The following is a 135,032-nucleotide window of genomic DNA, read 5'->3' on the forward strand; positions in this document are numbered from 1 at the left end:
ACTGAACCCATGTCAGATCAGCCAGTGCCCTTCTAGCCTCTGGATCCTGTTCCCCTGGAGGGGACTGAGAGCAAAGCAGTGATACTGAGCAAAGAACACTTGAAGAAAGAGGCTTGGAGTCCAAGAGCCCAAACCCCTGAAACTGCACTTTTCCAAAAGAACCTGCTTACTCAGAGGCCCTTCCAGCCTAGGCCTGCTTTTCTTTTTCCAAAGAGCCAAAGGGCAGGCAGACATCAGCCAGAGACCTGTGCCAGCCTCTCCCCCGCCAGGGATCTGGGCAGAGGAGCAGCAAGCATTTGGGTGAAAGAACAGTGTTGGCAGTGTGGGATGTCCCTGCGGTGCCCACTTTGCAGTGTCCTGTGGTGGGGTTAGAAAAATAAAGACAGATGGCAGCCATACCTCCCCATCTGCCAGAACGTCAAGGTGGAGTAGACAACCCAAAATGAGCAAAGCAATTTCATAAAAAGCTCAAGCCAGCAATGAGTTGCATAATAAGTTCGTCCTGGAACAAGTTTGGGGATATTTGCTTGACTTTTTTCTTTTTTCTTTTTTTATGATGATGCTAGCTAACATTTACTGAGATCGTGCAGCTATGTGCTTCTTTCTCAGTTCTCTCAACTCATGCGGTTACTCAATGAACACTTGCTAAATGAATGAAGGTCATGATTGGAGGACAGCTTTTAGTGTCTGGAATGTAAGAAGAAAGGTAACATAGACAAAGCCAGCTTGCCCATTGTGATTCTACTCAATTTGGCCAAAGCTAACCCAGCATCCCCTGGCCTTTCCTATCGCTGCCCTTAAAAGCTTTGGGATGTCAGTGATACAGAAGAGGAAAATTACTGGGAACAGGACAAATTTGAGGGAGCTACCGCAGCAGAACTTTGAGTACCAGGGGCAGCATGGGAAATGGGAATGTCCTTAAGGGCCTCAAATTATAAACCCTTCCTCCCCCCACCCCACATAACATTCCTGACAAGAACATTGCGATTGCCAGAAATGTGATCGAATTATAAAACATCCAATTAACACCTCAATTGACATGGTTCCATTTTTTTTTTATAGTGAACCTAGAAATAATTAATTGTACGTTTTTCAGCTAATGGAAAGAGCCAGGACCACCCCTCCAACAGGCTGTCTGCCTCCTCTGCCCCCAAGACTGTTTTTTTTCCTGCAATGTCAGTGTTTCTGAGGCCACCTAGGGCGGCTGATCAGCACTGGAGTAAGAGGAAACCAGTGCTGATAGGTACCAACGTGCTCCCCAAGGAGCCTGCATTGTATGGAAACAACCCATTCTATCCAATCAAATGGTAGAAAAACCAGCAGGGAAGGGAATGCTCAGGGCATTTCTTTCTCCCAGCCTCCTCAGTCCAGGTGTGGGTGGCCTAGGGAAGGCTAAGGAGGTTCCTAGCCAGCCAGCACGCTGCAGGTCACACCCACTTTCAGGGCCCCAGGATCTCTATGCATGAGGTAATGCGGGTCCAGTGAATCCTCATCTCCTTCCCAGTCTGGGTCAAGACGCCTCTTCGAGGTGGGTGGGTGGGAGGCCAGAGATGTGAGTACGACTGGCTGGCCTGCAGAAAAGGGCTAACTACATCGCCTGGCTACTTAGAAACTCAAACGCTAGCTGTGCTTGAGGTCCGAGCACTCAGTCATGACAAGCCTCCAGGCTGTAGCTCTTCTGGGAAGTATCTTCCACAGAGGCTGTTTGCCTTCTTCCTCAGGAGGGGGCACATCTCTCTGGCGTCAGCCCTGTGAAATCTGGCTGGAAGAGCTGCCAGGGTAATGAAATGATCACAGCCGGCCATGCACCCAAGTCGCCGGGCTTATTGTCATCATCAGACACAATTCATTAGGACAAGGACAGGCTCGGAGCCACCCAGGGGGCGAGGCTCTTTGTCTTTTCCCTGCTGTGTGTTCCTGACCTTTTAAAGCACAGCCGAGGGCGCTGGCTGCTCGCTCGTCATTTTCCCCGGTGGAAGTATCACGTGTCCCAGGCTTTCCCTCTGTGAGCTCAGTTCCCTCGACCCCTCACCTCGCTGCCTAGGTGACTGTCAGGAGCTCACCCGCGTGTGAGAAGGGGTGCAGGGCGCTGGGGTGTGCAGGCAAACCTGGGCTGGCAGAGTGGAGCCGACACAGGCTCCAGGACACATGGGTTGAGAAGGGTTAGACACTTGCAGCTCAGCCCATTCAACCCTTGGTGGACATCAGAGAAGTCCCAGGAGATGTTTCCCAAACGACTGGAACTGTGCTCTCCAAAATATTAATGCTAAGTCTCTTCAAAAACCACCAGAGGAGAAAGAGTACCCATCAAAATGACACAGGATTTTTCAGGGACAGAGTCAGAAGGCACCTTCTATGACATCCAGAAGAGGTGACCCATCACCTATTACTTAGACCCATTTGCCCTTGCCTGAACTGAGAATCAATTAATTTGGGGGTCCCTATCTGGCTTAGTAGGTAGAATATGTGACACTTGATCTTAGGGTCATGAGTTCAAACCCCACATTGGGCCTAGAGCTTACTTAAAAATTTTTTAAGGATCAGTTAATTTGGGGGCTACTGGATGGCTCAGTTGGTTAAGCAACTGATTTATGCTCAGGTTATGATCTCACAGTTTGTGGGTTTGAGCCCCGCATCGGGCTCTATGCTGAGAGCTCAGAGCCTGAAGCCTGCTTCAGATTCTGTCTCCCTCTCCCTCTGCCCCTTCCCCCCTCTCAAAAATAAATAAACATTAAGAAAAAACATTTTTTAAAGAATCGGTTACTTTTGCTATGAACATTGAAGGGTCTGATTGACAACACACACGTGTAAATTATGTAGCTGTACCTGATGGAGCAAAGATGACTGGAGAAGGTTCCATCAGCAACACAAGGCTTTCGTTTTGACTTCACTTAGTAATTGGCCATTTGGGTTATGCTTGCTTCACTTATGGGGTGCTGGTGCAAAAGCACAAATTAACTCAGATTTTTTTTTTCTCATCAGGGTTGTGTCTCTAGCCAAAAAATAATCATTAAATAGGGAGTTTGGGAGACTTTTCCCCATCTTAACTCATCTTGGCTTTATGTGATTGGAGAGTCATAACTCAGCATAATTGCTTCTTGCCAAAGTCCTAGTGTATCAGCAGGAGAAAAAAATGAGGTACCAAGGCAAAAGTTAATAAGCAGTATGTGGTAGCTTTACTGATGATTGAAGATAGGGTATAGACACCCAGCTTGCTTCCCTTGCATCCTCACAGCCACACTCAACACACACAGTGAAATAAAACCCATTTGCTCTGGGTGGGTGCTGCTATGCTGAGCAAACCCACCAGGCAGCCTAAATCACCTTTACAAACTGAGATCATTCTAGCACTTCTACGCATATGCAGGTCAAGCCAAAGACCCTACCCAGCCTTCTGTGCTTAGTAGGTAGGCAACCTATTCTCAAATCCTTATGAGGGCTTTTTATGCAATTTAGGGAGATTTTTACTCATAAAGTAGTATAAGTTTTCTCAAGGTAACAAAAAAAAACCATGAATCTAGCATTCTGTTCTATATGCTGAGATAAAATAGAACAACTTTTCTTTCCTTCTTTTTTCTTTCTTCTTTCTTTCTTCTTTTTTCTTTTCTTTCTTTTTTCTTTTCTCTATTTTCCTTTCTTTATTTTCTTCTGTTTTCTTTTCTTATTTCTTTATACAGTGTAGAAGCATGTATACCATTCACAACTAACTCCCTACCAGCAACCCCTAAATCAGACTTGCTCTGCCTTTTCCTCTGTATGGGTACATGTCATGTGTCACAAATTAGCCAAAGTGATCCTCGCATCTGTGATCAGCCTGTCCCCTCTGGATAGGAGCAATTTAGAAAGTGATTTTAGGGGCACCTGGGTGGCTCAGTCGGTTAAGCGTCTGGCTTTGGCTCAGGTCATGATCTCATGGTTAGTGGGTTCGAGCCCCGCATCAGGCTCTGTGCTGACAGCCAGCTCAGAGCCTGGAGCCTGCTTTAGATTCTGTATCTCCCTCTCTCTCTGACCCTCCCCTGCTCACACTGTCTCTCTCCCTCTCTCAGAAATAAATTTTAAAAAAATAATTAGAAAGTGATTTTATTTGACTAAGTGAAATTAGTGGAGGAGAAATGACATAAAATTACAATGCTTTCTACTCCTCCCATTAAAAGTTAGTCTTTCCCTCCTTACTTTAGAAAGAATAAAAATAATATAAGAATCTGTTTTACTGTATTTTTCTGATTACAAAATAACATGTTATGAGAAGTTCAAATAATACAGGGCATAGGAAGTGATTTTTCCCATCAGCACCGCCTACCACCCCCACCACCTTGCTCCAAACCAACCAATGGAGCTTAATGTATTTGTATCCAGATATTTTTCTACACAAATTCTAATTTACAGACTGATTAGTATTCATTGAAATGAAATCGTATTATGCTTACTGCTCTGCAATTTGTTTTCAATCAATAATACTTTTCCATGCTAATACCTACAGATTTTCATTATTTTTTTAAAAAATTATTTTATTGAAGTGAAATTTACATAATATAAAATTAAGCTTTTTAAAGTGAGCAGTTCCGTGGCATTTAGTAATTCAAAGGGTCGTATAACCATCACCTGAATCTAGTTACTTCATTCTTCTTAGTGGCTGTATCCCACTCTACCTCATGAGCATACATACTATAATTTATGTAGCCAGGCTTTTTAGCTTTTTCTAACCTTACACTATTTCACACAATGTTGCAATACTTGTGTTCATCTTTGCACATTTGTGGAAATGTTACTATAAATTTCAAGGTCAAAACTTAAGCCAACTTCAAATGTTGATACATTTTGAAAAATTCCCTCCAAAATGGTAGCACCAATGTCATTTAGGAGCTCCCTTAAAAGTGCTAATGGCAGAGGAGAGCTAGGCTGGCTCAGCAGGTAGAACTTGTGCTTCTTGATCTCAGGGGGTTATAAGTTCAAGCCCCACACTGAGTGTAGAGATTACTTAAAAATAAAACCTTAAAAAAGAAAAAATAAATTTAAGTGATAATTGTGGATATACCCAGGGGCTTCTTTCTGTCCCTTCCTTCCATGTCATGTATGCCTTGGGTCCAGCCTGTGAATAATAGACTTCCTTTTTCTGGTTTGGAATCTGTGTTAAGTTCCCAAGGGCTGCCATAACAAAATCCCACAAACTGGGTGACTTCAAACAACTCTCACGGTTCTGGAGACCAGAATCCAAAATCAGGGTCTCAGAAGGGTCATGCTCTTTCTGAAGGGTCTAAGGGGAAAATCCTTCCTTGTGTTTCATGGCAACATAATTCCAGTCTCTGCTTCTAGCAGACACACAGACCTTCTTCCCTGTGTGGCTGTGTAACACCTCTTCTTACACTTGTCTTGGGATTTAGGGCCCACTCTGACCTAGTTTAATATCATCTTAATATCTGCAAATACAAACCTTATTTCCAAATAAGGTCACGTCTGAGGGACACCACCCAATCCACTATAAGATCATTATGTAACTTTGGGATTTTTAAGGGCTCAAAATAGAAAACAAGTTATTATTCCATTTAGGTTAACAAAAGGCAGCTTTAAGCCTAAAGAGTAGATGAAAATCTTAGAGAATTCTATAATCCACTCCTAGGTTAGTGCAAGTTAGTACCTTAATTCAAACTTGATGTATTCCTAAATGTGTGTATGTTCACATTCAATGTAGAAAGGAAGGATGTTGTGTGGATACATAATGTCATTTTATTTCTCAATGAGGTTGTATTTTCCTACGTGTGATATATGTGAAGAGTTTAAAGATGAAGTTACAGAATTCAAAGGGTCAAACAAATAATAAGTAATACCAGACTCCTTTGATTCCATTAACTGTATCAGTCAGGATGGGTAAGCTTATGCTGCAGGAACAAACAGCCTCAAATCCTAGTAGCATAAAACAAAATACAGTTACTCATACCCCATTGCCCACCAGGGATCACCATGGGCTCTATTCCAGGACTCAGATTAGTGAGGCAGCTGCTATAAAGAGTATTTCCCAGACTCATGGCAAAGAGTATTTTAAAGGCTCTCATGTTACCAAATGTGACATATGACACTTCTGCACACAAACTGATAGGCCAAACCACTCACATGGCCCACCCAACCACGAGAGAATCAGGAAGCCTAAAGTATTTTGCAAATAGCACCAATAACTACTACACTGTATGTAAGGGACATGGGGAGGGGGGCAGTGGGGGATCATATATGTGTACATATTTATCCTTAACTGCTAAGATATTTTCTGTTTCTTTCACCAACAGGAAGGTTGATCCAGTCCCAGAAATGACTACTCCTGAGAAATTATACTCCAATATCATGCAGACTCTGAAGTATCTAAATTCCCATCTGCCAAATGGCAGCCATGTTATTTTATACGGCTTACCAGATGGAACGTTTCTCTGGAATAATTTGCACGACAGATATTATCCTCTCGGTATTAATTTGAAGATATTTTTACTCTTTAACAATGTTAGTTATACATAGTTCAAATATACATGTGGTCCAAACCATATAGGAATACACCTGAAATGCCACCACAGTGCACAGGTCAGAACTGGTAAAGGCAAGAGCCCTAAGGTGTGGATCTAAAGGTCAGTATCCAAAGGTAAGCAGAACCAGATCCAAAATCAGAAAGGGCAGAAATCTTTAATGTAAAATTAAGACAAATTGAAAGGTAAGAGTTTAAGGGTGCCTGGGTGGCTCAGTCAGTTGAGTGTCCGACTTTGGCTCAGGTCATGAGCTTGCTCGTGAGTTCGAGCCTCCTGTCAGGTTCTGTGCTGACAGCTTAGAGCCTGGAGCCTGCTTCGGATTCTGTGTCTCCCTCTCTCTGACCCTCCCCTGCTCATGCTCTGTCTCTGTCTCTCAAAATAAATAAATATTTTTTAAAAAATTTTTTAAAAAGGAAGGTAAAAGTTTAAATCAGGAAGGTCCTTTAAGGAAAAGTAAAATCTAGAATGAGTGGATGAAGCTCACATAGAAGAGAAGGGTTTCTCCAAACCTCAATGGTGAGTGCCCCCTGGTGGCCAGAATTCTAACGCACTCTGTGGACTCTGGTGGACAGTTAAAATTCTACATAACACATCCTCCAGGGGCCTTGCTTCCTGCTTCCTCACTCACTTGGAATCCTTGGCTCTGTAATGCTTTAAAGATATCCAGAAACTTCCAGTTGCATCTCTAGCATCCCACAGGCTTTATAAACATTGTGAAAATAGTAGTAATCAGTAAGGGTTGACATGCTGATCCTTAAAACAATCCTGTAAGACGTTTTCATTAATTACGTTTTATAGATGAAGCACCTAAGGCTCAGAGAGGCAAGCAGCTTGCCAAATGTTGCACAGCTCATTGCATATGTAATGTGAGTGTATCAGGGCTCTCTCTGTGTTTGGGGGGAGAATGTCCTTTCAAGAAATAGTTATTATGTGCCAGGCACTGTTCTGGGCACTGCATACACAGTAATCAAAAACCAATAGGCTTATATTCCAGTAGGAGTATGTCAGAGGATGATAAGTATTACTAGAGAGAATTAAGCATGGAAGGGGGGGTAGGAAGTGCTGGTCTCAGTCCTCTCTGACAGGCATCTGCAACCAGGAGCCCGGGGACCCTCCCCTCAGCCCCACATCAACAACACCTGTGCCAGTCTCTCATTAAAAGGCCTTTCCCTTTCCCCCATATTGCCATAGCCTCCTCTTAGACCAACCCCTGCTAAAGCGTTCTGGAGGTCCAGGCAGTTTCTAATGAGTCAGATGAGCAATTTAAAGGGAAAAACCTTAACTCCTTCCTCAGTGCGCACCTTAGAGGGTGGAGGTGGAGAGCATTCCCTAGTATTAATAACTTCTCTGTGTCTTTCCAGTCTCTTCTCCTCCTCCTCCTCCCGTGGTTCCTGCTTAAGCCAACCCCTCACCACCACCTCCCTCAGAAAGTTCCGCCCTCCTCACAGACAAAATGGTCAGGTTCCCTCTAACCAATTGTCAAAGGACTCTGGTCCCTTACAAACAGTAAATACCCACTTTCTAGGATTCCCACCAATAAGACTGAAGTCATTTTCCTCTTCAGTTACCAAGTGTGCCCCAGATGTCGTTATCATCCAAGCAAAACACCATCCAGCCTTCCACAAGGAAAACACATTCCTTCTGTTCCCACAGTTTTGGCCTTGAGCCTTAGAGATAGTAACATGGTCACACAGAGAACTTGACTCCATTCTGGGCTGCCTGGGACATGTAGAGATAGCTTGGGCCAAGAGTGTCTCTTTGAGTCACTGGGAGTGAAAATTTCAGTTCCCCTAACAGATGTCTTCAGATTCCTAGATTTCTCCCATACTAAGAAATGCCTGGAGAAGGGGAGTTGAGGACAGGAGAGACGTGCTTCCAATTTACTCTATCACATCAGTGGGGACTTGACTTTGGTTTTCTGACTTCAAATTCCATTTTCTTTCCATGAACGCTGGTTAGATGACTCCATAAATTCTCTCAAATATGCCACACAATTCACTTGACTCAACCCCAGTATGTAATAGTGACACCGTGCAATTTGGAAGGCAGCCAAGGGAAGGAAAGAAGGTGACCTGGGTGACTACTCATCACTTTGGTGGATTGTCTAGTCCAGTGGTTCTCATCCAGGGGCAACCTACCCATCCCACTCGTTATCACAACTGGAGAGGGTGTGCTACTAACATCTAAAGAGTAGAATCCAAGGATGGTCCCAAACATGCTACAATGCACAGCANCCACTTGACTCAACCCCGGTATGTAATAGTGACACCGTGCAATTTGGAAGGCAGCAAGGGAAGGAAAGAAGGTGACCTGGGGGACTACTCATCACTTTGGTGGATTGTCTAGTCCAGTGGTTCTCATCCAGGGGCAACCTACCCATCCCACTCGTTATCACAACTGGAGAGGGTGTGCTACTAACATCTAAAGAGTAGAATCCAAGGATGGTCCCAAACATGCTACAATGCACAGCACAGCCGCCCACAAAAAAAATGTCAGGAGCGCCAAGGTGAAGAAACCCTGTTTTAGGCTTTGCCTTATCCTCAAATGGCCTGTCTCCAGCCACTAATCAGGCACTAGCATTTCACAGCACAAAAGAGGAAGAAGGGAAAGGTAGAACAAATTTGTTCTATATAAACAACAGTGGTTTTGAAGAAAAATCCAATTAGGAAGAAAATTGAAACCCTCTAAAATTTGTTTAATGTTTTTAAGTTATTGTTCATATCCTAAATTATCCCTGCTGCCTGGTTGCCATGGGAAATAAATTATAAATTCCTCAACGAAGCATCAGTGTCCTTCCTAGACAGCCCAGGGAAGGAGGTGGGATTTACCCAGCTTCCCCATGTCTCCTTCGGCTGGCACAAAACTCACATAAGATGAGAGGCTTGAGGGGAGGGCTATTGCCCTACATTCCAGTTCTGCTCTGGCTTCAAATCCAATCTTTGGACCTTCACTCCCACCACACATGAGCCAGCAATAAAGTGGGTTAATGCTGGGCCAGCCTCAGGGTTTGGCCCTAGGTTAGGATCAGTCTCATCTTCATCAATAGCCAAATGCCAAGTCTGATTCTCAGGGCACTGTGCTAAGCATTGTGTAGGCAAATAAACAGGTTTTTCCATTTACTTCTGTCTTTGAGCCTAGAAGCATGATGACAGTACTCTCAAGACTTGACTGTAGCCACCCTTTAAGGATCAAGAAAGAGGTCAGGGAGTGCGTGGGTGGCTCAGTTGGTTAAGTCTCAGACTTTGGCTCAGGTCATGATCTGACGGTTCATGAGTTCAAGCTCTACATTGGGCTGCCTGCTGTCAGGAAGAAGAAGGGGTCAAGGAGACCCCGGGTCAGTGATACATTCTCTGTTGCCTAGTAGGACAGGTAGAAGCTCAGCCTGACTATTCACCTAGGAAAAGGTTCAATGCCACAACATCAAATCAGCTGCTAATGGAGGCCTAGGGCAAGAATAGATTCCTAACTCCTACTCCTGCCAAGGAGGAGGGGGTAATAAATCCCTCTTAGCATCTCTTAGCCCTATTTGAGTCACTACGCAGTCAATGCCTGGCTGCCAAGAGCTGTGACAGCCCCACAATCTCTACCAGCAATTAAAATTTCTAGCAAGATATATAGTCTTTTTGAAGATGACCAGAAAGTAAGTCTCACACATTAGGATTCTACTTACGTAGATCTTTTCAAGCTTGACCAGGGATAAATCCTCTCGGGCACAGTCTATGAGAAAGCCAATCTTTCCATAAGTATGTCAGAGATGCCTATTATGTGCTTTGGGGGTAAAGATGATACTAAAATGGAGCCTTTGTCTTCAAAAGAGAGAGGAGAGACAATTCCATTGGGGAAAAAACAATATAGATCCTGACAGTGAAATCACCTTGTGTCAATGACACCGGTACAAGCCATAGGCTGGGAGCTACCTGAAAGGTTAGACTATGTAATCAAAAAGTCCAAGGTTGCTGGCTACAAATAAGCCTGCAAGTAGGCCTTCCTTGAAAGGCCTCTGCCACAAAACATCAACAACAGCTTAATTTTTCCCAATTACTCTTGAACTTGAAACCTAATGTATTCCAAAATACCTTGTAGTAGTATACCTCTTATTTTATTGCTGGCTTACTCCCTGTCTGACTTCATGTGGTTTTACTAAGGTTTTATGCATTCAGATGGTACTTCATGGAGGTGTAGCAGCTCTTGTCAGCACTAAGTTTTTATGGTGCCTAAAATTTCAATTATAGTCCCAGCATTAAGTAAATGCCAGATTCTGCCCTAAAGAACTTACAAATGACTAGGACACAAGCAGCTACTCTAGCCAGTAGGAGTAGAACACGCCTTTTACTCTTTGGAGGCCAGCCCATAGGTTCCCCACCCCTTACACACACACACACACACACACACACACACACACACACACACACACACTGATAGTTCCTCAGCCCTGATAATTCCAGTTCTCTTGCCCTTGTCCTGGCCTTCTTGACCAGCTTTCTTCACCAGATTCACATACTGAACAGGATACCGCAGACACTGCCTCTTTATAGGTATGACATGTAGGTAGGATCACTCTTTATACCAGGGCTCCTCAATATACAAAAATGCCTTTAAAATTACAGAGATAAAAACTAATACCTAAAAAGAAAGAGTGAATTGACAGCACTAATAAGTGGAGAAAAGAACTACTTTCCCGCTTCCCTTTCTTTAAATCATAAGCCTATCACAAGCACTCCCAACTGACTTTCCGCATGGCCAGCCCAGAGTCCCCCTACCTTCCACAGCAGAAATCCCAGCGAGAAGGGAAACCAACTCATTACAGTTTTCCCAGTTACCTCCCAAGTACAGCTAGAATGCCTGTATCCAATTCAGCAGACCCACCTACTCACCTCAGGATTTTTGCTACATCAACCTTGTCTAATTAGAGTGAGGCCAGAATATCAAGAAAATGGGAGGAAAAGGACTGGAATTGGGAGAAGGTCTAGGAAGAAAAACCTGTGGTCTCATCCTCAGGTGTGCTGGGTCCTCAGCAGTAGGACAGCAGGGAGAGAGGACTAAGCCAGGATTGAACAAATCTATGTCTGGACTTAGCCCCTCAACGAGAGTCAGCAGATGAGTTCCCAGTATCGAAGAGCTGGACAATCTCTGGACCTTCTGGTTAGCAGTCATCCAGCCTTGCAGGCAGGAAAGGGGAAGGTGCCAGAGTGTGACTTATAGTCAGGCCTTGGGTGTCATCACCCCCAAGTTAAAAAGGCTTCAGCCACTGGGCAAAGGAAAGAGAGAGAGGCCACTTCTGGGGAGAGGGGACTCATCGGGACCAAGCAGTTTGACAGGACCCCAGCTAAGCTACCTAAGGTTTATTACAAGGCCCCAGCCCAACGACAACAAAAACAAGATGGCAAAGGGAAGGGTGCAGCTCAGGGGTAGTACCAGCAGGGGGCAAGAGCCACTTGTTTTCTTTTAAGTTTATTTATTGTGATAGTGAGAGTGTGTGTGAGCCAGGGGAGGGCAGAGAGAGAGGAAGAGAGAGAATCCCCAGCAGGCTCTGAAGTGCCAGAGGGCTCAGCCTCAGGAACCCTGAGATCATGACCTGAGCCGAAATCAAGAGCCGAGGCTTAACTGGCTGAGTCACCCACACCCAGGCGCCCCCACAAAGCTATATTACAACACACACACACACACACACACACACACACACACACCCCACAATAGAAGAAAAGAAGCCTCAGTGGCACAAAGCAGGATCTTGGAGAAAGATGGGAGCTCAGGGCTCCATGTTGAGCATAAAATAAAAGCAAAGACAGAAAAGCCAGTGGCTTGAAATTTATCTAAAATATGAAGATACAGACACCTTTGGAGAACAGAGGAGTCCTAGTGTGTCATTGTGACTTTAATGGCGGTAATAAGCCTGTGGTTTTCCAGTCTTGGGATTCACTCGCCCACACACAGAGAGAATATGTTTTTCCTCTATGACAAGAAAATTGAATCTATCTTTCAGTCTAACCGATCTGAGATATAAGTGAAAAATAAGACTGTGTTCCGTCACCTTCAATCTTTCTCTTCACTCCGAGACTGGTCCTATTATTTTCCTATATTTTTTCAAGCGTGTGAGAAGCGTTAATGGATGAGACATCAGTTATTCAGCCCTGAGATCTGGGAGGGCCTGGGTTTCGTGTCTCGGCCACAGCATGAAAGTCGAATTGCTTCGCGGGGCTGGGAGGGTGCATAGGCTGGAAGGTGGGATGGGAGGGGAGAGGGGCGGTGTGTGGGAAGAGAGAAGAAATAACCCCCACAGATTCTGGGCTTGCAATTGATGTTTGGAAAGACTCTGGATGAACTCATATATGGCACTTAACATTTTCATTCTTTTTTTTTTAAGTTTTATTTTATTTCTTTTAGTAACCTCTACATCCAATGTGGGGCTTGAACTCACAACCCTGAGATCAACAGCTGCACACTCTTCGCATTGAGCTGGCCAGGCACCCCCATCTTTATTCTTTTTAAAAAATTTTTTTAGTGTTTTATTTATTTTTGAGAGAGAGATAGAGACAGCATGAGCAGGGGAGGGTCAGAGAGAGAGGGAGACACAGAATCTGAAGACAAGCTCCAGGCTCTGAGCTGTCAGCACAGAGCCTGACATGGGGCTCGAACCCACTAACCATGAGATCATGACCTGAGCGAAGTCCAATGCTTAACTGACTGAGCCACCCAGGTGCCCCAACCCGCATCTTTATTCTTATGTACCTCTTTAACCTGCACCAAAAAATAAATGTAGGGCATATCTACTAATTAGGGCTCAAATAAGATATGCACTGGCTATGAAGGGATATGATGTACTGTCCTCTCCCATCCAACAGCCACCCAAGTACTTTTGGAGGCTTTCACTCTACCAAACTGCAGGACAGTGCATGGTGAGAACTTGAGACACCCAGAATGTCCTGGCAGGTCCTTAGCATGGGATAATTGGGCAGATCATTGGGTTACAAAAAGTTGAAAAGAAGGGTTTGATCAACTACCGCCTTCAATGCTCCCTGTGCCCCAGGGGAACTTGGCATCTCATATCATCGTCAGGAGAAAGTCACTGCCCTGCAAGTCCCTTGTCAGTAGCATTCCAGTCCCTGTGGTACCTTCGTATCCTTCTACCTAAGGTCCAGATAAGGTCAGGCCCTTCAAGGCCTTCCCTAGTCATGGCAAAAGATGGAGTTGGGAGTAAAGTCCCTGGGGCCCCTCCCCAGCTCAGTCTGAATTTGTAGGGCACTCAGAAGGAAGGAATGCGCAGGCTTTCTTCAAGAGCAATGCTGAATGAAAAATCAGGGTAGGTCCCTAGCAGTGCCGCCCTTCTGCAGGGGAGACAGGGTCACCCACAAGTGTCCCTCATTGGCAGCTAGATCTGAATATGTACACACACCAGACCTCTCTGTCTTCCAGGCTGGCTAAATAAGGATGTGACCTATGCACATTTCTACTCCTTCCTGAACTGTCTCCAGGTGAGCCCACACCGACCTGTTCCAAGACCACATTCCCTGTTACTGGCCATGTTCTTCTGTCATCAAAGTGGTGTTTTCTTATTCTCAGGTCAGCCCCTGCCACAGCTGGATGTCCTCCAACAAGACACTCCGGACTCTCACTTCAGAGGTAGGACTGTTACGGGTCCTCTGATGCCATTTTTGATTATTCCTTCCCTGTGTTTACTGCAGCGTTTCCGCTGGGGATGGGATTTGGGCAAGGCAATGGCCTCCAAGGTGGTGAATAAAAATGTCAACTGCTAGGGTTCTTGAGAAGTAGGGAGAATGTGGGGTGCCATGTCTCTCTCTGCTTCCCTCTGCCTCCCTCTGGGTCTGTGTCTTGCTGTGTCTCTCCATCACTGTCTCTGTGTGTGCCTGTCTCTCTTGTGCATATATGTACACACATACATCCCTTTTAAAGCTGGTCTTAGGCAAATAGAGAAAAGCAAGCAAAGACAGGCCCATATATGGCTGACTTTCTCCCAAGGTACATGAGGACCAGGTGCTCAATAGTCTTCTGTCTTCTCTGAGGAAATCCATGGTTCACACACTTCTTTTTTTTTTTAATTTTTAATGTTAATTTATTTTTGAGAGACAGAGACAGAGCACAAGAAAGGGAGGGGCAGAAAGAGAAGGAGACACAGAATGTGAAGCAGCCTCTAGGCTCGGAGCTGTCAGCACAGAGCCGACACAGGGCTCAAACCCACAAACCATGAGGTCATGTCCTGAGCCTAAGTCGGAGCTTAACCAACTGAGCCACCCAGGCGCCCCGTCACACATTTCTTTCACTGATGGTGGATAATCTCTTTGTAAGACATTTATTGATTTTTTTACAAAAGAAATACATTTTAATTTAAAAATTTGGAGAATATAAAAAAGCACAAAGAATACCAACAAAAATTACCCAAACTCCTACCACCCAAAGTCAATATGTATGTATGTCTTTCCAATATTACTTTCGTAGATATTTTGGGGTTGTGCCTACAGAGCATCAGAATGCCTTCCAATGTTCATAAGTTATTCCTCCCATCATAATTTTATCACCATTTTAAGGTATACAATATATGAATATACCGTATGAATACCATGAGTTATTTCCCACCTTAGTGTTGGACATATAGGTTGTTTCCAATTTTTCAATATGAAAAATAGCATTGTGATGAACCTGTGTGTATATATATTTCTTTCTATATCATTTCTATTTCCTTCAGATAAATTCTTAGAAAAATAATTGGGTCAAAGGGTATGTCATGTTTAAGGGTTTGATCCTTATTTCCAAATTGCTCTCTGGGAAGCTTAAACAAATTGACATTCTCAGTCACCTCTCCCATGGCAATATTCTATATTACCATGATTATTCATCTTTTCTTTACCAATCCTGGGGGAAAGAAGTGGTATCTTATTACTTTAATTTTCACTGATTGATTCCTAATGAATTTTAACAGTTTTGTGTGTTCGTTAGCCATTTGTACATGACTAGAATTTAATGCGCAGAGCAACCTATTGCTGATGGCTTGGAGTGAGGGTGAGGACTATCGATTTCTTTGTTCTGCCTGAATTGTCTCACTGAAGTGTAGGCTATAAGGAACTCTCCCTGTTTCCTTTGTATTCAGAGAGCAAAACAACTCTCCAATACACTGAAAAAAATTGCAAGCAGCCAGAAATTCACCAACTTCGATCTTTTCTATGCGGATTTTGACTTCCAAGAAGGTAAGTTTTGCTGGGAGTGGGTTTTGGCAGAAGACAGGAGTAGCAGCTAGTTTAGAGCCTGCCTGGGCAAAGCGTTTATAGGCCAACAGGCAGTAGGTTGGGCAGGGAGGCTCCTGCATGTTCTAACATACTAATAGCTCTGAGTATTGGAGAAAGGTAAAGTGTGAGACCCTCTCTGGGAGGGTGGAAGTCTACTATCACCTATTCATCTCAGCATCATTTTAGAATCCCTGAAGCAACAGGGCCAATGACCTGTGGGAAACAAATTTGGGCCGGGAGCCAGCAGATCAATGGAATCACCTAACTCCTTCTTGCCAGTTTAGCAAGAACTGGCCTGCTTACCTAAAGACGAGTGTGGCAGGAAAGAGGGCGAAGGCAGTGCCTCTCAGATGCACATGAAATTGCCTGTGGGCTCAGTAGCAGTGCAGACTCCCAGACTCCACACGTGATGTAACATGAGAGTCTTTAAGGGAGGGACCTCAGATTTGCCTATGGATTTGACAATCCATATCCCAGCTTTCTGAAAAGAACATCACTGTTTCTTTCCTAGCGTTCTGTCCAGACACGGGGGTCGCTACTGAGTGGCCACACAAAAAATAGGCATGATTATTGGAGCTACTGATCTGTCCTTTACATCTGGACTCTGAGAAAATGGTTATTTATTGACTTTATTCCTCCCAGCCTCATTTTTATTGCTAAGCACTTGTTATACAAGAGAAAAGCCTCCTGTTGATTGACTGCCAGCTGAGATGATGCTGATGGAAAGCTTTACAGCGGATGCAAATGATGGAAGGTGTCTCTTCCAGAGTTTATCATCTCTATCTCCCCACCACCAACAACCCCAGCCCCAGCATCTGGGATGGAGCAGATGGCCATCATGAATTATCAAATTTTACATTAGCTGACACGTACTGCATTGCACACTCTAGCACTTCAAGTCTGAACATCTTTTCAACAGGACTGATCTCCCTTAACTAGGTTTCCTGCCCGGGTGATACATAATTCTCTCATGGGGAGAGACATTTTGATAAATAACTTCTCATTAAAATGCAGAGCTAAAGACTCACTAATGAATTCCTGGTGTAAATAAATGCACCACCAAGTGATCTTTGATGATCATCAACCTTGAATGTAGACAAAGTTATTAAAAATATAATAATGTCTAACATTCAAATGGGACTTTTCAATTTCCAGAGTAATCTCTAGCTCTGTCGTTTATTGTCTTCGGGAATGTAGGAAACCTTCCTGAACGTGTCAAAACTCTCTTTTCCAGACCTGGAACTGGGGGTATCATATCTTCATAACAAATCTTTGTGATGAGTATATGAAACAAATGTGTAATTCTCCTAAGTGCTGTGCCTGGTACACACAGAGCCAGTGCCCAGGAAAGAGCACCATTCCAGCACGCCCTTGCCACTCAGTGTGTGGTTCAGAACGAGCAGTATCCACAACACCTGGGTGCCAGTTACAAATGCAGAGCCCCCCGCCCTGCCCCACTTCTAATTAGGACCTACCTCACTGGAATTTTGCATTTTAACGTAATCCACAGATGAGCCATATGCCTGTTAAAATTTAATAAATGGGGCCCTATAACACTACAAGATTAAGATTTAGTTAGTCATCTGATTTTTCCTAAGTCCTACTATGTACTGTGTTGGTGCTAGGAATACAGCTGTCAGAAACAAAACAAAACAAAACTGTCCTTATCTTCATGAAGGATACAGAGAGAAGAGCTTTACCCTTGACTCGCTACTACCAGTTTTCCATGGGTGACCTGCCAGGCTTGAAGTTGAGGTTCATCAACTCCCATTCTTGTCCTCACAGCGACAATATATGCAGCAGAGAAGCAAAACATTCAGTTAAACTGAACTGACCATTTTATTATTTTTTAGATTTTTTTTAAATGTTTTATTTTTTTGAGAGAGAGAGACAGACAGTGTGAGCAAGGGAGGGTCAGAGAGAAAGGGAGACACAGAATCTGAAGCAGGCTCCAGGCTCTGAGCTGGCTGTCAGCACAGAGCCCGATGCTGGGCTTGAACCCACGAGCTGCAAGATCATGACCTGAGCTGACGTCGGACACTTAACCAACTGGGCCACGCAGGCGCCCCTGAACTGAGCATTTTAAACCAAAATGGCAGTGGCTCCCCTTACTGAGAAACCTCCTCAGCATTTGTCCTCGCTTGGCAACTCTCATCAGCAGTTTCAGGAATTTCCCGAGAGGCATTTATGAAAAATAAATCTGAAGACCCAGTTTTGGTCGAGGGCCTTCCTTGCCTTCTAAGTCAGTGGGCCCAGTGGAGGGATAGTGCAGGCAGGGGAAAGGGTGGCCTGGGAGCTGCCCCCCTGAACATCTGATACAGCAGAGGGATCATCCACTCCCAGATGCAATTCTGGGGCGACCGCCACTCCTGGGCAACTCACCGTCCCGGAAAGCCTATAGGTGCGCTGTGCTATGAGAAAAAGAGCCCAGGTAGAACTGTGCCCCAGCCCAGCTCAGACACAGAATGACTGTGTAACCAACCTTGAGTAGATTAACTAACCACTCTACTTTGTTTCCTCTTGTGTGCGGCAGCAAGAACTAAGCGGGGGTGGGGGCTTATGTGAACCCTGAGCCAACCCTGCCATGTACTGAGACCCATCAGCCTCCCACCACCACTGCCATCAGTATATGCAAAGCTCCTAGTACGTTCTTCTAAGGCTTCTTATACAAGGAGAATAAATGTTGCTTCTCTTCCAACGTCCAACGCAGCTCCCATCACCAGTCATACCTGTGGATCACTCTGAGTTCCCTAGAGGAGGCTGTGGTGGAACGTATCTCATTAGCACTGCTGTCTTCTGTTACCAGACCCAAACACTGGATAGCCACATGTTAAATGGCAGTACTCATGCTCACATGAAAACCCCCCTTCTCCTTTCAGTACTGTATCTGAGCTGACTGTTGCATCACAAATATCCTCATTTTTCATATAAAATTTCCATGTCCATACCCTGTGACAGAGCAAATTGCAGTTGAGAGTTCCCGTCCCTTGAGGGCAGGCATGAGACCTATCTCTTCTGCATTCTGACAGCCAAAGTCTCTCCATGAAAGTCTACTGCTCATCTCCAAAGACTCTTTTTTGTCTCTTGCTGACTCATCCTCTAACTGGTTATGAGCCAAACAGAGGCAGCAATTTTTCCTTCTTTCAGGAAATGCCAGCTTGAGCAGGTGACGTCCTCTTTCTTTGTCTGTACCACACCTCCCAAACAGAGGAAGGAAAATGCCGCTTGGCCGACAGGGCCATTTTTACACTGGCAGTTTAAATATACCAGCTGCCCTCAGTTTCCAAGACAACTCAATTGGAGTAACCTTGGTTCTTGGTCTTTAGTTCTTCCCATGTGTATGTTTGTGAAATAACCAATGACTTCATGGTGCGAACCAGAGTTCAGATTTCGTGTTTTAAATATCTACTAGTGTTACTGTTCATCAAGATGCTATCAAGGGTTTTGTGACTCTTCAGTGATTTCTATTGCGTCTCTGAAAAGCCAGTCATTAGCAGACTTACTTTGACTTTGCAGATATAGAAAATACATTATGCACCAAATTCTGAGAGAGAGCATTCATGACCATTCAAGAAGCTTCATTCAGGTCTTCTGAACAAATAGGTATTCATTTACCTATTTTTTTAAATTTTTTTTTTTTTTCTGAGAGAGAGAGACAGAGACAGAGAGACAGCGTGAGCAGGGGAGGGTCAGAGAGAGAGGAAGACACAGAATCTGAAGCAGGCTCCAGGCTCTGAGCTGTCAGTACAGAGCCCAACGCAGGGCTCAAACCCACGAACCATGATTTCATGACCTGAGCCGAAGTCGGACGCTCAACCAACTGAGCCACCCAGGCACCCTTGTTTACCTATTTTTAACTATGGTCCCAAGTAGGAAGAAAACAGACCAACTTACCATGCTCCCCTCCACCTCCAAAATCAGTCAGAGAGGAAATAAGACCACTGTCTGGTATTGTATTTATTCTAAGAAAGCAAAATTTCCCCTAAGATAAACAGATGTAAAAGGGTCACTCCGTCTAACACTGAGCACAACACAGGTAAAACCTTAGCCTCTTGCCTGTGAGTTAGTGATTCTCCCTTTAAGTGTTATAATACTGATGTGTGCAGATGTGCAATGACTGGTAACCCTTGCAGACACAATAATCATGTGAGAAAATGATGGTTTTTCACTCTGAATAGTCTGATTGTAGCCTTGGTAACCTGTGGCATTTCTTTTAACACCTATTAGATTTTCTATATGATAAGTTCTTCTAAAGGTTGGACTCCCTTGTAGCGGGGAGCGATGGGGACTTGTGCAGCTGCAGAAACATGTATCCTGGCAGGAAGCAATATGTTGTCACTGACTCCCAGTAAAACCCAGGTGCAAAATATGAAAGACTGGCGCAGGGGCGGCCATTTTGCCAGGGAAGAAGACAACAGGAATTGGTGATCCTGTGTCTAGGACTTCAAACCACCAGCAGGAATTTTTTCCTGAGCTCAGAGAAGAGCAGCAGCTTTTGCAACCCCTCAGGGAATAGGGATTGGGTAGCAAGCAGGGGTGGCACGCTGTGATATTAGGACTAATTACAAAAGCGGCATAGTACGGGTTCAGCTCTGGAACAAGCTTCACTTGTCCAGTCAAAGCCTCCAGTAGAATTTCCATTCCTTCCCTTGGGACAAGATGAGGGGGTGTGGGGACCAAGAGAGCGCACATTCCCGCTCTTGAGTCTTTGTCACGTGGAGGGGGAAGAACTAGAAAAATCGCAGCTGTGTCTGCTCCCCTCTCTGGACACCAAGGAAATGAAGGTATGGGTGATGCTAGGAGCCATAAGTTTCAGGTATTTCTCTCTGGAAGCTCTCTAGGGATTTGAAATTTCCTTGAGGAGTTCTTTCTGGCTATGTAGTATTACAGCGTAGAGTTAATGGTGCCGCTGCCTTGGAGCAACTGACATTCGTGGTCTCTTACTCTGGTTGAAGGGCAGTTTTATTGCTTTTCATCACTCTGGGGCTCATAATATTTCCTCTGTAGCCATACTCACTTTAAATGTGATGTTGAGATAATTTTATATAATTATATTCCTGACAAACTATGTGACTTTTAATGGTGATTGCTTGGCATACACGGGCAGTATCTGGAAATGGCAGCCCACACAGAGATGTTAACAAAATGTTTAATTTTCCCTCCTTCTCTTGCAATACTCACCCACTGAAAAATGAGATGAATTTACATTTATGTTGAGTATTTCAGGGCTCACCTTTTCCCACCACCCTCCTCACTGAACAAACCACCTTCTCCTAACACCCTCACACTTTTTCTTCCTGAGTCAGGAAAAAGAAAAAGACCATACAATGGGAAGGTCATTTCCATTCAGAAAACCTTCAGATGGAGATAATAGCCAAGGGCAGCCACAGTTGAGTAAGCATCACCCGGGGTGGTGGGCAGCTCAGACATTTTCCACCTGATCCTTGCTCTCTGATATTGACGGTCCCTCGGTCCCTCGTGGAAGCATGTAGCTAACCCTCTGGTTGTGTGTGTCCTGCAGTCACGAAGGAGTGGCAGAAGAGAGGTGGGCAGCCCTGGCAGCTCATTGAACCAGTCGATGGATTCCACCCCAATGAGGTAAGTGTGATCACACAGCAGTGGCTGAAGGCTATCTGTTGGGTTATTTTTAAAATAGAGTTATGCATCCTTGTGTTTATTTTTATCCCATTTTATTCCAGAATGAATTTGAGGTAAGGTACTCACATGTGTAAGTAGAAGATTCAGTAAAAATAAAGTGAAAATGAGAGTGAAAGGCAAATAAGATAGAATTGGTATCTGGCTTCCTAACTTAATGTCTACAGTTCATAAAATATATGTAGGGTGGTCCTGAGAAACTGTTGGTGGGAGCCTACAAATCAGCCGTGTTGTGTAGAGGCTGATGTAAAAAGGGACATAAGTGATGGCCTCCATTAAAATAAATAAATACATACATACATAAATGCATAAGTAACTCAATAAATAAGTCAAATACTCAAAAACAATCACAAGGGTTCCTGGAAGAGAGACTTAGGAGAAATTTCTTCTATGGATCTTTCCAGAAAGGCCACTGAATGAGAGGAGAACAGTGTCCTTAGCAATATCCTGCAGTAAGAGCTGTTTCTTATCTAGGATTCCAAGGTACACTTCTGGGAAGTAGTTCTCCTCTGGCCTCTTCCCAGAGTAACAGGAGATGAAGGGTCTCGTCCCCTCCTACCCTCACCCTCTCCATTATCCTAACTTCAACAAAGGAAGCACCGCTTTCCTCTGTTATACCCACTGGACTTGCTCATGAGATTTCTTCATTTAAAAAATAAATGAATAAGTGTGGGGGTAGTTCTGTCACTTTTCAAATTTGGAAGCTGGCAATCCTTTGCAACTGTAGTCTTTGTGGCCTAGCCTTTGGTGAGTACGGTGTGGCAGTGACAAGGGTCTAAATCAGAGAAGCACTCCTCGTGTGCTCTCCCCGCGGCCCTGGTCTCGGTGGTCAGCCTGGCCACAGGGACAGCTGACCGTCCCCTCAGGAGCCTGAATGCAATGATCCGGCTCCAGGGAGTACCTATAGACAGGGCGAAAAGCTGCCTCAAAGGGTAAAACAACAGATGAGTAAACAGTGGAGTCCCACAAATGCTGGGAAAATCTAAAGTAAAACTTGAATGCCCATCTCCCTGTTTTCAACAACCAAATAAATAAATAAATCTAAGTAATCCATCTCAGAATATCTAATTTTCCTCTGTATCATTTGGATGAAGTGATCCAACAGAATTATTGCCTAGAAGCTGGCTAAATACTAGATGTCTTCTCCTCACAAAAAAGGTGACTTTCGTTATACAAATTCGAAAATTATAAAAATTTCGTAGTTTTTAATATGGAGACTTTCTTTGTGGCAATAATTAGGTAGTGGTTCTTGTCATTCCCACATGTCACAGAATTTTACCTTTCAGATTCTGTAGAGAATTGAGGATATAAAGAAATAGAGAAGGAGTTAATTAGGAACAAACTAAAAAGCAGAGGGTGAAAAATAGCTTTGTTTTATCCTTCCAGGCCTATTTGTCTGATCCATCAAAAGACCATCTTGTCCCTGACACTGAACATAATATTGGGGTTCAAAGTGTGTCCAATTAAGGCTTTATCTTACACTCAAATGGCTTTTCCTATAACTGATTATTGAGAACAGAGTCAAAAGCTGAAAATCTGGGGGTACCTGGAAGTCTTAGGCAGTAAAACATGCGACTCTTGATCTCAAGGTCCTGAGTTCAAACTCCACGTTGGACGTGGAGCCTACTTTAAATAAATAAATAAATAAATAAATAAATGTAAAAATGCTGAAAATCAATACGTGCCATAATGGTATGTTATTCCTGAGAGATGNCCCACGTTGGACGTGGAGCCTACTTTAAATAAATAAATAAATAAATGTAAAAATGCTGAAAATCAATACGTGCCATAATGGTATGTTATTCCTGAGAGATGTGTTCACATGCTGGTAGTGGATGATAGCATGGCGGGATCACGTCGCAAGTAGGCGCCATGGGTAGCCATGCTTAAAACCTGCCTATTCATCGTGTATATTGAGCTGAAGGGTGCAGACTGCAACTTGCCATCCAAAACTCTTTACTGGGTGCCCCCCCCATATCAAACACAGTGAGAATTCAAGAGTGAACAGGAAACGGCCGCTGCCATCTAAGGAGATTACAGTCAGTATAAGAGGGAGAGAATGACAAGTGAACAGAAAATTAAACAGAAAGTGTTTGATGCTTCCAGTTGTGCGAGCATGGTACTGTGAGGGATGGGATGGGAGAGAGGGGTGTTTGGAAGAGTTTTCAGAGGTGTCCACTCAGAACTAAGCATGAGCTAGTCAAGTGCAAAGAGGGAGGGTCTGCACAAAGTGTTCTGAGAAGAGGAAACTGCACTGGCCAAGACCTAAATGCAAAAACAAACAAACAAAACCAGTAGCGCACATTGGAGGAAGTAAAAGTCCTGCAATGAGGCCAGGGCATTGAGTATGGGAGGGGGATTGAGAGAGAGGAATCAACAGAAGTATTCAGGGACCAGATCATGTAAGGCCTGTATGGAGTTTGACCTTTTTCCGGTGGGAAAGAGGGAGCCACTGAAGGTTTTTAAGCAAGAGAGGAAAATAACGAGACTTGTGGCATCAGCCTGGAGAGTGGTACGTTGGGCCGACCTAGAGGGAGGGAGACCATCTGGAGGATGCTTCTGTGTGTGTGAGGTAACGGCCCAGGAGGAGCGGGCAGAAAGAGAGCAGTTTGTATTGGAGTTTCATTCACAGTTGAGTCAACAGAACGTGGTCATTTATTGGCTGTGAGGGTGAGAGAGAAAGAGATGCTAAGCGTGACGCTTTTCATGACTTGAGAGATTGGAGAGATGATTCTGTTGCTCGCTGAGGTGAAGAACACACAGGATGGGGTGGTTTGAGGGGTTTGCCACATGTTGGACTTAAGGAGCCTACAGGACATCCAAAATGAGGATGTTCTTTTAGCAGATAATATACAAGCGTAGAGCTCAGGAAAGGGTCTGGGTGGGAGCTGCAGACGCGAGCACATCAGGATGAACTTGTGACTTGAGGCCTTGAAGAGGAGCCTCTGGATGTACCTGCAAACTCCTCTCCCGAGGAAACACCTTACAGCAGAGGCAGTATTAATGGATCCTTTTAGATCCTTATGTCATTAGTTTAAAAACTAACAACTTAAAACTGCCACATACACACACACACACACACACACACACACACAAGCAAATGGTTCACAAAACATGGGCAGCTATGGGAGTCCGCATCTTTTCCATCTTAAAAGAGCCAGATGGGCAAGGTTGGTCTAAGAAACTCGTGTAAATGGCATGGGCACAATACCAACCAAAGGAGTAGACTCAGCCCTTGTTCAAGTGCCCTCTCAACAATTCCTGTACATCTGAGCAAAAACAGCTGGTTCTGGCCGCTTAACCACCAACGGGGGGAACAGGCTTTATCCTATTGACCTATTCTTCCTAAAGCTCTGCAGAAATGTCTAACCACTGCCGACTCAACTTCTCCAATTTTCTTAGGAAAACAAGTTTAAGTATAAATAGGAGTTGTGTTGAACAGTTCAAATTTATGATTGATACGTTATAATTTTTAACCAATTTATATCTACCATTTAAACTCTTTGCTTATATTTTAATGGAAAATAACCAGACATAGAAAAATTCCCAATATAGACTGAGAACTGCTTTACCTTTTCATCTCACGCCCCAAATGTAGAACCAGAAATTTAAGAGATATCTTCTTTTCAGTATGAGAGGGAGATGTAGAAGGTGATAATGCTGGACTTGATGGTTGATGGGATTTGGTGGGTAGGAAGGAGATGACTCGCAGGATTGGGCCTTTGGGTGAACAGAAGTGAAAAATACCAAGTCAAGGAACCCCAAAGAAGAAGGGGCAGATTTGAGCATTCTGAATTTGGGGTGGCTGCACAAAATCCAGATGGAATTGTCTAGATCGCCGTTAGGTCAAATCAATGGGTTCTGATCTCAGGACAGGGGCCCAGCCAGGGGACACAAGTTTAGAAATCACCAGCATCTAGTTGAGAACTAGAAACACTCTCAGAGATGAGACTGGCCCACGGGGTCAAATTGTGACCATTGCCCGTTGCCTCCAGCAAGAGCAGGTGTGGTGAAGAGGGTAAAATGGCAGCCAGACTGCTGACAGAATGCAAAGGAAGTCTGCCTTATAGAAGAAATGATATTCCAATGACCCTGGCCTGTGGAAGCCTCAGCAGTTCTACAGTTCAAATACGCACTTTTTAAAAATCTCTGCTAAGCTAAGCCTCTGAAGAGGCAGTTTAGAGATGTCTGGGCCTAAAACCAGACAATAGTAAATAGAAAATGCTGAAAGAGCCACAAATATCAAGTCCAGGTTCCTTGACTACTCTGAGACCCAGCCAAACACCTCTGACCCCTCCTGCCTTAGCAGCTTTGCCTGGCACAGCTCTCTGCTCTCATGATCCAATAGCAACTCAAACTATCCTCCTAAAGCTCTCGTTGCAAGCAATAAAGTTTCCATGACATCATCTCCACCTTCTCTTGAGCCCTGGACCTTATACAATACTGGAGGCAGACATAAGATAAATAATCGATGGATTGGTTTTGCATTATATATATATATTTGGTTTTAATATAATATGTATGATTGGGTATTAAGTGTTAATAGTCTCCAGGTGTTTGTTTATCTCAGCGTGTAAGCCCCTGGGAACCCAAGGCCCTGGGCGGACCTGTGGAGTCCCTATAAGAAGGAAGCAATGCTGGCAGTAGGGACGGTGGAGAGGAGGGCCTTCTGGGTCAGGGAACCCTCAAACCCAGTTATTTTAGGCTGGCCCTGCCCATGCACCAGCGACCGTGTCTCTTCAGTTTCCTTTATACATGAAGCCAGCTCGTAACAGTGCTTCTGGAATGACACACTGAGTCGGCACAGAGGGGCTAGAACCGGGACTTTACATTTTCCCTTAGATGTAAGTATTTCAGTCCATCTTACGCCATTGTCATTGTTGTCAGTTTACAAATTTAAAACTAATCGGAACCAAAAGTAACCAGGGCCAAAAGACTGTGCTTGCGGGCAGATTAAGAGAAGCAAAGCCATGCCTTCCCTATGGTTACTTAGGGCTTCCCTGCAGGCATTTAAAAGCAATCTTACCAAGATAGCCCAGAAATGTTCTTCCTACAGGAAAAATAAATTCAGAGTGCATTTTTAACTTTGGTCTCATAAAACCCCAGAGTTAAATTTAGCCAGGGTTCAACTTAAAAGGGATCAGGGATGATAAGCTTTCAGTAAAACCCATGCAGTCTTGCTTTGAATTGCATTTCTTCTTTTAAGTATTACAAAAAGGTAGTTACTGTTTAGGGTTTGATTTTATAGTTGTCTAACTAAAGAGTTCTATTTTTGTAACAAAATGCATAAAGGTAGTTTATGAAGCAGGCACGTGATGGGATCCTGGATTATGTGCAGCTGTGACCACTGCTGGGCTTCTGCTGGGTCCAGATGTGTCTCATGAACTTGCAGGATGGACCCGACACAGCTACGTTTGCTTGGAGGGCCAGAGGCTTTCCTGGAGAGGAACTCAGAAGAAGTACACATGTGGCTGAGCAAAGAAGTGGGGCTCAATTTAAAAACTGTCATCAGAAGGGAGAGAGATTCTAAAAGCCATATGGTGCTGTTAGCAAGAGTCTAATCAAGAAACTGCACCAGGTTCCTACCCTCCCATCCCCCTCTCCCTGGACTTATGCCTCAGTTCTGGGGCTACAGAGAAAAACTGAAAGACCTGTTTCACCAAACTCACAGGGGACATTGGGGTGTTAAGTCACCTGCTTTGTTGCCCCTTTCATGAAAACCTCAAAAAAAAAAAACGCCGTTACAGTGGACCCCTGACCACCACATGGACTTGGTACCGTGAGGGCTCCCAGGCGGCAGCAGGAGGCAGACAGATGGGTGGCAATCTCCCACAAAAGCACTGAGGCTACAGGTGGGCCTACAAAAAAGGCGCCAGCGCCCCTCAGATGTGGGCTTAGCCAAGCGAAGGGGCACACCTGCTGGAATGGGCGGCGGCATCCGGACCAGAGCAGCGCCCCCCACGCGGCAGCTATGTGGACTCTGGGCAGCTGGGCCCCTGCAAGGGCATGCAGGCGGCAGAGTCAACTACAGAGGAAGAGCCTGTAGTTGACTCTACAGGCCTGCCTCTGTTAACCAGAAACCCCCACTTAACCAGAGCCCCTATCAGCCAGCCTTGTGCTGGACCAGATTTCCTCCCATGCATGTGTTGGGTAGGGTTACTGAACAAGGCAGCCTCCGACCCCCTTCCATGCTGCCAAGGTCATGTGCGCTGGCCGGAGGCTGTCTCTGTCCCCTGTCCTGAGGACAAATGTTAGGGAGCTATGTGACACAAGTCTCCACTGGTGAAATAAATTAGCTTGCACCCGTCTGATGGAGTACCTTGCACTGAATAAAAACAATGATATAGATCTACCTTTAGTGACACGGAAATATGTTTGTAATATAAAGCAAAGTAAATAAAAGCAGATTACAGATTGTGGGGGCGATTACTCAAGTGTATGCATTTGTCAACACTCATGAAGCTGTTTATCACAGGAAGTTAATTTTACTGTGTGTAAATTATACCTTAGAAAGAGCAGATCATAAAATGATATTTACAGAAGGATCCAATTTGTGTGTGTGCGCGCATGCATGCATCTGCACGGGCAAGACTCTACACCCGATGTTACCATTGGCGACCTCTATTATAATTACAAATGACTTTTATTTACTCTTTTCTCTTTCCGCTTAATTGTCTTTTTAAACTTTTCTCCAATGAATAGGTATTGCTTTACTATTTTAAACTATGACTAGGGAAGCACAAAAGAAGCCTCATGTTCGAAGACTGACTAATTTGGAGTAATGAGGGTAAAGGGTGGCTGTGCCCTGCCCTGTGCATCATGGGAGTTACAATGGGAGGTTGGTTATAAGGGAAGCCCATGGTAGGTGCTCTAGTAAATGTTTGTCAAATGACTGAATGATTATAGTGGGTCATTTTATCACAAATCTCTAGTTCAATAATAACCATGCTGCTCTCACTTTAGACCCAATATATTAGCAGTGCACACGCATAAATATTTTCATCTCCATTAGAGTGACAGCCAACTAATTGCTTTCAAACCAAACAGTTACCACACGCTGAAAGCTGATCTCCTTCCTTTTAACTTTCCTCTTCTTATCTTCACCCCATCTCCTCTTTTATTAATTTAGATTGGGAAATAAATAACCACAAATGCCTTGGTTTCACATAATTGTTAGGAAGACAGCTTAGGCGTACCATGTAGAAAGGCAAAACACAAAAAAGAAGAACCAGTAATTTTCCACAGACCTGGCAGCAGCCTCCTTTGTTGAGAAATAACAGGAAAAAACAGCCACAAGACCTTCGAAGACACTGCTTGCTTAGTGTATGAGAGATGATCACCCCCTTCCTGGGAATCTGCCGGCTTGACAGTTAACCTAGGGGAAGGGGTGGTATGGGGTGTAGGGGTGTGTGTGTGTGTGTGTGTGTGTGTGTGTGTCTGTGTGTCTGTGTCTGTGTTGTGGGGGGAGAGGGTGGATATGGTGTGTGTGGTGTGGTGTGATGTGTGTGGCGTTAGGGGGTGCGTATGTGTATATGTGGTGGGGGTGGGTAGGGTGTGTTTCTACTAGATACCACATAGATATGATCAGATTACATTGTTGGATAGATAGAATTTCAGGGCTACCTCAGAAAGCTCAGGAACATATTAAAATACTGGGGATATTTAATGTAGCAACTAAACCAGTTCTAGTTTTTTCTAACTGCTAAAGCTGTACACACCATTTAGACCCAGAAAGGTCTTTGGACCATTTACTCAAGCCCACTCATTTTGCAAGTGAGAGACTTGCAGCCCAGAGAGCAGAAGGGGGCTGCCCAGCATCCCCTGGGGAGCTGGAGGCCTGGCCTGTAGGTGAACAGGACCTGCCCTTTGGAGACAAAGTCCACGTGCTTCTAAATAAAGTTGGGGACATCCCTGAGCATCTGCCCTGAACAATGAGTGACCCGTTAAGGTCTTCAGCAATCACACTTATCTTTCAGCATTAAAAAACCCTTTGGAGATGTAGCCATCAAGGGCCTCAATGCCTGGCCAGGCCCCATTTGCTAAATAAGGGCATTATCTGCAGAGAAAGACTCCTCACCAGGAGCATGTTAATGATAAGCCAGAGGGCTGGACAACCAAGACTGGCTCCTGCTAACATCATGAGTAAAGGGAGATCTGCTGTAAAGCAAAGCAACCCAAGAGTGGACATTCAGCTGGAAAAGCCAAAGACAGGCCTGATGTGCATTAAGCCAGTGATTCCTCACCCTGCACCCCAGCCACACTCTTCATGCTCACAGCCTCCTTCACCCTGGCGACCATGCAGCCTCATCTCCCAGGCCCCTGGCAGTGCCGGCCATGCCATCCTCTCCCACACCTCTCTGCTCTCTGCTTTTGCACATGTTGTGTCCTTCACCAAGTGCAATTTTTCCCACATAACCCATCTTGGTGAACTCTCCTTGCAAATTCAGCTCCGCCATCACCCTCTTCAGAGAGGACTTGTCCCCTACCTGCCCCGCCGCCACCCACCCCCCAGCAGAGTTGACACCATCTCCCCTTCTAGCCTCACACAGCACCACCTGTGGATTTGGTGGTGTCATTTTGCATGTCTGGTTCCCTCCCTAGACTACAGTTCCTTGAAGGAAGGATCCATCCTGTTCATCTCCAAAACCCAAGATGGAGACCTGCAGTTGATGTTAGCTGCCCACAGATAAATCAAAACGTGCATCTGATGACTGTTATTAAATAAAAAATCACCTCAAAGTTAGCAGCTTAAAACCATCCAGAACTCAGTTTCTGTGGGCCAGAGTGCAGGCACAGTTTAACTGGGTCCTCTGCTCAGGATCTCACAAGGCTAATATGCAGGTGTGTCATCCTGGCCGTGTCCTCATCCGGAGACTCAGCTGGGGAAGAATTGCTTTCAAATTCACTTGGGTTATTGGCAGAATTCATTTCCTTGTGGATGTAAGACTAAGGACCCAGCTTCTTGCTGGACGTCAGCCCCTTGCCGTGTGGACTTCCTGACAAGCCTTCTTACTTCATCAGTCCCACAAGGAGAGTCTCCCAAGCACAACTTCCAGCAAAGCAGCCTCTTAGACAATGTTGTGTAATCACTGAAGTGACATCCATACCCCATGTTTAGAACCAAGTGATAGCCCCCCTCCCCCATATCAAGGTAAGAGGATCGTACAAAGACACAAAGGTAGGAATCATGGGGGACTATCCTGGAATCTGCCCACCACACAAAGGATACAGTAAATCCTGCTGCTAAATTCTTTCCTTTGTTGTAATTTTCCTTTCATTCCTCCTTTGGGTTCTCTCTTACAGGTGGCTTTGCTGCTCTTGGCAGACCGCTTGTGGAAGAAGATGGAGCTTCAGTGGCCCCACGTTCTGGGAAAGGAGAATCCATTCAACGCTCAGATTGAGCAGGTGTTTGGAGATCAAGGGGGCCACTGAGGGCCTTCAGGATGTATACTCCTGGAAAGCCCAGGGAAGCAAAAACTTGAGTAAAGTCATTTAACAAATAGTTACAAGGCTGCTGTTTCACAGACTCATTGGTTTCTCTTTAGGAGCAACTTTGCAAGGCGCTTTTCTCTCATTTTGGAGTGTATCTAAATGACAGCGTGATTCTGTGTGTTTTGGGGATCAGTTCCCTGCAATTGACCTTCAAGTAATCTTTAATAAAGTGCTTTGGATGCTATTCCAAGCAAGAGTGTCCATGCCCTTTCATAGCTAACTGTTCTAAGAACAAATGAGAAGTCTAGCAGTGCTCAGCAACTTACCTGGGGTCTTGGTGTGCCTTGGCTGGTCCTTGCTCTGTTGCTGTTGCTTCAAGATGGCCAGCAAGCAGGGGTTGCCCCTTGGGAGGCTGTGGCCAGCTGCCAAGGACTGTCACAACAGAGCACAAGACTATAAACACAAAATTAGGTACCGACTTGGATGTTTGTTTAGAACGAGAAAAGAAATCGCAACAAATTTCAAATTTTTAAAGTTGACAAATACCATAAACCTCATAAAATCCAGAAGATTGAAAAATGTGACCATTTTTCTTTCTTTAAAATGTTTTCTTACATTCTTTGGGTGCATAATCTCATCATCTTTTCCAAGAAAAATGATTTGGTGATATCATTGTCTACAGAAGGACAGAAAAGTAAATGTCTTGCTTTTAACTGATAATTTAGAAGAGTTTCTTTCAGCCACACAATTCGTTATTGGTGAAGTCATGTAAATTTTTAGCTTTGTCAAATTGAGAAGACCTCTATCAAATTTCTTTTGAGTGGGACCTGTTACAGTCACACTCCCTATTTGTAGTATTGTTGAAGTATTGTGAAAGTTTGGGGTCCATATAAGCACAGGAATTCCGGAAAATTCTATTGTACACCATTCCCATTGGTGTGTCACCTCCTTTGACCATCTCTGATGCAGCAACAAATTTAGGGGTCTGTGGGTGTATATCCAGACCCACATCACACTACCAGCATCCCACCTCACGGGGGGACATCTTCCTACATTCTGCCCTCAAAACTTGCTTGACACAGCCCAGAGATGTGGGGCAGGTCTACCCTAGGGGTCCCAGGAGCACATGAATAAATGCATCAGCATCTTCCTTTAGCAGTCAGTTTGGGAGGCATTGAGTGTGCTTCTCAGGGGCAGAATCATCCCCTTTGTTCATGGCAATGACGCCTTCGATAGTGCTTCCTTCTGCTTTGTATCACTCTCCTTACTCCCTCATCCCTGCTTTCTTGGATGCTTCCCAAATAAACCACCTGCACCTAAGTCTTTGTCTGAATAAAGCAAAAATTAAAATGATGGTGTGTGTCTAACTGTGTACGTTTTATTATTGAATATATTCCTGATTTGAATATACTTCTGTTTTGGTTTGGTTTGGTGGTTTTTTGTTTTGTTTTTTGCTTTGTTGCCCTCCCCCATACTTCTGTGCACACTAGGCACCAATGCAAAGCACATCTCCCACTCACCGTACACCATCCGTTGACATGGACCAGCTTCTGGCTTTGTGCATGTCACGCCTTGTTTCTCCTCCATGACCCACACACTTCCCATGCTGGGAGCGGTAGGATTCTTTCATACTGTGATTCTGCCCACGGGCCCTGCACCCTTGTCACAATACTGGTGGTTGGCAGGGGCACGCCTGGAGCCCCTCCTATACCACGATGACTAGCAGTAACCCAGAGGTGCACAGAAATGACTGCCGACCACGTAAATATTCAACCTAAACCCAACCTAAACGGACCTCCACCTCAACTGCCCCCAGATGCCCATGGCTATCCCACAGCCACCAGATGTAAAGGAAAGTATAACCGAGAAGAAGCCATTGTGTCTAAAATATATCCCAGTTGGCAAAGATTACAAAGTAGATAGCCATGCAAACACATTGCTTGGGTCCCTTTGAGGGCTTTGGAAGGGACACTAAAACTTAATCTTTATTAGAATTATGGTCAGTTCATCTCTGCCCACAAGATTAATTTGCCAGTTTGTGGATAAGCTTCAGTTGTAGGGGCCAAAACACTTAAAATGTTGTCAGGCCATTTGTTTCTGTCACTGGGACAGAAGCATTGGTTTAGCGTGACCAGTACACATCCTGAGGGCAGATCAACAGGGACCAACCTGCTGCCAGGAGGCCGCTTGGTTCCAGCAGGAAATACAGATGAGGAGTATGATTGAAGAGTACGAAGTGTGCAGGTGTGGCACTTTGGGAACCGGGACATCTGTCTCCTCTTGCAGGATGTGGCCCCAAACAGGGTCTTGGTAAGCACATTACTGGTTTTAGTGTTCCGACAACTCTTGGTATTTTTTTTAAGCACCGAAATAACAATACTTGTTGTAGTGTTGTTTTATTATTATTTTTAAATCTGAAATCTTAATCATTTAGTCTCAGGATATACCCAGGGAACACTGCACTAAAATGTTTTATTCCTTTAGAAAGAATTCTATTTCATCCTCCCTCTGTTTAAAATGCTTCCAAGCTAGCACATGTACCCCAATGCTCATAGCAGCACTCTCCACAATAGCCAAAACATGGAAAGAGCCTAAGTGTCCATCAACGGACAAATGGATCAAGAAGATGTGGTTTATCTATACCATGGAATACTACATGGCAATGAGAAGCAATGAAATCTGGCCATGTGTAGCAACATGGATGGACCTTGAGGGTGTTATGCTGAGCGAAATAAGTCAGGCAGAGAAGGACAGATACCATATGTTTGCACGTATAGGAGGATTAGGAGGAACTTAACGGAGGACCGTGGGGGAGAAGAAGGGGGGAAATAGTGGAGGACAGGGAGAGAGGCAAACCATGAGAGACTCTTGAATGCTGAGAACAAACTGAGGACTGATGTGTGTCAGGGGAGAGGGGGGAGATGGGCATGGAGGAGGGCACTCGTGGGGATGAGCACTGGGTGTTATATGGAAACCAACTTGACAATAAACTATTTGTAAAAAAAAAAATAACAAAAAAAATAAAAAATAAAATAAAATGCTTCCAAGCTACTTTACTGCTATTCTAATGTCTATTTCGCAGACTACCTGTGAAGCTGGTAATCTTGCGTTGCTGTTTCTCTTGTTGGGGGAATAGGGAGTTCATTTTAGGCCTAGTCATTTCCAAAAACCCTGAAGGACTAGAGTTAATTTAAAAGTTAGAGAAAGGGGCACCCGGGTGGCTCAGTCGGTTAAGCGTCTGACTTTGGCTCAGGTCATGATCTCACCGCTTGTGGGTTCGAGACCCGTGTCAGGCTCTGAGCTGTCAGCCTGGAGCCTGCTTCCAATTCTGTCTCCCTCTCTCTCTGCCCCTCCCCCACTCACACTCTATCTCTCCCCCCTCTCAAAAATGAAAAAATGTTAAAAAAAAAAAACTGGAAAAAAAGAAAAAAACGTTAGAGGAAACCGGAGCAAGTGTATAGGGAGATTCAGAGAGTACAGGGAAGGGGTTCCCAGGCTGAATTATCCTGGAATAATATCCCGAATTATCCCATGCCAACCACCTCCTTTCTCCCACCCTACAGGTAATCTCCATCCCTGTTTAAATTCTCTTAGGGACTGAAGCCCCCGCCTTGGGGAATAATTTCACCAGGCCCATCATTCCCCTCCCCCACTTGAACAGGGTCAGGTGGGGAGGCAGAGGTGCCTGGGTCCTGGGCCCTGACCTCAATCCTACAGCATGGCCGCATGAAATCAAAGGGTGGGAGAGGATGGTGCTCCTGTCTCACATTTTTTTAAATAGAAAACAAATACTTCATGAAAGAAGTACTAAATATCACTATTGTCTCCTTAAGAACTGAAGTCCAAGGCCAGGCCCTCACGCTGGGGTCAGGAGCCCATAGGTGAGGCGTGTCCACTACTGCCTCCATCTTTATATTCCACTCCACTCCAGATGGGTTCCTTCTTTGAGATGCAATCATGTCTCTCTCTCTAGCTTAGGGATGTTCTGTCCCTATAAAGTGCTTTGTGTACTTCTTATAAATTCTGAGTGTCCAGAATTTACAAGACAGCTGTAGGGGACAGCTTTATTCTTATATATCTGCACTGATGCCTCTTGAGATACTGTCTTCAGCCTCCAATTTTTCAGAATCATAGTGTGTGAGCACTCTCCTCTGAGAGGCAAGTGAAGGACTTTCTCAGGGTGGCTCACATCCCTCTCCATCGCCTGTCCCCATTCCTGCAGTGGCCCCCTGGTGAGATGCCTCAGAACAGAAGCTCCAGGAGATGAGAACCTGGCCAGTCATATTCACTCCTGTATCTACAGCCTTACAACAATGCCTGGCCCACAAGTGCTCGGTAAGTAGTACTGAGTGAAGAGTGAGTGACTGAATGAATAAATGAATGAATGAGTGAATGAATGAATGAATGAATGAGGCATTAATGTTGCCTTCCAAGTCATACTATTATTTCTTGGTATTTAAAAACAAACGGAGCCTCCTTTTTACATATTTAAATTAGCTTCATGGGATCACACTGGGGTAAAAAGGGTGAAAGTGTAAAAAAGAAAAGCAATCAATGAGAAAATGCCTTTCTCCCAGAGACCCTTGGTGGGTGGCTTGGGGTCCCCTATAATCTTCATCTAAACACCCCCACACTATACTGTCACTTGTTTCTCTTGTTTTCAGATGAAGGACCTGTCTAGCCCTTTGCTATTGAAAGAGAACTCCTCATTTTCTACATTAACAATTATCAAGAACGTCTATCCCCACCCCCCCACCACCACCCCTAGGCATTTTTCATTTGGGATGGAGCCTGTTGGTTTGGGGCCTTGGTGAAAATACCTCCAGGGCTCCCCGTCAAAGTAGATCAGCTAAAAAATCTTTATATGAGGTTGTATTGATACACAACATAGCAGGACCTAAGCCACAGGAACTCACACTGCTTCCCCACCCTACTTTCTAGTTGATCCCACTAGGAAAGGGATTCTTAAGTAGAGTCCCGGGGACCTTACTCCCCCAGAATTAAGAGTGCCTATGAACTTGAATGGGAAAAAATTGTACACAAAAACTTCTTGGGGTGCCTAGGTGGCTCAGTCAGCTGAGGGTCTGACTCTTGATTTTGGCTCAGGTCATGATCCCAAGGTTGTGGTATTGAGCTCATGTCAGGTTCTGCACTGAGCATGGAGCCTGCTTAAGATTCTCTCTCTCTATGGGGTGTCTAGGCAGCTCAGTTGGTTAAGCATCTGACTTAAGCTCAGGTCATGATCTCATGGTTCTTGGTTTCAAGCCCCAGGTCAGGCTCTGTGCTGAAAGCTGAGAGTCTGGAGCCTGCTTCAGATTCTGTGTCTCCATCACTTTCTGTTCCTCTCCCCCTCATTCTCTCTCTGTCTCTCTGTCTCTGTCTCTCTGTGTCTCTCAAAAACAAATAAAAGATATTTTTTAAAAAATTAAGATTCTCACTCTTTCTCTGCCCCTCTCCCCTGCTCATACTCTCTCTAAAATAATAAAAAAAAATTTAAAAATAAAAAATAAAATACTCTCTAAAACAGCATTTCCTTTTATTATGAATGTAGGCAATGAGACAGCTGTATTTCTGTCACAGATATTTACATATCACATTATGTTTGCTGTAGATACAGTCAATTCTCATTATTCATAGGAGTTATATTCCATAAAGTCATCTTGAACACTGAATTAAAGCAAATACTGAACCATAGCTCCTATGGGAAATTCAGGTTATGTTCCTGCAAGTCTCTGGTGACAATGTTATCATCAACCAATCAATACATAACCTTGTTTCATGTGTGGCATTTGTTTAAAGACATCTTATTTAATTTATAGTTGATTAATTAACCTTGAACTCATAGACAAGAGCACTTTTTTTTAAAGTAGGCTCCACACACAACATGGGACTCAAACTCACAACTCCAAGATGAAGAGTCACCATCACGTGCTCTACCCACTGAGCCAGGCAGGTGCCCCTCACAGCCAACAGTACTTTCACTCACATTTGAATGAAGATTATCTACACATCTATTTTCTCCCTAAGGCACATCATGACCTTCTTGCACTTGGGAACACCTGAGGCACTTCAGCACTGAACATGTATTTTAAACAGTGAAACCACCAATGAAAAGCATAAAGATGCTCAGAACATGACAATAAACATACCTTGAAAAAGATGTTTATTTACAGTGTGACAGCTGAAACAAGAAGGCAGAGCACTGCCTGATTAAAACCTCAGCTGGGAGCAAACAGATCAAACGACTAAAAATTTCACTATTCAAATAACTGCAAAAGGGCCATGATTATTGACTTGGGGTTTACAAATAAATTTTAGCAAGTGGGCAAATTCACAAATACAGAATCCTGAATAACGAGGATTGACTATTTCTTAAAATATCACTTATGGCCATAAATATTTTGAAATAACTGTGGTCATTAGACCCATTATAAAAGAAGCACGTGAATTCATGTATGCCCATTTTTAAACATTTCAACGTATTTTTAGCCATTTGATATTTGATTTCAAAACAATTTGTTTCCTTGTAATCCTATGTGTTTTATTTTTTTTCATTTAAAAAATGTTTATCCTGGGGGACCCAGGTGGTTCAGTCCACAGAGCATGCGACTCTTGATCTCGGGGTTGTAAGTTCAAACCTTGCATTGGGTACAGAGATTACTTAAAAATAAAATCTTAAAAAATATATTTTATTCCGAGAAAGGATTCCCCAGGCTTCCCTGGGCTGCCAAAGGGATTCAGGACACAAAAGGTTGTATGCTTTGGGGTGTGGTGCTTTCTGAAGGAAGAACTCCACAGTCCAAAAAAGCTGCAAGAAGAGTGTAATTTCTCTGCTCCCTGGAAAATCACAGGATGGAAGTTCTACAGTAAAGAAGTTTGTTCAGTTTAGTTCATCATTTACCCCACATTTTTGACCTAAAACCTTTTCCCTGTCTGAAAGCTATTAACACCCTGTGGGTACCATGCTCTCTGGAACCACTTTGGGAGATCCCGCTTAGAGGAATTAGCCTCTGTTCTAACACACTCAATGGCAGTGTAAGAAAGTAATTTCCCAGGCCTATCTAGACTAGAATCCCCACTCCTCATCTTTTCTGTGAGGCAGAATGTCTTTGGAATCCTTCTCATTGCAAAAATAACTTTCCTGGCTGAACTTAAAAGGACAAAGGCATCACCTCTCTGGGCCCCTGAGAGGCCCGGCACACTCACTGTGCATCATGGAATTACTGATGAATGGATGCATCAATATACTGTTAACATGTCAGTTTCTCATTAAATCAGAGTTCAGAATCGGTGTTGGCCCGGCAGGATGAACTCCTCTAATCTGATCTGGCAGAGGTTCTAGCATAAATATTCATACAAGCTAGGGCTGTTTTAATCTAGTCCTTTGCTTGGGGTAAAGGGGGTGGGGAGAGGTTGCTTTTGATGGCTGTTTCTGGGTCACTCCTTAAAACTGCAGTATCACACAATAATGGCTTCATCATCACAAATCTGTTGTTGAGGAGGATTATACTTGTGAAGCTCTTGGATGGAGGGAAATGCAGAAGAGACATAAAGAGTGCACGAGGCTTGCTAAGGATTTCTTTGGGCAGCAGGCTTCTGGCTGAATGCTTTGTGTATAATTAATTAAACGGAGCATTTACCGGAACGCTTTCAGCCTCCGATTGCTACAAATGTAACTTGCGGGTTCACAAAGCTGCAGTCAAAAAGCCACAGCAGAAGAACCCGGGGAAGGGCTCGCCCAGGGCTGCTGTGGCAGGAGCGACTTCAGGCAGCCTCAGACCCCAGACACTTTCAGTCTCACTAGAGGACCCTGTCGTCGGAGATGCACACTTTGCACAGGCTCAGAAAAAACCCAGGTGTTAATATTTTTACAGTGACTTCCACTCCGGAGTTCTGTAAATATCAGCCAGAGCATGGACCTTGAGTAAGGCTGCTGGCGAAGCAGAGAGCTTTTGAGGGATAGTAAATGGAGGCTCCAGGCTCATACAACTCTTGTGGACAGAACAGATCTGTCCTGCTGCCACTGGGGATGACAGACGCGTCAGAACACAGGAGTGGGAACTTCATGAAGCAACAGGCTCTGGAGGCACTCATCTGCGTTTGAATGTTAAGTCCTTGGTGCCTCAGTCATTTTTGCTTTAAAATGGGAACAATAATACCTGTTTCCCAGCACTACTGTGAGCATTAACAATAAGAGCTGATGCTTACAGAGCACTAAGTGACATATATAATCACACTTAACCCTTACACAACTGAATAATGCAGGTCTACCATGATTATCTCTTTTCACAGGTAAGGAAACAGAGGCAAATAGCAGTTAAGTAACTTGCTGGAGTTTGCACAGTTAACAGATGATGAATCAAGAATTTGGAGCCAAGCCCTCTGGCTCCAGTTGCCATACTGTTACAGGCAACACTGCCTTTATTAAGTAAGATAATGTTTGTCCGACATGACAAGTAATCGATCAGCACTTGCTCATGGTCTGTATAACCAGGGGGTAGCCTGGCCACCACACAGGCTGGAGTCTGCCTTGTCTAAAGAGTAAACCCAGCTGGGGCTCCTGGGTGGCAAGTTAAGCATCCAACTTCAGCTCAGGTCATGATCTTGCGGTCAGTGAATTCAAGCCCCACGTCGGCCTCTGTGCTGACAGCTCAGAGCTGGGAGCCTGCTTCAGATTCTGTGCCTCTGTCTCTTTGCCCCTCCCCAGCTTGCTCTCTCTCTCTCTCTCTCTTTCTCTCTCTCTCTCTCAAAAAAAAAATAAATAAATAAACATTAAAAAATACACCTTTTTTAAAAGAGTAAAACCGGAACTCATCAATTGACAAAGCCCAGGCCTCTGTAGGCTCCTTCTTCTCCTATCTGTTCCTTCCTTTATCCTACATCCCAGCCACAGGAAACTTGTCATTAAAAACACGGGCAGTGGGTAGGTGTCCAAAGATGGCTGCCAACCACGGTGCCCCGCCCCCCATATGCGCATGTGCGTGCCGCTCCTTCCACAAAGACATATAGCATCGATTCCCACCTCTTGAAGCCAGCTTGGCACAGAGAAGGAGGTGCAAAGAGGAGACTTCCACAACCAGCTTAGCACCAGGAGGCAGAGTTGCCTCTTTACCTCTTGGGTCATAGAGCCACCCTGAAGGGAAGTTGAGGCTCTGCCTCCATGAAGAGGCCCTAGCGGATAAGATACAATGTGGAAGAGAGAGGCCACACCTCAGAGGTGTGAAAGAGGCTTTCTTGGGACTTCCAGCCCAGCCCTCCACCAGCTGGATGTAGCCCAATGGGCAATCCCAGCCAAGACCACATGGAGCGCAGCCAGCCTGCAGAGTCATGGGGTACCTTCCACTTCTTGTTTCAAGACTCTGAGTTTTTGAGGGGGTTGTTATGCAGCAACAGTGAACCAAAACACAGGCCTAGTTCTCTCACAGCGCCATGTCCTCCCACAGATGGTCTCCTCAGCCTTCACTTCTTCTCTGACAAAAACACTCTTTTTTTTTTAATCCTTGCATTTATTTTTGAGAGAGAGAGAGTGCAAGCAGGGGAGGGGCAGAGAGAGTGGGGGACAGAGAATCCGGAGCAGGCTCCATGCTGACAGCAGACAGCCCGAGGCGGGGCTGGAACCCACAGACCACGAGATCATGACCTGAGCCAAAGTCAGATGCTGAACTGACAGAGCCACCCAGGCACCCCTGACTGACACACTCTTATTCATTCTTCAAGACCCAGCTCACTCCACTGTTCTCACAGGGGAGAAGATACAGACACACACCTAATCTGCAGGAGGGTATAAGAATCTCTAGGATTAGTTGCAGCTAATCCTAATCTGTTTTCATTATGAGTGAAAAATAGTGCTTTAAAAAGAGAGAAAATTATTTCTCACATAAAAGACATCCAGTGGTGGGTGGTCCAGACCTACCAAAAGACAGGTAAGACCTCTACACCAAAAACAATATCTTGCTGGAGGAAATTTGAAGAGATCTAAACAAGTGGGGATATATACCTCATTCATAAACTGGAAAACTCAATATTATTAACTTGTCAATTCTACCAAAACTGATCTACAGATTCAACATAATTTTAAACATAATTACAGAGATTTGTCTCATAAAATTTAAGGCTGATTCCGAAGTTTATAGAGAGATACAAAGAACTTAGGTTAGCCAAAGCAATTTCGGAAAGAAAAAATCAAAACAGTGAAAGTGTTTCACTCCCTGACTTAAAACTTACTATAGAACTACAATAATCAGGATGGTGTGTTACTGCCATCCAGACAGACAAATAACTCAATGGAACAGAACACAGTACCTAGAAACAAACCCCAATGTGTATGGTCACTTGATTTTTTTTACAAAGCTGCCAAAGAAATGCAAGGGAAAAAGAAGGTCTTTAGTAAATAGTACTGGAACAAGTAGATATTTTTTCATAACTTTCCCCCTCTATATCATACCATATATATAAATTAATTAGAGATGGATCATAGACCTTAATGTAAAAGCTAAAACTAACAAGCTTCTAGAAATAAAACATTTTATTAATTTTTTAATGTCTATTTATTTTTGAGACAGAGAGCTGGGGAAAGGGCAGAGAGAGGGAGACACAGAATCCAAAGCAGGCTCCAGGCTCTGAGCTGCCAGCACAGAGCCCCATGCAGGGCTCGAATCCCCGAGCTGTGAGATCATGACCTGAGCTGAAGTCAGACGCTTAATTGACTGAGCCACCCAGGCGCCCCTAGAAAGAAAACATAAAAAAAAAAAAAATCTTCACAGCTTGGGGATAGGTAAGAGTTTGCTAGCCAAGATACAGAAACAATTAACAAAAATAAAACTTAAAAAACCCGATAAACTTTAGACAGAATTAATATCATTCTGTTAAATTACACAAAATTTAAAACTTCTGCTCATCCAAAGGCACCACAGATTGGGAGAGAATATTCACAAAATGTGTATCTGACAGATGACTCCAGAATATTTAAAGAACTCCTACGACTCGACTATAATAATAAAAAGACAACCCATTTTTGTTAGTGAGCAAAAGATTTGAAAACATGTTTCACAAAGGCTCTTCATATGAAGAGCCAACGAGTATATGAAAAAGTGCTCAACATCCTTACTCATCAGGGAAATGCAAATGCGAACCACAATAAAATACCAGCTCACATTCACCGGGGTGGCTAATGCATGAAAAGATTTGATAGCAGCAAGTGTTAGCAGGTATGTAGAGAAACTGGAACTCTCACATAGCAGCACTGAAAAAGTTTCTTGTAAAACACTAATTCAAAAAGATTTCCACCCCCCTATGTTTAATGTAGCATTATTTACAATAGCTAACTTATGGAAGCAGCCCAAGTGTCCCTTCACAGGGGAATGGATAAAGAAGCACTGTATATACACAATAGAATATTACTCGGCCATAAAAAAAAGAATGAGATCTTGCCATTTGCAACGACATGGATAAATCTAGAGAGTTCCATCCTAAGTAATTAAAGCCAGTCAGAGAGAGACAAACACCATATGATTTCACTCATATGTGGAATCTAAGAAACAAAATAAATGCACAAAGAAAAAAAGAGAGACAAACCAAGAAACAGACTCTTAACTACACAGAACAAACACAGTTACCAGAGAGGAGGAGGGTAGGGGATGGGTGAACTAGATGATGGGGATTAAAGAGTACACTGTGATGAGCACTGAGTAGTGTATGGAATTGTTAAATCACTCTATTGTACGCCTGAAACTAATATAACAGTGTATGTTAGCTATACTAACATAAAAATAAATGTTTTAAGAAAGAAAAGAAAAAGGCTTCTTATGAAACTAATTATAAGTCCACCCCATGACCCAGCAACTTTACTCCTAATTATTTACCAGCATATGTATGGCCACAAAAAGACTTGTATGAGAATCTTCGTGGCAGCTTTATCCATAATTGCTAAAATCTGGAAACTGTCCAGATGTCTATCAATAGGAAAATGGAATGGATAAACACATGAAGTACCACTCATCATTATAAAAGAAACCCCTGATGCACACAAAAAGAATGAGTCTTAAAATTATTATGCAGAAGAAAAGAAGCCTCGCACAAAAGAGCATACACCATATAATTTGTATGTATGTGTAGACACATGAAAACCCTACTACAGGCAAAAACTAACCTATGATGAAAAAAATCGGAAAAGTGTTTGCCAAAGTGAAGGAACGTAGGAAGAAGAGTAAAGAACTTTGAGGAGCCGTGGTTCTATCCTGATAAAAGGTTTGTATCACACAGAGGCATGCACTTAGCAAAATGAAACACTTAAGATTTGCACACTTTATTGTATGCAAATGTTATGGTCAGATGGGAGGCAAGATGTGCAAATGCAGGACTGCCTGATCTGCTAGCTTCCTTTATAAAAACCAGTCACGGGTTGTTTTTTTTAAGTACCTCAAGCATGACATATAGATATACGTACACCTATATAGATGAATCATTTTTCTAACAGATCTTGGAAGTCTATAAAAGGGCACTGGAAAAAATCCATTAAAATGTTACACAGTTTATTGTGCCTTGTAATATTTTTACAGCAATATAAAAAGAGTTTTGTGTCCATGCAATTGCTAAGCTATTGGTTTCATTACAAGAAAGAAATATCCCAGGGGTGGGAGGTGGGGGCGGGGGCGGAGCCTNAGAGACAAAGGGTAATTACAATGCAAAAAAAAAAAAAAAGAACATGGCTCATGAATTACCTTGAAAGCACAATTTTAAAATATGATTATCTTAATCCATTTCCATCATGAGAAAACGAACAGAAAAAATCAAGGATTCCTCCCTGCTGACAACTTTATTAAGCCAAGTGACTTCTGATATCACGATCAATTCAGAGAAGCAGAAGCCCTTTATGAGAGGCCAGGCTGGTACAAAATTTACAAAAGGAGGCCAGAGACATTAATTAGATGACGTCAAGGCTGATCAGCTGACCGACTACACAACAGGAAACGCTAACTGCTGGAAAATCTGGCTTTTGGAGCACTGACCGTTTGCTCTTGAGCACTGCAGACCTGCTCTTTCCCTACGTGGGCAAGGCTGCTGTGTGAAGAAGCCAGCCAGAGGCTTCATCTGCATGCATGAGGGTGCGCTGGTTGGCTCTGCCATCTTACCTTTCTCAAGGACCACAAGGAAAATAAAGAATTGTGCAGAATATGAGTGCAAAGCCAAAAGTTGACAAGGACGTGAAACAGTTTTCGTTATTTTAGAGTATCTAGGGGCGCCTGGGTGGCTTAGTCGGTTAAGCGTCCGACTTTCGCTTGGGTCATGATCTCGCGGTTCATGGGTTCGAGCCCCGCGTCGGGCTCTGTGCTGACTGCCAGCTCAGAGCCTGGAGCCTGTTTCAGTCTGTGACTCCCTCTCTCTCTGACCCTCCCCTACTCACGCTGTCTCTCTCTCTCTCTCCTAGAAATAAATAAAAATATAAAAAAGAATTCCTTAGAGTATCTAGCATTTATATTAAGCATAGAAATCGATGTAACATTTTGCCTTTTAGAATCAGGCCAAGGTTTGAATGTTGGCTCTGCTGTGTGACCTTGGGAAAGTTACTTAACCACGCTGACAGTCAGGTTCCCCATATTCTTATATCCTTATATTTAACATAGGCCATCCATGAGAATTAAATTAAATAGCACAAAGAAAGCACTTAATTACAGCCCCACAATACTTTATCTCCATTCCCCAAATCCAAAAATGCCTACAACCAAGATTTGTTTCCTTATTAATTTAGGGGCAAAACCTGACCTGTGCCCTGACATGAGGCCAGTTCACCTTTCTTTATCCCACTTAATGTGAATATTCATTTTTCTCTGAGGAAATATTAATGCTTTGATTATTGGGAGTTGCCTTAGACCCTTCTGGAGTATTGCATAATATATGGTGTATAGACCACGTTATAGATTCTAACTTATAAGTTCAAAATACCCTGAATTCCAAAGCAACTCTGGCTCCAAGAATTTCAGATAAGGGATAGTGAACCCATACGGCATCCTTATTTTATTATTACTTTATGAATTTCCTATTCCCTCTTCATGGCATATTAAGACCCCCTATTAAAAGTCGCTCCCAAGCTGCACCCTTTAATGCATGGACCAGCTCATCAGTGCTTTCTCCAGCTGGGCTCTTTGCACCAACCATGGATTTGGCATGAATGGATTCAGTTTCTGTGAGTTGATTATGGTTGCTTTGGAGTGCATTATAGGGTATCAGTGAGTTTGGGGTTATCTTCCAAAAGTGAAGCACAGCTTCTGAGCAAACCAGTCTACTACTTCCGGATAGCCCTTGAGTCTCCGGGACACAAAGTTTAAAGAGGAAAAGTTACAACCATTCCTGTTTAGAAGACACCATTGAACAAAAGCGTGGAGTCAAAGAGGGGGGAAACAAAGGAATGGCCATGCCCTTGGCTCAGTTCCACCTGAAAGACCAAGAAGACAGACAAGTGACTTCCGCTTTGCCGCCCCCTCCCCCCCCCAACATCCCCCTTGCAGAAAACACCCTGATGTGCCGGTGTATGCATTAAAGAGTGCAGCTTCTGAACAACTTTTAATATTAAATGGTCTACAATGCAGCAGATGGCACGCAAATGGAAATTTCGGAAAGATCTCACTTGTAGAAACTGGTTTTTGGAAGTTGTATGAATTAAATATAAAGTGTGAGTACATTTGCAAGAAATAAGTAGCTATCCATTCATTTCAGGCTGCTTAATTCTTTGGCATAAATGGTTCTGAAGGATGTGATACATGTATACTCATTTTTAAGTACATATAAAGTTGAATTAATAATAAAAACCTTAATTTGGTTAAAAGCGTAGGTAACCCGTCTTTTCGGGGTCTCTCAAATGCCGCTTGAGAGGAAACCGAAGCAGTCTGGCAAGACCCACTGGAGAAGTGTTGGCGCCATCCTCTGGTAAGACTGAAAACTGCAAGTAGACGTGACCAACCTTCAGCTCTTAACAAACTCCGGTCTTAAGCCAGACAGGTTCACCAGCCAGTGTTCCTGCTTCAAGTGCTGCCCTCCTTCCAGGATTTCTGCATTCGACCCTGCAAATTCACATAAGTGGGCTACGTATTCGCCAGGTTTATGCTGAAAGAAAACTCAAGTGAAAAAAGGTCTCTAAATAACTCTAAAGTTTATAAGAATTAAAATACACGTATATATACACTCCCAGGTCTCCAGCGTTCAATACTTGGAATCCTTTTACTCTGCCTCAGAAAACTTTAAATAGCACTTGATGTGTTAAGTAAAAATAAAGACACAAATATTGTGAGTAATTATCTTTGACATTAGAATGTTGCCTTTGGGTTAGACGTGAGGATGCGGGAGATCAGAGAAGCTGTGGCGATCGTGGAAATAAACAAAGACCACTCAAATGAGAAGAAGCAAAGGGTATTTATTTAGGGATTGCTTCAGCCAGGGGGCCAGGCACCATCGCTTGTGTGAGCAGAGAATAAAAGCAGGCAGAGGAGTGGGACCGCTCTCCGGTAGAAAAAAGGGAGGGCGTAGGTGTGCCCTGGTTGGAGGCAGTTGGCATGGGGAAGCTGTAGACAGGCCAGCTAGAAATACGGCATCCCATGTGACCTGAGAGGGATGCATATTTCGTTTTCTCAGCTTTGTCCTAAATTGGAACTGCAAACAAAACTTAGGGACGCTGTCAGGTATTAACCAAGTCCTGCCCATTGGGGCCAATTGTTACAGAGGCTATTGTTTGGCTCCCTGGATCAGGTGGTAGAGATGGTGGCCTAACTTCCTGGCTTGGTAGTCTGGCTTGTGGGTGTCAAGCTGGCTCCCTGCGCTGGTTTTTGTAGGTAATAGGTGGGTTTTCTCCCCTCGTGGCTGCAGATGGTGGGTCAGAATTCCATACTGTAGGATAAATTCCCAGAAATGGATTTCCTGAGTCAGAGGACACACTTTTACAATTTTGACAGCTACTGCCAGCTTTCCCCATAGGGGGTGTACTGCTTTGTGTTTTTACCAGCCACTCAGCTCTAAGCAGGGCCTGGGACAAAGTATGGTGAAGACCTATCTACTATTTACATAAAAGTCTATGTGAAACTTATAAATTAAGCTAACAAGCTGCTAAATAAATTGTGTTTGCTCTATTCTGATGCTATGATGAATATATCTTCCTGAGGACCTGAACATCCAGATTTGAATTTAGGAACTATGGATTCCTCTGAGCTCTCTATCAAAATGTGGTGAGCAGCCTCTGGCTAGCAGCTGCCACCTTCTCTCTCCCTTGCTGTCTCTGTATCGTACTCAGGGGGCCTTGTCATAGCCACCTCTCAGGGTCAGGAAGCGCAGGCATCATGGTTGACCCTTGAGAGGGTAACCCAGAGGAAAGGCTGGAACAGACTCTGGTCATTTGGGCAAGGGATTCTGAAGACACGTTTGCCAGGAGCATGATCTAGAAGGGGAGTTGTAGGGTCCAGGTGGGCTCGTCCCCTTGGCTTTGCAGAGGAAGTGCATGGTTGGAGGTGAGCTAAAGGAAGAAGGGCTTGGAACCCAAGGAAGAAGCCCTATTGTCTGGGAAGCCACTTTCTTGAGTCTTCCTCAAGAAGTAAGTCACCTACAGTGCTCTTTCCCCATTTTCTAACTGCCTCCTCGCTGCAGATTCTGGAGCAGGATTTTGAATATTCCCTTGGCTAACAGACGTATCTGTCTTCTCCAAAGGCCTGCCTATGGATAGAATAGAAATATTGCAGGCACCCCTTCAGGCAGTGTCCAAATTCAGATTCTTAATGCTCTTAGCAACAGTCACAAGCCCTTCTTTATATAAATCCATAGCAAAAGTGAAGTTAATGTCTCAATTCCAAATAGCCTGTCCCCACTGGTAAGCTAGTTATCTGGATTTTTAGTTCCAGAGATATAATCATTCTGCGTGTTTGTACTGGCCATTAGGAGTTCATTATGCCTTAAGACAAATGCATGTTATATAGATTTAAGGAGAAGGAAGGAAAGAAGGAAGGAAGGAAGGAAGAAAAGAAGGAAGGGAGGCGGGGAGGGAAGGAAGGGCAAGCAGGGAGGAAGGAAATTCTTCCTGGGAGTCCTTTGTTATTTACCTTTTATAAATTAATTCCCATTAGTCAGTAATTCTTTCTCAAGGTCGGCAATGACAGTATCTTCCAACCCTGTTATGTTACTCATTTGAAAACATGTCAAGAGCTACCTGGAAATGACTTTGCTATTTTGTTGCCAAACCTATCACTTAACCCTTCAGCTATTCTTGCTGCTGCTCTAAGACAAACAGATTTCAAGAGTCAGCTTTATGACAAGGCCTCAGAGCTTTTCCTAAAATACTTCCAGCTGGTGAGCACAAAACAGTCCTTTTCTTAAAAACAGAATAGAAATTTATGCAATCTTATTGTGACAGAGGAAAAATGTTAAAATTAAAATTCAGAAGGAATCTTTTTGTCTAACACAATTAATTAATTGAAAAAGCCAATTAAATAGGGAAAGCAGTATGAAAGACTGCACACACATTTCAAATATTCATTTTCATTCATCAAACATATTACAAGGACAAGCCCTTTCCTTTGAGCAGAAGTCTGCAGAAGGAGTTATACAGCTTCTTCCTTATGTAAACAACCAATGTACTCTGTGCAAAAAAAAAAAAAAGCAAATTTAAAGACGCTTGTGAAATAATCTCAGAGCAAAGCCCTTCTAGATTTCTATTATTTTCCTCTGTTCTGCCTTTTAAAAAATATTTATTTATTTATTTTGAGAGAAAAAGAGTGCATGAGCAAGGGTGGTACAGGGAAAGAGGGAGTGAGAGAGTCCCAAGCAGGCTCCATGCTGTCAGCACAGAGCACCATGTGGGGTTCAAACTCACATACCATGAGATCATGACCTGAGCCGAAATCAAGAGGCAGACACTTAACTGACCAAGCCACCCGGGTGCTCCATCCTCTGTTCTACTTAATATAACATCAGTTTCTTTACAGACTCTTTCATGGCTTTTGTAGAAAAAACTTCTCTTGGGGCACCTGGGTGGCTCAGTCGGTTGAGCATTTGACTTCAGCTCAGGTCATGATCTTGCGGTTCATGGGTTTGAGCCCCGTGTCAGGCTTTGTGCCGATTGGTCAGAGCTTGGAGCCTACTTCAGATTCTGTGTCTCCCTCTCTCTCTGCCCCTCCCCTATTTGCACTCTGTCTCAGTCTCTCTCAAAAACAAATAAACATTAAAAAAATTTTTTTTAATTTCCCTTTTCACACTTTATGTAAGATTTAACTGTATCATTTACAAAAACATTTATAACTGATATGATCAGATTTGGGAATAAACCACATTGAGTCTTCTACCACTTGCTTGTGGAAACAGAAATGCATACACACTTTGGAAAGCAGCTTACTGGCATCGGGGTGGTTGTTAATCAATAGATTTTCCCAAGGGAATGAGCAAATTAATATAGTGAGGTGGGTAAATGAGAAGTGTGGTCCACTTATGATGTATGCACATGCATGTATGCGTGCACGCACACACACTGGTTTCTCAGAAGTGTGGATCCTAAGGAAGGTCCTTAAGTTTTGATGGGAAATGGTGGTTTATGGAATACAAAGGAAGGAAGCCAGGAGGGCAAGAGGATTTTATCTGAAAGAAGCCAAGGGGGCTAGAAGGGTTTGCTGGTAACAAATTCGCCCAAACTAAGCAGTGTGAAACCACACCCATTTATGATCTCCCTGTTCCAGTGGACCAAGAGTCAGGGCTGGCAGAGCTGCTCAGGGTCTCACAGGCTACGTTAAGGGGCTAGCCAGGTGGTGCTCCTTCCTGGAACTTGGGGTCCTCTTCCAAGCTCACATGGGTGTTGGCAGAATTCCTCGGCTCCCAGAGGACCCCGCAGGCTCCTGGAAGGCCCTGTGGCCCTCTCCATAGACAGATCAAGTGAGAGCAGTTTGCTTGCTTCTTAGGGACCGGTAGGAATGTGTGTCTCTCCAACCTGCTACAACAGAGTTTTAGATAACGAAACAGTCATGGGAATCACCTTGTCATATTACACAACCTAGTTAAGGGAGTACCATCCCATACACTTTGCTGTTTTCTGTTGGTTAGAAGCAGGTCACAGTTTCCTCCCACATGCCCCCAGGGAGGAGATGTCTGTGTGTGTAACTCACTTGGAGGTCACCGTAGGATGTGTCCACTGCAGCAGGGGAAGGTCTCAGAGAGCCTGGGGTTGGATGGGTGGGGCGTGGGGGACCGTGAGTTGGGAGAGACATTGGGAGTTTAGGCAGCTAGCTAGGGGTCTGGGATTTGGGAGACACAAAGAAATGTATAGGGAACATTTTGACAGTGTGGCATGATAATCCCCTCTACTCTGCCTCTGAGAATACTCTTCAGTAAAAATCCACACCGCTCTTCAAAAATTTTGGAGTAAGGTTTGGGTTACTGTTTTTCTTGGTTTCTGTTTGGTTGGCCGAAAGTTTAATTCTCGGACTGAAAAAATCTACTTCTCTTACAAATAGAAAACAAATGGCAAAGTTCTACTTAACTTTTTAAAGAGGAAATCGACAAATGAAAGAGCTGACGAGAACACCTGAAAACGGGGGTGTAGTAGTCAGTGGGAAAATGAAAGCAGAAATGAGAAAGTCTAGTTAGATATAAAACTGATAAACTTCTCTAGAGTAATAATACCATAGTACTTGGGGTTGTCCTCTGTTGGGTCAACACACACACACACACACACACACACACCCCATATCAGCTTTCTCTAAGTTAACCTCTAACTTTATGGGGCAGTTAAAATGGATGGACCTTAAAAAAAATAAAAATAAAAATAAAAATAAAAAAAATAAAATGGATGGACCTTCATCAGTTGTGGCTAGTTGGGCAAAGCAAGTTACATTCTCCAAGAGATCTTACCAGAAAATGGCATGATATTTTGAAATAAAAACAGTCCAATTATATTTTGGCTGAACATTTTGCTACTTATGGCATAAAGATTAGGAGACACTTCATAATGCTTTTAAACTGAAGAATGCATTTAGTTCAGTATTATCACCAGTTTCTAGATAATGAAACTAAAGTTCAAATAAGTTCACCTAATTGGCAACAGCGAGTCCAAACTCTGTTCTCTCTTTCCACTACAGCAGAGAAAACTGTTCAGGTAAACAGTATTTGTCTAATATAGAAGAACATCTGCTTTTTGTCCTTAAAATTGCAATGAAGTAGAAATTCCCTGAGTTACTATGAGAACATACGACTTTTGGAGTAGTAATCACATAGGGTTTCAAAAGGCATTTTTCTCACCAAACATGAAAGCTTTTCACAGCTTTATCTTTACACAAGAAAGTTGATGGCAGATCTCCTGAAGGTTTTGAACTGGCATGTTTATCCCTTGTCGACAATAATAATGTATCACATATGGTATAAGAAAGGAAACTGGATGGTGCATGAAGAGAGTGCCATCAGTCTCTGTACCTTCTTCCTTAAAGGAAGAGAACGTTCGCTTTCTCTTTATGTGTCTATCAAATTCAACCAAAAGTCATGTCTCAACAACCGTCTGAAATCATAGATTTCAGTGCTCCTGCAGTGTCATGCTGGCCTTGATTTTCTACTGAATGAGACATTTCACAAATCTTTGGGGGCAGAGGTTAATTAGTAGATTTTTGTCTAGCAGAAATGCAAGTAATTTACATGTAGTAGAACAGATAACCCCAAGGGTTAGAGTTTATTGCCCTGTTGGACATTAACCAGTTTTGTATCTAACCCAGCAACCTTACCCGAACACTCTGTCTAAATACCTTAGTTCCTGAGTGCTCTTTCAACTGGTTTTAGTATCTCACTGCTACCCTCATTAATTAGTGAGTTCCAGAAAGCCTTTGACTGGTGTTCATTTTATACTCCTGAGCAAGTCATGGTTTTACTTCTTTGAAAATTATACTTTATCCATCACCATGTGAAAGTGGGAGAAACTCTATGGAATGACCACCGAATTGGGAACTAAAACACTTGGATTCATTCTATCACTTATTAGCTACATGATCTTCAGCAAATCACCTAAGCTCCTTGAGGCTCCACTTCTTCATCTGTTAGGTGGAAATAATAGCAGTGCCTTCTCACAAGGCTGTTGAGACAGTCCAACAAAGCGTGGAACCGACTCAGCGAGTCCTTGTCCCCCAGTAAAAGTTTACTGACAGCTCTTAAGCTTTGGTAACAAAAGCTGCCGGTTCCAGCGAAGGGAGGCGGTAATAGGGTTCTGCAGAGGTTTTGAATTTGAGACCTGAAGCTGAGAACTGGCCTTTCACCCTCGGAAATGAGTCCTGTTCCAACGAGACCGGATGCACAGTAGCAGCTTCAGACACCACAATCTCTCCAGCCTGCAACTGTCTCATCCTTGAACTAAAACGTTTGTGTGCTGTATTTTCCAGATCTTACTCCGTCTGATGATCTGAATTCATTTTTTTCACTCTCTCATCCAAATCGGTTAAACAACTGCAGTGAGACTTCTCTCGGCCAGATGCTGAGCTACAGCCAGAAACAAGCAAGAAAAAGCCCAGCATCTGGCCGTAAGGAACCTTGGTCTGTGGTCAGACACTGCTCAGTAGTTTAGAACACAGACACGGTAGCTGCAAACACTTGTCTGCCTCCAGAATGGGACTCTTTGGTAAAGAAACTCAAACCTACCAGGCGCTAAAGCCCAGACTGGGGCAACTGTGACATTATCACCTTCCTCAGGGACAGAAACATCGATTCTAAGCCATAAGCACAACCTGCCAGGAATCTCTCACCAGCTTTCTTTCGCAGATGGACTCTAAGGCTGCAAAAGCTGGCAGGTTTCCTTCCCAGAGGCACTGAGCAGCAGAATAGCAGGGAGGCTCTCAGGAGACACCAAACAATTGTGGCCACAGTTTCTCTTCTTCAGGAACTTTTCTATGTTGAGGAACATAGTTGGAAATATAAGGTAAAAGAAAGCTAAATCCCCCCACAATTGGACAAAGTGTGTTCAGGTATCTGGATTCTTCTTTCTAGAAAGCCATTCTCATTCCTTCTCCTACATGTGGCTCTGAAGAGAAAAGAAATTTCAATTCTGAGACACAGACGTTTGTTGTTACCTAGCTGGAGCAAATACAGAGGATCGTGCACAGACCTTGCCGAGCAAAGGCCATATCACAGTCAGCAGTGCATTGCCTGCCCGGGGCCCACTTGTAACCACTGTTCCACAAGAGTCTGTTAAGTGAATGAAGAAACAACTGTCAAGTCTCTCCCTAGAGAGGTTAAGTCAAAGAATTATTTTAAGTAGGGTAACCAACAAGCCAGTTTTGCCCAGGACGATGGCTCTCCATGACGCTTAATGCTAAAATGAGGGAAGTCCCTGGAAAACAGGGACAAATTGGTCATCCTACTTAAGGCTTTCCAGTACTATCTGGGAGTCAACATTATGGCTCAGATGTTTTTTAACTGATTTGGTGGCATTTAGTTAAATTGACATTGTTTTAGGAACAAAGCAAATATTTCCCTGTAATAAGTCAATAGAGCACAGATACCCCGGTTATTCACTTGGTAGCACTGCTCTCTGGTTTTCTTCTTTTCTCATCTAACCCATGCCAATGCTACAGGGCTCCTACTAAACCACACACACTCTTGGGCTGAAAATACTTAGGAAATCTGTCTTGACCGTGTAAAACCCAATTTGGAAATTCAGAATATGTTAAGAGTGGAAAATAGTGGCTGTAAGTCACTTTCAAATGGTCCAAATATGCTGTTTTAGACACAGATTTCAGCTTCAAAAATATAGAGGTGTATAGAAAAAGCAATATGGCAAAATGTTAACAGCTATTGAATCTCCAGGGTAGGGATATGAGTACAATTTATTGTAATGTTCTTGGGATGTTTCTGCATGTCTGAAATTTTTGTTCTAATTAAAAAGTTGGGGGCTGGAGGAGGAGTGAACCTGAACAACAGATCACTTTCAGCAAACACGGGGAATTCCCGTTAGAGGTCTTACTCTCCTACACTGCCTTTGATAAAGTGATTTCAGATCGTTGCTTATCTGCAAAGATTGTGTGCACATTTTCCAAGCAGGAGACACTTCCACAAGTAAAGGGTAGAGTGAAGGAGTAGTACTTAGATATTTTTGGTAGATGCCAACGTGTTGAGTATGTGGGGTTTAGAGTCAGTCTCTGGCCATGGATATTATTACAACCTTTAAAACAAAAACAAAAATGTGCTTTAGTTTGCTTCCACAGTGGTGATAACAGCAAGCCTAGAAGAGCAACCCAAGATCTCAGGTTGTCACCATCAATGCAAGTATTCCTCTCCCTTTCAGAGGAGGCAATAAGATAAAAGTGGGGAAAGGAGCAGTTGGTGTATGTTTGGCTTAGGTTTGGCAACATATAGCAGAAAATGCAAGATGGTAATGGCCTAAATCTGCAAAGGTTTATTGTCTCATATAAAAAAATTGAGGACTAAGACGGTGTGGTGGCATCATTAAACTATCAGGGACCTATGTTTATTTTATGTTTATGCTTTACTATGCTCAGGACATGGCCTCTACTCTCTTGATCTAATATGGCTGCTGTAGCTCCAGTCATCATGCCTTTATTCCAAAGAGTTGGAAAAAGAAAAACATTCCCCTCATTGCCAGTCCCTTTTTAGTCTTCCTTATATATCATTGACCAGAAATAAGTTATATGGCCATATCTAGATACAAGGAGGATTAGGAAATGTAGTCTTAAATTTAGCTAAGCGCGTTGCCCTGCCCTTCTGACCCCCTCATCTTGCCCAGTTGTATAGCAGTTTTGATGTGTGTGTGTGTGTGTGTGTGTGTGTGAGAGAGAGAGAGAGAGAGAGAGAGAATGTAAATATTGATAGGCATCTAGCAGTATAGATCATCATGGGTTTAGTTGCCCAGAAGATAAGCCAATGGTCCCTCAGACAGATTCTCTAAGCGTTACCCTGCATGTATGTGTCTACATGGCTGGGGCTCTGGGGTGTGTGTCCTGACCTGCTTCACGTGCTGCCCAGATTCTACTTATAAGGCCTCGGAAAGTCAAAATAGGAGGCCAAGTGAAACTAAGAAGGATGCTCATCTGAAGCAGCTTAGCCAGAGTGGAAAATACAGCCCATAGAAGCCAGAGTCAAGTACTATACCCAGAGGAGCCAAGATGCAAATGGAAGAAAAAGCAGCGAATAAGTATTTTGGAAGGTTGACTGCAGGGCAGAATAAGGAGTTAGGGAGTGGTCAAAGGTGATTCATAGTGTTAAATGGCAAATCCACCCTGGTGCTTACCTTCATGTGGTCTAAGGTATTTTGGGAGCAAATTGTGCCACCTAAAGGAATGCCACAGGACGAGAAATTTGGGAGAGGGGGTCTACAATGTGCATTTCAAAGACAATGGGAAATAGTTACTGGTGCTGGATGCTCTTCTCTGGGCGGATAAACAAAAATCCATCTTATAAATGCCATGTGCGTGGCTCCCAGTACAGATCTTTACTAAAGTTCAAAACTCCCTGAGAAATAATAGGTCTTTATGCTGTTATCAAGCACTCAAACCTGAGTGTGAATTGCATTACAAGCTATTTCAGGGAGTGTGGGCGAGATACTATCAGGACACTGAGCACCTGGGGGAGAAGGCAGCAAACGCAGAAGTGGAGGACAGGGCTAGGTCAAGGCTCAGGCCGGTCTGGAAGCTGCTCAAGGTGCCAACTCGTAATGGGCACCAAGGTATCACTGGAGTAGGAGGGAAGGTGCCAGGTGGCTCAGATGTTCCCATGTAGTTCCTTGCTTTATGGGGAAACTACAATGGGTCCTGCTCTCACCAATTTCCCCAAAGCAGAAGGGGGCATTTGGAAAGAAATCGTCCCATAAGCCACTTGCGCAGTGCCAATTTCGTCCTCTCCATCAGTGACGGAGTGTGGACAGGCTCACAGTTGTATGATGAGGACAAATTCAGGCAACGCTCTGGCACCTGTCGACTGGAGTGAGGGTTCTGCTTTGCCGTATATATTGTGACCCTCTAATACGCCACCCAACACACTATCTGATTCAGAAAAAAATAAAACCGAAGGAATAGAGAACCTACCAAAAAATGGAAAATACTTGCCATTGTGAAATTTATAAAAAGGTTTTTAATATTTTTTAGATAAAACTTTATAACTATATTCATTTGCTATCCTTTATCATTAGGAAGCATGAATAACTCTGTGGAGTTATCAGTGGTGATAAATTTGTGAAATAAAAGACATTTCTAAGGAAGTTAAAATATTCTCTACATTTAGGCTAAATAAAAAGCCCTAAATTTGGAAGAAAGGGACATACAATATTTTTAAGAGAAAATCCACTTCTTTCCTCCTGCCACCACCTAAATGAATATGGAGCAAATAATGGAAGTCCATTGGTTTGGAGAAGACCCACATTCCTAATCTGCCTTGGGCATCACATGTCTGCATCAGTCCCAGCTTACAGTATCTACTCCCAGTATTTATTTTTCTTTTAGTTCTGGGTGAATGCATTTTATTCTTTCATTCAAAAAGCATATCAAATGAATGTCAACTGGGTGGCAGGTGCTGTCCTAGGTACTCTCAAGTATCATCACATTGCATCTTTGCTGCAAAACTATCCGGATTTTCACAAATGAGGAAATTAAGTTCATTTCAGAGGCTAAGTAACTTTCCAGAATTCCAGATACAATATCAATTAATGTACTTAACAAATTGGTGTTTTTTTTTTCCTCACCACATTCCAAAAGGGACTCAAGGCTTTTCGTTTAAAAATAAAATCCAGGGTGCCTGGCTGGCTTAGTCAGTAAAGCATGTACCTTTAATCTCTGGAGTTGTGAGTTCAAGCCCCACACTGGGTGTGGATTTTGCTAAACTAAGTAAGTCAATAAATGAATGAATAGATAAATAAATAACCCTACATAGGCACTTCTGATTCATGATGGTTCATTGGACAGATGTGTTCACCTTGGCTGTCTCCTAGAGGCCCACGAAATGAGAGCAATGAAGTTGTTATAAAGACACTAGTAGTTACAGGGTCAAAGTGAATGAGAGAGGAAACATTAGCAGTGGCACATGGAGAGTAAAGTGAAAAAGCAGCTGACTAGCTCAACCCAAAATAGCCAAAAGCCAAAAGCGTGGAGAGGGAGCCGGGAAGCAACCTGCCTCACAGGACTTTACAAAATCTCAGACACAGGCAGTGCCAGGGACCTGAAAACAGGAGGGTAGCTTGAAAATCTAGTAAGATGCAATAGATCCCCCCCCAGATCCCTCCCCAACCTCGGCAAAATCGTGTAGATTGATTTTTAGAAAATGGGGAGCAGGAGGGACTCTGCCCCCGAACACTGGGCAGAGCTGAGGTTTCAGGTGCGTGCTGGAAATAGGTGGGCTCAGGGAGTCTGTCCATGGAATCTGAAGATGTCCCAACAATCCCTGCCACATTGGTGGCCAGGTTCTCCACCAAGAGATTGGGACTTTCCTCTCTGGGGATTTGAACCCGTCCTAGAAAAAAAACTCCACATATACTAACATTGTAGGTTCTCCAGGGAAATGCCCATGGAGCCTGTCATGCTGTTTGTATTCAGCAGTTAGTGCCTCATTATGCACATGGACAGTTAGCCTTAGGGAAAGCCTCTAAAATAGTAAAAGGGAGCCCCGCGCTAATCAACTGAAGGAAGAAACCTAGGGAAATAGGAAATGCAGAGGGAAGAAAACTTTGAAAAAACTCACAAAGGCTCTCAACGGAAGAGAAGATATAGTCCATAAGCCCCAAGAACGGAACACTATAAAAAAATATTCAGGAAATAAGAGAGTTGCAATATATAGCTGAGGAGTGTGATAAACAGACTTCCAAAATGTCCTGATAAGATCTCCATCCGAGAGTGATACAAATGCTAACCTACATGCCACTGTGGAGAGACTTCAGGTCTTAAAATAGGGAGGTGATCCTGTACTATCAAGTGGGGCCAGTGTAATCACATGAGCACATAATTGCAGAAGAAAGCACAACACTAAGTAAGAGATTTGAGGTATAAGAGGGTGTGCACTGAAGGGGGCGGGCCTCATCAAAGGATCTAGAATCAGAATGTCTTTGGACTTCACAACTGAAATGCTGGAACCCAGAAGCAAATGGAGCAAAGTCTTCAAAAGTCTATATAAAGTGTAGTCTAGTCTAGAATTCTATACCCGGTCACATCACCCGTTAAGTGTGATGGTAGACCAATGACACTGTCGGACAAGTTAGTGCTCATGAATGTGCTTCCCAGCATCTCTCCCAAAACGGAACTTAAACCGAGGGTGAGGAACAGACAGGGTGCAGCGGCCATGGGAAGAGGGAAAAGGATGTAGAGATGTGTTCTTATAATAAGACTTATATGAATATCAGACCCTTAGAATTTGATTAAGATAGTTTTTAATATATACATTGCAAAAATATAAAAAGAAATAAATGAGGAAATGGAGTGAACAAAATAACCTGGGGTAAATTGAGTACTCTCAGATACATACTGTCTGGCCTCAATTCATTCCAAAAGCGGGGTCGCAAATCTGGCTCCATTCTTCCAAGATGCCACGACAATGGAAATACACAATCAGTTATAAGATTTATAGTGTCCGTAGTACAAAGACACCACAGATGTTCAGCAGAAATGCAGCTTTTCCTGATACCTGAGGCAAATTTCTCCCATGGGCTCTCATAAAAAAGACTGCATGATGTTGCAGTTGGTGTCCTTGACATCCCAACGATATTTACAACAGTAAATTTCACATTGTTTTTTCTTATCATGTCCATCGAAATAGGCAGATGGCAAAAAATGGAAACACAATTTAGTCCAAGTCCCAGAGCCAAAAGTACATGTCCCAAGAGTAACGTTGAGAAATGAGTGTCCTTCGATCAGTTCTCAATCAACATTGCTTCTCACAACCGAGGAGCTTTTTTTTTTCCTTGAATCTCCATATGTACCCCAGGCTGGCATTTAGAAACAAGAGGCAGATCAGACAAACTCGGGTAGGTAAAGTGTCTGAGATTTGCCCAACTGTCACTCACCACGTGGCCTGCCACAGTTTCATGGATGCTGACAGAAGATATAAGACTTCTGGGTCAGAGACTAAGGACTGTCTTATAGCAATAACATTAATCAAAGTATCAGCATTTGTGCTGGTTCCCAGGGCAACACAAAAAATGCAGGATAATACCTGCTAGTACTCTGCATTGCATGGCAAAAGAGGAACCCTTAGCATAGGAAAATTACATCTTTTATAATGAGAAGTAAGTCTGCTTTTTGTACTTGAGAACCACGCTGTCCGTGTATGCCAAGCACACTTGCTCTTTGCCCCAGAGGCAGACACTTTATCTTCCAAGGCTGTTTGCTATATAACATCCTTGAAAGGATCGTCCAGAACAAAAGTAGCCACTGTCCCTCCCTGCAAAAGAAGTGCGGAAATGCAAGAGAACCATGGGAACTGCCTCCCAACAGGGGGTGGGACTGAAGAATGCCAGAAGGCAAACTTCAAGAGGAACAAGTCTCTGGAGAAGTCTGGGGAGTCCCAAAGATGCATCCCAAGCCTCAACGAGACATGAAGTTCAGATCATAACAACAGCTGCCGCTGGTATAAACAGCTAGAGCAGAAAGGGTGCACTGTGCAGAGCACAGTCCAGGGCGGCCACGTGTATCTAAGGATGTTTGGGTCACCGTTGGAAGAAGTCCTAGGAAATCTACATAATTTATCGTTAACCCTTGCTGCTTACACCAGTTACAGGGTCCCGTGTAGAAATGGCTGCAATTTCAGAGTCGTGGAGAAAAGGAAGAGAGTATTCCTGGTCACCTCGTGTCCAACGATGAGGTTATATTTGTGAAAATAAAGGAAACCTCACTTAAAAATGGAGTCGGTGAGCCCTGCAGGGGGCGCTCACATACACACCACTCCTCGCAGCCTGCTTACCAACAGAAGGAACAGAATCTTTTGGAAAAGGGAGGGCACTTGGCAGATAGGAATTTATCTCCTGCCTTTAAGAAAAGTAAGGAAGATCCCTCCGTCCCTGCCCCAGCCACAAAGCACCAATCACCGCCTGCTGCCAATGAGAAACCATCGCCATCTGGAACTGCTTCGTGTTCTCCATTGAACATGTGTTCAGAACGGCCCTCCCCAGTGTCCTCCTAAAACCTAAACAAACCTCACCTTCCCTTTGTGTTGTTGGACTTGCCTAAGGTTTGCCACAGCTTACATGTCCTGAATTGCGATTTCTCTGCTATTCCCCCCAAAATTCATTTTACTGGTAAAATTGGCTATTTCATTTTGAAGGTTGGCACATTTTAGTTAGCAGAAAAGTGACTCTCCACATCTGGGGTGCCAGAAACCACCAGATCACACTGACCAAATAACCCTGGAATTTTCTAGGAATCAAGATGGTTTTTGCTATATCACATGCACAGGTCTCCAGCCCATTCTGTCTTCAATATCACCAGCAGGTCATGCCTCCACCTCATTTCCATCAGGTCCAAAGATTCTTTACCGAGTATCTCCCATGGCACCAGCCTTGCTGTTCCATTGAAAACATTTTCCTGCCTCTGGAATGGCAACCTCCCAGCTAAAAATCTCTCTTCTGGCCTGATCGTGGGTCCTGATATTCCATCTCCCATGGTAACAAAATAAATTCTGAAGGAAGGTACATCAACCTTAAATGACTGCCCATCAAGAGTAGAGATATGTCCAGTGATATGTTGGTACATCATGGGAGGGAACTGGGAACCTGATTTTTTTATTTGTAGTGTTTTCCAATCTTCCTGGTATTTATAAATACCCCCACCACGATGGACTTCAAGCTATCAGACTGACATCAATTGAACATGGACTTGGGAACAAATGCGTACAATTTCCAATAAGAATTGGCTTCAGCACTTCACAAATATGCCCCCAAAGACTTCTCACTTTCAGATTGACTGTCCTATGCAGCAGGTGTGGAATTTGACAGTGCTGGAGCTTGAAGGGGAAAAGAGAGGAGCCATGAAAAAACACTGATTCTAAAAAGCCAATCTGTGATTAAGTGAAAGAAAAGTCCCTCTCTTTTTCTGAGCCCTTTTTGCCTGCAAAAATTGTTTTCTCTTCAATCTCTCTCTCTTTGATGTGTGTTGATATTCTAAGAATAGCTCAGGTTGAACTCAAGACTCTCAGAGTGGTAAGATGTGCACATAAGCTCAACGGTTAGCGATGATTTGCAGGTCATGTAAAATTGAGGTAAGTTTGGCTTCAGTCATGTATCTTTGATGCTTCCAGTACTCTCAAGATTTCTGCATATGTCCAAGGGCTTCCCAGGGCCCAGTTTCCTGTTCTTGCTGGGTTCTAAGCTTTCCTTTCTTCTCATGTGAAGTAATTATGTTTGCTTTTCTCCTAGTTGACCTGGATGCAGAATTCAGTTCCTTTTTCTTAATTCCTACCTAATCCAAAGGAAAAAGGGAGGAAGAAAAAAAAAGGAAAAAGAAGATGTAAGGAGGGGGGATGCGAGCCACTGCTAAACACATCTTTGAACTTTACTATACTAGAGTTCCGTGTGAAGACCCTTACAGATCTCCTAGTGCAAGGTCTATGAAGCCTATAGAATGTGATTTATCCAAGACCACATTCAAATTAGTGGTAGATTTTAATTGGTTTAATGCACCTTCATTTGGTAAACATTTGGTAAACATGTGTATCACACACCATTGTGTGTGATCCTCTCTTCATTTAATGAGCAATACCTCATTCTTTCCATTAAGGGGCTCACAGCTTCATGCCCCAGGTCAAGAAGCATCATAAAAGTTTTTTCACATCACAAAACTTCTAGAGCTTTTCTTGCATTTTACAAATCAGGAAGCCGGAGTTTCAGAGCAACAGAGTAGTTTGAAATAGGGTAGGCACAGAACTAAGCCATAGAAAAGGAGCTCATACTCAAGTCTTTCTTTACCCTCCTAGTTTGGTGTGTTCTGACCCAAGGTGTGCCCTTTCATTATGCCCTTCCTTCCTCAAGTGACTAACCAAAAAGTGGATGAATGATTTGGATCAACTTGTGTTTTTCCTTTGGTATTTATTCTTAGATTTTTGACATAAGATTTCCTGCATTCCCACAAGTTTTTGTTTGGTACAGTGAAAGCTCATTGTGCTTTCTTCTCATTGACTTTATTTGCTTTGATTTGGACTGCATTGTTTGGGGTTTCATATTTTAAGATTTTATTATGTTTTCTAATACAACCTGAAACCAGAAGATGGGAAAATGCTCTCCCTCTAATGCTTATTTGAAATGCACTGTAGGAGGCAGAGTCAAACAAACTGAACCTTGAGTACCAGTTCCCAGAGGCATGTAACATTTCTAACTGTTCTGAACGAAACCATATGTAACATGGAGCATCCCTAGAATGCTCATAATAATACATTTTCTATTCCCTCCTAGTCTTCCTCTTTCCGCCTGGAGCCTCGTGTTTTGTTAAACCTCATATGCAACATCCCAACCCCAGGATCTTGTGAAGTACAGGCGATTTTTTGAAATCACTTCATCCACACAAAAAAATTAACTTTTGGAAGAAATCAAATTAAGTCTATTTTATGCATCCTTTTATAGAAGTAAAAGTTGTTTTAATTCTCAAGGAGGTCTTAAAAATACACACGAAAATGTTATATTGCACATAGTAGGCAATTCTAAAATTGTAGTCTATTATGGTTATCTTCTCTGTGACAAAACTTCAATAATGTCACGAAGTGGTATTCTTTGCCAAGCGAATGTCCAGCCACTTTAAAATTTCCAGCAACCTAGAATTGCAGAGGGCAAGAGGAGAAAGCTTGATGGGAAGACAGCTAGTCTACCCAGATTTATATCTGCTTCTGTCCAGATCTTCTCAGGCAGCTAATTCCACAATAAATGATCGCTGTCACTTGTTAGGAATTTCTCTTTGCCTTTTTACTGGTCTGAGGCCTTAACATTGTCTTATTTAATGTACCCAATAGATCTTGTGATAGGTACTAGAATATCCAATTTGCAACTGCTGAAAGAACAGCTAATAAAGGAACTACGTATAACCAAGCATTAATATCCCTAACGTATACTCTTATAAATCAGTTAATACAGACAATTGAAAACGAAACAAAAGACACAAACATGAAATTCACAAATGAAGCAATACATAGAGCCTATAAACACATGGAAAGATATTCAACCTCACTAGAATCTACCAAAATTGCCTAAGTAATTAAAAAGAACTCATCAGCTTTGGGACACTTCTTGATAGAATTGATTAAAGAAAAAAATTTATTCCATAATAGAGAGGATCATTTAAATTAACATAATTAAGCCCCACAAGATGTGTTTGAGAACTCTGGAAATTACAGACTGTTAAAACTCAATCAGTGGAACCAAGATGGAGTAGATGTATTTCTCTCTATTCTTCCTTTAAGCACAGCCAAAGCCCTAGGCATTATAGAAAACAAACATCAGAAGGCTCTGAAAGGTGGCAAGAAAAAGGAAGCCCATCTAGAGACCTTGAGACCCAAGGAACAACATGATGGTGAGTTCTCTGCAGCTTCATTTTATATGATATATTCTGAACTGAATGCTAGAAATGCCAGCTGCAGCAAAGGAAAGTCTGCTCTCTTTAGACAAAGGAGTAGAACAGAGTCAACTTAGAAAGAAAACAAACTTTTGGACAATAACCACCCTACCCTGGCTGAATACCACCGAAGAAAACATGACCCCACTACCCCCCATGCCAGCAAAGGCAGAGTGGGGAATCTGGATTTCTACCCTTGACCAGCTGCAGGGAGGCACCCTTACTGTGTCAGGAGAGTCCACTTTTTTCATTTCCACCCAGTGGGAATGAGGCATCTCTCCCCCTCCCTGCCAGAAGCTAAAGAAGTCTAGGGGAAGCGGCACTTCTTACCACCGTCCAGTTGTAACAAGGCTTTCCCCTCCCCTTCTGGGTGTCAGTATTGATCATTTGAGGAGCCTTAACAGGTGCCCTCCATCCCAGCTAAAGTGGTGTCAGCGGGAAGCCGAACAGAGGCGACCCCCCACCAGCACTAACAAGGAGCCCCTCCCCTCCCCTCTGGCCAACAGAGGCTGAGTGGGGAACTGCACTTTCACCACCCACCTGGCAGAAACAATCCCCCCATCTCCCTACCAGCATGGTGTCCGAGGAGGTCTGCTAACCCAGAAGATTTAAATGTGATCCAGAGTCTCATAACATGACACCTCAAACGCACATAATACAATTTGTAAAATCACTTATATCGAGCGCCTGGATGGCTTAGTCCGTTAAATGTCTGACTTGGCTCAGGTCATGATCTCACAGTTCCTGATTTCCAGTCCCACATTGGGTTGTCTTCTATCAGCACAGAGCCCGCTTTGGATCCTCTGTCCCCCTCTCTCTCTCTGCCCCTCCCCTGGTCATGTTCTCTGTCTCTGTCTCTTTCTCTGTCTCTCTCTCTCAAAAATAAATAAAACATCTAAAAAAAATAAAACTAACCTTAAAAAAAAATCAAGAACCAGGAAAATCTAACTTGAATGCAAAAAGACAATCAATAGATGCCAGTACTGAAATCACACAGATGTTGGAATTATCGAATGAGAATTTTATTTATTTTATTTTTTAACATTTATTTAGTTTTGAGAGACAGAGAGGCAAAGCATGAGCAGGGGAGGGGGAGACAGAGAGGGAGACACAGAATCCAAAGCAGGCTCCAGGCTCCGAGTAGTTTGTCTGCACAGAGCCCAAGGCGGGGCTGGAGCTCAGGAATTGCGAGCCACCCAGGTGCCCCTCGAATGAGAATTTTAAAGCAGCCATAGTAAAAATGCTTCAATGAGCACCTACATACATGCTTAAAACACATGAAAAATAGAAAGTTTCAGCTGGAAGATATCTCAGAGGCCACATGCCCATGAGTAATTCAAGGGAAACCCTTCTGCCATCCTCATCTTCAGTGAGGCAGAACCGCCTCAGAGAGGGAACTCTTCCCTTCAGAGGAGGCACCTTCCTCTAAGCTGTTCTCGTCCACCCTCACCCCTGTTCCCTATTCCCTTTCCCCTCCTTTGCAAAGGAAAAACACACTTTCTGCTTCTCTCTACCATCACTTTCCTGGGATGTAAGAATCTCCCAATACTAAAAGAAAATGACAATTCAAATGATGGTTTCCTGCATTCTCTAGGCAAAAATAACAATTTCTTTTGCGAGATGGGTGGCTTTCATACCTTTGCTTTCAACAAAAGTGAAGGAATTCGAAGCAGTGGTAGGGTCCGTTGGTGGTCCCTGAATGTCCCTTTGTGCATTTTCATAATAGACGGCCTGTGCAACTCAGCAGGGGTTGGGGGTCACTCAACTAAAGATGACCTTTCCTAGCGACAGGGTATGGGGGGCTATGGGATTAAGTTCTTGCAGGTGGGCTGTGAGAAGTGATGGGCGCAAGTTCTGTGTCTTAATCTTAAAATGACCAGTGATGAGCTCCCGCTCTCTCCTTTCCTGAAAGCTGGACTCTGGAGGTGATGCGGGGTCTAGCTTTGACTATGAGGACAAGAGTCACATGCTAAGCTACACTAGGTGTAAGGTCCTTGGTCCCTGGATGTCCTGCAAGTTGAGAACCACCTCTCCATCCAGACTGACACCCTTTCTAGATTTTTATATAAAGAGAAATTTCTATCCTGTTCGATCCACTGTATTTTGTTGCTATTGTTCATTTTTTATGGTAGCACAGTATATATTCTGCCTGCTATGTCAGCTAAAAATAATTGGGTGTATCATTAAAAAAATAATTTTTTTAAAAAATATTTTTATTTATTTCTAGGAGAGAGAGAGAGAGCGNTTGAAAGTCCAGAGAATTGAGTGATTTTGCAATAACAAAGCTTTCATTTTCATCTAATTAGGTTTTCTATAAAAATGAAAAAAAAAGAAATAGAATCAATGCTAAACCACGTCTCATTCCAGAAAGAAATGATATTTATCCATAGATCCATAAGCCGGGTGATGAAAAGTCCATCCGTTTCATTAAGGAACACATTTCCTATAAAGTTTTACTCTTTATGTTTAAATTTTTTCAGATGTCTACTTACAGTTTTGATCATCTGTGAACTGATGACTGTAACAATAATTCAGTTCAAAATAACCTTTTAACATTTAAAATCTTATGGTCACAGAACATTTTTAAAATTCCATTTCATTTTATATACACATTTTGCTCAAGCATAAAAATATAAATTACATTAGTATAAAATTATGTGAAAGAACAGAAGCAAAGAGAACGCTATAAAATTTCCAAAAATAACCTATTCATGAATTTTTAAATTGATGATGGAGAGAGGGATAAAATTGTACTTACATTTAGATTCTATTGGATTTGGTTTTAAAAACTAATGTGGAAAATTTAATCTGAAGTGGTAGTATTTCCAATGTGATGGAAATTACATCCTCTGCAACTTTCTAAAGTGCTAATGAAAAATTTTAGGTATCAGCTTGAAAATGGGAGGGGCATCTATAGCCTCTTGGGGTTTAGACCCCTTAGGGTGTGAACTCCCTTAGAGCTTAGAGATTACGCCCCAGATGGCCCTTCACAGGGTCTCCGCATCCAGAGGTTGGCCGTGCTCCGGCTCCCTATTTGACAGCCCTGTGCAATTGTCACACATGACAGTTGTTGGGGTCTCCACATGTCCCACCGGCTGGCATGTCATGAGCAAGGAGGAAGACCTACACATCCCTCCATGGCACCTCGTTTTGCATGACTGCACAGTTTGGGTGCTCCGTTTCTACAATACTTATAATGTTCCTTTAACAGATGCTGACTCCTGGGAGGGAGTTTGGATGCCACCTATCATCTGGGTCTAATCACCCTCATCCTCTCCACAAATTCATCCTCCCTCATCTCTTACACTCCTGTTGACCACTAACCTCAGGTCCTCCCTCCCCTCTGCTCTCCCCAACAGTGGAACAACATACTCAGTTCTTTATCCAAACTATCCGTCCCTCAACATTGCCTCACCAAACTATTGTCACAATGGTCTCTGGTCTCTACTCGGTCTTCCATGCACTGAATGTTCCTTTCTGATTTTAATTTTTAAAGTACTCACGTGCATGAGCAATATGAAAATATTCTCATCATAAGCATACCAAACATTCTAGAAAGAGTCAAAAGTCAGAGCACTCCTCTCCCCAACACTGTTCCCAGCTCCTCTCCACTGCCCTTTCCCATATAAAATGTGGTGTGGTTCCTTCCATTCTCATCTAGGTATTTACATGCATGTTACATAGTGTCATGTTGCATGGCATATCTTTTTTCCCACAGGTTGTTCTGGAAAATTTTTCCAAACATATAAATACATGTACATGTTTGCATACTAGGTTTGCTTCTTGAACACTGCAAGGTGTTTTCCAGAAAGAATGCACCATAATTTCCTATTAGTGGGCTTGTAGGTTCTTTCTCATTTTTGCCCCTGTTGATTTTCAAGTTATTTCCATTTTTTCCCTTCATTGTTTTGTAAATGTTTATTTATTAGCGAGAGAGGACGCAAGTGGAGGAGGAGCAGAGAGAGAGGGAGAGAAGGAATCCCAATCAAGTTCTGTCAGTGCAGAGCCCAACGTAGGGCTCAATCCCGCGAACTTTGAGATCATGACCTGAGCAGAAATCAAGAGTCAGACGCTTAACAGACTGAGCCACCCAGGTGCCCCTCAATTTTTTCCCTTTAAAACACTGTTGTAATGATCATCCTTTTATGTATATCTTTCCTCACCCACAAGTTCATCTGAAGAGAGTGGAGAGGAAGGAGTTAAAGCAGCTGGCCTTTGGTTCCAGGAAAAGAAGGCAGGTGACACATCTAAATTCTTGTAAATGTGCTGAAAACTGGAGCTCCAGGGTAATAGACTAATGTTTGCTAGATCTCTTATCTGTGGAATGCTCTTAGAAGGACTGGGCTGGTTTAGGATAGCTTATGGTAAATAAGCTTAGACTTCATGGATCTGTGAGGCAAGACTCCTGATAAAAGGCACACATGCTAAATATATGTATATATATAATAGCAGTATTTCCTCACCTATAGTCTCCATCTGCGTGAGCTCACGTGAGATCTTACCTATTACCCTGGGCCAAAGAGAGTGTCCAATATGAGGATGAAAGACCCAGGAGACACACAGGGTGACACAGACTTCTCCCTGCTTCACCAGAACCTTGATCATTTGTGTCCCTGAAAGTATAAGCAAAGCTTTTTATACGGGTTAAGGTCTCTGATGCATGTGCGTCAGACCCTGCGTGTTAGCAGAGATTACTGGAGGTAGTCAACAGGCCACCTAAGAAGGCTGGCTTAGCAGTTCCTATTCTCACCGAGAGTCTGTTTCTCAGCAACGTTGACTATAGTTTCCCCAATTTGAGGGCCAAAGGGCCAGTTATACCCATTTATTTTTTTAAATTTTCTAATGTTTATTTATTTTTGAGAGAGACAGGGTGTGAGCAAGGGAGGGGCAGAGAGAGGGAGACACAGAATGTGAAGCAGGCTCCAAGCTCTGAGCTGTCAGCACAGAGTCCGACATGGGGACTGAACCCACAAACCGTGAGATCATGACCTGAGCCAAAGTCGGACACTCAACCGACTAAGCCACCCAGGTGCCCCAGTTATACCCATTTAAAATGGAATTTTCCTGTTTATTAATTATCTAAGTTACCTAAGCTTTAGTTTCCTCACACAATGCCTATTTCCTAAGGTCAGGGGAAGATTATTAAGAGATAATCCACACAAAACACCAAGAATATCACCTGGTACATAGTGAGTGCTCAGTGATAGCTGGGCAATGGAGCTCTTTATATTAAATTTTACACATTAACTTTTTGATTATTATGTAGGGTGTAAATGTTTTCTCCTTGTCTGATGCTTGTGTTTTAACATTTTTCAGTCAGGAAATTTTTTTTTTTTAATTTGATCAAATCTGTTGTTCTTTTCCTCTGCAGATTTTGTTGTAACTTGATGTTTTTATCGAAACTATTTTATTGAATTAACTGCTCCAAATCTCAGCTCACATTTTCTTTACCTTGCTCTAGGATCCTGTGGTCAGAATCTTAAGATTCTCCTTTGGTCTCACCAGCCATCACTCCTGTATTTCTTTCATGGAAGGCAATCGTGAGCCACTCCCTTTTCTCTTCCTCCCTAAAGAACTCGTTCCTTTTGTTCATGCTTTTCTTTCCATATCACACTCCCTGGATGATCTTATCGACTTGAAAGATTTCCACAGTCCCCTGCAGTCAGATGACAGAGCAGCAGTTTTCCCTTTTACCTGGTATTTCTAACTTTATTCCACGATCACCTTACATTTCTTCTAAAACTAAACTTTACATCCCTTCTGTATACACCGGGAAGGAATGGCTGAAAAGGGACACTTGTGCTTTTTTTTCCCCTTCAACTTACAACAAACAGCATGTATGGAATATTTTTAATGAATAAAAGAATACAAATATGCCTGCATATTCTAGCTGGAAGCAGTCTCGGAGGCCGCACAAGAACTGGTAAAAGTGGTTGTGACAAGGGGAGAAATAAGACTTTTCACTTAACTTCTTTGTGCCTTTTGAATGTTGTGCCATGGTAGGCAATGTGTCTTCAAAGGTAAGTACAAGCTGGTCACCAGAGGGGAGGTGGGTGGCACGTGGGTGACATAGGCGAAGGGGATTAAGAGTCATGCTGAGCACCGAGGAAGATAGAGAACAGTTGAATCATCGTATCGTACAAAAACTAACATAACACTGTATGGTAAGTGTATTGGAATTATCAATCAATCAAAAAGCAAAAATCAGTGTAAGTCTAGAAATAAATAAAAGGGGTCCTCTCATCAATCCCATCAAAACTGTTCCTGTTTGGGCTGGGGGTGTCACTTCTCCGCTCAGTTCCTGCTAAGCACTCTCTGGGAAGCACCTTCTCAAATGCACATCTATGTACCATATTCTGTTGAAATGCCCCGGAAGTGGGTCCTTCATCCACCTACTCATTCAACAAAGACCCTAAGGACACATAATAAGTGAAGCACAGGGCTGGAGGTAGAAAGATGAATGTGGTACTACTATCAGTACAAGAAGCCCCACAGCCTAGGGACCCAGCAGCCATACTGCACGTTCACATAGCATGTTGTAAATAACTGATCCCTTAAGTCCTCTGCAAGCATTTATTTGGGTAAGAGAGCATAAAATATATTTTTATAATACACATAACAAAAAACACATTTGAATGAATACAGAATTAAATGACAGGAGGTGACAGAATTTAGTGTTTATGAGATCATCAATAACTTTAACAATTCAGAGAAGAAATTCAAAGTGTAAAGTTGTGACCATGCTTTACAATACTTTATAATAAAAAATAAAGTATTGGGCTTTCAAAGCTAATGCGTGACTTCATAGTTTTTCAAAAGGTTTCACAATGTGCTTCTAGACACTGTCATGCATGGACAGGGAAAAAAATAAAAAGACGAGAACTTTGGCAGGCAAAGTATTAGTCCATAGCAGCTTGGTAACGTTTACTTTCTTTATACAAAGATTCTTCAGTTTACATTTATTCTTGTTACAGGAGCACAAAGAACTGATATGCCAAGTGGAGTCTGAGCGATATAGCAAAAATAATTATTTTTAAAAGCCTGTACTCTATGGAAATGTGCACCACACAGCATCTACAGAAACTGAATAAATGTAAACCACGTGATTATTAACTCTTCTATAGAAAATATTTAACCCCCAAATCCCACACAATATTCCCTACGTCCACATCTCTTGTTTAACGGCAGCCTCAAGCTTTAGACGAGTGTACATTTGCTATTTAAAAAGTTCTTACCTCCATTACTAAAAATGTTTCTGTAAAGTCCCTTGGAAGTTTTCTCAGTACTCTGCTAACAAGATACCTCACAATCAGTAAACGATCACAGAGCTGAGGACACAGTACCGAGGCTAGAGGAAGGATGAGCAAGTCGGAGGTTTCTGTCTCCAATCCCTAGAAGACCTTTCTCCTTCGAGACCCACAGCTCCAAGAAGACAACTCGAAATTCCTTATGTTTAAAAAAATATTTTGTCATCAATAACTGAATAATTATTCAGGAAAATGAGGCTTTTAAATTAAGATTTAGCAAAACTGACTATCATGAATTTTCTTCCAATCATTTATGAATGACAGAAGAGGAATCGGTTGAAGTTTTACATACAAAAGATATAAATACTGCATAACATGTAGTGAATATTGGCACATACCCTCTTGTATTTAAAGCATAAAATGCAATCAGCAAATCTGATGCTCTTAAGATACATTTATGATGTAGCTCAAAAAAACCTCTACACGGCTTGGAAACTTCCCACAGCTTAAGGCTTCCCAATAGGTTTGTAGCAAGCATCGGGTTGCCAGAGGCGAATATCAACGAGAACTTGATTGAGTTTTTGCATCCAGAGATCCCTCTCTTCCTTGGTATCTGCAGACAGCCAGTTCCTATAGGAAACAGACAAGTTCAGGATCTTTTCCCTCATTCCATTCCTCCCTGTACTTTTGCTAGCGGGGGAAGAAAGCCTAAACAAACCAGTAAAATGAGTTACTGTTTACTGTCTTTTAACAGATGCTAATCAAAAGTCCCATAGTGAGGTGCTTCTTCAATTGCAATAAAGGAAAAGTATCCCCATAGATTAGTTAACTGAATCAAACTTCACACTGATCACATTTGGTTAATGATGGAGTTTCCACACTAAAAGATTGTGACTGTCTTGTACGGGTGGTCTGGACCGGGCAATCTGGTGGTACGGGACAACCACTGAGTGTGAGCCACTTCCTAGCAAGAGCCAAGACACCACAGGTGTTTATCTAGAAGCCTCCCAAATTCTTCAGACACGAGCTCCCCAAGAGCTGGAATCTCCAGCTCTGGACCTTCACCTGGCTCCACAGGTAATATGAGTCTGTACTGTCTCCTACTATTTTTGTGTTAGTACCGTGTTAGTAGAACATGATATTTACAATAAATTATTTAAAGATCCTAAGACCTTGTCTATCCCAACCTCTCTGTCCCTATCAGGAATCTCTTCTTTGCACCCATAGTTAGCCACATATTGAATAAACAGTTGATGAGGCAGGCGGGTGAGGGAGAGGAGAATTCCCTAACTCACAAGCCAGATTATTCTTTTAGGAACAGCAGCTATTAGAAGGTTTATATACCGTATTCATTCTGCATCTTTGTAATTTCTCCCCACTGGTGCTAGAAATGGGATAAGCAGTGAACTGATCATCTATTAGTCAACAGAGAGCACACAACACTTAATAAGAGTGACCGTTTGGTGAGCTCATTCCATGCACTTGAGACTGTGCTGTAAAGTCCCTGTCACTGTAAAATCTCTGTCACTGCTCCGTGGAAATCTAGGTTTACATCCTGACTTATTACCAAATGTTACCATGGCAAGTTACTTAACTTTGCTGACCCTCACTCCTGATAGTTTATTCTCTTCATCTCCAGCCAGAAATTTGCACAGTAGCATGAGATTGTTTTTGTCAGTCAGTTGAGTTAATTGAGGGCATTTTTTGAATGGAAAGGAAGGGACATGTAAAGTCTCTTTAAATAATACTTGCCTTTTCAATTGTATACAAAATCTTCAAACTTAACCGAAAGTACATTAGCTAACTGCCATGGCTGCACTATGAGTACATTGGAAAACTTGATTAGCTAAGATATAGCTTGAATGTCATGCTTTTCTTAACTATATTAATTTGGTTATTAGATTGTTCTCTTACTGATGTGTGTTTTCTTTCCTCATTAAGACTGTATTCTCTTCAAAGACAATATCTCTGATATTTCTTAAAGTGGTAACAACATTGCGGGCAATGGATTACTTAGTGGACAGAAGTGTTTATATTTATATTTATAGCCTAATACATACTTGGTGACACAGAGAGTGTCCCTGCATTGGCTAACAAGAGTCTCTCGGTCATCTTCTCTCTGTGGTCGGACAGTAATTAATTCAAAAGTGTTGCGTCTTGCACAAAATTCTCTGTTGGCTGGTTCTATTTGATGGCTTGTACAATTGGCCAGATTTATCCTTCCTATGGGATTCTTTAAAAGCAAATTAAGAGAAAATAAGATCATTTATATCAATAAGCATTAAGCAGTATTTAACTTGGTACAAACTTAAAAAGCCATTAACTGAAAAGTTAAAATTTAATTATAATAGGTTTAGAGAAACACATCTGTTATTGTCTCTTGCTGGACATAAAAATAGAAACCAAAAATGTCAACTGGAGCTTTTATCCAACTGAAAACATAAACTCTTTATTATGGAATACTTCAAACAGATGCAAAATTAAAAGCACAGTGTAATAAACTCCCATCAACCAACTTCAACAATCAGAAACACAGATTACTTTGTAATTATTTATTTCCATTTTCCAGTTTGGGGATAACAAATAACAATACTTGGGCAATAACATTAAATTCTTTAAAAATAAGACTCAATTTATCACATAAAATCCTATATCAAATTTCAGAAACAAAATCAAAATCACTATATACCTGTGGTGGTTTTCCATTAATCACTATTTTATCCCTGATTTAGGCAAGTCGACTATTAATAAAAACAAAAGTGAACTTAACATATTTCTAACTAAAAATGTTATTAAAAAATGGTATGAAACATTCTGAGAGAAAAGACATATGTGCCTTAAGGTATTTTAAGAGTGATCAAATCACAGGTAATGGAAAAGACATACAACTTTTAAACAAGTACTAACACACACAGACACAAAACACAGGTCTCACAACAAGAACATTTTTAATGGCTTAGTAAAGGTACTCAAGGGGGAATCTGGGTGGGTGTGGAGACCAGAGGGAATTCTGTATGAAATACTACATGAAAGTTAGGGCTTTCACCACTAACCAGGACTATTAATATTACCTTTCGTTTCTCATCATCAGGATAAGTCCAATAAGAGATACAATTTCCTGAAAGAACACACCATCTTCGATGCCAGGCACCAAAACCACTAACATCTTCAAATATGGTCTGAAAAGTCAATGAAATACTAACTTGAGAAACTTGAAGATCAATTAAATGATAAATCTATGTGTTAAACTTCAATGTGCTGACATATTTCATACTTTAAAATCTCCTTACATGATTTTTACTATCTTCTTTTTTTTTTTTTTTTTAATTTTTATTTATTTCTAGGAGAGAGAGAGAGAGAGAGACAGCGTGAGCAGGGGAGGGTCAGAGAGAGAGGGAGACACAGACTCTGAAACAGGCTCCAGGCTCTGAGCTGGCAGTCAGCACAGAGCCCGACGCGGGGCTCGAACCCACGAACCACGAGATCATGACCCAAGCGAAAGTCGGACGCTTAACCGACTAAGCCACCCAGGCGCCCCGATTTTTACTATCTTCTACCTTAGTAATGAAAATCACTGATTGCTTATATCCGGAAATTGACCCAGATTTTCAATTTCATCAATAAGCACACAGCATTTAAGAACTTCTAGACATCGACCCCTAATCAATACTTCTATCTAATTTAGACCTTTTTAAAGCATAGTGTCCCAAACCAAATGCTCCTTAAAGAAAAGTGCTCTACGTGTTGGAGAGTAGAATATTGTGTCTTATATGTTGACAAAGCTATTGATAGCTTATTATGTTAGACTCATCTTAATACAAAAGACAGGCATTTAATATGCATTCAGAAGAACAAAATAGGATTGATTAGAAAGGAGTCATCGCGTGATAATCTGTGCTGATGGATGACTGTGATAAACTCCAGAACTCCACATGCATACCCATCGAGCACATCTGACATAGCATCTCCCTGCAGCCTGGCAGCTGGCCAGCTCATGTCTTAGGCGAGCGCAGGCCTTAAAGACTCAAGCTACATTCTAAGATGAGGGAAGCAGTCATGTTGGTTAAGGTCAGGACTCTGAAACAGGTAACTAACAACTTCTGGCTCTTTTCTGTGGAAGTACTTCTATTTAAATAGTGTAAGTGGTAGCTGCTCCCCCCGCCCCCTGATCTCACAATTTTTTTCACTGTAGTCCTAATGAGCCTTAATTAATATAAAAGTCTTTACTTTTGATTTAAGAAGAAAAAAAAAATTCCTTTAGGAACTACTATTTTTTTAAAGCACAAAGCAAGGTAAAATGTAGCAATGTTTGAGATCAGAGGTTGGCAAACTTTTTCTGGAAAGGACCAGAGAGTAAAAATGTTAGACTTTGTGGGCAATAAGGGCTCTGTCATAACTGTTCAATTCTGCTAGGGCAGTGCAAAAGTAGTCCTAGATAATATGTAAACAAATGAGCCCATGTTCCAATAAAACTTTATAAAAACAAGCAGTGAGCCACACTTCACTGCCCCCTCTAATACAGATAATCCAAAAGCAACTTCGTGTTTGATTTCAGAATGTATATGGCTTTTTCACCTTCACAAGGATCAACTAAGCCTATACCAACCCTAAGATAGTGGACATACACTCTTCTTGATTCAAGAATTTGTGTGAATTTACCAAAAGTTGGCTTCAGTTAGGGGTACAAGCTCTGACTATGGAGGAAAGTTACTTTGTACGAAGAAATGTTTCCATGACAGAATGAAATCTGAAATTTATTAGCTTAATTCATTAGCCCAAATTAATTTGTTTACTCTAACCATACATCCTCTTACCCCACTTAGTTTCTTCCTCCCCAATTTATCTGCTTTCCTCCCCAAGGCATGCTTTTTCTAGGCAACACTGCTCATGACCATCCAGAGAAAAAGACAGGAATGTTCTTTCAATCTCAAGCACAAAATTAGTATAAATGACTCACCAGCTCCCTCTTATGTTTATGTTCACCTTTTACATCATAAAGGTAACAGACAAGGAAAAATTTGATGAATAAGAATAACACATTATTATTATACCCTACTATAATCAGAGAAGAATAAAAGGAGGACAGCATTTTCATTTTTACAGTTGAGGAAAGTTGAGGCCAAGGAAATTAAGTGACAGCACATAATCACAAAGCAGAACTGGAAACTTCTAGCTAATCCAGAACTTCCTCTCTTGCTGCTCCTCAGTCAAGCCAGAGCCAGATTAGTACCATTTCAGAATCACTTAGCAAGAGTCTCTGGTTAGTAGTCACCTTCCTTCCAACTGTTCTGGCATATCAGGAAGGAAAACTAAACAAGCAACTTTAAGTTACTGCCTTTATTTTATAAAAGGTAGAGGCAGTTAAAAGGCATGTTTGGCAGAATTAATTTTGGGGAGTTCTGACCAGTTTCTTACCACATATCTATATAAGCGTGGATGTGATAAGAATGGGCTATGAGACCCAAGACAGAGTAAACCTGAAGGGACCTAACACTAAACTAGCTGAGAGCCGAGCTCAAAAATTAATTAAGTCTGACATTATATGCAAATGAACTAGCTGCCACAACAGAGTCTGTCAGTTGCTAAAGGCAGGCTACGGTAAAGTATGAAAATATTTACACTAAAAGGAAAAGTCAGTAGGTAAACATTGCCTTCAGGTCAGAAATTTATAAAAATACTTTTCCAAGAACGTCTAGTGCCATCTACTGGATTTACACTGAAAAGCTAAGGCAGACTCATTTACAGTAACATGGGCCACAGAGCTCTTCTTTCCGTACCCTTTGATAGCAATTGCAAACTGATTTTGTGATATCTTTTGTATCATTCAAATTCTTGCTTCAAAAAAAAAAAAAAACCAAACTGATTAGATTTTATCTACTTTGTGCACGATACCCACAACCTTGTATATATTCTTCACACATACTTTTCTCCTCTGATAATGGAAGAAGTATAGTTGACCCTTGAACAGCCCAGAGGTTAGGGACACCAAAAATCCACATATAACCTGGCACCCTACTACCCCCACAGAAGTGAACTGCTAACAGCCTACTGTTGACCAGGAGCCATACTGAAAACATAAGCAGTCAATTCACACATATTTTGCATGTTATATGTACTATATGCTGTAATCTTACAATATAGCAAGTTAGAAAAAAGAAAATGTTAAGAAAATAATCAAGGAACAGAAAATATACATGTATTTATTGAAATAAATCCGTGTATGTATTTATTGAAATAAATCCATGTATAACTGGACCTGTGCAAGTGTTGTTCAAGGGTCAGCTGTACTTCTGAATAGGCTCAAACCCGTGAACTGTCTTGGGTCTTACTTCTCACTCTTATGACCTTGCTGCACGCAACACTCCATAACCCTAATGCAGGTTCCCCATTGCATCTTCAACCCTCTGCCCTATTAGAAGCCATTTGAATTTAAAGATTCTCAAGTCTCTCTGATCTTACTTAAATGTCACCCAAACTCCTCTTTCACCCTACACAGCTCTGCAGGTATCACACTCTCTTTCCCCTTTGCAGCCAAACTGTTTCAAAGTGCTGCTGGTGCTCCCATTCCTCACCTCCCATCCTGTCCATCACCATCTGCAATCTAGATTTGCGCTCCGCCTTGTAAATAAGTCCCATGGTCCCTGCTGGGTCCTGAGCTAACCTGACCACTCCACCTTTCAGATTCTCCCTTCCTGGGGAACCACGACACACCACCCTCCCCCAAGCTCCTTTGAGAGCTTCTCTCCCTAGATCTGTGGTTTACATGTGTTCCTCCCGGTTCTGCTTTGCTCAATTCCCCCTGCACTTCAATTACTATCTCTATGCTACAGATTTCCATATCTTCCTCTCAACCAAAATGCCTATTTGAGCTTCAAACCCCAATCTTTGGAGGTACTTAAAATTCAAATTGTTAGAAACTTAATTCATCCCAACTTCCCACTTTGTGTAGGGAATGACTTGCATGAAGGGACTTTCTGGTAATGTTCTATGTCTTAATAGAAATTTGGGTTACACAGATGTATGTATGTGTCAGAACTCTGGGATGTAAACTTAATATACAGAGGAGCATGTTAATGTCTACAGTACTTTAAAACTCTTCCCCCCAAATGTATTTTCAGCAATGGCCAGAGGCATAGCTAGAAGGATGGCTAGGTAGTTGATACATGATAAAGCAAGGACCCTAAAACATGTTAAAGGTGCAGCCTAGATGGTGGGTATTTATTGTAAAATTCTACCAACACTGCTGTGTATCTGTAAGTTTCCACAATAAAATGTGGGGGGCAAAAAACACCTTATACCCAAACATGCACACTTGTTCCTCCCCCAAGGTCCCTTATCTCAGTGGTATCACGGCCACCCAACAGGTTGTACAAGGCAGGATCAGGACGAGACCCTTGCTTCTGCTTCCCACGCCCGATGCCACACAGCCAACCCACTGGGTCTGCCCTTCCTCCTGCCTCATCTCCCCAGGCCGGCGCGTCTCGCTGCCAGGCCCCATCTCCTCTCTCGGAGTGACTGTCCCCTCACAAGTCTTCTTCAGGGTTGCCAGTCTCCAACCTCCTTTCCACATGTCAGGCAGAATGACTTCTCTAAACCTCAAATTTGATACTATTCCTTTGCTTAAAACCCTGCAAGTGTACCTCACTGGCTTTGAGATAAAGTCCAAATTCTTTCAAAGGCCCTTTAACAACTGGCCCCAACTTCCCTAATCACACTGCCCTCCGCAATCGCTCTCCTCGCTGTCCCTCCTGCCCTACACACTCACACCCTAAACGCTGGCTGAAATACCTGCCACTGTCTGTGTCATTCTTTTTGGTGGGGGTGAGAGAGGAAAGGCCCCTCCAGGCCGTCGTACATGCTCTTCCCCTTACCTGGAGCACTTCTTCCCCCTCTTTCTCCTTGTCTAACTCACTCGGCAGCTTACCAGTTACTTCTTCCAGTGGCTTTCTTTAAGCCCCTGTACCCATACGTCAGACCTGCTGTCCCATCAATGACCCCCACGCACGCTACGCTCCCACCTCTTACAGTACCGTATCGCACTTGGCAGTTTACCTGTACTTTCCCCGACTACACTAAAACTTTCTGAAGGGAAGATTATTTGTCGTGGCCTATTAGATCCTAATTCCAGCACAGTGACTGGCATATAGCAGACATGCAACCAATCTTTAGTGAACCAATTTATCACTTAATCACAAGGGTTTTCATTCCTATGTGAAACCAAGTCTATACTTCACGACAGAAAAAAGGAAAATATAGATGAAGTGATGTTACTTACTAGAAAACCTCTTTCTTCAACACTTGAATTCACTTGACATTTTATTTTTAAATAAATATGACCTTCCAAGGGACATAAAAAGGGTACCTGCGAAGACAGAGGGTAAATTGTTTGCAAAACAGTTTCACTGTGATTTTTTTTCCTGATAAAACATGTATAAATCATGAATAAAGAATATTATGCCTTGAAAGCACAGTATTTTCTAAAATTGGAATGGAAAGATGTGGCCAAAAGGCCACTGGTTCCTTAGCAACAAATGCTTTTGAAGAATAAATTCATTCAAAGTAGAGTTTGATAAAAACAGAACCCTAAGTCCCAAGTTAATGTAATAAAGAAAACACAGATTTAAGAAGAGAATACATGTGCTTTTCCATTCTCCATCAACAGAATATACTCAACTGGTAAACTAATATAACACATTATTACTCAGCAATAAAGAATAGTGAGCTACAAAAATGGAAAACCTGATCTTCAAATTCATATGGATTTGTAACTATTATTATTAATAACCAAAACAATCTTCAAAAGGAAGAACAAAACTGGAGGAATCATACTTCCCAACTTCAAATCTTAATCCAAAGCTACCGTAATCAAAAAAACAGTGTGGTAAGCGTGTAAGAAAGATACAGACCAAAGGAACAGAATTGAAAGTCGAGAAATAAACCCATACAGCTATGGCCAATTGATTTTCAACAGAGGTACCAAGACCATTCAATGAGGAAAGAGCAGTCTTGTCAACAAACGGTGCTAGGGAAACAGCGTATCTACACACAAGAATGAAGTTGGTTCCCTACCTCATATCATATACCCAAATCATCAAATACCGTAACCTAAAATGGCTCAAGGACCTAAATATAACAGCTAAAACCACAAAACTCTTAGAAGAAAACATAGGAGTAAATCTTCATGAGCATGGATTTGGCAATAGATTCTCAGATACGACACCAAAGCGTGAGTAACAAAGCAACACTGGAACAGATAAATCAGACTTTATCAATATCGAAAGCTTTCCAGAGGTTTCTCCAAAAATATAAAAATTAAAAATAGAACTACGACATAATCAAATAGGTATTTATCCAAAAGAACTAAAACCAGACTCTCAAGGGATGTGTACACCCCCACGTTCACTGCAGCATTCTCCACAACAGCCAAGAGGTGCACACAACCTAAACGTCCATCCACAGATGAAGGGATACAGACAATATGCTGCCCAATTCTTTCTCCCCACTTCTGAATATGAGAACTACTCTAGGCCACTGTACTTTTCAAAGTATGAAGTTTGTCTTCCAGGCTCTGAAATTCCCCTGCATATGCTCTTTTTTGTGCCCTAACCCATAGCCCCATACTTTGCACAGCAGATCCTTGAGACCAACTATCATGTCTGTTTCATGTTGGTTCCCATCGTCCACTGCCAAACTCTATCCAGGTATTCGACAAATGTCTGCTAAAAGAATACTGTTTGGCCCAGTAAGTACCAAGAGTTTTCCTAATGGAAGGGAAAAAAATGTGGCACACAAGTAACTCCTGGCTTTTTAAAAGTTTGGCCACTTCGCTTTTACAAAAGACCTATCTGTTTTTGCTAGCTGAAAGAAGTACGAAGAGGATGTTCACTTTTATGAGAAGACAAAAAGCAAAAAGAGCATTCAGCATTTGCTTTGCAGGTGGCTGTGACGGAGGCAGTGTGCGCCCCAAACAGCAGAGTGGCACCAGCTTTTGCCTGGGGGCCACACTCAGCATCCAGTCGCCATAGCTCTGACCTGTGTCTGTGGGAACGTGTGCTTTATTTTATTTTGTGTATCTGTTAGCAAGTGTGTCCTGGAGTATCAGAAAAGCCTGAGAAAAGTTACTTTTGAGTGTAAAAAAAACTTCTGAGTATAAGATTAGTTTCCAACAATTCAGTCCTCCAACACAATAAAGATGAGATAAAGGGTGAATTCTTAGCCAAAAAGGACAGATTTCAAGAGACTAATTCCATGAGACAAACCTTTAATTTTTGAATCTAAAAGGCATCCAAAATGTAGAATCAAAACATCAGGTACCTCATTATCCTTTTTGTTATAAATTCCCTCTTTTTTTTTTTCATATTGTCAGTTTTAGGCTCCTCAGGCTCAGTGCTAATTAACAGGATCCCATGTTGAACCCAGAGAATGCTGCTGGTAAAAGGAATCTCAGAAAAATGAGTAGAAAATGTTCACCCTTTCTCTACAGCTGTGAAGCTTGTCCTGATGAGTGAACTGAGAATATTCACAAAGGGTCAATATTCCTATCCCATGTGGAATGTAGAAACATGTGAAAATATATGAACCTATTCTGTTTTCTGTTTAACAAAAGGGTCTTTGAAGATATTTGCACTTCAGAGATTATTGTTAAGAGCTATAAAATGTAACTTATAACCAGGGTAGCTGTAACTTTCATAAAGTAGAGGATTTCTGAGAGAAAGAGGTACTGTTAATAATTATACAGGCCCATTGGGCATACACCAGGAGCGGCTCTGGGCAGAGCAGAACACACCTAATCATTCTTCCTAGAACCTCAACATTCTACAATGCTAATAGGTTGTTTTACTTCACATTTGTTTGCCCTTCTGCTATTTAAATTGCCATCTATATTTCCAGTACGGTATAAATACCTATGAGGTTTAAGTCAGCCGATGAGCTGTGGGATGTCCTTCTCTCTTTATCCATGAAAGTGTAATAAAATTTATGACTATTTTGGATTCTCTATTCAAAGAAAAGATTTGAGGGCCTGTGACTCATGAAGATTCATAATTTAAAGTCCAGCCTGGATGCCAGACTTAACCTCAAATAAGAAGGCAATCGCTATCAGTGGTGTCCTAAATCCATAGAGCAAACAGTCAGGGTTACCTCAATGGGAATTCCATTCTGAAGGTGATCTCAGAGATAACCTTTGTGACTGCTGTATTGTTGGTGATGGCACTAATAAAATCAGCAAACACTCACTTTATATCACTGGTATTTGGTTGGATATGAATCACTTATCTATTTTCTCAAAGCCAATTAAATAGGATTATTATGAGTATAGAAGGTCTTCCATTTTTCTCACCAATTTAAATAACATCTAAACTTAACTATTTTAAATATTCTCCTACATCAACTATAAACTATTGGAACAAATATTTGCTTCCTCCTGCCTCTCACAAAAGCACATTTGGGACAAATTTTACATCTAAATGTATTCGATTCAGAAAGCGATTTTAGAGTATTAGACACAACCAATTAAATTAAGTGATTTCATTTTGTACTCAATCATGTGGTTGGCTATTTAAGTCATAATTTCAAAGATATTAAGAGACTTAAAATATTGGAATTTTTTTTAATTTGTAAGAGTGATATTTTGAATTAAAATGGCACCCAAAACATTTTTCAAGACCAGTTGATATTTAACATACTTCACTGAAATCTCATTTTAAGATTAACAAAATCTCTTACACATGTAGAAATTGGCACTTTGTAATTTTCTATATACCTACAGAATGCTTGCACTTGATATTTGCAAGGATATTAAAAATCCTTAAAAAGCTGTAAAACATAATTATACTTAGTATAATTTTAGTGTTAAATCCGAGATGCTGGCGAGGATGTGGAGAAATGGGCACCCTCCTACACTGTTGGTGGGAATGTAAACTGGTACAGCCCCTCTGGAAAACAGTGTGGAGGTTCCTCAGGAAACTAACAATAGAACTCCCCTATGACCCAGCAATAGCACTGCTAGGAATTTACCCAAGGGATACAGAAATGCTGATGCATAGGAGCACATGTACCCCAATGTTCATAGCAGCACTCTCCACAATAGCTAAAACATGGAAAGAGCCTAAGTGTCCATCAACAGATGAATGGATCAAGAAGATGTGGTTTATCTATACCATGGAATACTACATGGCAATGAGAAACAATGAAATCTGGCCATGTGTAGCAACATGGATGGACCTTGAGGGTGTTATGCTGAGCGAAATAAGTCAGGCAGAGAAGGACAAATATCATATGTTTGCACGTATAGGAGGATTAGGAGGAACTTGACGGAGGAACAAGGGGGAGAAGAAGGGGGGAAATAGTGGGGGAAAGGGGGAGAGGCAAACCATGAGAGACTCTTGAATGCTGACAAAAACTGAGGACTGATGGATGTGGGGGGGAAGGGGGGATGGGCACAGAGAGGGGCACTTGTGGGGATGAGCACTGGGTGTTATGTGGAAACCAACTTGACAATAAACTATTTGTAAAAAAAAAAAAAAAGAAAAAGAAATAAAAGGCATCCAAATCGGGGAAAAAAAATATTGAACTACATAGAAAAAAAATTTTAGTGTTAAATCCATTTTAATTTCAAAGTCACTAAACAAAGCATCATCTACATAGCAATAATCCTATTAGCCAAATGAAACCACTTTTATCTAAAACATCACCCGTAACTCAATATAAGGGAAGTCAACAATATTCAATACATTTTAGTTTTAGTTATTAATTTGGTATTTTAGTATTTTAGTATGCAGAAAATCAAAGTTGAAGAAGTGACTATAGAATCTTAAAGAATCTTAAAGAACTGTAACATTAAAAAAGAATTTAGAAGAAAAGACCGAGTACCAAACATGCATGAAAAATGTAAGAGGACTGTCAAAGAAAGCTTTAAAGAATTATGAGAGTAAAGAAAAAGACACCCATCTGCAAGAATCTAAAGAAAGAATAATGTACATTATGTCCTTAATTATTTAAAATAACCAAGAACACATGAGAGTGGTTAGTAAAATGTATACATTTGAGCCAAAAATTAAGGACTGATTTTTTTAAGCTCATTAGTTTCAAGCAAAGAAAATATGGCAACCTTTTCCTGGAACATATAGCCCAGTAGCTCTCGCTCTTTTACATCATAATTTATCTAAAATGAACAAAATAAAAGACAAAAAGAAAAAAAGACTCAAGATCACTCAATCTGTTAAACTAGCTGAATTACTAAATAAAAAGTTACACAAAGTTTTAAAAATTAACATGTTAAGGTAAAATACATCTACGCATTAATGACAATCAAAATTTCAAAGGTGTCTGTTTTAGGTCTATCAACTAAAAGAAAAGTGTTTCATAGAATTTTAAAGATAGATTGTTTTAATCTAACCTAATAATCTCCACTGGGAAAACAAGATCCTAGAGAAATGAAGTGACTTTGGTCCATGTTAAAAAGGAAATTACTAGCAGGGTCAATATGAGGAAGCAGGCCTCCTAACTTTTATACTTCCTCACCTCCATATTCTGACTAGGAAAATCTCTTAAAATATTTAAAAATACCTCGGTATTATATCACAGGATTCAGGTCAACAACCAAAGTTGGCCATTAATTCTCCCACTCTTTAAAATGGTCTTGTTGCCTATTAAAAGTTCAGTCATGGGGTGCCTGGGTGGCTCAGTCAGTTAAGCGTCTGACTTCGGCTCAGGTCATGATCTCACGGTTCGTGGGTTCGAGCCCCATGTCAGGCTCTGTGCTGACAGGCAGCTCAGAGCCTGGAGCCTATTTCGGATTCTTTGTCTCCCTCCCTCTCTGACCCTCCCCTGTTCATGCTGTCTCTCTCTCAGAAATAAATAAAACATTAAAAAAAATAAAAAATAAAAAAAGTTCAGTCATGTCCCATTATGGTGAAAAAGCACTCAATAGTGACAGAACACAGATCTGAACTACGAAGCTTTTAATTTGGGGAAAAGGTATGGGAAAAAAAATCCCTTAGATTCATAAGTACTTTTCTAAGAAATTAAACTATCTTTCCCTACCTTGTCAAAACTAAAACCATAAAATAGTACTCATTTCAAAATACTGGTTCAAATGGGCAAGTTATTATGGTTAAAACTGTAAGCTTAACATGCAAGAAGTAATACATACTTATGTGGTCAGAAGTAATATTTAGAATAAATCACTACACACTACACTCTGAAGATCTAACTATTGAGAGACAAGAGAGAAATACTCCCAACATTAAGAATGTTGGTTTCAAATACTTGAAAATGTTGGGGCATTTCCGTTGACCTAATTTTTCTAAAAGTAAATAAATAAGTAAATTGGGATTACCTTGTCCAGGGCAAATTTAGTGTTTCCTACTGAAGATAATGACAGTGTGTAAGACCCAACAAGGGCGAAGTTGCTGGTGCGCACAGCATGGAGACCGCCTGGACTGGCCATGACTGGAGAGAAAGGGAGTAAAGTTTAGTTCAGAGTGATTTCTGCAAGTATAAATAACAATTCTTCACCTCGCCCCAAAAGAATTAAAGTGTCACAGAGAAAACTGCCATTTTCCTCCATCTCTAAAGAATGAAAGAAAATTGTTAAGTATTTTACATTAACTTAGGTGAGGGAGTATAGACATTCTTTATCATTCCTTTGGGATGGATGTATTTTTAAGACACAGAACTTAAAAATGTGCACATAAAGCAATTTTCCCAAAAGGGATGTGAAAAGACTTCATTCCTCTAGTCTAGGATGACATAATTAGCAGCAGAGGAGGTGACTAAAACCAGCTCCATCCTAATCCCATTTGGAAAACTCAGGCCTAAAGCCATTCTAGAGAATGCCATTCCAAATTCCTAGGAACTAGAAAGATGCTTTTCTGACATGGATACAATGCCAGTCACGATCAGCAAAGTTAATGAGGTCAAGTCCACAGTGTGGAAAGCACAAAACAATCCCTAGAACAACAGAAGTTGGGGTGAAGAGTGATGCCACTGGCTGCACCTCTGGCTGGGTGACTGGGTATCATACGGGTACTGCCTGCTAGAGCCTGTATAACGTGATGCCTGGCGGCCCATGGCAACATGTGACAGCATGCTATTCTGCCCAGCAATCTTGTGTGTTACTAGAAACCTACTGAAATTATTATTCAAAGGAGATTAAGGCGAGCGTTCATCAAGACACCTATGTGTCTAAAGCATGTATGCAGTTGCTTAGCTCATTTGCTGAATCTAGTGTTCAACATAGTTCAAGATCACTCACCTGAAGACTGAAGGCTGCTTTTCTAAAACAAAATCAGGGTAAGGAAGAAACATAAGTTATTTCCTTTATTCAATACAAAAATGTAAATATTGACCAGTAAACTCTTTAACACTGCAAAAGCTATGTTTCAGAAAACATTATTTTTTTCTATTTAAATATCAGATTTTTCTCCCCAGTAGTATATTTTATTTATTTATTTATTTATTTATTTATTTATTTATTTATTTTTTAATGTTTGTTTATTTTTGAGAAAGAGATAGAGTGTCACAGGGGGCGATGGGAGGTGGAGGGGAAGGGTGCACAGAAAAAGAGGGAGACACAGAATCCAAAGCAGGCTCCAGGCTCGAAGCTGTCAGCACAGAGCCCAGCACGGGGCTGGAACTCACGAACTCTTGAGATCATGACCTAAGCTGAAGTTGGACGTTTAACTGACTGAGCCACCCAGGAGCCCCCTCCCCCCGCCAGTAGAATATTTTAAAGATTTCTACAGTGCTAAGAGTTTAGAAATGGTTAACCAATTTACAATTATGTGTGTAAAATGAAGATTTCTCAAGGGAGCTAAATTTTTTAAGAATTTACTTACTGTGGTTATAGATGTGAGAAGTCGCTTTGGAGTAATAGCCTAGAAGAAAAGGTAACAGTATACTTCCTGCTAAACATTATGATTCAGAGCTTAAAACTAACCGACCTAGAGATACTCCCACATAGAAAATAATTCTTAAATATGAATGCATTTATACTTGAGTCCTCCATTAAGGCTTTACCCATACTGCCATTCCTGTTTTTGTTAGAGCTAAAATAAAATTCTTCTAAATGGTGACTTAGAAAAAACACAAAAGAGCAAAGACTGGGAAGGCTAGACACCAACCTACAAGTTCTCACAGCTTATGCCTGCATAGTCACCACATCATCTTAAGTACTGGTTACCCAAGAACTTGGTGAGGCAAGAGCTCAGAGGAAAGGCTTGAGAAACATTTAAACAGGTTTTGAAAGCTGGTTGTTAAATAAATATAGAGAAGTTAAAACTGATATATCTATTGTTTCTGATAATGATACTTTCCCTGGGTTTTTCATTCTCACCTTGGACTTATGTGCCTTTTTCTTCTTATCAGGGCCTGAGAGATCTTTCTTTTGTACCTATAGACAAACGCAAAGCATAATGAGTTTAAGATCTACTATGTCTAAGAGAAACATAATATTGGTTATATTAGAAAGCTTTCACTGCTTACCAAGCTGTAAACTTCAATATTTATTTCAAAGTCATTGGACACATCTTGCCTGGAAAATATATCATTAAATAAAATTGTAAGGAAAACACATACTTATGCCATTAAAAATGATGCTTCTAATATTGTTACATGATTCTGACAGTAAAGGAATTCACAGTGTTTTTAATTAACTACAAGCAGTAGTTACAAACCATTAAAGAATATAAAAATTCATAAGACAAGTCTACTTTTCCTATAATACAAGTCAGATATTTTCTTCAGTATTTTACAATTCAAGATCTCTCATAAACAGTTTTTTCTAGCTGGATTTTGACTCTGCGTTTTCAAAATAAATTTGTGACACTGAATACATCTTTTCACTGAGTTGGAATATTAAGTACATTATAAGATTTAAAGCACATATATAAAATATTAAGGTCCAGATCTTATACATGTTTTTATTTATTTATTATTTATTTTTATTTTTTATTTTTGAGAGAGAGAGACAGAGAGACCAGAGCATGAGTGGGGAGGGGCAGAGAGAGGGAGAGACACACAATGTGAAGCAGGCTCCAAGATCCATGCTGTTTGCACAGAGCCTGGCATGGGGCCTGAACTCATGAACCATTAGATCATGACCTGAGCTAAAGTCAGATGTCCAACCAACTGAGCCACCCTATATCTATTTATATAATATATAATCTAGACCTTAGTTATTTATATATATATGCTTTATGATGTATCAAAACATTAAATACATATATTCACATGGAAGAAATGTACTACTCAATGGAAAGAAATACCAGAAATATGTAAAAGATTTAAACCAACAAATTGAAACAGTTATTTGTTCGTATGAGAATGAACACATTGTATTTCAAAGGTTATACATTCCATCTGTACTAACTCTATTAAAAGAAAATGTGTTTGAACAAGCAAAAGCCCAATTTACTTACAGAGTAAATGTAGTAGGGAATGTCAGAGCATCACCATTAAGAGAATTTGAAGTACATGCTAATGGTGTGGCTACCATATTTTCAGCTCCTGCTTTTAGTATAATTAAGAAATAGTAATTTGCTGCATCTGCAAAAGGTAATCACATTACATAATAAGCACAAGCAAAATCAGATTTAGCTACTCAGCATTCTGGAAAACCAAAGGAATAAAGTAATACTTTACAGTTTATATTATATATTAGTAATACTAATTTATATAATTTATGTAAAAATTACTAAAATCAACTTTCCAGACACAAAAAGCTACATAAGACATATAAGCAGTCATAATCATCATCAATAAGCATCAGCAAGATCTCTTCCTATTATTTATGTAAACTGAAATATCGCCATTCTATAGCCCTCAATTTCTGACTTCACAAGTTACCTATTGATTCCTAATATTCCTCAAAAAAAAAATTAGGGTTTATTATTTCAAAAATAAAATACTTTATTTCTGTGAAAATTACTGAGATAAATTCTAATAAAAACATAAACGGTTCCTTCACTATCTGTCATTAAATACCCACATATCTCAAGGCACATACTATGTTACCAATAGATTTCTTCCACACCACACCCAAATCGGACAACAGCAATAATCAGAACCTAAGTCACCTCATTCCTACAATAATGCTCCGACTTTTTAAAGATCTACATTCTTTTTTTTCCCTGTACCTCAGGTTCACTTCTCACCTATGTCTAGCCCTCCTTGCCCTCAAAGAGAATGGTCCACACAAATGAAAATTTAAAGGAATCTTAAGGTAACTTCACCAAAATTTAATGAAACTTTATTAAGCTTGCTATAATTATCCTGCTGTGTTTTCAGATCTTGGTGCCATATTCTCCTTTACGTTGCTATGATTTTTCATAGAATACATGTTTATACTTATTCAATCTATAGTGTCAATGGCGATACAATTTCAATAGAACCATCTTCACTGTGATGATTTTCACCTCTACAACCAATCATTCAAGATTCGAGGGATGGATTTAAAACAGAAGAGAATAAGTAAAATAGATTCTCTTAGATGTCCCAATACTTTCCACAATAAAATTAAATAATGAAAGTTGAATGATCTGCCATGTCAAGATGATCTCATCTTGGGAAATACTTCATGCTCAACACTATGTTTACCTAGCCTTCCTTCCAGTTAGAGCCATGTCCGTTACCATGTGGATCAGCAACCATGAATGAAATTTTCCCATGGTTATTTTTATGCACATATCTTCATCAACGGAACTAAAGGCCCAAGATACAAGCTGCACATCCTTCTGCATGCTCTACTTGCTCACATTTGCATAATTCCTGTCTAGGTAAGGTTCACTATGTAACATGGGATCTAGAAACGGTGCCAATAAAAATCACCATACCTGGTTTCTGAACTGTACCACAGACAAAATCTGCTTTTAGAGGCAAGCGGATTTCTGACAAAGTAACTGATCCCTTGGATGCGACAAATTCACTTGGGGATATAGGACCAGCCTTGTTCTTCCTCTGGGGCCCTTCATTCTTCAATTTATTCAACTCATCAATCAAAAGCGTTCTCTTCTCAGCTATGTAAAAATATGCAATGTCACAGATATTAAAATTGCAGCTGTCTCTAAATGAGACCAATTCAAGAAAATGCACTGATGTGGCAAATGTACGTAAGATCAAAGGCAAGATCAGTACTTCTCTGTACAAGCAGGTGGTGGGTAGTTGAGTAGAACCTTGACTGCCCATCTGTTTACCATGTCTTTGTAATTTAATGCTTGAACTTTCAGCCAGTTTTCTTGTATGGTACGGTATAATCTCTCCACCCTAACATGCCCTGTCATCTGTCACTACACACACATAACAAAGTTAACAGACTTTTTTAGCTACGTGTAGGTAGCTAGGTGTACACACACACACACACACACATATTGATTTTTTGCCTACTTCAAAACTACATTTCTTCAACTGCATTCCAATTCCTTTCACCTTTCATGCAAACTACATTTTACTTTACATGCAGAGTATTCACAAATGTTATAAGAAACAAACAAGCAGATACAAAGGTCAACTAAAACAGAAAAAGCCCTTCCTTTAAAATAGCGATTTCTAACTATCCTGGACAAAATGAGTCTTTCCTGGTTTGAAATTCTGTCAGAATGGTTTCAGGTGTATCACACGTACTAGCAATGAGGAGAAGTCTTTCTGCTTCAGCTTCTTCTAGTGACCCTTTTCCGTGATCTTCATCAACACAGCAGTTAAGAGCCTGGCTGGCTTGATAGATTACTGTCTGCTGCAAATTTATTTCATTATTGAGTTCCTAGGGAAACCAATGAAACAAGAAAAAATAAACCTCATGTTTTTTATCACCATTTTCACTTTATTTAAACTTCAGTTGTAACTAATCCTGTTGGATAATTTCCAAACTATCCAGAAAGGAAAGTCAAAATGAAATTGTTTCACTGTTCAAGTGTCTGGACTATGCACCTAAAACATGCAACATGCTGTAAAAATTACACTATAATCACTCTTATGAAAAGACTTTCAATTCATACTTAATAAAAATTATAATCAGGGTTATAGTTGACAAAGTAAAGACTTAGATTTAGCATCAAAGACCCTCTAAGAACCAAATGAATTTCACAGGTCATTACCATCCAATTTATAGTTATGCTTTAAGGATATTTATGACAAACGTGTTTAAATGTTTCAGAAATATCAAACATGCTTCCTACCTGCCCTACAAAGAGGACCTTTCTCAAGTTATAATGAATTCAAGAGTGATTTGCTGAGCTCCAGTGTGTCACATACTGTTCTAGTCGCTCAGGGTATGGAGATGACTAGGGCTGGGCCCTTATCCTTAAGGAGTGTACAGTCTAATACAGAAAACACTGCAAATCTTCTGTTAGCAGAAGTACATACCTGCATTTTCTGTTTGATATTCACTTGACCAGGAAAGGCATTCTTTTTCTCATCCAACTTTGAAGTAACATCTTCCTTACGAACAATCACCTGCTTTATTGAAGGACGTTCTGTTTCTTTGAATCTTTGAGATCTGTATGCATCAATGCTTCAGGAAATAAGGTATACTCTATTAGAAATCCAGCAACACGCTGAGCACTCTCTTTTACTGAACATGTGGAAAATGACATTTGGTAAAAGAGACTGACAAATGTTATTCCGAAGTTTTATACAGGTGAATTCATAACACTGTAATTATAAATTATAACACAACGTGGTACATCTAAACCATGACCCTGAGTGAGCGAATGCCTTCTGAAAACCTGCTTACCTATAAAGAAGATCACGATCTTCAGAACCAATGCTATCACCTGACTCAGCTCGAGGAACACGGGTTCTTTGAAATTTTCCTGGCTTTGGACTTTCATCACTTACGCTGGTATCTTTCAATTCCAATTGAGGTGAGGAAACTAAACTCTGCAGTGAACCACATCAGGTATTAGATTTTACGGATGACACTGAATCTAAATGATAACTCTGAGGAATTGAATAAACTCTCTATTATCAGGAAATGAACATCCAATAAGTCAACCGATTTATGATTCATCATAAAAACAAGGCAAACAAAAAAATAGGTTCCTAAATAGTAGATGAATAAAAGTGCAAAGACAGCTAAAACCTGCACTTGTAACTCTCTTAAAACATATTTCTAATTGAATCAATTTCTACAACTTTAGCTATTCAATTTGGGTGATAGCTAATAACAATAGTTGGCTCTCAATAAATGTTACTTGTCTGTCTGGTGCTATATACTAATATACTAATGATTTAATATTCACATCAACCCCATAATGTGGGCACTATTTTTAACCTCTTCTAACAGGTGAGGGAACTGTGGCAAAGAGGTTAAATAACCCGGCGAATAAACAGCCAATGGCAGAGCCAGGATTTGAGCCCAATGCCTGACCTTTTACACCATGTCACAGTTTGCATTTATCTAAGGTCACAGGAAACCACTGAAGCATTTTAAGCTCCCTTTTAAGAGCTATAACATGGGGGTTTCAGAACCCCCCTGGCTACAGCGTGCCAGATCCCCATGCGCCAGCTCAAACAGAAGGGGATCTCCGGATTGCCGTTTCTTTGTGTCCCAGGCCTGTTGACATTCAATCTTTTCTTACCTCTGGACTTACCCCACCAACTGTCTGTGCTAACGGAGCAAGTAAAGACATGGAGGAGATGTTCAGTGCATCCTCCTGCTCCTCGGGGCTTTCTTCTTCTGCGTGGTCTACCTCCTCCTGGCTCTTTTCCACGTCCAGCTCACCTTCCGCCAGGACATCACTGAAGATGTCATTAATTACTTTTGAACTATTGATATCATCATCATCATCCACACTCATCTCAATTTCACGTACCACTTCTGGAAAAGATTTCAGGAGATGGACTCTGTGACTTAGACCTTTAAGAATTAAAGGGACAGCAGAGCAGACCTGACCTTCACATGCTTACTAACTAAACAGCAGAGCAGCGAAGGATGGAACTGTCAAAAGCTGACTAAAACGCTTTGGGTACAAGAAAGAATATTAAGTAAGAATGTAAACAAGAAGCTAATAGGCAAAAGAGTCAGACTTACAAAAATTGGCTCTTTTGAGTAACTCTTTTTCTGTTTTTTTGGGGAGTGCCTTTTCACATGGCTGTCAATAATAGGAAAATATTAACAGCCCTTAAGGCAGGGCTCCCAAATAATCTTCAAGAACCACTAATCCCTCTAACAGTATATGAAGACTAGGGAAAGGCAGTACATTTCCTATCCCTATGAAAGTGAGTAATAGCTTTAATCTGATTTTCACAGGGGTCTGTGACCTAGAGATAACTGTTAACAGTACTATCTCTTTGTGGAAGCTAGAATATTTCCTAGTTAAAAAAAGAGAGAAGGGTGCCTGGGTGGCTCAGTCGGTTAAGTGCTCGACTTCAGCTCAGGTCATGAACTCATAGTTCGTGAGTTCGAGCCCTGTGTCAGGCTCTGTGATGACAGCTCAGAGCCTGGAGTCTGTTTCGGATTCTGTGTCTCCCTCTCTCTTTGTTCCTCTCCCACTCATTCTCTCTTTCTCTTTCTCTCAAAAATAAATAAAGACTTAAAAAAAAATTTTTTTTTTTAAAAGAGGGGAAGGCACCTGGGTGGCACAGTCAGGTAAGCGTCTGACTTTTGCTTTCGGCTCACATCACACATAATCTCACAGTTTCATGTGTATGAGACTCATGTCTGGCTCTGTGCTGGTAGCACAGAGCCTGCCTGGGATTCTCTCTCTCTCCCTCTCTCTCTACCCCTCCCCTGCTCACTCCGTCTCTGTCTCTCTCAAAATAAACTTTAAAAATTTTCTTTAAAAAAAGAGAATATTACAGAATCATGAGACATTCTGAAATACAGAACATTATATATTTGAATAGGTGCTTCTATCAATATATTATTTCTTATAGTGAGTTCATAGGAAATAGGAAATAAAGCATAAAAACCAACCAGTCTGCTGCTCAACCTTTGGGTCTGATGTCACTTTTAAAGACTTATCCTCTTCTAAAAACAATGTGATTTTCAAAGGGCTAGACTTCGTCATTTTACATTCAGTGAAACCTAAAAAAGATTTTAAGAAAAAGCATATTAATATATGTAAGATCTTTAACCTCTTCCGTTAAGGAATGTTATGTATTCTTTTTCCTGATTATAAAACTATGCATTTCAAATCTAAAAATGTATAGAGTCCCCCTAGACAACTGTCCTTTCTTAATGTTCCTGTCTCTCTCTTCCTCCCCAACAAGAGAAAGGGGACCCCAATATTGCCAGGTTGCTGTTTCTTCTTCCAGTTTCCCCCTATGTATGCAAATCCTTTTGTTTTATCAGGTCATCATACTATGCATGCTATTCTGCATTTTGTTTTTCACTTTTAGAAAAAAAGTGTCAAGGCGCCTGGGTGGCTCAGTCGGTTAAGCGTCTGACTTCGGCTCAGGTCATGATCTCACAGCTTGTGGATTCGAGCCCCGCGTCGGGCTCTGTGCTGACAGCTCAGAACCTGGAGCCTGCTTCGGATTCTGTGTCCCTCTCTTGTTCTGCCCATCACCCACTCATGCTCTGTCTCTCTCTCTCTTAAGAATAAATAAAACATTAAAAAAAGCGTCAATAAAAACACTTCATAAGCTAGCAATAAAAGGAAACTGAAACTACCTCAAATCAATACTGGCCCAAATGAAAAGCCACTGGCTAACATGATACTCAGTAATGAAAGACTGAAAGCTTTTCATTTAAGATCAGGAAGAAGACAAGGATGCCCATTCTCACCACTTCTATGCAGCAAAGCTTTGGAAGTCCTAGTCAGAGCAATAGGCAAGAAAAAGAAAAAGCATCAAGATTTGAGACGAAAAAGTAAAATTACTTGTTCATAGATAATATGGTCTTATATGTAGAAAACACTATAAACATTCCACACACAAAAAAAGCCTGTTAGAATAAGCAAATTAAGCAAAGATACAGGATATAAAATCAATACACAAAAATCACCTGCATTTCTGTATACTAACAAAAAAAAATCTGAAAAGGAAATTAAGAAAACACTTTTATTACAATAGCATCAAAAAGAATAAAACACTTAGGAAAAAACCTAACCAAGGAGGTAACAGACTTGTACACTGAAAGCTACCAAACATTGCTAAAAAACATTAAATAAGACACAAATAGCTGGACAAACATCCCATGACCATGGATTGGATGACTTAATATTGAAGACTTAATATTATCAAGATGTCAATAGTACCCAAAGCAATCTACAGATTCAATGTATTCTTAGCAAAATCCCAGTGGCATTTTTTTAGAGAAACAGAAAAGTCCATCCTAAAATTCGTATGGAGCTTCAATTCAAGGGATCTTGAATATACAAAATACCTTAGAAAAAGAACAAAATTAGAAGACTGAAGGCTCCTGATTTCAAAACATATTACAAAACTATAGTAATCAAAACAGTATGGCACAAACACAGATACATAGACAGACCAATGGAATAAGAATCGAGAGCCACAAAAGAAAACCTCACATATATGGTGAAATAATCTTTGACAACCTTGCCAAGATGATTTAGTGAGTGAGGAAAGGACAGTCTCTTCAACAAAAGAGGCTGGGAGAACTGGATATCCACATGCAGAAAATGAAGTTGGAATTTTACTTGACACCATATACAAAAATTAACTCACAGTGGATTAAAGACCTAATTGTAAGACTCAAAACTATAAAGCTCCTAAACATAGGAAAACACCCATGACAATGGAATTGTCAATTTCTTGGGTGTGACACCAAAAGCACAGGCCACAAAAGCACAAGTAGACAAATGGGACTACATCAAATTTAAAAACTTTTGTGTATCAAAGGACACATTGAACAGAGTTGAAAAGTCAACCTACGGAATGGGGGAAGATATTTGTAAACTGTGTGTATCTGATAAGAGGTTAGTATTTGGAATATATAACTACAACAACAAAAATAAAGTGCCTTGATTAGAAAATGAGCAAAGAACTTGAATAGGCATTTCTCCAAAGATGATGTACAAATAGCCAACAAGCATATGAAAAGATGTTCAACATCACTAACTGTAAAAGAAATGGAAATCAAAATCACAATGAGCTATCACCTCACACTCTAAGAACGGCTACTATAAAAAAAAAAACAAAAAAACAGAAAATTACAAGTGTTGGAAAGGATATAGGAAAATTCAAATCCTTGTGCAGTGTTGGTGAGATTGTAAGATGGTGTGAATGTTACAGAAAATAGTATCCGCTATATGATCTAGCAATCCCACTTCTGGGTATATATCAAAAGAATTGCATGCAGGGACTTGAAGAAAAATCTGCATACCCATATTGCTAGCAGCACTACTCACAATAACCAAGAAATGGAGGCAACCAAAATGTCCATTGATAAAGAAAATGTACATACACACAATGGAGTACTATTCAGCCTTAAAAATGAAGGAAATCCTGTCACATGCTACAACATGGATAAACCCTGAGGGCATTATGCTAAACTAAATAAACCAGTTACAAAAAGAAAAATACTATATGATTCCACTGCTTTCTAAAGTAGTCAAATTCATAGACACAGTAAGTAGAATAATGGTTACCAAGGGCTATGGAGAGGAAGAAATGGGGGGTTGGTGTTTTAATGGGTACAGCTTCAGTTCTACAAGATGAAAAAGTTCTGGAGATCTGTTCCACAACGATGTGAATATACTTAACACTACTGAACTGTGCACTTAAAAACTGTTAGGATGTTTAGTAATGTGTTTTTCACCACACTTTAAAAAAATAAAAAAATGTTTAAGTGTCTCTGGCATATTAAATGTCATTACATACAAAGCTATCTTATTCTTTTAAGCAGCTACATAATATTTGAGGACATGGATTTGGCATAATTTATTTAAACAGTTTTCTACTGATGAACACTGAGGTCATTTACACCTAATTACTAACAGTGCTACAATCCACCTCTTTGTATAAACATCTTTGCATACTAGTTTTAAAAAGTCAACTTGTAGAAACACTTATAAAGGAGCTAAATTAAAGAGCACGCACACTTTGCAATTCAACAAATATTACTGAATCTTTCCCAAAAAAAAAAAAAAAAAGGAAAAAAGAGTTGTAGTAATTTACCCTCCCATCAAGGGCATGAGTTCTGAGTATGGAAAGAGAACTAAGAAAGAAGCATATTGCATATTGCTAGAAATGAAAGAATGAGTAGAAATAAAGAAATTTATCTATCTTTTACACTGAAGCAGTATTTCTGTTTTCCAGTGCAATTTCCAAAACTAGAGTAGACTGAAAGCTACGTTGTAAGCAGCGCAGAAGTGGAAAATGCTGACCTGTACGTTCTGTGCCTGAAGGTTTTCCTGGTGTTTGATTTTCTGCCACCTTTTCTGTTACTGGAAGTGATGGGGTATTTGAAACAGCTTGTTTTTTGAGGGGAGTGTTCTGACTGTGAATTTCCTGCAAAAAGGAAATGAAGATTTTATTTCTCAAAACTCTAGATCTTTGTTTTTTTACATGTTATTAAATGAAACAAACACAAGTCATTCTTCTACATAGGCTTCTCAGAACAAAACAATATATGCGAAAGGTCCCGGCCATGTCTAGATCACGAGCAGCACTCAGTGCTGGTTCAATATTCTTGGTAATTCCCAGGACGTACAACAGCTTTAACAGACCAGGAGGCAAGAATGAAAATTCGCATCACAGCAGTTTTAGATAAACCGATTTAAGTGAAAGCCACACAGAGCAAAGTAATTCCTTTATGTCACTTATCTCCTCCCCCACCTGTAAAATCTACTGACAGTTCCTGCAACAGGATTCCCCTCAACAGTTACGCAGTGGGTAAAAGGCCAAGGAAACAAAGAACAAAAACAGATTTGGGGGAAAAAAAAGAAAAGAAAGAAAAAGAAAAGAAATCCCTCATCTGAGTCTTCTTTTTAAATATTTACAAGGCCATGGAAGAGAAGCATTTGTTGTTTCTGAAAAGGCTTTATGATTTAAGCAATAGTAGAAATAATCAAACAAGAGTAAGAGTCACAGCGAAATGCTGATGCATAGGAGCACATGTACCCCAACGTTCATAGCAGCACTTTCAACAATAGCCAAATCATGGAAAGAGCCTAAGTGTCCATCAACGGACGAATGGATCAAGAAGATGTAGTTTATAACAACAGAACTCCCCTAGGACCCAGCAATAGCACTGCTAGGAATTTACCCAAGGGATACAGAAATGCTGATGCATAGGAGCACATGGACCCCAATGTTCATAGCAGCACTCTCCACAATAGCCAAAACATGGAAAGAGCCTAAGTGTCCATCAATGGACAAATGGATCAAGAAGATGTGGTTTATCTATACGATGGAATACTACATGGCAATGAGAAAGAATGAAATCTGGCCATGTGTAGCAACATGGATGGAACTCGAGGGTGTTATGCTGAGTGAAATAAGTCAGGCAGAGAAGGACAGCTATCATATGTTTGCACGTATAGGAGGATTAGGAGGAACTTAACGGAGGACCATGGGGGAGAAGAAGGGGGGAAATGGTGGGGGAAAGGGAGAGAGGCAAACCATGAGAGACTCTTGAATGCTGACAAAAACTGAGGACTCATGGATGTGGGGGGGAGGGGGGATGGGCATGGAGGAGGCCACTTGTGGGGATGAGCACTGGGTGTTATGTGGAAACCAATTCGACAATAAACTATTTGTAAAAAAAAAAGTAAGAGTCACAGCAACTAAGGCTTAACAGTCACTTTTCTAAGCCCTTGACATTGCCTCCCTTAGTCCTCCCAATAACCCTATAAATTAGGTGCTGTTATCTCCATTTTACAGACGAGAAGACTGAGACACAGAGGTGTTCAGCCACTTGCACACTCAGCTAGTAACTGGCAGGGCCAGTTTCCAAACCTACATATTCTTATTCTAGAGCTAGTTCCGGACTGTATTGTCTCTCAAATTAGAAGCTTTCGATGCGCAAACACGGGGTAACCATTCGAATGCTGTGCTGCAGAGCCGGCTCTCTTGTGAAGGCAGCACTTCCCTACAATATTCTGTAATAAAGGTGGTTCTCTCCCCTGGACCCTGACAACATGAGGGACAGCCCCTCTCCAGTCTCTAACAGTAATTCCAAGCTCTCAGTGACCTCCCCTCCTGCCCCTGCTCCTCCAGGCTCACGCCAGCTGGTTATACCACACTCAGTCCCTGCCATCACCTGGGTGATCTCGGTAGCCACAGGCACCTTCCAGCCAACATCTCGGCCCCTCAGTTGCACAAACACTGCAGTTCCGAAGACCTTCACCACCACTCCCATTCAGCCATCACTTGAAATCAGTTTCTTCCCTGAAACCCTCCAATCCCTCTAGCTCTTACTCAGGAATTCCTACCAGGTCGTGTTTTTTGGCCTCACGGGGACTTGTAGCCACTTGATGCTTTCCTTCCTGTTACCCTTATTTTCTTACACCTCCATCTAGGTCAGACCTCATGACCCTTCAGTTCAACCACTATCTCACCAATACCTTCAACGCCCTCACCTCAATGGAACTGTACTTGCATTCCTCTTGTCTGGCAAGCCCCATCCCTGGAAAAACCCACTTCTCTGTGTTTACATCCAGGCTTGCCGGACACATCTAGGGGAAAACTCACAGTTGCGAGTTTGACTATTGTGAATGTATGCTCTCGTACCCCACCTGAGTCTCAACACTACTCCTAAGTCCTTCTCCTTCTGGGTCAGCTCTCTCTCCCAGCCTCCAGAGTATGACACCTGTCACCTTCCCTTTCCTAAGGATGAACAGAAGTAACCAGAAAGTCTACCAGTTTTCTGTCACCATAGCTCCAAAACCACCCGCCCCCAAACATTGCCTTCCTCCCTCCTTCTTACCACACAGGGAACCTCTCCTAACCCTTTCCCTTCACTGTGCTCTGGAGTTCATCAACTCTTACCTCTTCAAAGCTTTCCCGCATCCTATCAATCAGCATCACTTATTCCTCTATCATCAATCTCTTACTTTTGACATTAAAATTGATGTAAGTCATCTCGGAGAGAATAAAACAAACACAAACACAAACCATACTCCACTCTCCTTCCCCTCCCAGCCACCACCTCCTTCTTCCCTTCTGTTTCAGAGCCACACTTCCCAGGACGGCCTCTGTTCTCTGGGCTCCGCTCTGCACCCACCAGCACCCACATTCCACCCTCACCGCTTCATTAAAACTGCTCTTGCCAAGTAACAACAAGCTCCTTCTCCCAAAACCCGGTGGCAATGGTCCAGTCTACACTTGACCGCACACACTTTACAATACCAACCACACCATCCTTTCTACAGTTCTTCCTTCCCTTGACTCTGGTAACACCACACTCAATTACTCTCCCCCCCGCCCCCGCCACCTCTTTGGCTGCTCCCTCAGTGGGAACTACAGATGAGTTCTGAGTAGGGCAGGTATCTGAACTCCCTGTTCTTGTATTCAGAATGCTCTTTGCATGCTTCTGTACAACTGTCTGGGGAGGAACGCCACAGATTTATGAGGAATTATTTAGCACGAAATAGTTTAAGACCTGTTGCCCTATATTTCTAGAGATGTAGCAGAAAAACCATGACATGATAAACCGGCAACCAAGTGAAGAAGGTCTTACACACTTACAGAAAGTCTGAAAGTGTGGTATCTGGGGAGAGTATACAATCATTACCAAGTAGATGATGAGAAATACTTTAGAACCAGCATGTAAGTAGAATATTAAAAGAAAATATGAAATCAATTGAATGATGAGAATTTTTAAAATTTGCTTTTAGGTAGGTCATTAGTGAATACGTTAAGAATTCCACTGAATGGGAAAACTTCACAAGAGAAAAGCAGAGCTGGTATGAACACTGAAGGAGTTTATGAATGGACAGTGGCATAGTAAGCTGGGACGGCATAAAGAAGAGTTTTACGACACACAACCAAAAGTTAGATCCTAGCACTGCTTTGGTACCAGGTTCACTTTCATATTTCTTGTTTACACTACCTGTTTGCCTTCTAGTTGTTTGCTTCTTGAGCTTTCGCCTTTTTCTGCACTCCATAAATTGCCCCTGTCAAACCGGCCACGAAGACATGCTAGTTCTTTCTCACGTTCCTAAAACCATCAAGAGCCAATAGTATGTTGAAGAGTAATATCCAAGCACTACTAAACTTTGCTTGTCTTCAGTTGTAAGGTTAAAAAATTCACAAAGTGCATGGAATACAAGACAATAGTATTTCTAATTTGAAATAAGCAATACAAAAAATCACAATGCTATTTATCTCAGTTGAAAAGACTGGTATCAGAATTCACAGTTGGATTTCTAAGGCCTATGCCGAGACCACGTGATGAATGACGTGAAAAGCAGTAAGCCAGACCTGCTTGAGCTGTTGTGCTAGATGAGTGGTAGATGAAGATGTGTTTTGCTTGAATAATCTTTCTTGGATGGCCCTTGTATTGGGAGTGATAACAGGGGTTCTTTGGGGTGTGCTCTGAGCGGGACTCTGTCTGCTGTGCTCTTGACAACGCTCTCCAAAGCGTTCCAGGAAAGGCTTAATTCCTGCTCCTCCTAGAGAAAACACACACATTTCGGAGCCCGTTTAGAAGAAGTAACAATTATAATTTCTACTCAAAAAGTTCTAAAATCCAGCAACGGTTCTAAAATGCTTTGACTCTATTTAGAATCTTCATTCTGAAAGTAAACAGTAGGAAAACAGCTTTAAAAAAGAAACTTACCAATGTCCTAAAATTTATAAGATTTTGTTCTTTAAAAAAGAATGAAGAATTTTTAAATTTTTAAAAGATAGAGCAGATGGAGCACTCTGGTGGACTGGGTGGCTCAGTCCATTGAGTGTGCTTAAAAAAAAAGGGTAGAATGAGAGAGCATGAGAGAGCAGTGGGAGTCAGAAGACCTTTCAACTACATAATCAGAACTGGAAATAATCCTAAAGGACTAGAAAGTTACCCTGTGTTTATTAACAGTACCCCCTAACCACCAAGTGTCCTAGCCACAATTACCCAACCCAAGTACTTATATGTCTATAGACCAATATATTTTATCTTGCTTTTAGCAAGCCTAATATATAAAATCCAGGAATTAAATCCTTCTCTCTCAAGAGAAAAATTAGAGCTTATTCACTTTATCAAGGAATGTCTTCATTCTATAAAGTCTTAAAAGAGTATTCCTTTGAAGTAGTATGAAGTACATTTAAAGTAGAACAAATGGGTAGTGCCTGGGTGGCTCACTTGATTGAGCATCTGACTTTGGCTCACGTCATGACTCAAGGTTCGAGAATTCAAGCCCCACAGGGGGCTCTCTGCTGTTAGCATAGCCCACTTTGGATCCTCTGTCCCCTCTCTCTCTCTGCCCCTCCCCGGGCTGATCTCGATCTCTGCCCCCTCCCCCAAAATAAATAAACTTAAAAAAAAAGTAGAACAAATGGGATATATACCACCTCCATCATGAGGATGATAGGGTTGTACTATATGAAAAGAGGCTAATCTCTATCAGAAATCAGCATTTTCCTACAAAAGGCCAAACAGTAAATATTCTGAGCTTTGCAGGCTCATGTGGCCACGGTTGTAAGTACTCAATTCTACCCTGAAGCATGAAAGCAGCCACTGACAACATGTAAATAAATGGGCACGGCTATGTTCCAATAAAACAGGTAAAAGGCACAATTTGACCCAAAGGCATATTTTGAAGACTCCACATGTCGCTTCTTATCATTATCTCTAACTAAAATCCACTGAGAATAGGGGTGCCTGGGTGGCTCAGTCAGTAAAGCATCCGACTTCGGCTCGGGTCATGATCTCACGGTTTGTGAGTTTGAGTCCTGTGTCAGGCTCTGTGCTGACAGCTCGGAGTCTGGAGTCTGCTTTGGATTCTGTGTTTCCCTCTCCCTCTGCCCCTCCCCCACTCATACACACTCTCTCAAAATAAATAAACATTAAAAAATATTTTTGATAAAATCTAAGAATACAAAAAATACTAAGAACACAAAGAATATAAAGAAACATGTAAATTAAATATCTCTGAGGCCTGATAATAAATTCTGGGCATATCCAATAGCCAAGAATAATAATTAAAAAAAAGCCTTCTTATCTATGCCATAAGTCTTTAGAAAATTGGGGATAACTCATCCTATCCCATGTGGGGATTTTGCTGTTGCTTCGAATTCTCATTTCAGCTCCTGTGGAAACTGCTGCTTTCCTAGCCCATAACTAATGGATTCCCACTGTTATCTCTGTCTACTTCTCTTTTATAATGAACTACAGTTTCCCAGAGATTATCTTTTTAAGAAGCTAAAATTTTAAATTGAAAATCTTTCCAAAGGCAATTCTAATGAAAAAAATTATTGTTCAAAATAAACTATCTCTCCATATATTTGAGCCATACTCTTTAGTCTTGGGTTTCTCAACCAATAGCACGTGGGGGTACACCAGAAGGTTTAAGCCCCCACAAAGTAAATACAGATTTCTAGGAACATCAATTTACTATAGGGAACTTTGAATTTTCACATGTATATACTCACACACAATATACACACATATAAATATAATTAGGAGTGGGGTCATTTATACACACATTCATTTTCCTTTGCTATCAGGGGTGACTTAATACTGAAGTTTAGAAAACATTGCTCTGCACATTTGGTTACGAGAACATTTCTCCATCATGCCCTTAAGATGTGATTTCCAGTTGTATATGCTTTGTCTCCATCTAAAAGTATAGAAGAAAGTATCTACCATGGTCGTTCTAGAAAAAAACCATGTTTAAACTGTTAAAATGTAACAAGTTACATACTATGACCAGAACTGGACAAGTCTACTCTAATGAATATTCATTCAATAAATGAGAGCTGGATTTGAAGAAGTTCCATTGTACACATTCAGGCCCTTGCCATGGCAAACCAACACTGAACACACAATTCACAACTGGAAACCTAAAATGCTGAGAACAGACCTTCTGAAAACAGTCAGCAATAACTAGATTTTTTAAAAGATACATAACCTGGTGTTGCAGATTTGCCTTTAGATTGAGACTGCCGACATATTTCTCTATTTAATTCTTCTTTGGGCCCAACTGTCTGCGACACGGTTGACTTCCCAGTTGGTTTCGATATCTCTGTTTTCAGGGGACTAACAGGAGTTTTCTGAAGTAGCTCAGGATTTTGTACCTCACAGATTTTAGGATCAGCAATAGATACAGTAGAAGACTTCACTGGGGAAGAAGCAGCTTTCTGAAACATGATAACACTTAGGGTAAATAACAATATTCACAATATCTAAAGGTAGTCTACAATATCTAAAGGTAGTCTTAAAACAAGTCAAATTCTATTTACTTAGTAGCCTTTATGTAAACTTATGAAAAAAAAATTTTCTCCCTAATAGATGAAACCAATTTGAAAGGTTTGACCAAAAAAAAAAAAACAAAAAAAAAAAAAACAACAACTTTGATAATGCTACTATTTGGGGCACCTGGATGGCTCAGCCAGTTAAGTGTCTAACTCTTGATTTGGGCTCAGGTCATGATCTCGCAGCTCGTGAGTTCGAGCTCCATGTCAGCCTCTGTGCTAACAGTGCAGAGCCTGCTTGGGATTCTCTCTGTCTCTCCCTGCTCAAGGTCTCTCTTTCTCTCAAAATATATGAAAAGAACTTTAAAAAAGAAGAAAGCACAGGGGCGCCTGGGTGGCTTAGTCGGTGGAGCGTCCGACTTTCACTTAGGTCATGATCTCGCGGTTCGTGGGTTCGAGCCCCGCGTCGGGCTCTGTGCTGACTGCCAGCTCAGAGCCTGGAGCCTGTTTCAGTCTGTGACTCCCTCTCTCTCTGACCCTCCCCTGCTCACGCTCTCTCTCTCCTAGAAATAAATAAAACATAAAAAAGAAGAAGAAAATACCATTATTTAAATAATAATATATAATTTAGCCTGCACAATATATTGCAGAGTAATTTCATATAAGGGATAGGGTCACTCCCTATTTTAAAAAAACAACTTCTTTCATATTATCTCACTATCACCTTTATAAATTTTAAGTGTATCAGACCACATTGCATTTTTTTGTATTTTAATTCAGTATTAATTTAACAAAATCCTATCATGTATTTGATGACTAACTATAACCTATTATTAAGTGCTTTGTGTCAAGCACTTTGCTAAGGGTTTATGCACATTATCTCATTTAATCTTCCCAATAACCCTTTCCATCCCATTTTGCAGATGAGAAAATAAGGTTTTACAAGGTGAAATAATTTGTCTAAAGCCACATTTTCAATTACATGGCAGAGCCTGGGTTGAATGCAAGCCTATCTAATTCCAAAACCTGGCTCTACATTTAAAAACAATGCTGGGAAACCTAACCCTCTTTCGCTTTTCTGTTTTTAAAGATTGTTTTTGAAAGTTGTTGATGTCATTCATGTGCAGGTTAAAACTTTCAAACACTCCAAAAGAATATACGGTAAAATTATCATACCCACAATCTTGTTCAGCAAATGCCTTCTGAAGGCAACTGCAGCGGCTACCTTATTATATGTTCTGTCAGAGAAATTTGGTATCTTATATTTATACACATACATAAAGCATTCTACAGAGAAAATAATGATCAGTGCTCTGCCTGATGACTAAGAAGGGGCTCCATCATTCCATTATTCTATACCTTGCAATTGTATGAACTTAGTGTAATTTAGTTGTCAACTACTAATTTATTTTGGCATAGGCTGCCAAATTTATGATTTTTAATTTCTGTGCCACCAATTTCTAAAAATACATACAAATACACTCTGTATATAAGATACATACCTACACGTACATACACATTATCACCCAAAATGAAAAAGAAAAGGCTTCCAAAGACTGATACTGCATGACTTACCACAGAGCTGGAAACTGTAGCATTATTCAAAGACGCACCCACAGCACTGGAGGATGGAGCTTTATTCAAAGAGGCCTCGCCATCCCTTTGGGAACAGCATGTAGCTTCCTGCTTGACACTGCTGCTATTGATCTTAGCAGATGCTCCACTTGCAGAGGAAAATTTGGATAAACAAGTGGTACCAGGCTGTTCTTGTGCACTGTTTTGCTTTGCAGATGAGTGATTTACATCATCTTCCCACGAGCAAATAGTTGCTGCAAGATTGGCCAGACGGCCCCTTCTACCAACTGGAGTTTCTGAGGCATCTGCAGGCGGTGGTTTGGGAGGGGAGGCAGCCCTTCCCTCTGATGGCATTGGTGAGATGAGTGAGCTTTCTGGTGTGTCATCTGAAAATGTTTTCAGAAAAAGAGTAAGACCCATCTTCAAGAGCTATGCCTGTATATAACCCCAGGATCACTCCACTCAGAATTTGAAAAAGAGGTCTTTGGAGGGGCATCTGAGTGGCTCAGTCATTTAAGCATCTAACTTCGGCCCAGATCATGATCTCATAGTTGGCGAGTTCTAGCCCCGCATCAGGTTCTCTGCTGTCAGCACAGAGCCCGCTTCGGATCTTCTGTCCCCGCCTTGCTCTGTGTCCCTCCCCCATTCTCTCTCTCTCAAAAATAAGTTTAAAAAAAAAAACATTAAAAAAAAGAGGTTAGTAGGTTTAAAAACTAATAAAAAGCTCTCAAAGGCATGAAACTACCAAACTGCTTAAATTTGACAATACCTTATCAAATCAGAGGATACCTAATCCAAATTTTTAAAAAATCCCACAAACTTTTTATACCTATTTTTTTTTCAATTTTTAATGGATTATGAATGCCCGAGGGTGCTGTACATTTAGGTTACATTTTTAGAATTAATTCCTTATGTTACAATACTGCACAATTTAAGCTTATGGATTCGACAGGCACTTTTTGCTTTAGAAATGGAGTAGACCAGGGCTGTGCAATAGAACTTTCTGCAATGATGGTGGTGTTCCATATCCATGCTATCTAGTAGAGGGACCACTAGCCACATATGGCTAGTGAGCACTTGAAATGTAGCTAGGAAACCTCATTTCCTTTCATTGGAATTAATTTAAATCTTAAATGCTACATATGGCTAGCGTTTCCGGTATCAGAGAGCACAGGGTTAGACAGTGGTGTTTTTCCACAGCTACTCCATTTGGAGATAGATCTCACGTTTGCAATGCTTAACGGCCGAAGGCCTGTATGCATCCCTCCCCTCTACAAACGCTTTGTCTCCGCACAGAATTATACTCAAGTCGGTCTCATCTTAAAGCTAAACACAAACACCCTCTCACCGACATACACCCCTCTGCAGCTGCCCCTCTTGCCCTGCACAATTACTCTCTCACCGCTCAGCTCCCTTCAACCTGCCTCTGCCTACACCGCAGCCTGCAAGCTGCTTTTGCTGCTGTCACTAGATGCCCAGTACACACTCTGCTGGCCTTTTGTTTCCACCGGTGACATCACGCTCTGCTAGTTGTGTCCCTGTGCCGTATCCTCCATGGTGCCCTTGGACCCACCAACCACCTCCGTCTGGCTGTCACCCTGGCACCCCAGATAACACATCTGACACTGAGGCCGCCCCAAACACGTTGCTCTTACCATGGCCTCTTCCTCCTCCTCCCTTCACCTCCTCCACCATCTAGGCGTCCAGTTCCAGAGATTCTCTCCTAAATCTTGCAGATGCAGCCTCTCCCCTTCACTTCCACAGGCCTTCGTTCCACACGTGGATTATAACACTAGCCTTCTAACTGGTCCCCCTGGAGTGTCTGCCCTATTCAGTCCCTCCTCACTTGTGATGCCAGGGTGACCTCTCTACGACATTTGCCCACAAACTCTCCCAGGATGTCCCCATCACCTCCTGGGTAAACTCCATATGCTCTGGATCCTGCTGCTTTCGTCAACTGATCTCTTGTTCTTCTACCAGAAAATATCTACTCTTCATGCACACACTTTGTTTATGGTAACTCTCTGCTTTTTAGGCATTCTGTTGCTTCTGCCTACGATACCTCCTGCACTATCCGAAGCCCTCGGTCCCTCAGAGTCCAGGATGATTGCCTCTGCCTCCTCCAGAAAATCTTCCCTGAACACCAGTGGCCCTGCAATACCCCTCTGCATTCCTCTCTCACTTTCCTGTGAGAATAAGCCCTGTCCTCTATGCAGATGACGGTTTTATTACCATGTTTTAGGAATGCGTTTCGTGGAACTCTAGCTCTACTAACTGTTCTCATCAGAAATGAGCTTCAGATAAGTTCTATTTTAGTATAATCCCTCATTTAATTGGCTGCTACCCACATCCTGGATAGCATTCACTAAATCATTCATCGCAAGTGCTTTATTCTCAAGTGTCAGTGCTTAAAATCAGACAGGCTATGCCTTAATGAGATTTACTTTCAAAGCTGAGGTAGGCATGTGTTAACGTTTGCTTTCAAAATGTTCAAAATCACTGCTGCAACTTTCTGTTCCAGAATGGTGAGGGTCCTGTCTGCTCTTCTAAGTGTGGATTCGGTCACAGCCCTCTCCCCACTATCCATACATACTTCCTACGCAACACAAATGGGACATCCTTGTGTTGAGGCACATTTACCAGTTAGCCTCCTCAGACACTGTAAAACATGGTGAGCCCTGCCCACTACTGAGATAAGTAGGTATAACAGACAGCTTGGAACATCCGCACTCTGTTACATGCCCAAAAACAGCAAGCAGGTCGGGCACCCGGGTGGCTCAGTCGGTTAAGCCTCCGACTTCTGCTCAGGTCATGATCTCGTGGTTCGTGGGTTTGAGCCCTGTGTCGGGCTCTGAGCCTGGGGCCTGATTTGGATTCTGTCTCCCCCCCTCTCTGCCCCTCCCCTGCTCGCTCCCTGTCTGTCTGTCTTTCTCTCTCAACAATAAACATTTTTTTTCAAAAAAGCCAAATATCATCAGGTAAGTTATAGCAGGCAAGAGTTGAGTGCTAGAGTTAAACTACTGACATTGGAATTTTAGCTGCTGATTCAAGGCAGGTGTCTTACTCTCTCCAAACCCAGTTTCCTCTTCTATAACATGAACGTAAAAGTGGTATGTATATCATAAGATTTTTTAAGAATTAAATGCTATATTAGAACAAATAATATTGGGGCGCCTGGGTGGCTCAGTTGGTTAAGTGTCCGACTTCAGCTCAGGTCATGATCTCATGGTCTGTGGGTTCGAGCCCCACTTCGGGCTCTGTGCTGACAGCAAGCTCAGAGCCTGGAGCCTGTTTTGGATTCTGTGTCTCCCTCTCTCTCTGACCCTCTCCTGCTCATGCTGTCTCTCTCTCTCTCTCTCAGAAATAAATAAAAAACATTAAAAAATTTTTTTTAAATTATAGGAAAAAAAAGAACAAATAATATTTAGAATGCCTGGCACTTTACACAGTAAGTACTTGTTCTTGAAATTACCATCACTGCCAAAAAGGATAATCTTAAATGTTCCACTATCCAATACTTATCAAAATTTCAGACGAAAGAATTGATATTTATAAAAGACTGCCTAAATCTATGTAGTGCATACGTTTCTTCAAATCACTTGGTCTCAATTCTGTCCATGCATCGGGATAATATACAGAGCTTAAAAATAAAACAAAAGACAAAAGCACACCCTAGGGCTCCACCACACTCCTGAGATTCTAATCCAATGGTCCAAATGTTTCTGTTACATGGGAGCCAGGCTGAAAGCCAAAGCTTGAGGAACACTTCCATGGGTAAGGCCCAGTTGTCACTGAGCTGTCCACCTGTCCTATGCTGGCTCTTTGCAATCGTGCGTACTGAACTGAGCTCAGAGCCAGGCCGCCTGCCTGCCTTGAGAAACTTTACACATTTACTACGTTCTGCAAAATCATCTTTGATGACCCAGGAAAGAAAGTTCTCTTGGGACTTAGTTCTGGTCACGGTTCTGCTTTCCTCTTGGAAACACCAGTCACATAACTGCTGGTGTTTTACCTCTTTGCATGGGCTGCTAGTGAGTTCAGGACTCTGGCAAGTGAGGTGGACCTTAAAGCCTGTATTTAATAAACTAATTTTACCCTTCCTTCGTTTGTTTTTCCTTCTCTTCACCCTGGAATTTCCTTATTTTTCTTGTTTTGTCATATAGTTGTTTTTGTAAGTCATCTCAAGGCTTTTTTTGTAACAAGATAGGGGACAAAATTGATCACGGAACACATAATCCTGCTGTGTGACTGCTGATTTGCTGTCACACTCTCTATCTGAGTCTGAGCCCAGGTCACTTCACTGGTTCCCAGCACCTTAGCATAACAATAGGTGCTCAATAAGTGTGGAAATGTTCTCTCCCCTCTATTAAATAGCATTGCATACCTTAGCCACTCAATTTAATTAGCTAATCCATCAAATAGGATTCCTTGCATATAGAGCTGAAGATCAGTAATGCTAATAATGCCAACAGTACAGTTTGTTCTCTAACGGTTTTTTCTTTTTTAATTTTTTAATGTTTATTTAATTTTGAGAGAGTGACAGAGCAGGAGTGGGGGAGGAAAACAGAGAGAGGGAGACGCAGAATCTGAAGCAGGCTCCAGGCTCAGGGCTGTCAGCAAAGAGCCCGATGTAGGGCTCGAACCCACGAACTGCAAGATCATGACCTGAGCTGAAGTTGGCCGCTTAACCCAGGCGTCCCTGTTCTCTACTGTTTTTTATTGAAAATATAAGATAATTCTGTCATAAGACCCAGCTTAGAGGTAGTCTAAGAATCTCATCGGCACCCACTTCAACGAGGATACAACCAACTTATAAATATGCTATTGATACACAAACCATTTGTAAGCAACTGACACTCAGGAGACAGATACAACAGAAGCATTTATCTTTTGTGTGGTAACCAATAAATCAAATTTTCAACCTACCAAGTGGAATCTTCTTGAAACAGACTGGAAGGCCCATGCCATCCCCCTAATTCATACCTGTCATGTCATTATTATCCCAGTGGCGCCGCTGCTCCGCCAGTCTTTGCATTCGCGTTTTCACCGAGGAGGCTGCCCTCGCTTCCAATCTTGCATGAAGCCCTGTCCTCACACCCAGCAGCGGTGCCGGGCCAGCCTCAGCCTCGCTGACAGGAGCTGGCGCTTGCGGCTGCGCCAGAGGAGGCGCAGGACTTGGAGGACAGGCTTTTGCAGAAGCTGATTCAACTGGCTTTTCATTTTCCAAGTTGGAAACTTCTACTTCAGCGTTGTCAGAACACCGTTTTTTTGATGGTGATGGTTTTGTACAAGATTTCTCTAGATTAAAAGGACACCCCCCCCCAGAAAAAAACATTCAAAATTCCATAATTTCTCATAGCATAAAAAACTGGCAGTAGGACTTGACAAATTATTTACAAAACATCATGTTTTTCTAGTCTCTTTGAATGATTTTCCTTACAACAAGAAATATGTAAAATCCTACTTTCAGTGACCTAGAAAGCTGACATGAGAGAAGTCTTTTTCAGCATATAATTTCTAGTCTAAGACACCTGAATGAAAAGATATTCAAATAATATTCTCCAGATATATGCCTGATACTTTGTGTAGTCTTCAGATGCTAGGAAATAAAAAGCACATACACATATAATAAGGAAAAGCCTTGAATGATTCTAAAGATCACACAGCCCAATCACCTCATTTTTAGATAAGGAAAACCAAACACAGAGCAATTACGTGACTTGCCTAAAGCAACACGGCTAAGGGTAGAAACAGGCTTTCTGTTTTTAAAACAATCTTTCACAAACCATACATGTGCAATATATACACCATACATATAACATATATATGTATACACATTGCATGTATGTTGATATATATGCTACATGTGTAACATATATACCATGCATATGTAACAAATCACATATGTGTAATATGTATACCATGTATAGGTGATATATATGGTATTCCCTCCCTTCAAAATGTATAAGTATGTGAAAATAAATTCCTATTCTATGGTTGGCTTACAAAATAACTGTGAGCCCTCTCCATTCCCTCACCTCTTGTAATATTGATTTTGCTTCTATAATGCTCTTTTTCTTTGTACTTTTAAGTTTACAGTAGGGACAAATGTTATCTTGAGACTATTTATTCCACACTCTAGGCAAAGACTAAAGCAGCTAGCTTACTGATGCAGGCTGGAGATTCCAGGATTTAGGAAAGAGTAAGTTAAATTTCCAGTGAGTTTAGGTTTGTCTGTTTGTGTGTATTTATTTGTTTCTGGTTCTTAGATTCACAACCTATGCGCCGAGCCTAGCTCTCGAGAGCGGGTTCAACAGACAGAGGATGAGAAGACCCACTAAATGTCAAGCATCTGTGAGCAGGTTGGCCTTTCGCTGCCCTGCTCATGCCAGAGACTCTATCTGCACTTGGCGGTCAGCTGTTCTGGCGTTGCTGGGGTGGATAAAGTCCACGCCACCACTGTGTAATTAAGTGTTCCCCTGCCCCTTTACTCTTCTTTCCTTGGAGGCTTTAAGGACAACTTCAGGTGGAGGAAAATAAAGTTCAACAAATTAACTGGAAGTGTTTAGGAGAGACTTTCTCTGGCCTTAGTTCTAGGTCTGATATAACAGACCTGAAATAGAACAGAAGGCTGATCTTTCCCCCAGAGGCCATGACTACATTTGTCTCCCAAGGACCTTGGTTTTTCAACATGCACAATAAAATGTTTGGGGCTGATCTTCTTTAAAAGATGCAAATTTTACTTCTCCCCACAAAGCCTTTTACCTTCACTACCAGGTAGAGGCTGCTGGTTACTTGCTTCAGAAAGTGGCTCTCGGGTTCTCTTGGCGTGCATCGCAGACCTTGCTGCGGCTGTGGGCCTCTCAGCCATCTTTCTCTGAAGATTCTCTCGCCTGGCACGCGTTCGTTCAAGCAGTTTCTGCGCATATGATATATCCGTGTTAAAGCACAAGTTTAGTCAAATGTTCACAAAACTTGACGCACCTTCTACAATCACTAATTGCCATGTAGGATAGCAGTTAAATACGTTTCAAAAGTGGAATCCTAAGTAGTTAGGTAAAAATTCACTAAAGAAGCACCCCATGTCAAAATTATTACAGGGGCACCGGGGTGGCTCAGTCAGTTAAGTGTCTGACTCTTGATTTCAGCTCAGGTCATGACCTCATGGTTCATGGGTTTGAGGCCGTGTCAGGCGCCACACTGACATTGCAGAATCTCCTTGAGATTCTCTCTCTCTCTCTCTCCCTCTCTGGCCCTCCCCTGCCCAATCTCTCTCAAAAATAAACATTAAAAATTTTTTTTTAATTATTACAGATATAATATGAATAAAATGTGTAAAGTTGGTTGTATGAGATTTAAAATGACCAGAAGTTTTTTCTGCTTCCATCAAAAGGTAGAACCTATTTCCATACCCTTTAACTGGGCTGGCCTTATGATTTACTTTGACCAACAGAATGTGGCAGAATTGATAGGGCATGACTTCCAACCGCCAGCCTCAGAGGTTTTGCAGTTTCTCTTTTCAGTCTCTTGGAACCGTGCCGCGAGGTGAGGTATAGAAGGCCAGCAACCACCGGACGATGAGTAAGGCCACGTTAGAGCATCCAGTGCCAGCTAATTTGCCAGATCACTGCAGACTCCTGCAGGACCGCAGGGGACACGGCCAGAAGCACAGCCCAGCTGAGCCCAACACAAACTGTTGAGCCAGAGTCGTGAGGACCAACGTGGTGGCTGTTTTAAGCACTTTGGTACAGAGAATAACAGTCCCCCAAAGACTGTTCACTTCCTGTTCATGAATTCATTTCCTAATTCCCTGAACTTGTCAATGTGCTACTTTACTTGGCAAAAGGGACTTGGCGGATGTGATGAAGAATCCTGAGATGAAAAGATTGTCCTGGATCATTTCGGTGGGCATAATATAATCACAATTGTCCTTCTGAGGGAAAAGAGTCAGGGAGGGCAGAGAAGATATGACAACAGAAGCAGAGCTTGGAGTGATGTGATTGGTGGCTCTGGAGATGGAGGAAGGGGCCATAAGCCAGAAGATGCAAGTGGCTTCTAGAAGCTAGAAACCATGAGGAAACAGATTCTCCTCTAGAGCCTCCAGAAGGAACACAGTCCTGCCGACACCTTGATCTTAATCCAGTAAACTCCATCAGCCTTATGATCTTCAGAAGATAATAACTATATGTGATTTTAAGCCTCTAAGTGTGGTAATTTGTTACAGCAACAGAACTAATACAGCTACTAAGATTTGGTATAATGGTAAACAGCAAGAGATAACGGACATATTCAGTCCTTTGAAAACCTGACATTTCCTAAGATGACAGGAAAAGAAAAGCTAATTTAAAAATCCCACATTTTATTTAATTGAATATCAATATTTAATAAAATAATTTTAAGTTGATATCTTAACCATTCCATGAAAGCATGATTACTCTTTTCTAACCCTGAATCAATTAATGCTTCTATTTGAAACAGTGTAGTTGAACAAATGCAAGATCCTATAATACAATTCTCTTTCAAAAGTATACAACTAGCAGAGATGTGCAAATTATTGGCTGGAGTTTATACACTGCCCTGCACACACAGATACGTAGTTAGCACAGACTAAGGAATTACACTCCCATTTGACCTTTTTAATTGCTTACTTAAAATAGATTAATTATTCTTTAAAATTCCTCTGAGTGGGGTGCCTGGGTAGCTCAGTTGCTTAAGCATCCAACTTCGGCTCAGGTCATGATCTCACGGTTTGTGAGTTCGAGCCCCGCGTTGGTCTCTGCTGACAGCTCAGAGCCTGAAGCTTGCTTTGCTTCTGTTTCCCTCTCTCTCTCTCTACCCCTCCCTCACTCATGCTCTGTCTCAAAAATTTTTTAAAAACATTAAAAAAGATTTAAATTCCTCTGAGCAAAAGATATGTGAGCTCCACTTTTCTTAGGAATGCTTTCTCATTGAAAGAGTGACACTAAATCTAAATGCGATGTCACTGAAAGAATAATTTATGAACCAAATGCCTTCCAAAACACAAGACATTTACCCTTTGAATAAACGTCTTCAACAAACTGAAAAGCAATATGGTTACACAAATTCATATATATATGATAATTTCCCCCATGATAAAATATATTTTTCCCCAGATTAAAAAAAAAAAAAAAACTAGCCTAATTTTCTTCACTCATGTACATGCTCACATTCCGTTCTTGTCAGTTAGAATACTTGTGAGTCAGTATATTTTCAGTTACTATGAGCAAGAGATCGGTCACAAAAGAATGTGGCTTTGCCATTCAAACACATACAAGTGCTCTATTGTCTACAGTAGATTCAAAGATTTCAAAATTTAAAAAAATTAAAACAGATAAGCAGAAGTTCCCTAATCTATAAAATAAAGACCAAAGATTAATTTAAAAGAAATGTATCTAAGGGACAAAAACTCAACAGCTTAATAAATCTAAGTTCCTATAATAATGCATCAGCAATTCAAGGGTTCTTTATTTATAAAGTACATTCTTTCAAATATCACACCTGCTTCTTTAAATAATAAAGGCATAAAAAACTGCAATAACTAATGTAACCAGGAAATAAGACATTTCACGTGGATGAATCTAAAGTAACTAAAGCTTATAGTCCTTAAGCAATTTCTGCCACACACACCTCAAATCACTTGACAGAAATTTTTTTAGGAGGTATTGCTTATTTCCCTGCCTTCTTAAACAAGAGGCTCAATATAAACTAACTCATTTTCAATACACTCTAGCAGCATTCTTTTTGATGCCAATACAGAGATTTTCATTTAATTCTGAAAAATAAGAGAAATTCCATTTGGACTAGTAACAGCATGTTCATTTACTTATTGCACAAGAGAAGGTGCTTTACAGAGTATTTTAATTGTAGCTTTTATCTTCTAAGGGTCCTACACAGAAAGCTCTAACTCAGCACAGCCAGCTGTGGGGTTCCCTCTGGAGGTCTTAGGGAATGACCAACCCCCATGAGATCCTCAAACTAAGAGGCTAACACTAATGTTAGGAGCATTAAATTTATGGTTTTACATTCACCTAATGGCAAGCACAACAGCACCAACTTTTATGTAAGTGCTTTCAGTGTCTGCACACAAAATCTCATTCCATTTTCAAAATTTTACTTGGCAGGTTCTGTTTTTACTACTGTTTTTACAAATGAAGGGACCCAATCACAGGTTAAAAAACAAGCCATAGGTCCCATAGCTAAGTGGTAAGGCAGGATTCAAACCCAGACCCCAGAGTTTGGGCTTCTAACAACTTTGCTATAAACTGTCTTTTGATTAAACCCAATGGCTCGTTTTTAAGAACTTATTGTCAGGAGGGGCCCCTGGGTGGCTCAGTCGGTTAAGCGTCCGGCTTCGGCTCGGGTCATGATCTCACAGTTCGTGGGTTCGAGCCCCGCATCGGGCTCTGTGCTGACAGCTAGCTCAGAGCCTGGAGCTTGCTTCAGATTCTGTGTCTCCCTCTCTCTCTGACACTCCCCTGCTCACGCTGTCTCTCTCTCTCAGAAATAAACATTAAAAAAAATTTAAAAAAAAAGAACTTATTGTCAGGAGAACTAACTTCATATCAACATAACCTTTTCCATGTTACCAGCTGATCACAATAATAAACAATAAACTTCTGCCTTAACTGCCTGTTAATCCATGAACCAAGATAGCTTCTTTATTTCTGGCTCATCCAGGAAAAGTATAGAGACACTGCCCTGTGGACTCTGCCTAGATCCTGATTCAAATAAACTGCAAAACCATGACACTTAAGGAAATCTGAATATTGACAGAATATTTGATGATGTTAAGGAATTGCTGATTTTTCAGGTATGATAATGGCACTATGATTTTTCAAGTCCTTAGTGTTCAATGATAAATCTGAAGTATATATATATGAAATTACATAATCTCTAGAATTTGCTTCCAAATAATTCAGTAGGAGGGATTAGAGGGGAGTACAGGGAAACAATATGGCCATGTGGTGTTGGGTGATGAGTCCATGAGGAGTCATTACACTTGGGTAAATTGAAATTTTCTACAATAAAGGAAATTTTCTACAAATGAACATGGCTAAAATGTTCTAACAGTTACTGTTGTATATAGTTTTTGGTTTGTAAAATAATTTGCACTGAATGGCTCTATTATTTCAGCAGAATGTTACTGGATGTGCCTGATGTTAGGGAAACATCTCCTGAATAGGAAAGAACAGGCCTGCAATCATGAAGCTCACATTCTGGCAGGAAATACATTCAACGGGTAAATGCAAGGGAGAGAAGCACTGAAAAAGGTGATCTACCCCCCTGAAGAAAGGAAATCAAAGTGTGAGCTGGAGGTGACATCAGTTTGCCAGGAGGAAGAGGCAGGGAGAGAGGTAGAGCGTGCCAGGCAGCACTGGTGACAGCAGGGAGAAGCAATGTACAACAGCCTGGTTTGAGGAAGAGAGATTTTAGGATGGTTGTCGCTTTCTCAACCAGACTTATCAAAAGAATTAGCCCTAATGCTAACATGAGCGTAATGCTGACATGTCAGCCCTAATGCCGACATGAACGTAATGAAAGAACGTTTCTCCTATGCTTGTAGGATGGCATGGTTATGAACCAATCACCTTTGGGAAAATTAACAAAATAGCCTCTCAAGTCATTTTCTGTGTTCTATGGTTCTGACAAAAAAAAAAAAAAAAAAACAACTCTGGTTGAGAAAGTCATTTTAACTTACTTTCAGTTCTTTTCAGACAAAGATCTGTACCAGTTCACTTCCCTGTACAAAAATGTTATGAATGCTATAATTAAGCACCTAGCCCCTGGAACCATTTCAAATAGTTCCCTCATTACCAATTAAGGAAAAGACGTCGACGCTGTTTATTTCAAATTCAACTGATCTAACTTTTCATAATATAAGCCATATGTGTTTCTGAGCACACTCAAACAAAAGGTTTGTTTCAGCTAAAAGTTTCTTTCAACTGAGATTGGCACTAGCTTCAGAATGACATTGTTAAGTGAAATGAAGTACAATTTTCAGCCAACTCTCAAAATGCTTTGTTCCTGTAAGTTACTTCGGAGACTGAAAGGAATATTCAGACACACAGGGCTAATTTTTTAAAGAATACTATTCTAGATTACTAACATAAAATAACATATCCTTTTTAACTTCAAGGAGTGTGAAAAATACATGGTGCATGATCGGCCTTATATTTTAAAGCTAATACAAAAATGTGTTCTGGGTTTTCTGTCAGAATCTTTAAGTAAGCTTAACAAATTAATGTGTTTTCCCTAGATGATTGAGAATTTGAAACAAAAATAAATACTGTTATGTTTGAATGCAAGTAAACTGTGATTGTTGAAACTTTATCTTAGACTTATGGAATTGTAACTATAGGTCCCCCCAAGAAGGTTTTCTATTCTCCATAGCATTTAAGCTTTTGAATCTAGTGTGGAGAGGCAGCTTCAGGCGCACTCTGCAGCAACTCAAAAAATAACAGTTTGAACCTTGCACAACCCACAGGAACAGGAACTGTCCTGTGAGAAAAGGGAGTGGACAAGTAGCCACACTAAACTGCTGAGTATGTCCATGTACATTCTTAACGAGACTGGCCAAAGCTAGAGAAAAACTGACACACGATGTAATTAATCCATATTCAATCTCCCAAGGACAAAAGGGGAGTTAAGAAGTATCACTATAATGTTATGCCCCATAAACACACACACACACACACACACACACACACACACAGAGATTCATTTCTTTACTCTTGCTTTTTACATTGTCGGCTATTAATTTTGTTTGTATATATCCGGCCTGCACTGCTTCCTCTCCATTCAAGTGCCAATCCCGGGAATTAAACTTCTTCCCTATTTAGCTGAGCAATCAAGTCTGAAGAAAGTATTGACTTTACGGGAAGGATGCAATGGTTTGAGGTATCGGTTTATTTAACATTTTGCTGTCATTTCGTTAACAGGATCCTTAAAGTGCGTAACACCTCTGGGTGTTGAACCCCGCCAATCACATTCCATTTGTGGGCGGCGGCTGCACCCAGCACGGAGTCATTCGGGCGCCCGACTCCACCCTACGCCTTATCCCCGCTTTCCCTTCCAGCAGGACTAGTTCGGCCAGGCCCCAAGCTCACTCTCGGACGGGACCGAGCTCCAGTTCACAGAAGCGATACAGTAATCGGGGCTGACAGAGATCTCTTCGTTACCGCCTTTAAGGACAGACTCAAAACCTCCCTCCCTGAGCTGCGGCTGCAAGACAGCCGTAAGCGAACAGCAGCCGCAGAGCAGGCGGCGTCCGCCCTCCGCCCCTCCTCTCCCACGGCTCTCCCAGCTGGGCCCCCCGCACACACGCTGCGCACGCGCGCGCACGCGCCCTCCGCCCGGTGGGCCCAGCGGTCCCCAGGAGGTGGGAAGGCTGGGTAGCGGCCGAGAGTGGGGACGGCAGGCTGCGCCCGCAGGTTTTCTCACCTCGGTAAACGGATCCATCGTCCCGGAGTGCGCGTGTTGATGGCGAGACGACAGAAACGGTGGTTCAAATTCAGAAAAAGAAAAGTGAGTCCCGGTTCAGTGTGTCACTCGGAGAGACCCAGAAGGCCGGGGCGGGGAGAACTCTCCCGAACTACTCTCCTCTGTCCCTCGGCCTGCAGTGTCAGGTTCGGCCCCCTGCGGCCGTTCAAATTTGAATTTCAGCGCCCGTACAGCGCGCCTGCGCGCGGGGCGGAGACGACACGCCTCGGCCCGCCCCGGCTCCCGGTCACGTGGCTTTGCCCGGCGCGGAGGTTCCCTTGGGTGGGTGGCTGGCTTTCTCCCTCACACCCCAGCCCTGGAGGCCGGGGTGGCGGCGGGAGGTGCGGAGCCGCCGACCCTCTAGCCGCCTCGGGGCCGAGGCCCCACCCCAAACGCTCGCACAGCCTCCCTGGTGAAACTGATCTCTTGAAACCCGTGGTTCTTGGACTTTCTCGCCTTCCTTCGTTCTTATATAATAGAGGATTAAGAGCCCTTGTGTTTGAAATCCCACTGACCTTTTGGCCTTCTGTAGCTTTCTTTCCTCCCCCGTCACGTCACCCCTGATGGAGAGTGACTGCGAGCTTGCTCTCATGAGGGCCCTAGAGGATCGTAGGACATTTGGGGCTAATGACCAGTGAACCCACCTTGGGCCCTGGAGACCTTTCTCATTGGAAAAATAAGGCTAACAGTAACAGACTCTGAGTTCGTACGCAGAACTCCTGGCTGGCTTCCTATTTGTTTCTTTAGAGCAGGCATGATCTGGGAGAGGGTCAGAGGGAGACAGAAAAATCTTGAAGCTCCATGTTCAGCGCAGAGCCAGACATAGGAGCTGGATTCTAAAACTGGGATCTGACCTGAGCGGAAATGAAGAGTCTGACGCTCAATCGCCTGAAGCCATCCAGTAGCTTCCTATTTTAAATTCCATCAAAATTTATACAGTGTTAGAGCTGGAAGGATTGAGAAGCCATCCACCTTAATCCTTTTACAGCCAAGAGCAAGGAGACCCTGAGACAAGTAAGTCTTGTCCTGGAGAAATGAAAATCCCATTCTCAGCTCACGGTACCCTTTCCACCAGGAGATCAAACTATGTCTCAACGATTCATCTTCACAGATTACTCAGAGTTGTAAACTACCTTATATAATTACTGTATCAGATTCATTTCTTAGCAAGTCTGTGCAAGGGCTTGTGAAGACAACGGTTCTACTTGTTCAGTTGAAACACAACACCATGTAGATCACAGAGTGACTTACGGAATGACTGCCTAACGGCTGAACAAACCAGAACTATTCCCTCCAAGTTAGATGTTTTGGCATATTTAATAACCTTTTTATCTTAGCAGTAAGTAGACATTACAAAAAGCATTTCACTAATCTCCGATTTGAATTTTGGGGCTGTAGGTTGTAGTAAAAAGAATTCTGAGCATATGGTAGGAAGAAATTGCTTGGGGGCTTGGCTCGAGGACCACGTGACCTTAGGCAAATAGGTTAACCCATGATTTTTTAAACCTTTTGGGGAAGTCGTGGAACTTTTAAAAATACAGTTAAAGTTGACCCTCTACCTAGAAAAATGCCCATTTAATCATAAGGTATTTGACATAGAGTTTCATGAACTTCATGGTCACCAAAGTTAGCAATTCCTTTTTAAAAAAATTTTTTTTGATGTTTTTAAGAGAGAGCAGGTGTGCATGTGAGTGGGGAAAGGGCAGAGAGAGAGGGAGACAAAGAATCCGTTGCAGAGTCTAGGCGCTGAGCTGTCATCCCAGAGCCCAGGGAGGGGCTGGAACCCATGAACCATGAGATGATGACCTAAGCTGAAGTCCCACACTTCATCCACTTAGCCCCCCAGTCGCCCCTCCAAGTTAGCAACTTCTGATTTAGACCCTCTGGATTTTGATTTACTCATCTGTAAAACAGGAGTAATCAACTGCCCTGCCTTCCTCAGAAGTATTCTGTAATAAGTAATAAGGCACTACCCAAGTGTTGAGTGTATCAAATTATTAATATTTAACTCCAAATATGCTACTTATGAGCCAAGGAAGAAAAGATGTTTGGAATTTTTTCACTGCTAGATAGGAAAGGGGTATGTGTGTGTGTGTGTGTGTGTGTGTGTGTGTTAGAGAGGAGGGAGAAGACTGTGTGGTTTAAACAACATTGGAAAAGTCATTAGAAATGTATGTAGGTGCCTTCCAACCTTCGCTTCTGTGAGACTTAGATTATCAGATTCTAGTCAAGACTAAAAGAGATCCATAAAGCACACAGTGCAATATAAGTACTCCAAATATTAGTTTATCTTTCTTCATAATCCCCTTATGTCTTTTAATCTTTACACTAACAATGATTGACGATGATGATAGCAACTACCACCACAATAGCTACAACTTGTTAAACACCTACCAGCTACCAGAAGCTATGCTAGATACTCAAGTCTACTCTTCCTAGATTACAGCAACTGTCACCTGATATGTCTCCTTTTTTCCATTCTTACCCCCTGGTAGTTCGTTCTTCAGTTTATAAGCTAGAATTACTTTTCTTCTTTTAAAACTTGTGTTTAAAATATTTCCAGTTTACAAAAAAGTAATGACTAAAACAGATGACTAGGTACCCACCACCCAGTTTAAAGAGATTATTATTTTTTAATCTAATTATTTTTTTTTATAATTTATGTCCAAGTTAGTTAGCATATAGTGCAACAATGATTTCAGGAATAGATTCCTTAAGTTCCTTAACCATTTAGCCCATCCCCTCCTCACAACCCCTCCAGCAAACCTGTGTTTGTTCTCTAAGAGTCTCTTATGTTTTGTCTCCCTCCCTGTTTTTATATAATTTTTGCTTCTCTTCCATTATGTTCATCTGTTTTGTATCTTAAAGTCTTCATGTGAGTGAAGTCATATGACATTTGTCTTTCTCTGACTAATTTAGCTTAGTATAATACCCTCTAGTTCCATCCGTGTAGTTGCCAATGGCAAGATTTCATTCTTATTGATTGCCGAGTAATACTCCATTGTATATATAACTCCTACTTTATCCATTCATCTATCAATGGACATTGGGCTCTTTCCATACTTTGGCTATTATGATAGTGCTGCTATAAACATTGGGGTGCATGTGCCCCTTTGAGACAGCATACCTGTATCCCTTGGATAAATACCTAGTAGTGCAATTGCTGGGTTGTAGGGTAGTTCTATTTTTAATTTTTTGAGGAAACTCCATACTGTCTTCCAGAGTGGCTGCACCAGTTTACATTCCCCCCATCAGTGCAAAGGAGATCCTCTTCCTCCACATCCTCACCAACATCTGTTGTTGCCTTGATTCATAGGCTTTTTGTTGTTTGTTTAGTATTTTCTGGAAAAATAGCTATTTTTTGGCTTGTAGATATCTTTTCCTCACTTATGGCTTGTCTTTTTAGGATGTCTTGGGTGTACATAAATGTTTATTATTAATGTAATTAAATATATTTTTACATATAGGGTTTGTGCTTTTTATGTCTCAAGAAATCCTTCCCTACTCTGCATTTATAAAGATGTTCTCCCATATTTTCTTCTAAAAAGTATTGTTTTCATCATTTTGTCTTTAAATTATCTGGATTGATTTTTTTTATGTGGATAACCCAANAAAGTAATGACTAAAACAGATGACTAGGTACCCACCACCCAGTTTAAAGAGATTATTATTTTTTAATCTAATTATTTTTTTTTATAATTTATGTCCAAGTTAGTTAGCATATAGTGCAACAATGATTTCAGGAATAGATTCCTTAAGTTCCTTAACCATTTAGCCCATCCCCTCCTCACAACCCCTCCAGCAAACCTGTGTTTGTTCTCTAAGAGTCTCTTATGTTTTGTCTCCCTCCCTGTTTTTATATAATTTTTGCTTCTCTTCTATTATGTTCATCTGTTTTGTATCTTAAAGTCTTCATGTGAGTGAAGTCATATGACATTTGTCTTTCTCTGACTAATTTAGCTTAGTATAATACCCTCTAGTTCCATCCGTGTAGTTGCCAATGGCAAGATTTCATTCTTATTGATTGCCGAGTAATACTCCATTGTATATATAACTCCTACTTTATCCATTCATCTATCAATGGACATTGGGCTCTTTCCATACTTTGGCTATTATTGATAGTGCTGCTATAAACATTGGGGTGCATGTGCCCCTTCGAGACAGCATACCTGTATCCCTTGGATAAATACCTAGTAGTGCAATTGCTGGGTTGTAGGGTAGTTCTATTTTTAATTTTTTGAGGAAACTCCATACTGTCTTCCAGAGTGGCTGCACCAGTTTACATTCCCCCCATCAGTGCAAAGGAGATCCTCTTCCTCCACATCCTCACCAACATCTGTTGTTGCCTTGATTCATAGGCTTTTTGTTGTTTGTTTAGTATTTTCTGGAAAAATAGCTATTTTTTGGCTTGTAGATATCTTTTCCTCACTTATGGCTTGTCTTTTTAGGATGTCTTGGGTGTACATAAATGTTTATTATTAATGTAATTAAATATATTTTTACATATAGGGTTTGTGCTTTTTATGTCTCAAGAAATCCTTCCCTACTCTGCATTTATAAAGATGTTCTCCCATATTTTCTTCTAAAAAGTATTGTTTTCATCATTTTGTCTTTAAATTATCTGGATTGATTTTTTTTATGTGGATAACCCAAGTCTCAGCAGTTATTTGCCCCTCCTTACCCCACTGACCTATAATGCCACTTTTATAATATATGATCCTTTTATGGATATGTAGGTCTGTTTTGGAACTCTTTATTCTCTTCTACTGGTTTAGCTATTCCTCTCTCAATATCAAACTATCTAAATTATAAGTGTTGACATCTGGTAAACTTTTAAAAATTAACTCGACTTAGCTAATTGATTTGGCTAATTCGGCCCCTTGTTTTTACATATAAATGTTATGGTCAGATTGTCAAGCTACACAAAGAGAAAAAAAAAACCCTCTTGAGAATTTTATTAGAAATGTACTAAATTTATCACATATTTGAAGAGAATTGACTTCTTTGTGATATTGAGCCTTTCCATTTTTGAATATGGTAGATCTTCACTAATTTAGGCCTGCTTTAATATTCTCCAAACATGTTTATAATGTGCTTCCATACAAAACTTTAAACTGATTGATTTGTTCCTTTGTATTAATGTTGTTGCTTTTACATATGATATCCTTTTAATTATTCTTAAACTATTACTGGTATGTAGGAACATAAAAGATTATTGTAAACCTACTCAACTGTCTTATTAGTTTTAGTAATTTATTTATAAAGAGGGATTTTTTAATGTAAATTATGCAGTGTTATTTCCTTATTCAGAGTTAGTTTATATCTTCCATTACAATAATAGAATAATGTCCAAATTCTTTATCATACCTACTAGGCCCTAAATAATCTGGGCTCTGCTTGCCCCTCCTAATATCCACCAAATATCACAATACTCCCCTTTTTTCCACTAGCCTCTAACCTCATAGTTCTTTTCTGTGGACCAAAAAAAAAAAAAAAAAGGCCAAATTCTTTCTTTTTCAAGAACTTTCTACCTCCTAGACACTCCTCTAGATCTACCCATATCTGGCTCCTTATTAATTAAATGAGTGTGAACAGGAATGTATTACCTCCTCAAAGAAGACTTCCCTGATTGGGTGGCCACACCCTTACTTCCTTTCTGTTTCACTACCTTCCCCCCCCCCCACTTTGCATCCTATTACAATGATTTATTTTCTTCATTGTATTTATCACTTTTGTGGAATTATTTTTATTATGTATTTATGTTTATTTTCTGCCTCTCCTACTAGAGGGTAAGCTTTGGAGTGTCAGGGACATGTCTTGTTTATAGCACCTTCTGGGAATACGAGTTCAGTAGGTATTTGTTAAATGAATGAGTATAAGATAACTATTATTCCTATTTTAGAGATAGGGAGACTGAGATACAAAGTGATCAGACCATCACCTAATAATGTGAACCAGTTCTGCCTGACTTCAAATGCTAGATTGTTTATACTTTTGACATTTCAGTTATTTATTTTGATCATCAATAATTTGTTTTGGTTTTGGTTTACAATAATGATGTAAATGCCCTTAAGCTATGTGGAAAGGTCTGAAAAATAGTAACCATGCTTTTCTCTTGGAATTGCTTTCTTAAAAAAAAAAAGTTCATTTTAACTATTAAGTTAAGGACATAAAGAAAAGAAATATATGCTGTAATCGCATGATTATTAGTAGTTAGAAGTGTCATCCCTGTAAAAACTGCAATCTCTCACATTATTTAGGTAAAGATCACAACCTATTACAATAATGTAAGAATAGAATCAAGGCATTATAGATTAAAGGTGATACAAGTAAATGAGTATTTGCTCCTTCTAAGACCCTTCCTTTTCAACAAAGGAAATATTATATTATGTGTTTCATAGATAAAATTGATAGAGGGCAAAAAACACAAAAATTCGAAAGCATTCAATAAAGGCACTCTAAATATTGTATATATTTACAGTTAATTTTTCAAAACATTCACACACATTCTCATTCCACTCACAAAATGATAGAATAATATAAATATTCTTATTTTTACAGGGAGAGAAAAGGCCAAGGTCCAACCATAAGGCAGTGGCAAGAAGGACTAAAGTCAAGTTCTCTACTTCAGGTTATCTGGCTGAAGGGCCACTTTTTTTTTTACACATTTATTATAATGAAGAAACAAGAATCATCAAAGGATGTTATATACATGTTACTGAAAAGGGCTGTTTTAGTTGTTATGAACTCTGCTATTAATGGCCTCTAGCATCACATTTTAATGGTTCTTAGAATCAGTCTTTTTTCTTTCCTAATTTAATCAGTGAAAATGTTTCATATTCCAAAGTGAGGGAAAATAAATTATGCTTTCTGAACATATTGTATTGTTTTTTTTTTTAAATGTTTTATTTATTTCTAGGAGAGAGAGAGAGAGAGAGAGCGTGAGCAGGGGAGGGTCAGAGAGAGAGGGAGTCACAGACTGAAACAGGCTCCAGGCTCTGAGCTGGCAGTCAGCACAGAGCCCGACGCGGGGCTCGAACCCACGAACCGCGAGATCATGACCTAAGCGAAAGTCGGACGCTCAACCGACTAAGCCACCCAGGCGCCCCCATATTGTATTGTTTTTAAAACCTAGTGTAACTAGGGGCATATTTTCTTCACTCAATAGACTATTTTCAAAGTTTACACAGCTTTAATTTCCTTTTTTACATTTCCAAGTAGTGAATAAGGGTATGAAGAGAATTGATATTTAAAGGACTACAACAAATTTTTCATAAAGAAGAAGAATTCTTTCATGTACTTATCACACTATAATTTATATATTGATTTTACATTTCCATACCTAAATTTTTAAAGTTATATTCACAGAACCTATATTTAAATTCTTAAATGAGGCACATTAAAGAAAAGCAGGTCTTAAATATTACAAAGTAGAAGTCAATGTTTCTTAAACATCAAAAATAAAATAAAATTTGATACAAGGAGATTCATTATACCCCATTGATGTCTGTCATGAACTCCTTTATCTTCCAAACACTTCAAACTTTCTCTTCACATACTACTTTAAGACCCTGGTTCTTTAACTCTTTCATTAACACTCCCAAATTTGGGCATTTGTGGCATCCGCCTTCACTCCCCAGTTCCCTACTTCTTGCAATTGGACACCATCCTGGTCTTCTTCGGCACCGTTCATGCCTGACGTGTAATAGGCCCTCAAGAAATGTTTGCTGATGAACTCTCAGTGATCACAGTCTCCTACACCCTGACCTCACCATTCCTCAAACCTTCCAACTACACTGATCTCCTCCTCTCCCCTGCTCATCTGTCACATGCATGGCCAAATACAGATGCTAATCAATGCTTGGAAGTCCTCTGTCTCTAAGATTTTAAACCCCAAAGCTGGCCTCCTGATTGTAATCTCGAATCCTAATCTTTTCTCCACTGCTGCTCACTTCTGCTAAACCTGCAAGCCCTCCTAACCCTAACCTTCAGTCCGTTCTCCTTTCCCAACTTTTGGTCACATTTAAAATGTTATAGCTCATGCTTTGTATTAGCCCTGAGCTCCCACCTTGGCCTCCCTTTTTAATGAAGCCACATACTGAGTAGTTTTGCTTAGTCAATACTTAGAAGAAGGCTCCGTGAAAAGGGAGTTTTAAAAAAAGATAAGAGCTGGCAGGGATCAACCTAGTTTATAGTACATGAGGAGACAAGGAGACAGTGACTAGTCTAAGATTTCTAGAACCTATTATTGGCCCTTTTCAAGTCTCTCCCCCCAAACGTTGCCCAGCCCCCTTTGTGTCTTATCTGTTCTCTACCTACCCAGTCCCCAAGGGAAACCATTTCAATACCATTTTCTTGGGCCCTTGTCCCTCTTGCTGCATTTAATTTGCCAATTTCTAGCCTTCTATTTTTTATCTGTCATTCTTGGCTTGCTGAGCATTGAGCCAATTCCATTTCAGATTTATCCCTAACTGGATGTTTCATGTTGCTCACAATCCTTTCATTCTTATCCATTTGAATACCTATCAAATTTTCTATCGGTTTCCTATGCCACTCTTTTAACTCTCTGCAAATGAGTTTACTACTCACTTTGCTTAATGTTGAGTGCCAAGGAAAGTGCTCAAGGAATAGAAAACTCAGGAACTTGCTGTTTCCTGAACATAACCCTACTCTACTATATCCCTGGTTTCTCACCTTGGTCCTGCTACTGAAATGCCCCCACAATACTTCCAGATAGCCATATGAGGCCAGCTGAATATCGTGTCTTATGAGATTCCCCACCCAGGCCACAGTGAGGTCATTTTCCATTTTAGTACTCAATTTGCACCACTTTATTTTTATTTTGATATAATTTAATACTTAAAGTTGCAAAAGTTTTATACATGTACACATAGAAAGAAGTAGAAGAATTCCAGGATGCCTTTCAACTAGATTCTTAATATATTAACATTTTACTACATTTGCTTTATTCTCATTCCCTCTCTTTCTCTCTCTCCCTCTGTACATGCGCGCGTGCGCACACACACACATATTTACATATATACATACATAATCTAAAGTAGTTAGGAGTAAAAGGGCATCATGTCTGCCAGCTAATCTTAAACAGGTCAGAAAAAACACATGTATACACACATATACAGATACTGTCGTATAGTTATGTATATATTACTCTTCATGTATATGTATATACATATATATATTTATATATACATTTGGGGGGAAAAATCTTTGTTGGCTCCTCTTCTTCTGCTCCACAACTAAATGACTAAGACCTCTAAATTCTAGCCTGAGCTCTCCTATCTACCTACCCACACTCCCTCAGTAATTTCATCAGTTCCATTGAGTAAAAATGCTATCCCTATACTGATGACTCCCAGATTTATTTCTTTAGTATAATCTCTTCCCTGAGCTCTGAACTCTAGTATCCAACCATCTGTTTCCAATCTTGACCTGGACTTCAAACTGGCATATTAAATTTAACCAAAATAGAATTCCCCACTAAAACTATTTTTCCCTAATTTTCTTCATTTCCATACATTATACTACTATCCACTCACTTGCTCAAGTCAAAAACCTAGGAGTCATGTTCAGTTCCTCTCCTCCCCACATACTTAGCCTTCAGATCAACTCCCCTATATGCTGGGTCTCCTACTTCCTTCCCTCTCTACAGCTTCCATTTCCATTCTGCGTCATTATCACCCTCTCTTGGCCAATATAAGTCTCCCATCTTGTTTCCTCACTTCCATTCTCACCCTCTTATCCATTGTCCTCAGAGCAATCAGTGCAATCTTTAAAAACAAATAAGCCATATTATTCCAGTGCCCTGTTTAAAATCAACCCATGGCTTCTGATTGCACTTAGAATAAAGTCCAAATTCCTTATGCTGGCCTTTGCCTACCTCTGAGATCTTTCCTTCTACCACTCTCCCCAGGCTTGCTGGACTCCAATCATGCTGACCTTCATTTAGTTCCAGGATCATAGCAAGGTCATGGCCATCTCAGGGCTTTTGCATTTACAATTCCCTCCATTTAGAATACTTGTCTCTCCCACCCCAACCCACCCCTGCCAAATTTACTATGGCTGACTCTTATCCTTCAGATCTCAGCTCAAAAGTCTTTTTCTCAAGAAGTTTTTCCTGACCCCCCCCTTATGACAAGTCACCATATAGCATACTTCCCTGATTTACTGTACTTCATAGCACCTATCTGTATCTGTAGGTTAATTTGTTAATTTGATTCTTGTTTGTTTCTCCCACTACAACATATGTTCCAAGAGAACTGAGACTCTTATCACAGCATCCTTGACGTATGTGCTCAAAGACTGGTATGTACATCACGTTCACATATGTATGTATACGCTATAGTTAAGTTCTCTGAGAGTAGATACTGTGTCTTTTTCATCATCTTTTGGCCTTGTATACAGGAGGCATTTAAATATCTGTGGAAGGAGTAAACTAATGCACATCTTGGTTTTTTTTTTTTTTCAAAATATAATTAAGATAGGACATTTTTTTGTCTGATTAAAAAAGATCCTTCCTCTCCTAATAATTAACAACAAAGCATCCTATCAAAATAATCAGTGTTTCTCAGGATTTTTGTGCTGTTCTGTTTTCATTGAGGTGAAAAGTCAGAGGATGTTTCACAGAGCATTCTTTGATTTGTCTCCTACTTAAGGCTTTTCATTCTCCTGAAAAAGACATGCTGAAAACATTCCATTCTCTCAAAACAGACGTCCTGAATGCATTAAAATGTCACTCAAAAATTCTTAAAATTTTTTTTGTTTTATTTATTTTTGAGAGAGAGAGAGAGAACAAGCAAGGGAGGGGCAGAGAGAGAGGGAGACACAGAATCTGAAGCAGGCTCCAGGCTCCAAGCTGACAGCAGAGAGCCTGGCATGGGGCTAAAACTCAATAACCATGAGATCGTGACCTGTGCCAAAGTCGACCACTTAACTGACTGAGCCACCAGGAGCTCCCCCAAAATTTTTTGAAGCCACAGAAACTATTTGTTGGAATTTTTTCTTTTATGAGTCAAGGAACATTATTTACAGCTTGCTCAGAGGCTTCTGTTAATGTTTGTTAAGGATGGGGTGTTGCAGTTAGAGTTGCTCTGTTCTCCTTTAATGGCAGACTGCTACAGATTAACTTTCCTCAACTCCTATATTTTCAGTGACATAGAATGTTATAAATTGCTTCCAATAAACAGGAAGGAAAGGGGCACCTGGGTGGCTCAGCCAGTTAAGTCGCATACTTTGGATCAGGTCATGATGTCAAGCCCAGCATTGGACTCTGTGCTGACAGCTCAGAGCCTGGACCCTGCTTCAGATTCTGTCTTCCTCTTTCTCTGTCCCTCCCCTATGCATGCTCTGTCTGTCTCTCTCTCAAAAATAAATAAACATAAAGAAAAAACTTTTTTTTTAAAACAGGGAGGAAAGTCAAAACTATTTTCTAGAAGCTTCTCATCCCCCCCATTCTTTTGAACTCTCCTCTGTAATTTAAGTGAGGGGCACCTGGGTGGCTCAGTTGGTGAAACGTCTAACTTTGGCTCGGGTCATGATCTCACAGTTCCTTAGTTCAAGCCCTACATCGGGCTCTGCCCTGACAGTGCAAACCCTGCTTCAGATTTTCTATCCTCTGTCTCTCTGTCTCTGTCTCTGTCTCTCCTCTCTCTATGCCCCTTCCCCACTCATGCTCTCTCACTCTCTCTTTTTAAAAAATTAAAAATAAAATCTAAGTGAATAAATGTGATTTGAATGTTCTAATTCTTTGTAGTTACTGAGGTAACTTTTTAAGAAGTTAAACCTTTTCTCAGTTTAAAGCATAACATGTACTTGATCAGCTCTCAACAAAACAAACCTTTTCTGTAGAAGGTGAAATAGGGTTATTTGTCTTTCCACTAACACTTGCAATGCTTATTAATTGCAGCCTTCTCTAGTCATCCCCATCTCTCTCTTTCTTTTGCTTGGTCTTTACAACACAACTCCACCATTCAAGGTTAATGATCAAATGTGTTTTAAGTCTCTAAAAAAGAGGATGTTGATCTTTTTTTCTAAAACAAAACAAAAATGATCCTCTCTTATTATAAAGATGTTTATAATCTTATTATAAAGATTAATTATATTAATTAAAAATTAATATAATTTTTATTATAAAAATAATAAAATTATTTTTTATTCAGTAATTCCATTGATTATGAATAGTTTACCATGTAGCATGTACATGAAATATACATATTAAAACTTGAATTAAATAAGTTACTGATAAAATAAGAAACATATAAGCTTTTCCCATAACAAAAATCTTACCACACAGAAAGAATAATATTGCTATCAAAATTACTATTTTTCCATCATTTTCATATCTAAAACTGAATGGAGGGGCGCCTGGGTGGCTTAGCCAGTTAAGCGTCCAACTTTCGCTTAGGTCATGATCTCGTGGTTCGTGGGTTCGAGCCCCGCGTCAGGTTCTGTGCTGACTACCAGCTCAGAGCCTGGAACCTGTTTCAGTCTGTGACTCCCTCTCTCTCTGACCCTCCCCTGTTCACGCTGTCTCTCTCTCTCTCTCCTAGAAAAAAAAAATTAAAAAAAATAAATAAATAAAAATAAAACTGAATGGAAGTCATCATTAAGGGTAGTCAGTGATCAAAATGATCCACAATATAATATTGGTAGTGTATGTAAAAATGACTATAAACAATAAATGAACTATAATGTTATGGTAGGATAACTACAATGGCATCCTTGGCTAATATTGGAAAACCTTAGTTTAGTCAAACTTTTAAAAAAGGGGGAAGTATATCCTTAAACATAAATATAAATTATTAAAGGCAGTTTTAGTAAATTATTAACTTTATTTTGCCATCAGTGCTTTGAAAATGGAGTAGTTACTGATAATCACATCAATCCTTTTGTCTCAATATTAGTGGTTTATATAGAAACGGATATAAAGAAAAGTTTCTCAGAAAGATGGAATTGTTCATTGTTCTGTCGGATATGTAAAAACAATGCTGACTCAAAAGCAGCCAAGTGGACAGCTGCAGATGCTGTACCCAATGGAAATACCAAGCAGGCATAGCACAAATCAATAATTAACAAAGCAGATGCACAAAGCTTGATGAGGATGAATAATTGCATAGGCAGGAATGGTAAAAGGAGCTGATAACAGTGCTAGTTTTGTAAGAAATTAGATAAACTCTCTGTATTCACAAATTTGTTAGTAAGAGTACTTCAATGCCTAATGGTACACAAAGAATATCTTTTCAGAATGCTTTGATTAAATTGATATGCACTTTTAATAAGACTTATCACTAACGGTATTTAGAAAACAGAATTATCCACAAGAAAATATTGGTAGGGTGAACATAAAAATAATTTTAAAAGTAAAGAATAAAAAAATATTCTAGGTGTGCTAACTACAAAGGTATCATCAAATTGTTTATTTCTGGGAATGTTTAAGTTAAGTGGAATGTTGAAGGAGGAGGTATACCTTTAGTGTACATCCTTTTCTAACTTTGTGTGTGTGCGCGCACGCGCGCAAGCCCTTTCTTGTCAGTAAGTTTCTTGAGTGTAAGTATCATTTTTATAATGTAGTCTAAAAGCACTAAGCTCAATGCTTTATATATAAATAAGTACCTGTGGGATGAATAATATAATCTTGTTTTCTTCAAAATATAATGAATATGGACAATATGATTAAACATGCTTTAGTAAAAGCATTCAGAGTAAATTCTTTACATAGACGCTGAATATATGACTTAGAATCATTTTTAGGGAGTCTTTATGTTTTTGAGAAATAACAGTTCTTAAATTGCAGTGACTTTAAAAACTAGAAATTTTCAGCAATAATAGATGCATTTTATAGCAAACTTGGAAAGGAGGTGTCAGAGTTTTAGGTATATAAGGAAGGTACTTAGGGTTCATTTACAGCCTTTTTCCTTGAGACATACGTTGCAAGAATAACTGTCCGTATGAATGCAAGGATTCCTTGCTCAAAACTGTATCAAGTGCTTTTAAACTGAAGATTCACTCTTTTTTTTTTACTGTTTAGATTTCTGAAGCAGAGGGGAGAGGCAATCCCAAATAGGCTCTGCAGTGTCAGCACAGAGCCCAATGTGGGGCTTGATCTTACAATCTGTGAAATATTGACCCGAGCCAAAATCAAGAGTCAGTCGCTTAACCAACTGAGCCACCCAGGCACCCCTGAAGATGTGTTCTTTATCTAGATGTCCATTTTATATCATTCTATTTTGTTTGAGTTGTCATTAAAAATGCATAATTTGTACTGTCTACTTATTCATTGATTTACAAATATTTATTGAATATCTACTCTGTTCCAGGTACTATTCCAGATGCTGGGAATATAGCAGTGAAGCAGCAAAAAACACTGCATTTACGGAAATTTTATTCTAGGAGTGTGGAGACAGACAATGGAGATAAATCAATGAACTATGCAATAAGTTAGTGTTCCGTACTAAGGGGAAAAAATAAAGCAGAGAAGTAAGGTAGAAAACCTGAGAAAGAAGTGGAATTTTAAATTGAGTGGCCAGCAAGAAGTGACATTTGGATTAAGTCCTGAAGGAAGTGAAGGAGCTAGTCTTTTGGCTGTTTGGGAAAAGAACATTCCAGGCAGGGGAAATCCCAAGTTACCAAAGCCTTGAAGTGAAACAGTGCTTGGCATAGTTGAGAAATATCAAGGAGGCCAGTGTGTCTGGACAAGACCAGCGGGGAGTGTGGTGGGACATGAGGTGAAAGAGATGACAGGAGGCTAGGTCATAAAGTACCTCATAGGTAAGAAGGGGAGCCATTGAAGTGTTCTGCACAGAATAGTGACATCTGACTGTTTTACAGGATCACACTGGCCACTGAAGAGGGCAAGGTGGAAATAGATCATTTATAGTTATAGCTATAATCCAACAAGAGATGGTGGTGGCTTGAACCAGAATGGTGGCAGTGGATATAGTGAGAACTGGCTGGATTCGGGATATGTTTTGAAGACAGTATTCACAGGATTTTCAGACAGAATATAATGTGAGGTTGTCTACTGTTTGTGATACAGTTAAAATTTCCACTATTCACTTCTAATTGTTAAAAAAGACACAAATTCTCACAGGTTCTATCTCATTCCTAGAGTATGATGTTAACATAACTTTTCTTTTGTTTCCGGATTTGAAAGCACATTTCAACTATTTGTGTCCTCTCTCAATCTTGAGGAAGGGTAAAGAGAAAATGTGGAAAATGTGGCTCAGAAATTTGAAAGTGCCAACACTATCCTATGAGCTCCTCCTAGACTGTAAGCTCCGTGAGACTCTTCATTGACCTTCTGGCCTTCAGGCCTGTCTCAGAACATCGCACAGATCAGTTTATCAAAAAATGTTGAATGGTATACTCTCCACATTTCCCAAGGAGTAACAAAGTGAAAGACAACATCCAGCCGTATAAATTGCACAATCATAAATTAAAATTTGTGTTTTTAGTATTAAGGATATTATGCTGGGATACCCAACTTGTAAATGTGTTTGAGTTTACGCAAAATACTGAACACCCTTCAATCTCAAGTTGTTTTAGCTTTTCCGAACCTTTTAACTAAAGGGCGGAGGAGCCTGGCTTTGCAATACACAGCTGGGCTGTCATATTACACCGCCTCTCTGTTGTGAAGCTACCGGCAGCATTAAGCCCTCTTGAACAGGGCACAAACGTCTAGTCTATGAGAATAATCAGACAAAACGCGAGTATACCAGTATCCCAGAGACCCAAGCCTGTCCCGGGGCTTAGCCCACAAACCTCCGGGGCCGCGGGCCTGCGCAGTGCTCGCCGGGAGCTGTAGTTTCCCTCCCTCCTCTCTCTTCCTGTGAGCTTGGCCGCCGTCGCGCCAGCGCCCCAAGCGGTGGGCAAGCTCTGCGGAGCGCAGCGTACGCCGCGGCGCGGAGCGTTTCCTAGCAACGGGGGAGCGGCAACGTCACGGCGGCGGGTTCCTAGCGAAGCTGCCCCCCGTAGAGCCGCTGTGTGTGTGTGTACCTTCCAGCACCTGCGGTGTGGAGGGAGCGCGTCTCCCAGCCCTGTGCGCGCGTCTTCGTCCGTCCTTGTCCGCTTTACCTTTCCCCAGGTAGAGGAGAG

At 41.2% G+C, this 135,032-nt stretch overlaps 2 protein-coding genes across 8 annotated transcripts in view; one reads left to right on the forward strand and one right to left on the reverse strand.

Annotated features, from left to right (window-relative positions):
- Nucleotides 1-30,899, forward strand: part of AOAH (acyloxyacyl hydrolase) — a 165,617-nt gene extending 134,718 nt beyond the window's left edge. For all 4 annotated transcript variants that reach the window (XM_077775418.1, XM_077775419.1, XM_077775421.1 and 1 more), the window contains 6 exons: nt 6,279-6,451; nt 13,920-13,978; nt 14,067-14,126; nt 15,610-15,706; nt 21,267-21,343; nt 30,704-30,899. In XM_077775418.1, coding sequence (XP_077631544.1) covers nt 6,279-6,451; nt 13,920-13,978; nt 14,067-14,126; nt 15,610-15,706; nt 21,267-21,343; nt 30,704-30,832 — 595 coding nt within the window. In that variant the 3' untranslated portion in view covers nt 30,833-30,899. The remainder of the gene's footprint in view (nt 1-6,278; nt 6,452-13,919; nt 13,979-14,066; nt 14,127-15,609; nt 15,707-21,266; nt 21,344-30,703) is intronic.
- A 39,011-nt stretch (nt 30,900-69,910) lies between these two features.
- Nucleotides 69,911-119,049, reverse strand: ANLN (anillin, actin binding protein). 4 transcript variants are annotated; one of them, XM_077775303.1, is made up of 25 exons: nt 118,884-119,049; nt 112,188-112,341; nt 110,406-110,720; nt 105,423-105,808; nt 103,565-103,793; nt 100,929-101,119; nt 100,558-100,665; nt 96,890-97,013; nt 93,511-93,621; nt 92,186-92,412; nt 91,327-91,472; nt 90,957-91,104; nt 90,219-90,354; nt 89,432-89,614; nt 88,019-88,145; nt 87,084-87,132; nt 86,935-86,991; nt 86,438-86,476; nt 85,855-85,876; nt 84,937-85,049; nt 83,707-83,760; nt 78,874-78,960; nt 73,670-73,777; nt 72,659-72,831; nt 69,911-71,228 (listed from the first exon to the last, which is right to left on the reverse strand). In XM_077775303.1, the coding sequence occupies exons 1-25, from the start codon at nt 118,899-118,901 to the stop codon at nt 71,105-71,107; spliced, it is 3,429 nt and encodes a 1,142-aa protein (XP_077631429.1). In that variant the 5' UTR covers nt 118,902-119,049; the 3' UTR covers nt 69,911-71,104. The 4 variants fall into 4 exon arrangements, with proteins under 4 accessions (XP_077631429.1, XP_077631427.1, XP_077631431.1 ...); XM_077775301.1 differs by having other exon boundaries at nt 92,174-92,412; XM_077775305.1 differs by lacking the exon at nt 100,558-100,665 and having other exon boundaries at nt 92,174-92,412.
- Nucleotides 119,050-135,032: the final 15,983 nt, after the last annotated feature.

The sequence above is a fragment of the Crocuta crocuta genome, unplaced genomic scaffold, assembly GCF_008692635.1.
Source record: "Crocuta crocuta isolate KB4526 unplaced genomic scaffold, BGI_CrCroc_1.0 scaffold197, whole genome shotgun sequence".
In the NCBI taxonomy this organism is placed as follows: Eukaryota; Metazoa; Chordata; class Mammalia; order Carnivora; family Hyaenidae; genus Crocuta; species Crocuta crocuta.

Bases quoted from the DNA above. Each gene is read 5' to 3' on its own strand.
- ANLN (XM_077775301.1), bottom strand. The intron at 100,666-100,928 runs GTCTGGCTTACT...TGATGGTTTTAG, and splicing joins TAGCACAACAGCTCAAGCAG to GAACGTGAGAAAGAACTAGC. The intron at 72,832-73,669 runs GTAATATTAATA...TTGCTTTTAAAG, and splicing joins CTGATGATGAGAAACGAAAG to AATCCCATAGGAAGGATAAA.